Here is a 121,990-nt window from a genome sequence, read left to right as displayed (position 1 = left end):
GAACTTTGCTCTTCCCAATGTAGAAGAACATTTTTGTAGGGAGTGGTCAGTTGATGGTAAGCAGCCAGCAACTGCAGAGGAGCAAATATTTTGAAGCTCATATCTCAATCTTAAATTTAGCAAATAAAAAAGGGTGGCACGCTGGCTCAGTGGTTCACACTAAAGCCTCACAGCACCAGGGTCCCAGGTTCGATTCCAGTCTCGGGCATACGTGTGGAGTTTGCACATTCTCCCTGTGTCTGCGTGGGTTTCCTCCGGGTGCTCCAGTTTCCTCCCACAGTCCAAAGGTGTGCAGCTTAGGTGAATTGGCCATGCTAAATTGCCCATAGTGTTAGGTGCATTAATCAGAGGGTTTTGGGTCTGGGTGGGTTACTCTTCGGAGGGTTGGTGTGGACTGGTTGAGCCAAAGGGGCTGTCTCCACACTGTAGGGAATCTAAAAACATCTAAAAAATACAAAAAGTAAAAATGGCTGAGGGGGCAGAAATACAAAGAGGTGCACATTATGCTTAGATTTTAATAAAGCTTTGGTTAAATAACATCTAGAGTACCACACTCAGTTGGTACCACACTTAAGGATATAATGGCCTTGTATTTAGATACAACAGAACATGGAGGCTAAAAGTATTAAGATTGTCAGGAGAAACATAGGTAAAGAAATAGGTCATCCATTCCTCAAGCTGATTCTGAAATTTAATGATCTGTGACCTAAATCCATATATCTAAGATCAATTAATATATTTAGTTTGCCAAACAAAGTTAATTGACTGAGCATCAACCACAAAGGGGAGTCCAGTCCTCTCCACAATTTCTAAAATTCACTCTTGAAAGGTGTGACTAATTTTTATGCTGTTTCCCTTAAGTCCTAGACTCTCCAAAGGGAAAAAGATAATTGCAAAGGGAATTGCTAAAAATGCAGCACTTTAAGGTAGTTATACTTGAAAGTAAAACCGAATATTCAGGATAGGTTTCATTTTTGTAGGGAGTGGTCGGTTGATGGTAGTCATATGAGCCAGTTTTCCAGCAAAGATTGATATGACTTAGCAGTCACGTGAAAAAACCAAAACCTAAACCTTTTGAAAATCAGGATTGTTTTCACACCTTGGCAAAGAAAAAAAGGGCAGCTTTTATTTTAAATGAGATATGAAAATAATGCGAGGAGAAAGTGAGGACTGCAGATGCTGGAAATCAAAGCTGAAAATGTGTTGCTTTTCCAGCAACACATTTTCAGCTATGAAAATAATGCAACTACAATGAAAAGCAGGAAAAGACTTCATTTTGTCAGCACCCAAGCATGATGATACTCAGAGCTGGCTCTCTGCTTAAAAAGATAACCCGTCAAAACATTCAATTTGTTCTAAGAAACACTAAATTGGGCCTCGTTGATAAAAGGCAATTCTGGAATATTCACACTGAGCAACAATTTTCAAAAGATTTTGCAAGGTTCCTTCAGCATTATCTGGGACTTGGTTCCATAACGCTATATTTCAACTAGGGGTGTAATGCACAGTTAAAAGACAAATCTGGTCGCATTAGTTATTTAATGGGATAGTACATTTATAGTTCAATAAATTAGTTGCCTGTTAAAATCAAACATTGTTGATTTTAGCTTGTTACAGTGAAAAACTTAAAACAAATGCTTCTTCAGTTAAAGTTGGTCATTTGGGAAGTATGTTTTAAAGTCATTTGTATCGATGGAGATCATAACATTCTCAATGCAATGTATCTTGAAAACATTCATTAAATCACCAATAAATCTTTTAAACTGCAGGAGATACAACTTTAGTCTCTGTAATACCTTCTAACCTTTAGATATGGAAACAAAAATCTTACAAAAGTAAAATAAGTAAATTAATGCCATACTTACCTAGCTCAAGCCAATGTATTCCTCTTACCATGCAGTGCTGTATTCCAGGTGGGGTCTAACCAATGTTTTGTACAGCTGCAATGTAATTGTTTCACCCATGTATTCTAGTTCTCCAGATAAGTTTCCACCAGTCTGTTAAATTTTAATAATCTCTTCATGTGAAATTCCTTCAGACCTTAACTATTTCTAGTCTTACATTTGGAATGTACCCTGTTTTAATACTCTCACGCGCCCATTTGACTGTATAGAAATAAAGTTGCCAGTTTTGTCCATTCGCTTAATCTATCAATATCTCCAATTTATGCTTCTTTCTATGCTAGGTAAAGGGCATGGAGCTCACTAAACCATTATCTAAGTCATTATTAATATGGTAAATAATTGATCCTTGAGGAACACCACTTGGAGTCACAGTTTACAGCACAAAAGATCCTTCAGTTCTTTGAGTCTGCACCAATCAAAATCAACCACCTAACTAGTCTGGTCTCATTTTTCAGCACTTCACCCATAGCTTTGTATACCATGGCACTGTAAGTGTATATACATCTAAATATTTCTTACATGTTAGGAGGGTTTCTATCTCTATAATGCTTACAGGCAGCGAGTTCCAGATTTCACCATTCTCTGGATGAAAATAATGTTTCCTCTCAATCCCACTGCTGCTTCTTATCTCCTAAGTCTATGCTCCCTGGTCATTCATTCTTCCGCCAATGGGAAATGTTGTTCCCTGGCTATGCTGCCATGCTCCTCAAATATTATACATGTTAATCATGTACCTTCTTGCCCCTCCCCTACTCAGGGAAAAACAACCTCAATCTCTCTTCATAAACTCTTCAGCTCAGGCAAAATCCTGGTAAATCTCCTCTGCACGAAACACACCCCTTCCATAACGTGCATTCTGGAACACTGCTGTGGACTAATAAACTTCCTATATATTTTCAGCTCTTAAAACTCTATGTCTTGACTGATATCCCATGTCTTCTTGATCACTTTGTCTACTGTCCTGCTCAGTCAAGGGACCAGTGGGCATGCACAAGGTCCTTCTGATCCGCTGTGCTTCCCAGGGTCATACTGTTCATCACATATTGCCTTGCCTTCCCAAGCCCATCACCGCAAATGTATACAGTGACAAATGGAATTCAATCTGATCAGCCCCATCTGACCAGTGGGGTTAGCAAAGGCCTCAGCACTGATCCCAGTAATACCCACTAGACAGGCTTCCAGTCACAAAAACACAACTTGACCACCACCCCCTGTTTCCTGCCACTCAGCCAATTCTAGATCCAGTTAGCTAAAGTTCCTTGAATCCACTGGGCTCTTACCTGTGGTCACTCTCCAAGTCAGGACCTCGTCAAAGGACTTACTGAACTCCAATTAGACTGTATCAGATGCATTGCCCTCATCCATGCACCTGGTTACCTCTTCAAAACATTTAATCTGTTTGGTCAGATATAACTTTTCCTTATCAAAACTATGCTCACTATTCTGGATTAGTTCTGTCCCGCCAATAATTTCCCCACCATTGAGGTTAGATTTGACAGGTTTCCTGGTTCATCCTTTGCTCCTTGCTTAACAACATCACTGGCTGTCCTCCAGTTCTGTGACACCGCTTCCCAGAGGGGAACTGAAAATTATTGCCAGTGCCCCTGCTATTTCCTGTCTTGCCTCTCACAGCCTGGAGATTTATCTACTTTTAAGCTTGTCAGACCACTCAACCTCCTCTCTATGTTAATTTCTTTAAGCATACCACAGTCCTCTCTGATTTGCATACAATTCTGTCTGATCTGATTCGCGTGCCTACCCTTTATCTCTACTTCTATTTTTCAATGCCTTGTTAATTTCCTAAGTCTGTAATTTCCCTCAATTCCAATGAGCTTCTGCTTTCTGCAAGTCCATATAATGTATATAACCATATTTACTGAAGGAAAATTAGAAAGGCATTGTGACTTAATTTGCTTAAGTTGCTGAAATGTTCTCATTTCTATACTGTGACACATGACATTTTAACTTTGATGACTCCATCAGCAGATTTCAGTAAATAAGATACCTGATAGTTAAGTATACTTGAGATTTGTGGTCTATGACGCATCAGCTAATTGCACTGCCATTTTAATATTGGTTTCAGTTTTCCTGGCTGAAGGGAGGGCAGAGCCAAAGACCTCTGTATCTGTTCATGACCCAGAACAGTAAACCAGCATGAAATAATATATTTATGTGAAGACATGATAGGAAAACAAACTAATTTCCTTTTACAAACATTGGTTCAATGGTCCTCTTCTCACAGTACGAAATTCATGAACAAAGTGAAGGTTGTTGAGGCACTATTTTTCAAGGAAATGAGTAAAACAAATCAATACCGAATGCTTACAGGAATCTATTAATAGTCAAGCACACCATGAGAACTGCTTGGAAGACTTTGGACAAGGGCAGGGATTTGTGGGACAACACATCAGTTGCATTAATACAATTGATTTACAGAAAGCTGAGTTATAGAGGATAAATTTAAGTCACAATGCATTAGACAACTATACAGAACATGTGGGCTGAAAAGCTTTTCCCTATTCCAAATTATGAGCGCCTAAGGTCAGAATCTGGAAGTGTTTAAACCATAGTTCCATGGTTATAACGTTTTACGAGTGAACAGCATCAAAATTAAATAAAGTGCAGGCACTTTCGAAATGCATAGAGCTGTTCTATTTCTCAAATACTCAACATTCATCAGCAAAACAGCAAACCCTTCTGAAGAGACACAAATATACCTTTAAAAATTAGCAGATATGAAATTTTAGAAACCACGGTTTCTCGTATGAATATTATACGCTTCAAGATGGCACATTTTAACAGCCAATAACTGTTCATCTATTTGTCATATCAAATAAAAATAATTTCTTTCAATTCAGCAAAGATCAATACATGTTTCAAATTTTGAGATATCAACTATTATATTAAATGACCCCGACGTTAGTTGAAACTTAGGATGAAACACCATTTTAATACGAATAGAAAGCTTCGCTGTATATACAGGAAAATCCCATAATTTGAATGTTCAGAGAAATTGGACAGAGTGCAGACAATCTGATCAATAACACCTCTATTTCTACGTGAACTTTAAATTATATACAGAAAAGAAGAGCCACCACAGCCTCCAAAGTTGATTACAGAAATTGTGAATCACAAGCAGGGAGTGAATACTCAAGCGGCTGTTAAGTAATTTAAAATAGTGATCGCATTATTTAACAGCCGTAATAATTTAAGAAAACCTAGCCTGTCAAACTCTTTTTGATTGTGTCATAGCAAAACATTTCAGAGAACAATGCAGCCATGGGAGAATACTCAAGTAATCCCGTCATGATCAGGCACACTCTTCAACCTTTGATTTAATAACCATGAAAATTAACATTCATGAAAGTCTTTGCATTAACTTGTGTATTAATGTCACGATTAAAGAGTAAAGCAGCCTAAATATTATCTCTGATCAGAAGTATTACCACAAGTAATGGCTGCAGAAGCCATGACACATTCAAAAAATAGAAAACAACCATTTTCTAAGATGCAGGCCACATTACACGTCTTTATTATCAAAAACAAATTGATGCAATCAAAAGCCTTGGTCACTTTGTTAAACCATACTAAAGCAGATGTGTGTGTCATCTTCAGGGATGAATGCAACTCAAACTCAGGATCCTTACAATGGTGAGTAGGAAAAAAATTAAAATGTATTTCACGTTTCCCCTTTGTTTTAATTTACACAGATCTTTTGAGAGCTTTATTTACAGAGCATCGAATCCAGTCTCGTTTATAGCGACTATCACATATTACAGTGATGTTTAAAATGGAATCTATGCAGAACCCAGAAAGAACAAAGGGTAGAGGTGTTTGTCAATGAAAGGGCATCTGGGTACAGAAGGAATCCCAAATTCATCAGTTACTGAGAAGTCGTTCTGTTGCACACTCCACGTCCCAAGATTGTGAAGACAAGGCCACTATTACTGCATTCTGTAGAAGAAATACAAAAGTTAAAATCTGCAGCAGCCAGATTACACTTTCTAATTCTAAATTTTCTATAATTACAGAAGTAATGCATCTCCCACAAATGGTCAACTGCATGGCATTATTCCAGAGTGTACATTTGGCCAAGATCAGATGATAGCAAGTTAATACATAGTCCATAACTAAACAAAATAGCTTGTTAACATAAACAGATCAATGTAAACTCCAAGGCACCTTGAAAATATGATGCAAGGAAAATTTCAACACTAGAACAAATCAAATCTACTATAGTCGCATAATTCCACACTATCTGCCTTAGAAATTACATTGAGGATATTTCTGGATTGCACCGATGTAAAATACCACAATTGTTGTAATATGTACAATTTTTCTAACTTTAGAACCTTACTTGCTGCACAATAGCCCAAACCTTAATTATAACATAGTCAAAGATTTGAGGATTAAGTATAAATGGGACAGTCAGATTGTGTAACTCTGACAGGAGTGTTGGAACAGGAGTCAGCCACTTTGTCCCCAGTGCTTGTTTCACCACTTTGCAAAATGATCTGTGGCCAGACTCCATATATTTCCTTTATCAAAAAGGAGTGTAATCATAGTAACAAGGGGTCATTAAACCTCTTGAGCCGGTGTTCATATTGCAACACAAAATTCACATTCTTACTCAATACTGAACCTTTTATCACCTCACTTATCCATCCTCCTTTGCCTTAAAAATATTTGGAAATTACTTCAACCGACATTTCAGGAAAAGAGTTACAAATATTCTCAATCCTCAGAAAACATTTTGTCTCATTTGTTTTAAATTTTACTCGATTCCCTGTAGATTCCCTACAGTGTGGAAACAGGCCCAACCAGTCCTCAATGACCCTTCTAAGAGTAACTCACCTAGACCCATTTCGCTTTGACTAATGCAGCTAACACTAACAATTTAGCATGGCCAATTCACCTGACCTGCACATCTTTGGACTGTGGGACGAAACCGGAGCACCCGGGGGAAACCACGCAGACACGTGAAGAATGTGCAAACTCCACACAGACAGTCACCCGAGGCTGGGATCGAACCTAGGACCCTGGTGCTGTGAGGCTGCAGTGCTAAGCACTGAGCCACTGTGCTGCCCTTTTATTTGCTAAACTCCATCAGATAGAAGCCTCATCTCTTTCTAATTTTCTCTCATAAGACAACTCCCAATTCCAGTTATTAGTCTGGTAAACAGGTTCTGAACGGCTTCCAATGTATTTGTATTCTTCCTGAATATGATGACCAACACAGTACACGCTAAGATGTGGTCTCATCAGTGCCTTGCATAAGTGAAGGATAACTTTTTTGTATTCATTCCTCTCTCAACGAACAATGATATTCTATTAGTTTTCCTGATTACTTGACATACCTGCACATTAACCCTTTTGTAATTTTTTTTGCCATGACATTCACATACCACTGCATTTTTCCACAATGCCAATTGCCAGATCTTTGCCCACTCACTTAACCTATTTATATCTTTTTGTAGCTTCATGACTTCTCCAAAATGTATTTTTCTTTATACCGTTGTATGATCAGCAAATTTGGCAACTATACCTTTTGTCCTTCAGTGTCAAGAGTGTGGAACTGGAAAAGCACAGCAGGTCAGGCAGCATCCGAGGAGCAGGGGAAATCAACGTTTTGGGCACAAGCTCCTGCTCCTCGGATGCTGCCTGACCTGCTGAGCTTTTCCAGCACCACACTCTCGACTCTAATCTCCAGCATCTGCAGTCCTCACTTTCTCCTTCTGTCTCTTCATTCAAGTCATTGTACTATATTCAAGTCCTCCAACACTCCTGTCAGAGTTACACAATCTGACTGCCCTAAAAATGGCTACCATTTATACCTAATCCTCAAATCTTTGACTATGTTATAATCCCCAAGACACACAACTTATTGCATCTTCCCAAACTGAAAGAGATCAGTTTGCCTATTCTCTGCTTCCTGTTTGCCAGACAATCATCTTTCAATGCGAATATGCAACCCCATGCAATGAGCTTTTATATTGCTTAATAACCTTTGATGTGGTACTATATTAAATGCCTTCTGGAAATTAAGCACAGTACTGGCCACGATGGATTTAGTTATGACAACACTCAAGTCAAAGCAATTTCACTGACTGGCACTCCAGCCACTTTCATCAACATTCACAAGATGCACTGCAGCCACCAAACTCCACATCAGGTTCTGCCATATAATAAAACCAAAAATTAGACTCTGTATTAATGATAATAAAGCAAATAAGTGAATTCACTTCATGTGAAATAACAATTTGAACAAAACTCAAGATTATCCTGTTCTCACCTGGAAAATAAGTAGAATCTTCCACTTCCATGATGCTTCAGGATCAGAGCTAAATGGCAAACTGATTTATCACTAGTAATCCATGCAACATTAGAGACAAGTTTGCTTTCCCATGCATGACAAGGATGGAGGTTCCAATGATGAACTGACTCACCTGGCAAAGCTTCTGGTAATGTCAATAATTTTATAGATTTTTTTTTAAAAAACCAACCCCCGAGTCACATCTATATAACTGCACTGTTAGTCTATAGGATTCCCATTGGCTGCAAAAGAAAAAACCTCAAGCTTGTTTTTAGTTAATTACTTGGATTTTCATACAGCACAGCAAAAGCCAGCAGAAAGGAAGTGAAAGTTACTTTAAAGTGATTTAGATGTGGTAAAAATTAATAAGAACAAGTATAATTAAATAAATAAATGAGGATGAGAGAATGAAAAGAGAACAAAAATCTGAGTAGAATTTAACACTTATTTCTATTCAAGGTTGTACATTTCAGTGTTATGGGGTTCGCTCCTATCACTTTGTTGCTATATGGTTATCATGATGTTATAACAAGAGTGCTTGTACTATAATTCAAGAATGAATATATACGTACAACACAGTTAGCATTAATATTTGGACATTAAGCTAGATTTTGCACCTTTGGGGAAAAAAAACTAGCTCAAATCAACAAGACAAGACCAATACCACATTCTATCGATACCATAAATACTTCAGTATTTCAAGGCACTCCACCTCTCGAGGACAATTAGGGATAAACATTAAATGCTAGCTTTGCCAGTGACATTCAGCCAACAAGTTTTAAAACTCTGCAAAATTTACACGATGTATATGAAGGCAGCCCTTAACTTTCTAATTTGATAAACCCAGCAACATCATACTTTCTTGATAGGCACAACCCTGTATTCTGGCATCATCCTTGAAAAAACAACATTTTGTACTTTCTGTAATGCCTCTATATTTTTAAGAATACTGACTAGAATGGTCTAACTGGTTTAATCTAAGTTTATCATTGGTTCTCTACTACTTAAATTCTGACACTGCAGAAATAATATTTGCTTTGACTTTAATGGTCATCTTAACCTGTTCAGTATCAGACAGTTCAATATATATTTATCCTTCACTCACCCTTTCCGTAGCTGCCACTTAACTTATTACCTCCTCTGCTGATGCATCCTCACCAAGAAATTAATAAATTTCAGTTGTAGCTTGAGACTACAGTTCTGAATGGCCAACAATATTCACATTTTTTACTAGTTGCTGCACATACCTCTTTATTTTGTTCAAAGTATTTCATCTCAAAATACTTAATAATATGTGCCAAAATTATAGCTCATTTGGCTTGTTGAAACATTGGTAACGAATAAAGCCTTAATGATGTTTGAATAGTTAAAAGCTGATGAAAAATATCTTTCATGAAGAAACCCTCCAGCAGCTTTTAAAGTTTCATCCAAGCAAACAGAAACAATGAAAACTTCTTCACTAATGAATAACAATTTACACAAACAATTAGTAAACACTACTCGAGGTATACTTTGGAAATTGAAACACAGGAGAAAATGAATGTTTATTTTATATATCAATTACAGAGGAGCTTGATAGCGAGGGCACAGATGCATTAGTGTATTTTCTATTCACCATGTAGTTATTGGATTGCAGGCAGTCAATCCATATAACATTTTATAATTTACTAATTTGGAAACAGGACCAGTCTGACTCAAAATCGGAATGCAGACAGACTCTAACCTCACATCTTTAATGCACTGTTTGAGCTAAGATGTCAAGTTATCTTGGGAATGTGACTTGAAAGTAGTCTGGGAGTTACATATTAATGAACCAAAACCTGCAACCCATTCTAAAAGAAGAAAGACTTAACAGCCATCTAGGTTTGTTCAATATATCGTTTTAATTGCATAACACTGATCTTTTGCTATAAATTTTGTGACTTATGATCCTGCCCCACTAGTTACCTGATGAAGGAACAGTGCTCTGAAAGCTAGTACTTCCAAATAAACCTATTATTGTGCGATTTTTAACTTCGTCCATCCCAGTCCAACACTGGCACGTCCACATCATATTCTGTGTAAAACAGTTTAAACTTCAAGAAAAGCAGTTAGCTTTCCTGCAGCAGTTGCTAAGAGCTGTAATTTTTGAATTGATAAATCAAAGGCATTTCCTCACGCATCAATCTCTCTAAACTTCTTCTAATGGAAGCTTTCAGAAAAATATAAATGAACACCAATGGCCTGGCTAGCCAAAGAAACATCATCTCAGCATCAGAAGTGGGAAGCAGAGACCACGGAACAAGGTCCACAGGAAATCATGAAGGCAAATGGATTGTTGGTACACATTTTGAAGGAAACTGAGTATAAAAATAGGTAATTGTTTCTAAACCTATATAATGCAATGGTCAGACACCTGGAATACTGTAAACAGTTTTGGGCCTCCTATATAAGGAAAGATATACTGTCCGGAGAAGATTTACTAGACTGATACTGGTTATCGAAGGATGTCTTATCAGGGAAAGTGAATAGTTTGGGCCTGTACTCACTAGAATTTAGAAGAATGAGACAAAGGCTTATTGGAACAAACAAGATTCATCGGGGGCTTGACAAAGTAGATGCAGAGGTTGCTTGAAGGTCTCTGATCAGATCAGATCTTAGAGAAAGGGATAATTCATTTAAGAACCAGATGAGGTGGAATTTCTCCTTCAAATAATAGTGAATCTGTGAAAATTCATTACCACAGAGGTCTGTGGAGACTATGTCATCAAGTACATTCAAGACCTAGGGAGACAGAATCAGTAAATGAATCAGAGTTTTGGGGAAAAGACAAGAAAATGCAGTTGAAGATCATATCAGCCAGGATCTCAGTGAATGGCCTACTTTTGCTCCTTAATCTTATGGTCTAGCCAATTCCTTCAAGTGTCCTTGATGGCTACATCCAGAGTAGGATTAATTAAATGGGAGATGTGTAAAGGATAAAGAAGACTAAATTGCTAGCAGTTTCAACATTCACTTTCAGAAAAATGGAAAGCATCAATTTGCTAAATAACAAATGAATGTGAACCAAATACAAAATAGAATATATCTCAATAGAAGAGTTGAGTTCTGCCTTGGCAGAATTTGGACCACAGTCCCCAGAACATGGATGTTCTGGATTGATAATCTAAATAACAATACCAATGGTCATTGCCTTTTCACTGTAAGAGCCATTATGGAGAGGAGATTTCAAAGAAAAAGAGGAAGACAAGGAAGGTAATATTAATGCTGAATCACTTAAAAATTAAAGAAAGTTATCAGCAAATGAAAATACCAACACAGAAGGGGCATGGAAAGAATACCAAGACCCTCCTTCAGGTACAGTATAATAGAAGGATGTAAAATTCTACATTTTGGTAGGAGGAGAAGGTAAAAATGATATTATTATCAAGAAAACAGTGAAAGTATATTGGAAGCAAGTATAATAGCCACATACAAGAAAAAGAACTGGATGAACATACAGTTCTAATTAGGTAATTCTAGCAGAGGGTGACAGAGATCCAACACACTGAAGTGCCTCCCTCTGCTATATAATCCTATTATTCTTAGTAGGCAGTTGTTAAGAGGAACGATGGTAGCCTGTGTCTAAGTGACAGGATCCAAAATAGAGGAAAAGGTACAGATGGAGGAAGGAAATTCCAAAGAACAAGACAGAAACAGCTAAAATGTTTGCTACCAATACTGGAGCAAGAATTGTAGATGCATTGTTTGACATAGTTTGGTTAGTGTGGAGAAAGGATAGGGAAGAAAACAGACAACTATCTCTAATTTAAAGCATTACAGGACAGGTACTGTATTAACAAAAAAGGGCAACGATGGTGAATATGAAGAAAAGGATACTTGTGACAGTGCAAAAAGTATTTTTCATCCGCGGCCCTCCTCGTAAGATTTTCTGGATGGCTACGTTTTGTTTTTTTTTGAGGGGGGGCAGCTATTTAATTTAAGCTGTGTATTTGTTCTGCAAAGATCATCTTTTTTATTTATCTGAATGTTCCCTGGTCGGTTGAATTGGCAAATGAGCAATTTTAAAAATCAAAGTTTGTGGAAGGCATTGCTGCACGTTTTGAAAACAAGCTACTGACACTTATCACAAATGCTCTTTACACCATTGCTGGATTAATGCAGATGAGCTGCAACAACAGGGTGCTCACAAAGAGAGATATGGTTGACAAGCTGCTGATCGAAAATTGGTTATCACTCCACAGACCAATGGCAAAGGTCTTCTGCCTGCTGATAACTATGTGATTGGCTCCCAAGTAGGTGAACAGCTCCTGGCTGTGAACATGATAACCAGAAGCCTTCAGACTGCTAAGCAGAAGAGAGGTGGTGTCCTCATCGCTGCACCAAAAGATACCTGAAACCTGAAGAGAGCAGGCTAATTTTCCATCCCACTGCTGTAAATTGTTTCTGTCTATCTACAAGTCAGAGATTTTAAAAGTTGTGAACCTGTCAAGACAAACTAACTGGAGAATAGAGATTGAGGAGCAGTAAGTCCTGGCAAGGATCATCTCGGAACCTTGAGGACAAGGTATTCCCGCTACACAGAATATACCATTCTTTTTATATGTAAGGGGACCAGATTTTTAATACAGTGATACATGTCTAAAATGTTGTTTACCTCTATTTATAATAAATTAGAAATTTGGTCAATCTTGTTAAACTGGGTCTAAGACAGGTAAGTTGTGGAATTTTGCGTACACAGAACTGCAGAGCTCACTCTCCAGCACATCGCCCCACTCAGGCGTGACAAAGTTCACTGACTCATCCAGGTTCAGTTTTGAAACAGACGAGGATTTAAGTGTGATATCGTAAATAATACAGATAAAGGAAAATGCCATGTCCTGTGCTACATTTAAGACATGGTGCTGGAAACAGGAAAGGATTACCTGCAGAGTGCAGTGTTGACAGTCAGTGCAGTGTTGACAGTCTTCAGGAAACACTGAATTGGGGATAAACTGGCCCTGGCCCTGCCTGGCAGAAGTAAGGAGGGGGATATAATTAAGGCACAGCATTTGGGTTTACGGGAAGTAGAAGAGATACCAGATACTCCAGTTAGTGAAACATAGGAATCAGGTGACAATCAACTACTGTTAAATCAGCTTCAGCATTCGGAAGAAAAGAAACTAAAGGGAAGAAAGAACAGAGAAAATCAAGGAAAGTGGAAATGAAAAGAATGGACATGAGAAAACTAGAAGAACTGTGAAAGAGAAAGCAAAGGGAATGTGAACATAAAGTTAAGATTTTGCAGCTACAACAGTGTCAGATGCTGATGCAGGCCCTAATCGGAGTTATAAATTTCAAGTCCAACAAGAAAATGTTTCAGTTCGCACAGGGCTTTCCAAACTTTGAGAGAAAGGATATGAAGGTAGTCTTCTGTAATTTGAGACAATGGCAAGACAAATTAATTGAGTAAAGTGGAGTTGACAACGCTCAAGCAGAGTAAGTTGACAGGTAAAGCACAGGAAGTTTACACTTCAGTCAGTTTTCAAAATTAGGATCCTGCACAAAAAAAAACTACATTGGCGAGTAAGTAGTGCCCAAGGCACATAAGCAAAGGTTCTGAAATTTAAGATAACAACACAGGCAAACTTATACTGAATTCACAGCATTAAGCAATTAATTGTGACAAGCAGATACAAGCATTAAAAGCTGAAACTCTTAGTGAGACAATTCTTTGAGGAATTTAAACTCACTCCTTTCCTAATACAAACATGATGAGGATCAAAGCGTTGCAACTGCTAGACTGGCAGCAATAGACTGGCTGACAAATATGAGCTAATCCATAATCTGTACTATTTTTCCAACACCCTCAAATTCAAGAGGGAAATAAAATAGGAGTCTGAAAGGAAGGGAAGTAGCAGGCATACAAAATGGATGGCTGAGAATGCCTCAAGGTCTCCACCACATATCAGAAGCAAAAGTGCAGAGGGTGGAGATGTAAATAGGAAGCTGAAGTATTTCCATTCTAAGAAGGTGGGACAGATACATTCAGAATACTGGAAGTTGCAGGGAAATCCACGGAACTTACTTGAATTTGTAAAAAAATGTCCATTAAAAAAAAGTCCAAAAAAGAAACTCAAGGAGAAAAAAAAAGACCAATGATCAGATTACGGCTTTAACTATAACTAAGAGACTTGAGGTAAACACAGCTTGTGTAGATATGCATAGGAAGATAACTTGAGAATATAAAAGAGGTTTGTCTCAGAAAAGATAACACCTTTTCCTTCAAATGAAACTTTCAAGCCCATAACTATACTAAGGGATACAAAGGCTACTCCTTCTCTCATTTACTGGAGAGGATTTAGTTTTTTTCTCCACAGAGTTCATTGAAAGCAAACGTATGGGCTATTTGGATAGGTGGAGAGAATAACCTGGTTCTATTGTACAAAGTCCAATTAGAGTTTGATTTTTGTCTAGACTAGTGGTAGTTGAGGTGGTGAAGACATTACCTGTGGACAGAGTTGATTTATTTCTCACCAAATGATTTAGGACTGCAAGTTAAACCTTTATTAAAAGTCATAAAAAGTCTTATGGAAACCGAAGGAAACAAACAGTTGTAAGAATGGGTTCCAGGTATTTTTCCATCGTATGCAGTGATCAGAGCAATAGCTAAACAAAGTCCATCACCAGAGATCATAATAATACAGCAACAAATATTAGTGTAACTGAAACTCTATTTAAGAGTGAGGATAATTCAAAGAATGCTTTTGGCAATATCTTTGATTATTGAGGCTCAAGAAGCAGATCCAGAGTTAAATACATTAACATATCCAGCTTTCAAAGAAGATGAGGCTAAAGGAGTTTTAGAGCTATTGTATTAGAAATGGAGTTCTGGTGGAGAAGTTGGGACACCCTCACAGACCTGTAGATGAAGATAGGATGGCTGTTCACCAAGTAGTGATATCATACTTGTATCATAACAATCATACTGCTAGTACATTAAATTCCTATGGCAACACTTGGAGGAATGCAGAAAACGTAGACACTGATAAACAAAATCATTTAACATGGCCAAGACTTCATAAAGTCAGTGCAGTTCTATAAAACATGGCATACATGACAGGTGGTAGGAAAGCTTTAAAACGTAATTAAGTCAGCACCTTTGACACCATACTAGTTTTTGAAGAATTGTTCAGACTGGTATTAGTAGATTGTGTAGGATCATTAAAGGAAACAAAAGCAAGACATCAGAACATCCTTACAATTATGGATACAACAACCCAGTTCCCAGAAGCTAATCATTTAACGACAAATATAGTTAGGGTATTCATGGACATGTTACCTAACTATTTTCACACTCCATAAACTTCAAATTGAGAAACTTAGAACCCTGATGAACCTTCCACTGACTAACCTTTTCAGAGGAATTTGGGCACAAGAACAATTCAACTCAACTGGATATCATCAACAAACATTTGGGGGGCGGGGGGGAGCTTTGGAGAAATACCATCAAAACCATGATTAAGGCATTTTGTCATGAATACCCACAAAGATTGGGACAAAGTATTACATTTCTTATTATTGACCACTAGAGATTCTGCAAATCAATCTACCGGTTTTATTCCATTTGATTTTATTAGATTAGAGGTCTATGAAACTGATTAAAGAGAAGTTCTTAAAATATAGAAGGTAGGATCCTCAGCATTGGTTTACATGGCTGTTTCTGGAAAGATTCACAGGAGCACGTAGGATAGCACAAGAACATTCGAAAGTTTGACAACTGAAAATGAAAGAATGAGTAGATAAATATTCAGCAACTAGAATTTTTCAAGTGGAGGACAAAGTGTTGGTATTATTGCCTTTGCAAGGTGAACCTCAAAACAAAATTCAGTGATCTATGCAAAGCAGTTAGGAGGATTAGTAAAGCAACTTTTCATAAATACTTGATTGAGGGGAAGAAGAATCAGTAATGTCACAAACATACTGAACATTAAATCATTCATTCACTCATTAAAAAATATCATTGTAAGGACAAGGGGGATCAAGTGTGTCAGGTGGTCAGACTAGTGGAAGTTGACAGAGACAGTAAGAGTGAGGTGGAATGAGAAATAGACAGTTCTCAAAGCAAACCTCCCACAATTTGACTAATTATCTGAAATACTAGGACAATTAGGCATTGTCCTCATTTAAAAAGGATGGACAATGGAAGTATAAGATAACCCAAATGTACTATATTAGCTATGCATGATGTGGACTTGGAAGAGTCAGGACTATCAAAATAGCAAACTTGTTGGTTAAAGCCAGAAAAATAAGCTCAAGTGGAAACAGAGACAAATTGGAAATCCACTGATGGATCAATGAGATTCTGTATAGATTGATAAATAGTGTCATAAAGACAGATTTCTACTCACTTCCAGTTAGAAAACTCCACTGACAGAATTGGCAGCATTCATTTCTAAGATTGATTTATTAAAGTGCCAATAACATGAATGGCTAAAGAAATATCAGTTTTTGTTACATGAAATGGATAACATCATTGCTGAGTGATGTCATCTGAATTAAAAAAGCACTTCAGCTACATTCCACAGGCTTATGAATTAAGTTGTAGTTGAGATTCAAAATAGCATACTCTTATTTAGATGATGTTTAGGTGTATAGTAATGTACGGAGAGAACGTGAGACAAGTAGGACACTTGCTTGAACAATTACAGCTGGCTGGCTTAGTAATAAATTTAACCAAAAGTGTACTTGTGAAGGCAAGAGTTTATTACCTAGGGCAGATCGTAGGACAAGGAGAAGTGCTGCTTGACAAGTGTCAACAATGAAGTAAAGGCTCTCATAGAACATTCCATTCCTAACACTAAACAATTGAGATGTTAGGGGCAGGCTTGCCTGCCATTCTCATGTATCTTCAGTATTGCTGTGACAGAATTTTGAAGTGTCTAGCTATTAAAGGCCAATAAGTAGTGGGTTAGAATAGTGTTGTGTGCAAATGAAAGAGATATGCATCAATATTTCATTTCAGGAGTGGAGGTGAAGCGGAGCTGGAAATATTGAGAGGTAGAAGAAAGCAAAATTAATAATCTTTACAATCTGGCATTGAAATTCAGTTCACACAATCTAGATCATGAATTACTGGTTCACGTAGAGTAGCAAGCAGGGCAGAGCCACTCAACAGCAGCACGACACAATTAAGATAATTTATGGTTCCCAACATTCAACGGAAATAAAATACTCTCGATAGATGCTCAAACCCTGGAGGTGGAGGAACAAGAAGAGTGGCCATTTGAGAGCTGCAATGATAACTCATTAGTAGAAATTGAACCAGGACTCAGATGGGATTTAATACATGAACAAGATAGTTGCAGGTTTTTTTTAAATTTGGTTTTCAGTACATCCTCCTCCTAGGACAGGAATATGCAACCCATGTATTTGCTCAACAGACTTTGCACATACTGAACTGAAGTCTGTCCTTACATTTGGATGGGATGTTAAACTGACTTTGCACCATTTATTCAGATGGGTGTTCTGATCCATTGGTGTTATTCAAAGAAGCCAGGAGTTCTCTATTGGCTTGACCAATATTACTCCCCAAACCATTTGCTAAACAAAAAGATTAACTGATCTTTTATTTCATTACTGTCTGTGGGACAGCAGTGATATAATGTGGTTACAATTTTATCTGTAAGACATAGTGAATTCCATTCTAAATGCACTGTCAAGCAACTTGAAAAAACTCAATATGTTGAGGAACCATTTGTGGCAAACAAACTAAAAATTCAGAGACTACTACAATCGTGATTGTATTTCAATTTTGCATTTCTGACTTAAATGTTATGAACAAACACTTACTGCATGTGCTAAATAAAATTACTTAAAGTACTCACTTTATCAAAGCCCATAGCACACAGTTTGTCTACCTTTCTAGTGTACTCGGGGCTAGGAACAGGTGCTCCAGCATATACGTGCGCCCAGAGTCGGGCTGTCTGTTTAAACATCTCTGGATTTTGTTTGTACTGCAAACAGAATATATTGCATAAATATATTGCACATGTAGAGGCTTTAAGAAATTACATTGGTTTGTTGTGATGAATTAAATATTTTAAAAAGGAAACAAATTTCAACATGAAAAAACAAATTGATACAAATGTACTTTAAAAATGCACACAAGCAGTTTCATAAAATTGAAGATAGAGAAAGCAACATTGAGTGAGATCAGGGGTCAGACATCCATCCCTTCAGCCTCTGAAAACATGGTTGGTTTAGAGACAATGATGGGGGAAGGTAAAAAAAATAAGTTACCAAAACAAATTACATCATTTCTGTTAACTACAAAGTAATATTCAAGTCCAAAAGAAATATTGGTTAATTTCACCCAACACCTTCTCTTAATCTGAACAATAAAGAACAGATGCAACAAGCCTACTGCTGCTACATTTTTAGCTCAATCAGGGCTCCTGATTCACATAGATTAATGTTACTTCAGAATATATTTAAGGAGGAATTTCAAATTCCTGAACAATTATCTGTATGCTGCATTTATTTTCATATTCCTTTTATAAACAACCAGTGTGTTTTTTTTAAATCACTTGATGCTTACACTGACAAGCAAATTCATGACAGTTTAAATGTCATATAAACTTTTAATTTTCATTGTTTTAATGGTGAAAAAATGAAAACCTAGACTAATAAATTACTGTTACAGTAATGTCTCTTCTGCAAGGACTTCTTTAAGGCCATTTTGGTGTGGTATATTAACGCTATTTTCATTCAAATTCAATGTAAATTAAAATATCAACTATTTAAAATGAATAAGCATTAACCCAATTTCTCATAGGATGTTAATAATTTTAGCATTGCTGGAAGGCCGGCAGTGGTTATTGAAGCTTCCCATTTTGACTCATTAAAACATTTCTCATAAATACCAAAGTAAGGGGGGGGGGGGGGGGGAAACGAGAGAAGAAAAGACCGCTTTGACAAAGGGTCAGTTAGACTCGAAACGTCAGCTCTTTTCTCTCCTCACAGATGCTGCCAGACCCGCTGAGATTTTCCAGCATTTTCTCTTTTGGTTTCAGATTCCAGCATCCGCAGTAATTTACTTTTATGAAAAAGAGAAGTGCCCGTCACCTGATTAGCAAATGGGGTCCGTTATAGGAAAATACACCTGTTAAATAATGATGGACAGTTAAAGGCCAAGCTTTATTTTAATTTAAAACAGGCAGGTTGACTTGAAGGCATTGCCCTATTTTGTTAGCCTGAGACAGGCACAGCATGTACATACTGCATAAAGTGCAATGTTGTACAATTTTACGTTAGGAAAATAAAGAGCAATTTGAACAATCACACAATTCGTTCTAACTAAATTGTTTACAACAGCAATCTGTAAACGTTTTTAAACTCTGCAAGTTTTCAGATGGTCTTATGGTCACCCCCCTGAAGAATATACTTATGTGCCACATAGCAGTACTGCCAGGAAATTCACATCTGTTCTGATAAATTATCCATATTATTTGCACTTTTGAAAAATAAATATATATATTGATCATAAACCCAAGTATATATCTTTCTACATCATGCTTGCAGCTGCCCATCCTATTCTAACCTGTTGTGCCACGACTGCATCTTGTGGATCATCTGGTTCTGCTGCTGCCAGTAAGGCTTGTAATGATAATAAAACGGTCCTTAAAGTCATTGCAGCTGCCCTAAAAACAAAATTGAACAAAGTCAGTCTTCGAGCAGAGTACAAAATTCCAGAAAGTTCACATTCTACAGATAACCCTTCTTTGTACAATTCACTTCAACATAATACAAATTTCTTTTTAAGTTGTGAAAAGCAAGGAGGGCAACATTAAACAACACTGCTTCCTGGCCTTCTCTGAGTGGATGAAAATGGAGAACCAAAGCTTGAGAATAGATTATTTATCTACAGTGTTCAGAATATGGTACTCTAATGTGACCTAGAATGAGCAAGAATTAACAAGGTGTTCAGACAATAACATGATTGTTATTGAGACACTACTGGCCGAATGGAAAACCATAAGTTGGTGAAGATACTGTTTGCATAACTGATTGTAAAATCTCATACAAGGTGTAATTCATCTTTGACAATATCTGAACTTGCAGTCAACTTCAAGCAGGGGTTTCTGCTTGGAAAAAGGGGAAGCCAAAACGCTGAGTGCTGGAGATCCAAGAACAGTCACTGGACTCGAAATGTCAACTATTTAGCTCTTCACATTAAACTCAATCCAGTCCACATCGGTCATAGTTAATAGCATACGACTCTCAGCTAACACTGCATTCAATTATTTTGTTTATTCATGGGATGTGATACATCAGCATCACTGGCTGGACTAGCTTTTACTGCTCATTCCTTGTGGTCCTCTAAGGTGGTGGTGCCTTCAAGCTGCCACCTTGAACTACTGCAGTTTGTTTGCGATAGGGACTGACAAGATTTTAATCAGCAGTACTGAAGTAATGGTGATATATTTCCAAGTCAGGATAGTTAGTGACTTGCAGGTAGTGATGTTCACATATTTGTTGCTCTTGTCTTTCTAAAGATAGTTGTTGCTAGTTTAAGGTTTGGTTGAAGGATTACTTCAGTAATTGGTGATTACTTCAGTGCTTTTAAAGATGGTGTACACTACTTCGTGTTGAGGATGGAGGGATTAAATGTTTGACGATGTCTGTCAATCAACCAGGCTGCTTTGTCCTGGATGGTGTCAAGCTTCATTGTTGTTGAAGTTTATTCATCCAGGCAAGTGGAGAATATTCCATCACACTCCTGACTGTGCCTTGTAGATGGTGGATAGGCTTTGGGGAGTCAGAAGTTGATTTACTCGCTGCTGGATTCCTAGTCTCTGACCTACTTTTCTAACTACAATATTTGTATAGTTAGTCTAGTTCAGTTGATAGAGGGGAAACAGTGATGGCAATGTTAAGGGGTGAAATAGCAATTGCCTGGCACCTGTGTGGCATAAATGTTACTTGCCACTTATGAGTCTAAGCTTGGACATTGCTGCATTTCGATCTGAATCACTTCAGATCTGAGAAGTCACAAATGGTGCTGAACAATGCACAATGAGCTGACATCCCAACATCTGACCTCAGTGGAAGCAAGGCCGTTGTCATTCGTAAGTAAGTGACAACTGAAAGCAACGTTGACCACACCTTCCAACATTTACTGGTAACGGGCCAGTAATTGGCCAAATTGACCATGTCCTGCTGTGTGCATACAGGACAATTTGTTAGGAGGATGCAAGTGACATTGGAACAGCTTGGCAAGATGGCACGAGTTTTGCAGAATAATTCTTCACCACTATTGTCAGAATATGCACCTAACACTGCCTTAAAAATGCTTCATATCCTTGACTACCTTCTGAGGTAGAGGATTTCAAAATCTCACAACTCAAAATAGATTCTCATCTGTTTTGAGGAAACTCCTAGTTTTAAAACAATGCCCCCAAATTCTGTACTCACCCACAGCATAAACATCCCTGCCAAATCCATTTTATCAAGATCATTCAGGATCTTACAGACTTCAATCAAGTCACTCCTCCCACTTTTAAAATCCAGTGGAAAAAACCCAAACTGTGCCATCTTTCCTCATAAGATGACCCATTTAATCAGGATATCAATGTAGTTATTCTCTTCTGAACCATCCCAATGCATTTGCATCTTTCCTCAAATATGATAAACTGCATAGCATTTCAAATGTAGTTTCACCAATGCCTTGTATAACTGAATGAAAACAACCTTGCATTTACATTCATTTCTTCTCATTGTAAAGAATGGCATTCCACTAGCTTTCTTGATTACATGCCATGCCTATAATTCACACACTAGAGTACTTAAATTCCTGGGGTATTTTCTCTGGATCGTCAGAGAAAATACCCCAGAAATTATAGAGGTTTATAAAATCATGAGTGGCATGGATAGGGTAAATTGACATGGTCCTTTCCCTGGGGTTAGTGTGTCCAGAACTAGAGCACATAGGATTAGGGGGAAAGAGGAGAAAGATTTAAAAAGGGACCTAAGGGGTAACTTTTTCACACAGGGGATGGTGTGTGCATGGAATGAGCTGCCAGAGGGAGTGGTGGAGGCTGATGTAATTACAACATTTAAAAAGACATCTGGATGGGTACATGAATATAAAGAGTTGAGAGAGATATGGGCCAAGTGCTGGCAAATGGGACTCTATTAACTTAGGATATCTGGTTGACATGGACAAGTTGGACTGAAGGGCCTGTTTTCATGCTGTACGTCTCCATGACTTAGTTTTTAATGAGGGTTTACAGCATTGCAATAGAACAAGGAATTAACAATTCAATGAATTAAAAAAGGGTAGAGAATATTGAGCTTTTGCCTAACATTAAGATGCCCAGTGACAGAGAGACAAAGACTGAATATCCAGGAAGTTTAGAGTATGAAGTCTAAAACGCTAAAGCTAGTAAGACAATTGGCCGGAAAACTGCTGGAAGCTGAGTGTTTGGGAAAAGATATATGTTTGCTCTGAAGGTGATTAAATATCACTAAGAATAAAGCTCCAGAAAATAATTAAATCCCAGCTAAGCAAGAGTCTTTGGTGTGTGGGCAGGGATGATTTTTGATTAATGTTGGTGGATCTAAACATGGTTGTTGAGGTAAAAAGGTGGAATCTTTCATTAATATTTGTAATAAGACTGCTTCAAATGCTCTTGTACAGCATTTGTGTAGTTTTTTTTGGATAAGGAATATTCATCCCTTGTTTAAAAAGGTATTTTAGTCACATACATTCACAAGAGATTCTAATCTCCAAAGTAAATAGAAAAAAAAACCTTAGGATCTATCAAACCAGGTCCCATTCTGAGATCTGACTTCTTCAGTATTACCATCAGCTGAGAATATAACACAAGTATAGTGACCAGAATTGGACACAGTACAGTTGGTTCTGCTATAACATAGTAGTTCCATTCTTGTGCAATCCAGTGATAAAAGAAAATCGTGTAGTAGCAGCACCATTGAAACTAATGGGGCCAGAATCATGTTGGAATCAATACAAACTTTGAAAGTTCACACTTTAGAAAGTGCCCCCAATTCATCAATAGCATTATTGAAAATTTGTGTTAACAAAACATGCATTAACAAAACATGCATTCTAGTGGAACAACTTGGACTGTAAAGCTGTTGGTGAAGATTGATGAAGCTCAACATCCCAACAGCTTTACTATCTAATTGCTCAAAATGTTCTGCCACCTTCAAGGATCTATTCACATTGATCTCAAGATCCCACTGTCCCTACAGATCTTTAGAACTGTACTAATTGTTATGCCTTCTTCCTAGTCTTTCTGCCAAAATGTTAATTACCATTCTATTTGCATATTCACACTATACTTTTCCTTTTTATTTCCCCTTAATTTATTGCGCTTGGTCCACTTCTCACTCAAAGAAATCGAGATGAAAACAAATATGGATTCTCACAAACAGAAAATATAAGAAAATTATTAGAAGGATGTGGAGAAAGAAAAGGTTTATGCTGACTGGCTCCTTTATGTAGTGTTCCTTTTTAAGATTTCGTCACTATTACAGATGTTCTATCCTGCAGTTTATATACACCACAATTCTAAACCTACAAAAGTGCAAAAACTTGAAAGTAAAATGCACAAATCATTAACAAGCACTTATGAGTGTCCTGAAATTACTTATGTCTGTAAAATACTTCGTAACTAGCTTCAGTATTTCTAATTTAAAGCACCTAATTTTTTTGACAATAACATTTTTTACAAAATCACAAGAGCACTGAAATTTTTAAAATATGAATTATGCTAAAAGTGATCATCATATAAAATGTGGAATTCCAACAACCACAGATGCCTGCTTGACCTTTGATGCAAAATAATTCATATCCAAGTTGTAACATAAGTAGATGAATTAACAGCACAAATCATCGTGAATGATTATGATGTGGTCGGCATCACTGAAACAGAGTTGCAGGGGGTTCAGGACTGGCAATTAAACATTCAAGGATTTACAACTTGTCAAAAAGACAGGGAGGTGGACAGAGGGGGTGGGGATGCTTTGTTAGTTAAGAATGAAATTAAATCTATGGCACTGAATGACATAGGGTCAGATGATGTGGAGTCTGTGTAGGTGGAGTTGAGGAACCACCAAAGGCAAAAAAAACAGAACGGGAGTTATGTACATACCTCCCAGCAGCAGTCGGGACCAGGGGCGCAAGATGTACCAAGAAATAAATAGGGCATGTCAGAAAGGCAAGGTAACAGTGATCATGGGAGACTTCAACATACAAATGGACTGGCTGAAAAATGTTGCTGGTGGATCTAAAGAAAGAGAATTCATGGAATGTTTACAGGATGGCTTTTTGGAACAGCTTGTGATGGAGTTCACAAGGGAGCAGGCTATTCTGGACTGAGTGCAATGCAATGAGCCAGACTTTATAAAAGATCTTAAAGTAAGGGAACACTTTGGAGGCTGCGATCATAATATGGTAGAGTTCAGTTTACAGTTTGAAAGAGAGAAGGCAAAATCGAATGTAATGTTGTTACAGTTAAATAAAGGTAATTACAGGGGCATGAGAAAGGAACTGACGAAAGTCAACTGGAAGCAGAGCCTAGTGGGGAAGACAGTAGAGCAACAATAGCAGGAGTTTCTGGGTGTAATCGAGGACACAGTACAGAGGTTCATCCCAAAAAAAAAGAAATTTTGTGAGGGGGTTGGGGAGGGAAAGACAGAGTCAGACACACACACACACACACACACACACAAAAAGGAAGTCAGGAAATATTTCATAGAAAAAAGAGGAAGCCTATAAAGTGGCCAAGAGCACTGGGAAATCAGAAAACTGGGAAGACTAAAAAACAGAGGATAAAAAAAGAGAGAAATAAGGAAGGAGAGGATCAAATATCAAGCTAAGCTAGCCAGTAATATTAGAAATGATAGTAAAAGTTTCTTTCAATACATAAGAAACAAATGAGAGGCAAAAGTAGAAATTGGGCCGCTCCAGGAAGGCTCATTATGGGAGGTAAGGAAATAGCTGAAGAACGTAATAAATACTTTGTGTCAGTCTTCACAGTGGAAGACAGGAGTAATATCCCAACAATTAAGGAGAGTCAAGGGCCAGAGCTGAGTATGGTAGCCATTACAAAATAGAAAGTGCGAGAAAAGCTAAAAAGGTCTAAAATTTGATAAATCTCCTGGTCTGGATAGGTTACATCCTAGAGTCCTGAGGGAGGTGGCTGAAGAAATAGCGGACGCGTTGGTTGTAATCTTTCAAAAATCACTGGAGTCAGGGAAGGTCCCAGATGATTGAAAAATCACCATTGTAACCACCTTGTTCATGAAAGAATCAAGACAAAAGATGGAAAATGATAGGCCGATTAGCCTACCCTTGGTTGTAGGTAAAAATCCTAGAATCCACTGTTAAGGATGAGATTGCTAAATTCTTGGAAGTGCAGGGTCAGATTAGAACAAGTCAGCATGGATTTAGTAAGGGGAGGTCGTGCCTGACAAACCTGTTAGAATTATTTGAAGAGGTAATAAGTAGGTTAGACCAGGGAAACCCAGTGGACGTTATCTACCTAGTTTTCCAAAAGGCCTTTGATAAGGTTCCTCACGGGAGGCTGCTGAGTAAGGTGAGGGCCCATGGTGTTTGAGGAAAGCTACTGGCATGGATTGAGGATTGGCTGTCTGGCAGAAGGCAGAGAGTTGGGATAAAAGGTTGTTTTTCAGAATGGCAGCTAGTGACAAGTGGTGTCTCGCAGGATTCAGTGTTGGGGCCGCAACTGTTCACTTTATACATTAATGATCGGTATGAAGGGATTGGGAGCATTCTGGCGAAGTTCGCCGATTATAAGAAGTTAGGCGGACAGGCAGGCAGTTCTGAGGAGGTGGGGAGGCTGCAGAAAGATTTAGACAGTTTAGGAAAGTGGTCCAAGAAATGGCTAATGAAATTCAACGTGAGCAAATGCAAGGTCTTGCACTTTGGGGAAAAAAGAATACAGGCATGGACTATTTTCTAAACTGAGAGAAAATTCATAAAGCCAAAGTACAAAAGGATCTGGGAGTGCTAGCCCAGGATTCTCTAAAGGATGACTTGCAGGTTGAGTCTGTAGTTAAGAAAGCAAATGTAATATCGTCATTTATCTCAAGATGGTTGGAATGTAAAAGCAGCGATGTGCTACTCAGACTTCATAAAGCTGTAGTTAGGCCCCATTTAGAATACAGTGTTCAATTTTGGGCCCCACAACTCAGGAAGGACATACTGGCACTGCAGTGTGTCCAGCGGAGATTCACATAGGCCTACCATTCCAGGGATCAGCTAACATACGATGAACAGCTGAGCATTCTGGGATTGTATTTATTAGCGTTTAGAAGTTTGAGGGGAGATCTAATAGAAACTTACAAAATAATGATTTGGAGATGCCGGTGTTGGACTGGGGTGTACAAAGTTAAAAATCACACAACACCAGGTTATAGTCCAACAGGTTTAATTGGAAGCACACTAGCTTTCGGAGCAACGCTCCTTCATCAGGTGATTGTGGAGGGCTCGATTGTAACACAGAATTGCTATAAATCAATCGAGCCCTCCACAATCACCTGATGGAGCGTCGCTCCGAAAGCTAGTGTGCTTCCAATTAAACCTGTTGGACTACAACCAGGTGTTGTGTGATTTTTAACTTTACAAAATAATGCACGGCTAAGAAAAGGTGGACACTGGGAATTTGTTTCAGTTAGGTGAGGATACTAGGACCCATGGACACAGCCTTAGAATTAGAGGGGGTCAATTTAGAACGGAAAAGAGGAGACATTGCTTCAGCCAGAGAGTGGTGGGCCTGTGGAATTCATTGCCATGGAGTGCAATGGAGGCTGGGATGTTAAATATCTTCAAGGCAGAGATTGATAAACTCTTCATCTTGCAAGGAATTAAGGGCTATGGGGATAGTGCGGATAAGTACCGTTGAAATGCCCATCAGCCATGATTGAATGGTGGAGTGAACACAATGGGCCAAAAGGCCTTACTTCCACTCCTATGTCTTGTGGTCTTATAAATGTGAAGTTCTGGTGCAGCCAAACCAAGGTGTGGAAAGAAGTGCTGTGAAGGGTTAGTCTTACATTACATATATAGAATGCAACTGCAGTGTTGTGTCAAGAAGTTATAAAAGAAAAAGTAGCATGCTTTGTGAACCACTTGATCAATTTACAAACTCAGACAATGCAGACATGAATTCCTGGAAACGTAAAGTTTGTAATTACCCAGGAGAGGAAGGGCATTTATCTCAATAACAGAATGAAAGCAGAACTTTCTGCTGAGCCCGAGTTCCATCCAGTCCCTAGGAACTACATATTAAATAAAATTGCAACTATTGGTTTTGGATTAGTAGCTAGAGTACAAATGCAGCATAGAACAAATTCTATCCAGTTAGAAACACTAAGCCAACTACTTCTAATAGTATATAGATCAGCACAAACATCACAATAGAAGTCAAAGTCCATGGGCAGCAAAATTGGTATGCAGAATATTCTACACAATTATAATGCACTTTGTTCTACGCAGCAATGCTCACACGGCAACAGCACAGTAGAAAGTTACAATTCTATTGCAGCAATATTGCTAAAGAACTGCAATTATTGTTAATTCACAGACATTTAATTACCAAAAGGAGGCAGCAAAAACATAACAATAAGCAGCTATTTGGCATAAAGGCCTTAAAATTAGGCAGAAATTTACTTGAAAGCTCCAGGAATAAGGCATGTAGCACTCGAGAAGCTTGGATTGTTCTCCATTGAGCAGGGAAGGTTAAAGAGCAGCTTAACAGATTTGTTCAAAATTATGAAAAGTTTTGCCAAAGTGGATAGGGAGAAACTATTTTCACTAGCATGAGGGGTAATTAGAAGAAATGAATTTAAAACAAATGGTAAAAATTAAAATATAGTTGGGCACAAACAATTCCCTTCTAATACATACAGCCAGTTATTAGGATCAGAAATGTGCTAAATGAAAATAAAGATTCAATCGTAGCTTTCAAGGGCTGAAAATAAAAAGAAAGATATGGAACTAATTGAGTAAGGTCTCTCAAAAGGATCAACACAGACATAACAGGTCTGTCAGAACTATGCAGACAAATCAATGGCTATACCACATATTTTCCCTTAATATGTTTTAATGCAAATGTGCATTTGAACTTTTTACTTTGATATAGAGTCAGAGGCATACAGCATGGAAATAGACCATTCAGTCCAACTCGTCCACGTCGATCAGACATCCTAATCTGACCTGGTCCTATTTGCCAGTATTTGGCTTGTATCCCTCTAAAACCCTTCCTAATCATATATCCATTTAGACGACTTTTAACTGTTGTAATTGGACCTGCCTTTTCCTCTGGCAGCTCATTCCAAACACACATCACTCTCTGCGTGAAAAAATTGCCACTCAGGTTCTTTTTAAATCTCTCTCTTCTCACCTTAAACCTATGTCCTATCCTTTTGGACTCCCCCCACCTTGGGGAAAAGATCTTGTAAATCATGCTCCCCTGATTTTACAAACCTCTACTGCCTCTGATGCTCCAGGGGAAAAAAAAGCCCCAGCGTATTCAGCCTCTCCCTCTAACCCAAACACTCCAGTCCTAGCAACATCCATGTAAATTTTTTCTGCGCTCTTTCAAATTTAACAACATCCTTCCTATAGAAGAGTGACCAAAATTGTATGCAGTATTCTAAAATTGGCCTCACCACTGTCCTGCATAGGTGCAACATGACATGCCAGCTTGTATAATCAATGTTCTAACCAATGAAGGCAAGCATGCCAAACGCCTTCTTCACCACCCTGTCTATCTCTGACTCCAATTTCAACGAACTATGCACCTGCACCCCTAGGTCACTTTGTATGACTGGATCCTTCATACTATTCATCTGTAAACAAATCATACAAAAAGTCTGATCAAATTTAATGTAATTCATTAATGTAAGAATAAAATTACACCAAGTTCTTTCTTAATACTGCAGTTGTCTCTCTGAAAAATACAACTTATTAACATTAAGCGAATCAGATTTTCCTATTCAAACATAAATTGTTTCAGCAGAAAACAGACAAAATATTATATCCCGCAAGTATAAATACATTCTTCTGTATTTTGTGAATTTCTGTATTTGATATTTAAATAACTTTTAAAACCATAAAAGAAATATGCAATCTCTTTCTAATTTTATGTTGGCTTATGACAGTCCAGCTTGCTAACCCTCTTGGTCAAACTTCCCATTCATCACACTATCTTTGAACTTCACACTCAGCCAACATCCCACTCACTGCTTCCTTCTCCAAAATCTCAACACAAACAAGAGCTCAGGAGATGAACAATGAAAGACTGGAAAAGCAGATTTAGAACATGAGCAGCTTCAAGTTGCAGATTTTTGGAGTAAGCCGCAAGCTGGAGCTAGGGTCAGGGCAGCAAATCCGAAATGGAGCTGGTTAAGTCACATGACTATCCATCAGTCTTGGTGCAATAAAATGTCAAAACAAAATGCCCTCAGTCAATGCAAATGCCAACCCCATTAACAGCTTAAAACAGGGAAACTTAAACAGTTACTTATTGTACAGTTCCCTAAAATAGGGATCATAATGTTGCAAACGCAATTCAAGATAATTTTTTTAAAAATTAGAGATTGGAAGCAATGCAAAACTGAAAGGTACAGGGAACTCACCACTGATCTTTCAAAATATCCAAACAAATAGCTCCTGTTACTGAACTAATATTTGGATGCCAGATTTTTGTAATAAACCGAACCTGAAAGATAGAACCATTTTCATTAACATTTTAATAGATAAATGAAAATAAAAGATTCCCGTTGTGTCATGAATAATGTGAAAAATTTGCCTGAATACAAAATGAAGAATTGCAAATGCGGCAAGTTAATATCCAATTTCTGCAGTGGAAGAGATGGATTCCTCCAGTGTTTGCAAATATATTTTAAAAACTACGCCATTTTTATTAAATAGTCTATATTGCAAAGTTTTAAGGTTTTCAAGAAGTTCATCAAGTTCTTGAATCTTCAATTGTTGTTTAGAGTGGGCGAAAACTGTTACAACAGATTAGTTCAGAATGTTAAATACACAGAGTATTCTAAACACCCTCTACAATCTGTATGAGATAACATCTCAATGATTCTCAAATTAAATTGGCAAAAGTTTGAGGTAAATCAACTGGACTTTCGATTACCAAAATAGCCTATACTTTGATTGATATTTTGGACATGAATGAACTCCATTCTCTAAATTCAAAGATGATTTATCGATTTTTCCGCAAGCTCCAGAATCCTGACACTGGAACCAAATGATGTCTCGAGCCCACAGATATTCACAGCAAGATCAATGCACAATCTCTTGGCTGGCCACCTCCACATTTGCAAGATAGCAGGCTCCTTCTACTGCATGCACAGTGGGGGCAGGTCCACTGCCTTAGCAGCTGCTTTGGTGAGGAGGGTGCACTCTCAAACTCAAGCTGGGGTAACTGATTGGGATGGATGGAGGGGAAACACCCCCCCCCCCCCGACTCCCCCACCACCAAAGGATTAGACGTGGCCTTTAATTGCAGCCTTTAGCCCTGTCTTGTCAATGAGACACATTATACCTTGAAATTTTGGAGGCTTAAGTAAAGAGGCGAAATATTTTCCATGGCTCAGGATTGGTGTTAAAGTTCTATAAAACCCGCAAATTCATCCCAAATCCACACTAATGAGCAGCCTGCCTCTGTGGAGCAGCCTGATCCCAGCCCAACACCCAGTTTTCTGTTGGTGGTAATACATCAGATTGTTGTCCCAAAATGGCTCTCTCTATCATGGTGGTGGTGGAAATCCAAGAACATATTTCTATCATGGACATTCAATTTCATACCAGTCCACAGGGAATAATTTTAGAAAACAAAACATGTTTGTTTAAGGTAAGTTCCAAAGGACCATATGGCTGCTCTCTCATTATGGAGACACTCAACTAGTGGAGTGTTTAACCCAAGATCACCAAGTCTCTGGTGGGGGGCAAGAAGTGAGAAGTTAGGACCTTCATGGTAGCCGCAGCTAGTATGGGATGAACTCATGTTGCTGCCATCACTCTGCGCTGCAAGTCAGGCATCCTGAACTTACAAGTGCATTCAATTATTTTAAATCTCAAAATATAAAGCAACATTGCCCATTCAAAACACTTCTTGTCTTCAGGATCACGTTGATTTTTCTGTCAGAATAAAGCGTAATGACAGTAACAAACTAATAGAGAAAATAAGCATTTTTTAAAAAGGTCAAACACTGAAATACTCTTGTACTCTCACAAAGTGGACATGGGATAAATAGGCATGACTAATTCTTCAATTCAAAATTTACAGACTACACTGTATACATTTCATGGGTTATTCCCATGCACTAAATGCTGGACTCAAGGCCTTGGAAAACACCATTGGATACACAGAATACATGGTACACACTAAGAGATCTTCCTTCATCTCTTTTACAACTACTTCCAAGATACAAATTCACTTTCTCATAACAAGCAGACTGAACATCCATCTACAAGATTATGATCACACTTCTTTAATGCACTTAGAGTTTTCCATCACAAAACTAGATTATATCCTCTCAAATGATTTACAGCATGTCATAAAACATTTTGCCACCAAGATAAAGGACAGCAGAGTGAATATGAAACAAAAGAAAAGCAGGTTCAGAAATATGTCGAAATAAAATGGTGCTACCCCAGTAACAGAAAAAAAGTGCAATACAATTTGAAAAATAAAAAAACACAGAATGACTACCATACATTTAGCACCTTTCCTAAATCAGGATATTTAAAAACACTTCACAATCAACAAAGTATTTTGTTTAACGCCCAAAAAACAACAGCCAATTTGAAGACTACAAGAACCCAAACGACAATGAAATAAATATTCAAATAAGGTGTTTTAGCAATGCTGGTTTTACCAAACTTTGCAGGGACTAATTTTGACCAAGGCTCTAGTGCTCATTTTCAAATGATGAAACGGCCCTTTTACATCCATTTGAGGCAATAAGAAAGATTAAGGTTAACACATGGTTTACTGCCCCAACGTAGAGAGCATTAAAAAAAAACCCCACTTTAGTGCTGAAATAAAAGGTCACCCTGGAATATGTGTTCAAGTCTCAGCACAGAAGTTCAACCCACAATCTTTTGACTCAAGGTGAAAATACTATCACTAAGCCAAGGGAGATACCAATGAGAAAAGGTGTGCACCAAATGAGGTTCAACAACTCTTTATAGCTATTTTTAATAAAAGGGAAGGTTTTAAAACAAGGTACTGCCATAAAGGCTTCTCAAACTTTTACAAAACTGCAAGATTTGTTTGAAAAGGTTCAAACATCGACAGCGTTTAACGGAGAGCTACAATAGTTCAAAAAGTTTTCATTTAAATTTTAGCTGGTAACAAATATCATGCTGAGAGTCACTCATTCCTAATTTTAACATTGCCAATAAATTTAGTTGTCATTGTCTGTTATTTTATCCAGAAACACATGTATACAGACATGTCTCACCTTTGGAGGATTAAATGGATATGTTTCTGGAATTTTAATTTCTAGTTGATAACGCCCTCCTGCATAAATACAAAGCAGATACATTAGAAAGTCATTTAACAGTAATTTGCATTGCGTTTGAAATATATCTTACAATTAAATAAATACAGGGTTTTATACTGCAAATTTAAACTTCAACTTTTTTCCTTAATTTAAAATACTACTGGCTGTGATCATACAATTCCAAGCACTGTACATAATATAATTTACTCAAATCAATAATTAACCAGAATGTCAGAGAACCAAATAACTGAAAAAAAGGTCATTCAACTTGCCAAATACCTTCCTTCAAATAAGCAAATGTTACCTTTGGGAGAAATGGAGTCACCCAGATAATAATAATTTAAGGGCATTTTGATACTCAACTTTATTCCCACCTCTTTTCCCAGAAGATTCAATGATAAGATCTGAACTCTTCAGAATGCTATTCCTTTTAACTTTTCAGTTTTCAATCATTTTCTATCTGTCCTCATGTATTGCTTAAAGGGTCTTTGAGTGCTTCTGAGTTTTAGGAACTCCTATATTTTTACTTTGGTTAAATTCAGATAAGATGGTAAAATTGTTATCATTTAATAATAAGAATACTGGACAAACCAGCTCTTTGTTAGGATTTGGATTGATAGACCAAAATCACAAACAAAATATATGGAAGAACTAAGAAAGAAAACAAGCAGAAGGATTGTAGGGTTAAACTGATACATAAAACTTTTACAATAAAAACTTCAAATAAACAAAAATAATTACTAAATTGACACATTGAACAAGGTAATGATTCAAAATCTATTAGAGTTCACACACAACCTAGACTCAACACTAAGATTAATAAGGTAAGTTGAGTTAGACAAACCGCTGTTGAATGCCCTCACTTTAAATGAGACACAGCCTAAACGACATCGCTCTCAGACACTAGTGATACTGTTGTCCACAAAATCTCATTAGAGCAAAGAATTCAAGTACTTCATTTCCGAAGACCTGGATTCAGAATTCCTCAAAAGTCTCTCCAACCTGATAGTACAATCTCTCCTGAGAGAAAGAGAGCTCCCAGAACTCCAAAAGTTGTTCCAAAACATCTAATTACTAGCATACTTGTATCTTTTATCAAACATTAGCTACACGGAACCGCCACGGAATTTCCCCAACTCCATTTCAGAGTGAGGGCTTCTGTTAATCCACTCTCAGCTCCCTGAACTAGCTCAATAGGGCTTCTTTTGAGCTACAGCCTAATGCCACAGTCCAGATCAATCACTCCCTGGGACTTCCATTGAACCTCAACTGCCTTCAAACATCAGCACCTCTGCTTCAGCATTTTCCCAGCTCTAAACTGCAACTAACTTTGCAGTTTCTGTCCCAGGGAAAATACATACGGTTACAACATTTAAATGATATTTGGATAAGTACGAGTAAAAAAATGTTTGGAGGGATATGTGCCAAACCACAGGCAAGTGAGTTCAGCTTAGTTCAGGATTATGGTCAGCATGGATTGGTTGGACCGAAAGGTCTGTTTCTGTGTTGAAGAACTTGATGACTCAAATAAACATGCCTGCATATAACAGAAACAAACTGAGTTATACCCCTTTCCGTAACAGTGTAAACCTGCTCTGGCCATTTACAACATTACTTTTAATGCTTACTGAATGCTTTTAAGCTAACTTGGCAGAACTGTCTCTGGGCTTCCATGACAGCGAGCTTTGCAGATCGATGTGGAACCGCTTCCCACTGATAAAGCTCCATCAACTTTGATTCCAGATATAATTCCAAATTTACAGTGATAATTAAAGATCAGATTATCCAAATCTGAAACTATGTAAAGTTTCAGAAACTGCAGCACATATAGAGAGAACTCAAGTGCAAGTCTATAGAAAAACATTTAACATAAGGAACCAATACAAGGCTGCAATCTAATCACAAATTTAACCCCACTGAACTTCAACTCTGAATGTTTCCTTAGTTCAGGATAAATAATATCCTTGCAATTTTTAACAAGTTGTCACAAAACAGAAATATCAGTTTGAAGCGCCAAGATACAAAATAGGAGTCAGTAAAGCAAAACCACAGGACAATCTGTTAATCGGGGCAGCACAATGGTACAATCGTTAGCACTGCTGCCTCACAGCGCCAAGGACCCAGGTTCGATCCCAGCCTTGGGTGACTGTCTGTGTGAAGTTTGCACATTCTCCCCACGTCTGTGTGCATTTCCACCAGGTACTCCAGTTTCCTCACACAGTCCAAAGATGTGCAATTAGGTGGATTGGCCTTGCTAAACTGCCCATAGTACTCAAGGATGTGTAGGTTAGATGTGTTAGCAATGGGAAAGATAGGGTTAGAGGGATAGGGTAAGGGGATGGGTCTGGGTGGGATGGGAGGGTTGGTGTGGACTTGTTTGGCTGAATGGCCTGTTTCCACACTGTGGGGATTCTAAGGATCCTTCCTTCCAACACCCTCCACAGTGAGAATCAAACAGTGTGGGCTTCTGCCCACCAGTGCCAAAGGAGCAAGTCCACCACAACTGAAGATGCATCTAGACCTAGTTGCCTGCAGACCAATCAGGGCTCACCTGTGTCTAGTTTGCCTTTGTCAACAGAAGGACACGTACAGGACAAAGAGTACAAAGCCTGCAGCAGCTCCATCCTGATTGTCCCAGTACCTGCTCAAGCCAAAGACTCAGTTTTGCATAGCTGATCTCCAGTTTCACATCAGCCATATACAGGTGTCAAGATCGCAGCGCTGACAATGTGACTGCCTTCAGCAAGCTATCATCCAACAGAACAAGATGACTTGCATCATATCCTGCCACCTTAAACACACATTCTACAATGACAAGCTCAACACAAAAAAAATTGCTTAATTCTATTTAATATAGTGAAAGTTTGTAAGTTTTTGGATTTTTCCACATAGTATTGCTTTTAAAATTAGAATACACGTATTTATATCTGCTTTAATGCACCAAGTATTTCAAGGTGCAAAACAAAAATATTAAACAAACTGATAAGTCACACTTGAACGCCCTCAGGAAACTTTGTTATGTCACTGCATTCTTAGCTCATCCCCAATTGCATCCAAAGTGTTGGTGGTGAACCGAGTTGCCTTTTTGAACCCCTGAATCCATGTAGTACAAGTACTCTCACTGAGCTATTAGAGAGGACTTTTCATGATTTTGACCCAATGACAATGAATAAATAGCAACATATTTGCACATCAGGATAGTGTGCATCTTACAGGGAATCCTGCAGGTGGTGTTCCTCCCATGTATCCGATGCCAAGGCAACCAAAGTCATGGGCTTAGATGGTGCTGATAAAGAAGCTTTGTTGAGTTACTGCAGTGAATCTTGTAAGATATACAAATTGCAGACACAGTAAACTGAATGGGAAGGGAATGCTAATCAAGCAGACTTTGTCCTGGATCTTGCATCTTTACTTTGAGTTTTGTTGTAACAGCAATCAGAGGCAACTTGAGTACTGTCACATTCTTCACTTGTCCCTTATACATGATGGAAAGGCTTTGGGAAGTCAATCAAGAATACATAAGACCCGATTCTCTCTCAGACTTATAGTATTTATATAGCTGGTCCACTTAAATCTATTGCTAATGGCTATTCCAAGGATGCTAATGGGTAAGGATTCAATTATGAAAATCACACCAATACTCATGAAGAGATATAAACATTATTGCTGGGTTATGTTCTGAAACAGGTGGCAAAATGGTTACTTGTCAATTATCATTCAGAAGACTGAATGGTGTCCAGGCTTGATATAGGGGAGAATAGATTGGTTTAGTATCTGATTAACTGTAAATCATACTGAACACAGTGCAAACAGCAAGTGTCCCTACTTCTGACTTTATGATGGAAGGAAAGTCATCGACCAGAAATAACTTGATTCACTGTAAGCCCTGCAGAAATCCTAAACTGAGGTTCGGTGACTGGGATGACTGGCCTCCAACACCACAACCATCTTCCTTTGAGGGGGGGAATGACTCCAGCCAGTGAAAGTATTTTCTTCCCCCTTTAATTCCCAATGACTTGAATTTTATTATGTTTGCTTGATACCACACTCAATTGTTGTTTTGATGCCAAGGTTAGTCACATTCACCTACCACTTGGATTCAGAATTTTTGTATATGGGTAAAGCTCTGAGTGTTCCAGGTGGAATCCAAATTAAATTCTGGCAAGCAAGTTGCTAGCAAGTGTTGAGAGCACTGTCATTATTGGGATTAAAAGTGTAACAATCAAACAGTACTTTGATGGATAGGATATATCTTGCTTTTTTGTTGAGGTGCTATGCGTTGGCAATCTCAAACCGAACTGCATCAATGCTAATGTTGTAGCTGTAGGAGAACTGACTGGTTAAAAACACAGCTACTTCAGTACACCAGGTTTCAACACCACAGTGAGAATGCCAACAGAGAACACGACCTTTGCTCTATCCAAAACAGCTGTTTCTTGATATAGCATGAAATAAATTGACTGAAACTGGCATGCCTGATAGAGGAAACCTCGGGAGCAGGCACAGATGCATTCATCCTTCTGGCACTTATGACTTAAGATAAAAAGATTGCTTCAACGTTGTATCATACACTCAGGCTGGGCTCAACCATTATTGAGCATAATAACGAGAGAACATTCATAAATCTTCCTCCACCACAAACCACTGGATTTGGTAGCACAGAACAGCTTTGTGGTGATCAATTAATGGGATGATTTAACTAACTACTTATGGAAAAATCTTGATCAAAATAGATCGAGAGAGAGGAGGAACAGGAGCCATCATACAGCATGGAGACAGGCCCTTTGGTCCAAACTAGTCCATGCCAACCAAAATGCCCATCCATGCTAACCCTATTTCCTTCTAATGCTTTCCTATCCATGTACTTATCCAAATGCCTTTTAAATGTTGTTAATGTACCTGCCTCAACCTTTCAACTGGTAGCTCATTCCATATGCGTACCTCCCTCTCTATAAAAAGTGCCCCTCAGGTTCCATTTTATTCTTTTCCCCTCTAACCCCAAACTGATGCCGTCTAGTCCTCGATTTCCCCACTCTGGGAAAAAGACTGTCACCCTATCCATGCGTCTCATGATCTTATATACCTCTATGAAAGATCCCCCTCAGTATCCTATGCTCTAAAACAACAGTCCTAGTTTGTCCAACCTCTCCCTATAACTCAGACCATTGAGACCAGGCAACATTCTTGTAAAATTTTTCTGCACGCTTTCCAGTTTAAAAGCATCCTTCCTATAATAGAGTATTGTGTTCAGTGTTGGTACCTTAAGTGAAGCCTCACCAAAGTCCTGTTTAATTGCAACATAACTTCCTAACTTCTTTACTCAATGCCCTGATTGAAGGCTAATGTGCCAAAAGCCTTCTTCACTGCCCTGCCCAACTGTGATTCCACTTTCATAGAACTATGAACCTGAACTCCAAGATCCCTCTGTTCCAAAGGTCAGAGGCCGACTGGCCGGACTGCTGAAATGTTCCCCGACTGGGAGGGGACACTCCTGCCTGGTGAGTATGGAGTGGCGTCCGTTCAACAGTTATAATAGCATCTGCTCAGTCTTGCCAATGTACCGTGCCTCAGGACATCCTTGCCTGCAATGTAAGAGATAGGCAACATTGGCTAAGTCACGAGTGCTTGCCACGTACATGGTGGGAGGTGTCCCCACATGTAACAATGGTATCCATGTTGACACTGATATGTCTTGGAGCGGCTGCCGTGACAGGGTTTTACGGTGTTGTCCTGAAGGCTTGCCAGTTTGCTGTGAACAATGATTTGTTTAAGATTTGGTGCTTGTTCAAAGGCAAGAAGTGGAGGGGTAGGGAAGGTCTTAGTGAGGTGCTAATCCTCATCGATAATGTGTTGCAGGCTGTGAAGAACATGGCATAGTCATTCGTTCCCGGAAAGTACTGGACAACAAAGCCTGTGTCTGTCTCCTGAGAAGGTCATTACGGTTTCTTGCTGTGGCACATCAGCACTGGCAGTCTGTGTTGAGCATCATACCATTCTTATGAGGCTATCCTTGAGCACTTTCAAATGTCCGTCACGTTCCTCCTCATCTGAACAGATCCTGTGTATGCAGAAGGCTTGTCCACAGGGGATGGCTGTTTAAATGTGTTTCGGGTGGAAGCTAGAGAAGTGTAGCATTGTGAGGTTATCCGTGAGTTCATGGTTGAGTGAGGTGCTGAGGAGTCCATCCTTGATGGAGATGCACGCTTCCAAGAATGAGACAGACACTAAAAAGAGTAGTCCATGTAAGTCTGATGGTGGGATGAAACTCATTGATATCACTGTGTAGCTGTTTCAGTGACTCCTTGCCATGGGTTCAGAGGAAGAAAATGTTGTCAATATATCTGGTATAGAGTGTTGGTTGGCGTTCCGGTGAAGAAAAGAAGCCTTGTTCAAACCTGTGCATGAAAATGTTGGCATACTGAGATGTACATTTGGTCCCCATGACTGTTCTGTGCATCTGAATAAAGAAATGGCTTGTCAAAACATAAAAACGTTGTGGTCGAGGATGAAGCGGGTGAGCTGTAGCACAGTGCTCAGACATTCACAATTGTTGGTATTAAGTTCGGAGGCTGTTGCCGCGATGCCGTCATTGTGGAGGATGCTCGTGTAGTGCTGAAACGTCCATGTGACAAGAAATGTTTCCGCTTCGACTGGTCTGTGGGTGCTGATTTCCTGTAAGAGATCTGTACGTGTCGTGGCAGAAGCTGGCAGTCCCCTGTACAATGGGTTTAAAGATGCCTTCAACATAGCTAGAGAGGGTCCCATTGCCTGACACGATGGGACATCCTGGTGTGTGGACTTTGCATCTTCAGAAGGCAGGAGTCACCTACGTGAGAAGTACGTGGTTTGAGAGCACGTAAGGAACTCTGAAGGACTGGATCAAAAGTGCTGATCAATATTTCTAGTTCACGGTGTGTTGTTTTGATCAGATTGGCCAGTAATTGCCTGTAGTGATCCTGGCTGTTCATTTGTCGGTACGCTTCCTTGTAGTAATCTGTTCAATTCTAAATGACGATGGCTTCTCCTTTATCTGCTGGCTTGATGACAATGTTGCAATCGGTTTTGAGAGCATGGATAGCACTGTGTAGTGATCAGAGGATGTTTTGCTCTACCTAATGAGTGCAGTTGATGAATCTGGCACTAACATATTTCCAGATGGTTTGCACACACATTAAGCCCAGGGCAGCAGCCTTCTGGTGGGGTCCAGGTGGTCCCCTTCTTTGGTCACTCCTCTACGGATCCCTGTGATAACTGTTCCGGTTCATCGGTGGACTCATTGGGATCACTGCTTACATCTTGAAAGTGTTCCCAGAGTCTCATCTGTTTGATGAATTCCTCAGTGTCTGCTGCTAGACCCATGGGATCCATTTTGGTGGTGGGACCTTATTTGAGAATGTAATTTGAAAGAGGTTCTGGGATTTACATATCAAAGAACAGAACCTAATACTAACCATTCTAAAAGATGAAAGACTTGATTTAAAATTGTTTAATGTATCATCACATCTCCATGACACTGTACTCATTTGCCTATAAATTCTGTGTCTTATTATCCACAACCACCTGGGAAAAAGCAGCACTTCGAAAGTTAGTGTTTCAAAATGAACCTGTTGGACTATAACTTGGTGCTGAGATTTTTAACATTGACCACCATAGTAGCATTCTGGAATTTTTAAAAAATCAATTCACTAATTTGATAATTATTTCAATATTTGTCATACAGCTATGAATCAAAATATTCTTTTTCCAGTGTATTTAGTTTTGTGTCTCTTAGGCTTTGTTAAAGCAAAGGATAAACAGCAAATTAGTGGGCAGGATAAACCTAGTTGGACTGCAGTGGGGATCGTAAGCTCTGGCAGTATAGAGTGGAATAATTTGCAAAAAAGTCTTGAAGAAATCACTTCACAGGCAATGAACTAATTTTTTTGATTTATTGCTGCAATTAGACATTTTGATAGATAATCATAGGTAAAACAGATGATTACATCAATAAATAAGTTATTGTGCATAAAATATCAGATACAGACATTTTCATGCCCATATGTTCCTCAATATGCACAAGTTAACTCTTCAATGCTACTTTCTGGAGAGCATTTTAAAGCAGAGACAGCATCACTCTGGCGAATGAATATGAATAGTAGTGCTTTATGGTGCATTTTACATAATACCTACTGCATCATGGAGAAGCTATTTTTCATTGCGTTAATGCAATTTTTAATGCAAGTGAAGCCAGTGAAAGAGACTAACCTGATACTGAATTCAAGCAGAACAAGATTTTTTAGAAGGCAGTTTAACTCGTCGTTAGAAACATTTTAGACCAGCTATCAGTTGCATTCTCTGATTAATTTTTTTAAAAGTTCACTTGACATGAACATTGCTAGCTGATCCAGCATTTATTGCCCATTGTTGCCTTAAAATTGGTGCCATCTTAAAACACTGTGGTCCATGTAGTGTAGATATACCCACAAAAACCATTGAGGAGGGAATTCCAGGATTTTGGCCCAGTGACAAAGGAACAGTGATATGTTTCCATATCAGGATAGTAAATCGCCTTGCAAGTGGCGGTCTTCCCATGTATCTGCTCCTCTTGTCCTTCTAGATGGAGCGGTCATGGGTTTGGAATATACTAAGGCTCTTTGATGAATTTCTGCAGTGCATCTTGTAGATTAGTACACACTACTACTACTGAACATCAGTAGAGGAGGAGTGACTATGTTTGCAAGTGACTTGCCAAGAGACTGTCTAGTCTTGGATGGAGTCAAGCCTCCTGAGTATTATTGGAGCTGCACTCATCTCGGCTAGTGGGAAGTATTCCATCACACTCCTGACTTGCATCTTGGATAGGTTTTGGAGAGTCAGGAGGAGTGCTACTCGCCACAGCATTCCAGGCCTCTAACCTGATCTTGTAACATGGTATTTTTATGGCTAGCCCATTCAATTTCTGGTCAATTGTAGCCCTTAGGATAATGATAATGGAAATTCAGTGATGATAATGCCAAAGAATATCAAGGGATATGGTGGTTAGATTGACTCTTATTTGTAGTCATTACACAGTATGAGGAGCACAAATGTTATTTGCCCATTTTCCAGCTCAAGCTTGGAAATTGCCCAGATCTTGCTGCATTTGGACATGAAAAGTTTCAATTTCTGAGGAGTCACAAATGATGTTGAAAATTGTGCAATCAGCAGCAAACATCCCCATTTATGACCTTATGGTGGAGGGAAGGTCATTGATGAAGCTGAAGATGGTTGGGTTATGACACTACCCTGAGGAACTCTTTAGATATCCTGGAAGTGAGATGACTGACCAAACACAACCATCCACCCAAGTGCCAAGACTGACTCCAACCAGCAGTGTGTTTTCCACGATTCCAACTGACTCCAGTTTGCTGGGGTTCTTTGATTCCACACTCTTTCAAACATAATCCTGAAATCAAAGACTGATACTTTCACCTCACCTCTGGAATTCAACATTTTGAGTTGCTCTGACAAAACCCAAACTGAGCATCAGTGAGCAGGTGCTGCTTGATAGCACTGTTGATAACACATTCCCATCACTTTACTGATGATCAAGAGTCGTCTTATGGGACACTAATTGGCTGGATTTGTCTTGCTTTTTGCGTCCAGAACATACCTGGATAATTTTCCACATTATCAAGTAGATACCAGCAGCTGTACAGGAACAGCTTGGTGTAGCAAGTTCTGGAGTTTTGAACATTGTCAGGGCCCAAAGCCTTTGCAGCTCCAATGGTTTCTTGATATCACATGGACTGAATTAATTGGCTGAAGGCAGGCATCTGTGATGCTGGTGACCTCTGGAGAAGGACAAGATGAATCATCCACTTAACACTTCTGTCTGAAAATCACCACAAATGCTTCATCCTTATGTTTTGCACTGAAATGCTAAACTCTTCGATCAGAGAATGGGAATATTTGTGGTGCCATCTCCTCCAATGAGTTGTTCAATTGTCCCTACCATTTACAACTGGATGTGGCAGGACTGCAGAGCTTAGATCTGATCCACTGATTGTGGGACTGCTTTGTTGTGTCCATCACTTGCCAGTTCTGCTGTCTGGCATGCAAGTAGTCCTGTTTTGTAGTTTCATCAGGTTTGGCACCTCATTTTCAAGTCTGCCTGGTGCAACACTTGGCATGCTTTCCTGCACTTCCATTGATGAAGGATCAAACTCCTGGCCTAATGGTAAAGGCAGAGTAGAGGATATGCCAAGCCAAAAGGTTAAAGATTGTGTTAAACTATGATTATGCTGATGGACCACAGCAGCTAACATATGTCAATCTTGAGTTGCTAGATCTGCTCGAAGTCTGCCCATTTAAATTGGTCACACAGCACAAATTGAGGTTTTATCAGTGGTGACAACAGGAATTTGTGTTCATGATAACTGTGCTGTGGTAACTCTTACTAATACTGCTATTGGCAGATTGGAGGGGGGCAGGCGGGGGGGAAAAGAGTACATTTTCCTCTTGTTGGCTCCCTCCCACCTGCTGCAGACCTATGAGGAATGTCCTCAACTGGCTCAATTAGAACAGCTGCTGTCAAACCACTCAGTAATAATATTTACACAAAGCTTACTTGGTTTTGCAAAATTTGTCAAACATATGTGCTGAGCCTTTTACCCAGGGACAGTGAAGCAAGGTTTTTTTTAATCAAGTACTCAAAATTATATTATTAATGAGCCAAAAAAGGCATAACAAAAAGGTGAAACACATACAAAATGAACACTAGCATATGCTTAAAATGTGATGCAGATGCCAAATCAGAGGACATGGCATTTCAGAAATGAATAGATCATCAGTGACATCTTGTTGTTGAAAAGCTGCATAACTTGAGATTACAAAGCCTAAAGTGCTTCCAAGTGCCCATTAGTCAGGCTTAAAGTTTGAATGTTCATGTCGCATTCAGAATTCTGGGCTTTCTTTCACTTTTTTTTTAAAAACTCGAATTTAGAATTGCTGAATTCTGTCAACAAAGGTACTTTCAGTTTTTTTTTCCCCCTCTGTATAAACTTTCTTCTTTTAAACAACTTTGATACACAAGTTGGAGTATGACACTAATCATGTTGAATAAGAAATGTGTGCTCAAATTCAATACCTGGCACAGTGAGAATGCTTATGAATTTATTTCACAACTGCCATACATTAAACACCATAGCAACAGCAGCACATCAAGACAGAGATTTCTATCGACCGATTCCCCAAGATGGCCAAATCCTTAATCCTACTCTGTCCTTTCTCGAAACATTGATATGTAAATCAACAAATCAGCACAAGCAAAAGACAAATCTCAGAAAGCCTTTCCAATCCACTTGCAGAAATATGTGACTAGATAAATAGTTGCAAGGAAGAAAGATGAAAACTATTCTCCCACCTTTATTTCTCATGAAGATTATAAGAAAAAGAAACAAGACTGTGTTTTGGGCATTCACAAGTACCTAATCTACATTCATGCTCTCAATATTTTATTACACTATGCAGTTTTAATGCAGAGTCAGTGGATTATGTTCTATAGTACAAGAACAAATTATTTTGTTAAAGCATAACTAGCAGCATCCGCAATTCACTTGTTCCATATCTATGAACATCCTAGCAAAAATCTATAAAACCAGTTTTGAAAAGTGTAATCACATCAGCATCCACACAATCTTTCAACAAAATAAATGCATTTCCCTTTTTTAAATGAAAATGACTATGTTTTCACTAATCATTGGCTCAGCTCTAATTTTAAAGTCATACTTCCTTGTTCTGGGTTTCCCCCAAAGGAAAGACTTTGTTTATCTATTGTGTTAAATCTACATTGTAAACTTCCAATTTGGTCACTCAATAGTATAAATTCAAGGGATTACAAAAGAAGTTTGTCCAACCCATTCCCAGCTCTCCAAGGCCAAGACAACTTTCTTGAAGTCCAAGGCAAAAATTCATCAGTACACCTGATAAAATCTGAACAGGTCATTGTATAACTGAATCATCACTTCTGTATTCTAATCAGCCTGAGATAGAGTCACAGAGATGTACAGCATGGAAAGAGACCCTTCAATCTAAGTCATTCATGCTGACGAGGTATCTAAATTAATCTAGCCCCATATCCCTTTCAACACTTCTTATTCATATACCCATCCAGATGCCTTTTATATGCTACAATCGTATCAGCCTCCAACACTTCCTCTGGCAGCTTATTCCTACATGCAGCACCCTTTTAAAATCTTTCCCCTCTCATCTTAAACCTATACCCTCCAGTTCTGCACATCCCCTCCCAACAAAAAAAAATAAAATCCAGTCCCACAGATCAAATCCTCCAACCCCGGCAACGTTTAACAAAACATTTCTTCTCCTCAGCATAACTCATAAGAAACAATTCAATTAGAAAAACCAACATTTATGCAGCACAAGACGACGACAGTGATGAGATGGCAAGAGGACCCTGATTGGTACAGGTGTTGCCACAGAGAATGCATGCATGAATGCCTTTTGACAATTAACTGTCAAACTAACTGCTCTGTGCTGATTTTTCAGGGAAATGCCCTGAGCAATGAATCAATGAATAGCTGTTTGTCATCTATTGCATTGAGTCTGAATACGAGCAGTGTACTTTAAAATTTGTAGTCTTCATCACTGGCACACTCCGACAGCACCTTGCAAACCCACAACCACTCACTTCAAAAGTGAAGGGCAGCAGTTGCATATGTGCACCACAACCTGCAAGCTCCTTGCCATACGGAGTTGGAAATATATCATTTGTTCACTTGCTGGGTCAAAATGATGGAATTCTCATTCCATCAGCATGGGGCAGGAGAGGGCAGGGTGGGTATACCTATCCCCTATGAACTCCAGTGGTTGAAGGTGGAAACCTACCATACCACCTCCAGCCAAGAAAGGGCCATAAACGCTAACCCATAGCCAGTGATGCTGTATGAAAGAAAATAAAGTGTATTCAAATTCTTTATTTTCATTGAGTATATCCATTATCAATCACTGTTTTACCTAAAATAATTGTAAAAATTGCAATTATTTTGATGCCCCTTGCCAGTTTTTCATTTCTTTTAAATAGCTTTTTCTGCTTGGCACGCTTTACCGTTCTTGTAGCAACTGAAGGTGAAATTGAGAGTAAAAACAGAAGATGAGAGGAGAAAATATCAGGTTAGGTGAAAAATGAACTTTATTTCGATCCTCCTAGTCGGAGCATGATGTTGCATGATAAGTGTGAGGACATCTTGTGAGCTGTCTACAGCAGATGCTCTTCAGTCTTCTAATCATTCTGCTCTTTTAAAACTCAATTCTCGGTGTGTCAAAATTACTAGGATCCAGGATTGCTGGGAGAAGCAGCACAACATTATGATCTGATTTTGCAGAATACGGCTGGATGGTGAAATGGTTTCATGGTTGTGTAGCAATGGTCAAGTATGTTTGGACATCTGGTGGGATAGATGACGTGTTGGTGAAATTTTGGTAGCACATTGTTGAGGTATTAACAACGAGCATGGCTTCAGGGTGTTAGAGTCACAGTGTCATAGAGATGTACAGCATGGAAACAGATCCTTCGGTCCAGCCCGTCCATACCATCCAGATATCCCAACCCAATCTAGACCCACTGCCACCACCTGGCCCATATCCCTCCAAACCCTTCCTATTCATATACCCATCCAAATACCTCTTAAATGTTGCAATTGTACCAGCCTCCACCACTTCCTCTGGCAGCTCATTCCATACACGAACCACCCTCTGTGAAAACGTTACCTTGTAAGTCTCTTTTATATCTTTCTCCTCTCACAGGTAGATAAGATAGTGAAGGCGGCGTTTGGTATGCTTTTCTTTATCGGTCAGAGTATTGAGTACAGAAGTTGGGAGGTCATGTTGTGGCTGTACAGGACATTGGTTAGGCCGCTGTTGGAATATTGCGTGCAATTCTGGTCTCCTTCCTATCGGAAAGATGTTGTGAAACTTGAAAGGGTTCAGAAAAGATTTACAAGGATGTTGCCAGGGTTGGAGGATCTGAGCTACAGGGAGAGGCTGAACAGGCTGGGGCGGTTTTCCCTGGAGCATCGGAGGCTGAGGTGTGACCTTATAGAGGTTTACAAAATTATGAGGGGCATGGATAGGATATATAGACAAAGTCTTTTCCCTGGGGTCAGGGAGTCCAGAACTAGAGGGCATAGGTTCAGGGTGAGAGGTGAAAGATATAAAAGAGACCTAAGGGGCAACTTTTTCACGCAGAGGGTGGTACGTATATGGAATGAGCTGCCAGAGGAAGTGGTGGAGGCTGGTACAATTGCAACATTTAAGAGGTATTTGGATGGGTATATGAATAGGAAGGGTTTGGAGGGATATGGGCCGGGTGCTGGCAGGTGGGACTAGATTGGGTTGGGATATCTGGTCGGCATGGACGGATTGGACCGAAGGGTCTGTTTCCATGCTATTACATCTCTATGACTCTAAGTACATATCACTCTATTAAAGGCCATTTTTGCTTCTTCACGATCTACAGACCCAGAAAATAACACCGTCTTATTCCTCTACAAACATTGCCCCACGTTAAATGAATAGTTATGGCTTACATTAAGTTTAATCAAGAGACATATCTCCAAAAACATAATCAAGAAAGAACCTACTCTACCCTCTACTGCAGATTCTCTGTAGGCCACACTTAAAAACGATTAACTTTACATAGAACATAACAGTGCAGTACAGGCCCTTCAGCCCTATGTTGCACCGACCTGTCATACCAATCTGAAGCCCATCTAACCTACACTATTCCATGTACGTCCATATGACAATAGACAATAGGTGCAGGAGTAGGCGATTCTGCCCTTCGAGCCAGCACCACCACTCATTATGATCATGGCTGATCATCCTCAATCAGTATCCTGTTCCTGCCTTATCCCCACAACCCTTGATTCCACTATCCTTAAGAGCTCTATCCAACTCTTTCTTGAAAGTATCCAGAGACTTGGCCTCCACAGCCTTCTGGGTCAGAGCATTCCATACACCCATCACTCACTGGGTGAAAAAGTTTCTCCTCAACTCTGTTCTAAGTGGCCTACCCGTTATTTTTTAAAACTGTGTCCTCTGGTTCCGAACTCGCCCATCAGCGGAAACATGTTTCCTGCCTCCAAAGTGTCCAATCCTTTAATAATCTTATACGTCTCAATCAGATCCCCTCTCAGCGTTCTAAACTCAAGCATATACAAGCCCAGTCACTCCAATCATTCAGCATAAGATAGTCCCGCCATTCTGGGAATTGACCTCATGAACCTACGCTGCACTCCCTCAATAGCCAGAATGTCTTTCCTCAAATTTGGAGACCAAAACTGCGCACAATATTCCAGGTGCGGTCTCACCAGGGCCCTGTATGCTTGCCCAATGACGATTTGAATGTTGGCAAATCTACTACCGTTGCAGACTCCAAGTAAAGAAACTACCTCTGACATCTGTCCTATATCTATCACCCCTCAACTTAAAGCTATGCCCCCTCGTGCTCGCTGTCACCATACTTGGAGAAAGGCTCTCCCTGTCCACCCTATCTAACCTTCTGATTATCTTATATGTCTCTATTAAGTCACCTCTTAACCTTCTTCTCTCCAACAAAAACAGCTTCAAGTCCCTCAGCCTTTCCTCATAAGGCCTTCCACCAGGCAACATCCTAGTAAGTCTCCTCTGCACCCTTCCCAAAGCTTCCACATCCTTCTTATAATGCAGTGACCAGAACTGTACACAATACTCCAAGTGCGGCCGCACCAGAGTTTTGTACAGCTGTAGCATAACCTCATGGTTCCGGATCTCGATCCCTCTATTAATAAAAGTTATGCCTTCTTAACAACCCTGTCAACCTGGGTGGCAACTTTCAAGGATCTGTGTACCTGGACACGGATCTCTCTGCTCATCGACACTACCAAGAATCTTACCATTAGCCCCAGTACTTTGCATTCCAGTTACTCCGTCCAAAGTGAATCACCTCACACTTGTCCGCATTAAACTCCATTTGCCACCTCTCAGCCCAGCTCTGCAGCTTATCTATGTCTCTCTGTAGCCTACAACATCCTTCGTCACTATCCACAACTCCACCAACCTTAGTGTCGTCTGCAAATTTACTAACCCACCCTTCTGCACCCTCATTCAGGTCGTTTATTAAAATAAAGAACAGCAGTGGACCCAACACCAACCCTTGCAGCACACCACTAGTAACTGGACTAGAGGATGAACATTTCCCATCAACCACCACCCTTGGTCTTCTTTCTGCAAGCCAATTACTGATCCAAACTGCTATGCCTCCCACAATCCCATCCCTCTGTGGGGAACCTCATCAAACACCTTGCTGAAATCCAGATACACCACATCAACCGGTTTACTCTCATCTACCTGTTGGTCACCTTCTCAAAAGAACTCAATAAGGTTTGTGAGGCACGACCTACCCTTCACAAAACTGTGCTGACTATTCCTAACCAAATTATTATTTTCTAGATGATTATAAATCCTATCTCTTATAACCTTTTCCAACACTTTACCAACAACTGAAGTAAGGCTCACTGGTCTATAATTACCAGGGTTGTCTCTACTCCCCTTCGTGAACAGGGGAACCACATTTGCTATCCTCCAGTCTTCTGGCACTATTCCTGTAGACAATGATGATTTAAAGATCAATGCCAAAGGCTCGGCAATCTCTTCCCTGGCTTCCCAGAGGATCCTAGGATAAATCTCATCCAGCACAGAGAACTTATCTATTTTCACACTCTGCAGGATTTCTAATACCTCTTCCTTGTGAACCTCAATCCCACCTAGTCTAGTAGCCTATATCTCAGTATTCTCCTCGACAACATTGTTGTTTTCTAGAGTGAATATTGTCGAAAAATATTCATTTAGTGCTTCCACTATCTCCTCTGACTCCACACACAACTTCCCACTACTATTCTTGATTAGCCCTAATCTTACTCTTGTCATTCTTTTATTCCTTAAATACCTATAGAAAGCCTTAGGGTTTACCCTGATCCTATCCACCAACAACTTCTCATGTCTCCTCCTGGCTCTGAGCTCTCTCTTTAGGTCTTTCCTGGCTACCTTGTAACCCTCAAGCACCCGAACTGAGCCTTCACATCTCATCCTAACATAAGCCTTCTTCTTCCTCTTGACCAGAAATTCCACTTCCTTCGTAAACCACGGCTCCCGCGCTCTACAGCTTCCTCCCTGCCTGATAGGTACATACTTATCTCGGACACTCAGGAGTTTTTCCTTGAATAATCTCCACATTTCTAATGCGCCCATTCCCTGCAGTTTCCTCTCCTATCCTATGCTTCCTAAATCTTGCCTAATCACATCGTACTTGCCTTTCCCCCAGATGTAACTCTTGCCCAATGGTATACACCCAACCCTTTCTATCACTAAAGTAAACATAACAGAATTGTGATCGCTATCACCAAAGTGCTCACCTACCCCCAAGTCCAACACCTGGCTGGGCTCATTACCCAGTACCTGTCTACATACTGTGTCAGAAAGCCCTCCTGCACACACTGGACAAAAACTGACCCATCTATAGTACTCGTACTATAGTGTTCCCAGTCAATATTTGGAAAGTTGTAGTCCCCCATGACAACTACCCTGTCTCTCTCACTCCTATCAAGAATCGTCTTTGCTATCCTTTCCTCTACATCTCTGGAACTACTCAGAGGCCTATAGAAGACTCCCAACAGGGTGAGCTCTCCTTTCCTGTTTCTAACCTCAGCCCATACTACCTCAGTTGACGAGTCCCCAAACATCCTTTCTGCAAATGTAATACTGTCATTGATCAACAATGCCACACCTCCCCCTCTTTTACCATCTTCTCTGTTCTTACTAAAACATCTAAATCCTGGAACCTGCAACAACCATTCCTGTCCCTGCTCACAACTTCGAAGTCCCAGGTACCAACCCATGCTGCAAGTTCACCCACCTTATTCCGGATGCTCCTGCCATTGAAGTAGACACACTTCAAACTAACTTCTTGCTTGCCGATGCCATCTTGCATCCCTGAAACTTGACTTCAGATCTCCCTCTCAACCTTTTCTATACTCGAACTGCAATTTTGGTTCCCATCCCCCTGCTGGATTAGTTTAAACCCACCCCAATAGCCTTAGCTCTCTCTGTCTCGCCTGCAATGACCTCACCATGTGCTTCCTTTGTCTGTTCTTCTCCCTTTTAAAACTGCTGTTGTTTTAACTTTTTTTCCCCAAGTTCCAAAACAATGCAACAGCATATAAAACAGTAATCGCTGCTCCTGCAATTCGAGGAAATCACTTCCAGCACCTAAAATACCTCAAACAAAAAAGAACTGTTACAGCCAGAAGTTTTTCCCGTTCTCCACCTTGGATTACCCAGAATCCTTTTTAGTGTTCTGTCTCAAGACTCCTCATACTGTATATTTAAGCAAGTGTACTCTTCACTTCCACGTGGGCGGATTCTCTGCATCAAAATTACTAGGATCCAGGATTGATTAGGAGCAGTTACCAACCCAGGAAACATGGGAGATGAAATAGACTTCAGGTGAGACTGAAACGCCAAAGGTTTTAGACCCCCTACTCCAACATACTCCTGGAAAACTTCCAAGCCATTGAGAATAAAGCGGGTGGACTTAAAACTAGACTTACCTTCCCGAGAGAATTGAGGGACAGCTATGTGCTCTGTTTCAGAGAGCCATGGCTCACTTCTGCTAAATTTGACTTTGCCTTGCAACTGGAGAGTTTCTCAATTCACCAAAATGCACCGCTCAGCATCCTCAGGCATGACCAGGGGCAGTGGAGTTTGCCTTCTAATCAACGCCGCTTGGTGCTCAGGCACTGACCCTGGCAAGTCACTGCTCCCCACACTTAGAATATTTAACAGTGAAATGCCATCCATTCTACCTGCCATGCAAGTTCACATCCACTGTCCTGACAGCGATCTACATCCACCCATGTGGAAGTGAAGAGTACACTTGCTGAAATATACAGTATGAAGAGTCTGAAGCCATGCTCATTGTTGATGACTTCAACCAGGCCAACCTCAACATTGAGGAGAAAGTGAGGTCTGCAGATGCTGGAGATCAAAGTTGAAACTTTATTGCTGGAACAGCACAGCAGGTCAGGCAGCATCCAGGGAACAGGAGATTCGACGTTTCGGGCACAGGCCCTTCTTCAGGAATGCAGGCCATTCCTGAAGAAGGGCCTGTGCCCGAAACGTCGAATCTCCTGTTCCCTGGATGCTGCCTGACCTGCTGTGCTGTTCCAGCAATAAAGTTTCAACAACAACCTCAACATTGTGCTACCAAAATTTCACCAACACATCATCTATCCCACCAGAAGTCCAAACATCCTTGACCATTGCTACACAACCATAAAACCATTCCACCATCCAATCGTATTCTGGAAAATCAGACCACAATGTTGTGCTCCTCCTCCCAGCTTACAATCAGAAATAGAAATGGGAGGGCCCAGTACAGAAAGTAATGCAGTGTTGATCTAAGGAAACTGAAGAGCTTCTACAGAACTGTTTAGAGTCAGTGAAATAGTTCAATTCAAGAACTCAGCAGCTAACCTGAACAAGTATGCCACTCCCATTACAGATTTCTTTATTAAGCGTGTCGACAGCGGTGTCTCGAAGAAGCTAATTCCCCTACCGGGAAACTGTGGATGAACAGGGAAATCTACTCCCTACTGAAGTCCAAGTCTGAGGCATTGAAGTCAGGCAACTTTGACCTTTACAGGAAGTCCAGATATGACCTTTGCAAGGTCATATCAGGGATGGCGAAAGGCAACATCAAACTAAACTTGAGACTCAGACTAACCACATGGCCACCCATAATGTTGTGCAAGCCTTGCCACAAACTACGGGCTACCAAGCAAAGTCGAACAGAATTGCGGGCAACAGTACATCTCTACCCGGTGCATTCTCGCAATGAACAGAAGGTCAATGGAACAATATCACCTGTCCCATCAACCTCGGATGCACCTGTACCTTTTATCACCATTGCACATGCTGGATCAGGTTTCTCAAGTGTGATCCCATGGAAAGAAACCGGCCCAGATAGAGACCTCAGCCATAAACTCTCATCCTGTGTGGATCAGCTGACAGGAGTATTCGCAGACATCTTCAACCTCTCCTTACCATGATCTGAAGTCCCCATCTCCTTCAATAAGACCACATCATCCCAGTGCCAAAAAGAAATCATGCAACATGCCTTAACGAGTACCACCTGGTGTCTCTGACATCCATAACCATGAAGTGCTTTCAGAGGTTGGTCATGGCTCACATCAAATGCAGCCTCCCAGAGTGCCTTGACTCCTTACAATTCACCCACCAGCACAAAAGGTCCACAGCAGTGACGATCTCCATCACCCTACGCATTCCTGAAATATCTGGACAAGAATATCTACTTCAGGCTCCTAAATATTGACTACAGCTCTGCCTTCAACATCATAGTTCCAAATAAAATCATCTCCAAACTCCAGGACCTATGTTTGCTTCCCCAACTGTAAATGGATTCTTGACTTCCCGACCAATAGTCCACAGTGTATAAGAACAGGTGACAACACCTCCTCCACAATAATCCTCAACACTGGTAACCCGCAAGACTATGTACTCAGCCCCCAACTATATCCCTCATACATATACTATGTGGCTACATTCTGCACCAACTCCATTTACAAGCTTGCTGACGGCACTGTTGTAGATCAATGAGATGGAGTACAGGAAGGAGAAATAGTGCTTAACGCCATGGTGTAAAGACAATCTCTCCATCAGAGACTAAAACAAAGCAATTCAACTTCCAAATTGCTCTGACTCAGCACAAAAGAAAAATCATCAGAGCTCCTATCAATACATCTAAACTGACAGACATGACTTGGTTTAAAAATCAAATCAATTTCAGAACAATCAAAAGCTCAATGCCAGAATATCCATAGACGGTGGTTGTGTCACAAAATACTGTCCTTGGGCCATTAGGATTGGTTTAATGAAAATTACGAAAACATCACAATTCACACATGCCAAGTATATACAGTGTGACATAGTACTAAAAGGAAAGCAGTGGCTTATTTGAATGATTACTCAACTGGCAATGCAGGAACTCAGCTAATGTTCTGGGGACCACTTATCATCGCACGACAGTAGGTGTGGAATTTGAAATCAATTTAAAAAATAATCTGGTTTTAAGAATCTACTGAAGACCATAAAATCATTGTTGATTGTCAGAAAAGCCCATCTGGCTCACTAGAATCATAGAATCCCAACAGTGTGGAAACAGGTCCTTCGGCCCAACAAGTCCACACTGACCCTCTGAAAAGAAACCCACCCACACCCAATCCCCGAATAATTTACCCCTGACTAATGCACCTAATATCCTTTAGGGAAAGAAATCAGTCATACTTACCTGCTCTGGCCTACATGCGATTCCAGACATGCAGCAATGTGGTTGCCTCTCAATTGCTCTCTGAAATGGCCTAGCAAGCCACTCAGTTGTATCAATCACTACAAAGTCTCAACAAAAAAAAAAAGAAATGAAACCAGATGGACCACTGGCATCAACCTAGGCAGTGGAATATACAAAAGCAGAAACAACTTTTGCAACGTTGCTGAGATAAGATAAACTCATCTTATGCTGCCGTGCAAACTATTTTATATCTGGCAGCGCCATCTTTAGGCAGACAGCCACTTCCACTGCCTCACAACAAATCAGTTTCCTTTCTGCTCTGTGCAAGCTAGAGGTGGTGTTCATAAGAAACTCAGCCATTAAGGCATCAAGTACTTAAAATTAATAAAGCTGTCTGACAAACTTCAGTATTCTCTAGGAAGTACTTTAAATGATAACATTTTAAAAGAGAAAATCTGAGGATGACATTGGCAATAAGTGAGAAAACAAATCAGTATAAAAACCAGTTGAGACTGCACAACTTTTAAATGGGAATGCAAAATACAAAGAGTAATATTAAATATATACATAAATAATTGGTTAGACCACAATTAGAACATAGCTTCTTTTGTTTGCATGACATAAAAAGACAATCACACGCATGAAGAAAGTGCAGAAGATTAAGATGTCATCACATATCATAGACTTTAGCTCATGCTAACTAGCTACAACTGAAGTTTACATGGGAAAAATATGTAGCCCATTGACCGTTAAGTCAATAGCTGAATGTGTTGCTGGAACAGCGCAGCAGTTAAGTCAATAACTGAGTAAAAGAGACATTTCATTTATTCATCATGTCAATTTAATCAATTTTCTGACTGGAATGTATATTAGTCAATTTGTGGAAAATAATATAGTTGCCTTCCACAGAGCAAAAACTATATTAACTTTACCTTTTCTTACTTGCACTTTATGGAAGATAACAACCCAATTAAACAGTTCGCATTAAAGCACAATAGTTTCAACTATTTCCAAACAGTTAACCAACTTGATTATTTACCTGCGCAGTACCTGGGGTAAACTGAGTGTGATAACACAGTTGAAAGCATAATATAGTAATCCAAAGTAATACTTTGCACTAGAAAGTTCACAGTATTCAGTAATTCAAGTAGCTTTGAATTAATAGGAGTTGATGATGCTGACATTGAAAAATGCTACCCATGGCCAAGCTACACATGCAACTATTTCTTGGCCAGTTACATAACTACTTTCCCAAATAAGTTTGGCTCATCTAGTCAGATATGAGTATTTTACAATCAACACAAGTTATTTGCCATGACTACTATAACAATGAACAGTTCAAATACATCACTGTTCCATTTTTCATAGATAGAACTTTCCAGTCACAACATAAACACAGCAGAGAAATCAGAAAATGCAGGTGCTTTGGCCACAGTTTTCTTTTTATGACCATTAATGAAAACAACAGCTGCAAAGCACCAGTTTTCTGATAAGCATTCCACTATATCTGACTATCCATAGTAGAGGGTTTCAAACAAAATTATGTAAACTTATCGTATTTATACTGCAAGGTTTAAGAAGAGCAGTGTGATCAAAAAAGGCCTCTGTTTTCATTGTCCTCCAACTCGTGTTATTCTCTACTCTCCGCAACACAAAGCCACAATTCCCATGTCTAAGAAAAAACATCAAGCAAAAAAGTAGCCCCAGTACTCTACATTTAAATGTTTTATTACACAATTTGCAGAACAGGAGGTAAAATTGGGAAAGCAACTGTAAAACATGATAATTTAAAATAAGCTAGAACTTTCTCACATGAATTTACACAGCAAGTGATTTTTTTCCTCAAAATATCTGAAATGTTTCTCCACCCAAAGATGAAGCATGAAAACTCTAAAGCAGAAGCTGAACGGTTTAAAAGTTGCTGATGCATCCTGTAAGGTTGTGCACGTAGAAAAGAGTATATGAGGGGTACACATAAAAAAATGTGCATTCATGGCACTGTGTCTAAAGGCACTGCAAAACATTTGGGGACCAGCAGTTGCAGCACAGAGGAAGTGACCCAAAACATAAAGAGAGCTGGAGGACAGCAAAAGTGAGCAAAGCATTTTAATATAGCATCCTTGAAAACAGCTAATCTCACAGCTATGAATGACTAGTCAAAATATTTATAGCTGTCAAGTGAGGAAAGGGGTATAACTATCAAAAACAGAAATTACTGGAAAAGCACAGCAAATCCAACAGCAGCTATGGAAAGAAATCCAAACTGACATTTTGGGTCCAGTACCCATCCTCAGAACTTCCTCAGTTCTTTCAGTTTTTATTAGTTATAACTATATACTAAACCTTCCTTAAGGAACTTGCAATGTGGAATTACAGATTGTCTTCCATACTTTAGAGATGCTCTAATTAACTTCATTGGTATGAGATATTCCAACTAGATAAAGATTAAAAATCTGTTCAAATTATTTTTATGAAATAAACCTTTTTTTCTAGAATGTTGTTGAATGTTTATAGCATGAGGCATCTTTGAGAAAGTGGTGGCAAGTCGGCTTTCTTGGCTATAATTGAGTGACCTGTTAAGAGAAAAATCACATTGTTGTCGGCCTCATGTAACATATAGGCCAAGTTGGATAAAGACAGATTTCACAAAAATAAATAGGAAGGTAAGTGGTGAGGACAACAAAGAGAATCAGAGGGATAGAGATAGGTTAAATGAATGAGGAAAAACTTAGCAGATGGGAACATAATGTGTGAAAATGTGAGGTCATGCAATTTGACAGCAAGTACAGAGGAGCTGAATATTATTTAAATAAGGAAAGGTTGCAGAAAGCCAGAGAACAGAGGGATTTGGGACTACTTGCCCATGAATTACAAGAAGCTTGCATTCAAGTTCTGCAGGTAATAGGGAAGGCAAATAAAATGTTGGACTTTATTTCAAAGGAAATAGCATATAAAAGTAGGAGGTTTTTCTAAAACCATAGAAGGCACTGGTCAGATCACAGCTGGTAGATAGTAAACCGTTTTCGGCCCATATATCGAAGGAAAGATATTCTGGCACTGGAAGTTCAGAGATGGTACACTAAGCAGATCCCAGGTATGGAGGGAATGGTTAATGAGGAAAGGTTGAGTAGGTTGGGCTTATACTCATTGGAATATAGAAGAATGAGAGGCAACGTCAATGAAACATACAAGACTTTTTGGGGACTTTTGTAGATGCTGAGTGACTGTTTACCCTTGTGAGGGAGCCCAGGGCCAGAGGGCATTATCTCACAAGAAGGGGTCACACATTTAAAACAGAGATGAGGTGGAGCCAACTAGACATTTATTTATACAGCACCTTAAGTATAACAAAATGCCTTGAGGCACTTCATGGGCAATGCAAAACACGCGAGGCTCGAGAGGACTGCAGAATGGCCAATGTTGTTTTTCTTTTAGATAATCCATGTAATTACAGGCCAATGAGCCTGACATCAGTGGTTGGGAAGCTGTTGGTGAAGATAATGGGACATAGGATTTATTCACATTCAGAAGCGAATGGTCTTGTTACTGATAGACAGCATGGGTTTGTGCAGGGAAGGTCCTATCTCATCAATTTGATTCAGTTTTTTGAAGTGACAAGAATGAGTGAGGAGGGAAGGGCACTGGATGTTATCTATATGGATTTCAGTAAGGCTTTTGATAAGGTACCTCATGGCAGACTGGTATCGAAAAGTATAGTCTCATGGGTTCCGGGATGAGATGGCTCGATAGATACAAAACTGGCTTGGTCATAGGAGTTAAAAATCACAACACCAGATTGTAGTCCAACAAGTTTATTTGGAAATACGTGCTTTCGAAGTGCTGCTCCTTCATCAGGTAGCTGTGGAGCAGGATCAGAAGACAGAATTTATCACATAAGGTCAGTGTCATGCAACCGGAGCAATATATTGAACAAACCAAGATTGTTGTATGTACTTCCAAATAAACTTGTTGGACTACAATCTAGTGTTGTGTGATTTTTAATTACGTCCACCTGTCCAATACCGGCACCTCCACATCTTGGTCATAGAAGACAGAGTAGCAGTGGAAGGGTGCTTTTCATAATGGAAATCAGTAGCTAATGGTGTTCCGCAGGCATCAGTACTATGGCCTTTGTTGTTTGCAATATATATAATTATCTAGAGGAAAATGTAGGTTGTAAGATTAACAAGTTTGCAGATGACACCAAAACTGGCAAAGTTGCAGATAGTGAGGAGGATTGTCAAAGCATACAGTGGAATATAGATAGATTGCAGATTTTTGGCACAGAAATGACAGGTGGAGTTTAATTTGGACAAATGCAAGATGATACGTTTTAGAAGATCAAATTCAGGTGCCAATAAATGGCAGAACCCTTAGAAGCACTGACAGAGAGATTTGAGTGTACAGGTCCCCAGACCTCTAAAGTGGCAATACAGGTGGACAAGGTGGTCAAGGCAGCATACAGTACATTCGCCTTCAATTGGCCAGGGCACTGAATATAAATTATGTTACAGCTGCACAAAAGTTTAGTTAGGAATACATTCAGAATACTGCCTGCAGTTCTGGGTGCCACACTACCAGAAGGACTTGGATGCTTTGAAGAGGGTTCAGACTAGGTTTACCAGGATGTTTGTTGCCTGGGAGAGTTTTAGTTATGAGGAGAGGTTGGATAAATTTGTATTGTTCTCCAGACGGAGACCGAGGGGGGGGGGGGGGGGGGGGGGGGGAGAGAGAGACCTGATAGAGATTTACAAACTTCTAAGATGCATAGATATGGTGGATAGTCAGAGGCTTTTCCCCCGGGAGGCAAGGGAAGATCAACTACAAGAGGGCACAGGTTCAAGATGAGGGGAAAGGTTTAGGGGAGAAGTGCAGGGAAAATTTTTCACATGGCGGTGGGTGCCTGGAACACACAATCAGTGGAGGCGGTGGAAGCAGGCATGTTAGCAACGTTTAAGGTATATCTTGATAGACATATGAACAGAGGGATAAAAGCCATGCTTTTATAGTAAATAAATAGTAGATCTAAATGAGGATTAGGAACTGGCCAAAGGGCATGTTCCTGTGCTGAATTGCATTCTATTGTATTGAATACTGTACAATTATATTGACAACAAACCACACAGAGATACTAGGGTACATTACCAAAAGTTTAGTGAAAGAGATGGGCTTGAAGAAGCATATTAGAAAGACATTAAGACAGAGAGAGTTAGGAAGGAAACTCCAGAACTTGGGAGTCAAACAGTTGAGGACACAGTCACCAACTGCGTAGTGATTAAAATACAGATGCACAAGAAGCCAGGATTAAAAGCACATATATCTCAAGTGGGCATCTTAAGGGTCAATGGGTAGCATCCTTGCCTGGGTCAGAAGTTCCAGGCTCAAGTCCCATCCCAGGACTGGATGTCCAAACAGGTCAATTACAAATGTGAAAATCCTTTGAAAACACACCAACAGCTGGCACCAAGAGTGGAAAAAATTCCTGGTTAGTCAAATGAATCAGCTTAGCCCCTACCACCTCTATCCATACCTCCAGACTACAAGATGTACATAAGACAGCATGCTGGCACATAACTCTGATTCCAAGTAATCTGGAGCACACCATCACAAATATCTCAAGAGGGCTATGGAAAAGGTTAGAGAAGGATGCAGGGGAAATGTTATGAAGGAATTTGTGAAAAATTAGAATTTTAAAATCAAAGCATTGATGAACCAGGAACCAACACATCCACAGATCCCTTAAGTTAGCACAGCAAGGCAGATTGACAAGGTGTTTTAGAAGGCACATGGGATACTTTCCTTTATTAGCTGAAGTAAAAATAAAATGCAAAAGCAGAGTAGTTATACCAGAACTGGAAAAAACATTGGTGAGGCCACAACTGGAGTTGTACGCACAGTCCAGTCATACTGTAAAGAGAGTGTGATGGCAGTTAAAAAGGTTCAAAGGATATTTACAAGGACGCTGCTTGGCTAGAGGGCCTTAGCTATGAGGAAATATTTGTTTAGATTCTCCTCAGAGCACAGCAAGTTGAGACAGGACCTGAAAGCCATTTATAAGAGCATGAGGGGTGTAAATAAGGTGAACGGGAAGACATTTTTTTTCCATTCATAGAGGGGTCAATAACCAGAGAGCATCCATTTAAGTAGGTAGAAGACTATGAGGAATGAAGAGAACTTTTCTTTCACTTAGCATGGAGAGAGTCTGGAACTCATTGCCTGTGTATTGAATTGACTTAGTATGGTCCAATCCTTGTTGATTGACATGGGCATGGGCCAAATGACTTCCACCTGCGCTGTAAACATATGAGGTTTTAACCAAAGTACTGTCAGATATCAAAGATCTGCTCCAAATGACAGCATAGAGAGGAGAGCTTTGGATGACAAGATATTTACATAGTGTGGAAAGTAGGTGGTGGAGCAGGAGTGCACTGGAATAATCAAATATAGAGGTAACAAACTACATTTATATAGTAGCCCTTAAAAGGAATAGAACACCCCAAGGTGTTTCATTTTGTTTCTTCATGCTGTAGTAGACATCAACCCTTCTACTGTCATACTCAGGAAGAAGTCAAAGGTTTGATCGATAATATAAGTTTAAGGAGCATCAAAATGTACAGGCAAACAATTAGAGGTTTTGGAATGCAGTTTCCAGAGTTTAAGGCCCAGGCAGCTTAAGGTCCTTCATCAATGATATAGCTACTAAAAGTAGGGATGTTTAAGAGGCTAAAGTTAGTGGTCTTTTGATGGATGGAGTAACAAGCACAGGAGATAAAGGTCAGTGAGGAAGTTACTCCACCAAAGACAGACTGTCTTTTCAGTGCTTGCTGCTTCAATTAAACTGCCCCACTTCAAATCTCATTCAAAAGCAGATTGACTGTAGATAATGTAGGTTAAGTTTTCTCCCCATTACCAGCCGGGATGCAAATACAGCTTTTGCTCTTGAATATTTCTCTTCTTGTTTGGAGGAGACAATTGTCCATATTGCAGATTGTGGGCTTCTGGAGTGTTGTGCAATAGAATCACAGAATTCCCACAGTATGGAAGCAAGCCATTCAGCCAATCAAGTCCACATCGACCCTTCGAGGAGCATCCCATTCAGACCACCCCCCTGCCCTACCCCTGGAACCCTGAAATTCCCATGACTAATTCTCCTAGCCTGCACATCCCTGGACTATGGGCAATTTAGCATGGCCAATCCACCTAACTTGCACATCTTTGGACTGTAGGAAGAAACCAGAGCACCTGAGAAAACCCATGCAGACACATGGAGAAAGTGCAAACTCCACACAATCACCCAAGGGTGGAATCACACGTGGATCTCTGGTGCTGAGACAGCAGTGCTACCCACTTAACCATCTTGTCACTCAGGTCATGGTGCAGGTCATCTAGCATACTACAATGCTGGATCAAGCCCTCAAAAATGTTGCTTCAGTTGCTTATGAAATACTCCAGGTCTTATTCAGAGTATTCTGCCAATGCTTGGTTCAACAGCCACTGAAAAAGCTGATTTTAATCCTAACACTTTCTGCAACCATAGAACATAAGAGTAAGATACAGGAGCAGAATTACGCCATTTCGCCCATTGAGTCTGCTCCACCATTCAATAATAATTGTTTCTTAACTCCATTCTCTTGTCTTCACCCCACAGAATGAACCCGAAGAAAATCTAATCAAAGCACATATATAGGCAACTATCCATCAGTGAACAAATTTTACATAAGTTGAGTTGGAGCCTGACTATTTCAAGTAAGGATGACTAAAGGTCGTTCTGCTATAACGGGCATTTCATTTCTGCAAATTCGCTGTAGCTCGATTGCCAAATTAGGGACACTTTCTACAGCACAAATGTTTAAAACATATGTTGGCTGTAACGCAATTACAACACCAACACTTTAAGCGCTGTTTCTAAAGCATAACTTTTCTATAATGCAGGGTTGCACAAGAACATTATAGAAGAACTACCTGTATTGGCATAATGTGATGTTTTCATTTTACCCACCTACTATTCAAGTGGCCCATCTGATTAAGATTGGCAATCTGGTTTTGTATTTGCAGGCCTATCAAACCCTAATTACAATGAAAACTGGATTTAAGGCTACTCAACTATTGTTCTGTGGAGTACCATTCAAGCCAAGAGAAAGGTCGAGCACCTCTTCCACAAGCCATAGGTTGGAAATAGACCATGACGAGAAAAAAACAGTAGCATCACCAAATCCTTAACAAATTAATTCCCCTTCACCATCCAAATTAAGGGCACAATCTGAAAACAGAATAAATGGGCATTATCAAATTTTCTACTTTCAGGAGTTGTGCACAAAATGGCATCACATAATAGTTAGAGAAAATAAAAAATAAGCCCACTCCCCAAAACAGTTGTTAAAAATTAGTCCTTGTGAAAATTATGCTAATCAATTCATTTTCCTCAAATACCCCATTGTAGCATGAAGACATCTTGGAAGTTTTAGGACTGGAGGAGATTAGAGATACTAGTACAGTAGTAATTTTAAAACATTGATAGTAATTTTGAAATCAAAACATTGATTTACTTGGAGCCAAGGAAAGGTCAGCAAGGACTGGGTGAACAGAATTTGGTGCAAGTAGGAACATAGCTGCTGAGCTTTGGATGACCTCCCATTTATAGGAGGATAGAATGTGGGAGGTTAGCCAGGACAGCATCAGAATAACCAAAGCCAGAAGTAGCAAAAGCATAAAGGTGGGCTTCAATGCATGAACTGAAGGTGGAGGCAGAACAAGTGGAGCAACAGGGTTGCGGAATAGAAATTGGCCACCTTAGTAACTGTACAGATGTGGTTGGAGTTCACCCTGTGTTTATGAAATGGTTCAGCTCAGACAGTAGCTCGGGTTAAGGGGTAGCATCAGCAGCTAGGGAGCAAAGCTTGTGATTGGAACTGAAAGCAGTGGCTTCAGTGTTCCCAATATTTACTTAAGTTAAGGTAATTTCTCCTCATCTGACAATGTAAAGATAAATGCAAATGTCGAGAGTAGTGGAAGCAGTGAACAACAGTATTATACTGGAGTGTGCAAGAAAAAAAATTATCCTAAAGATCAATCACACCGCCTACTATCATGGCTAGAAGGTACTACGTGCAGATATGCTCAGCCTTATATATTTCAACACATTTAGGAGCATTAACTACACAAAGTAAAGATCCAGTGAAGTTCCACCAAATTTCAAGAAAGAGAACACATCTGTCAGACCAACTAATACAAATTAAAACTTAGAAATAATCAAAGTTTACAACTTAAAGACCAGTTGGATCATCATATCTGCACAGTTGAAAAATGAGCCTGCCAGCCCAATCACACATTCTGGGTTTTTTTGGTCAGTACCCCTACTGGTTACTGAACTACAGCCGCATATCCAGACACCTTCTAAATGAGTTTCTGCTACTTTCAGGCAGTGAATTGCAAACTGCAGCCACTCTGCGAGAACAGAAAAGAAAATTTTCCTCATGTCCCAACAATCTTTCTTTCTACTTTTATCAACTGAAATGTGTCAATACTTCATTATTTACTACAACTATAAATTTTGTATCAAATGAAATTCTTGTCCATATACCGAGAGGCCAGGGGATTATATTTATATCAAAAACAATGGTCCCAATGTCAACTTCAAGGGAAGTCAATACATATTTCACTCAAAAACCATTAGATCTTGACTACTCTCCCCTTCCTCCAAAATAATTTTGTACTGATCTTGCCACTAAGCCCACGGGCTCCAAAACCAGTGTATTAACAATCAGGATTGGAACCTAAATATTTCTCCTCCTGTACATTCTCTTAAATAGCATCCAAGGTCAGATAACTCTGCAAAGGCTGAGAACAGAATCTGTCCAATCCACGTGACTCAGTGTCCAAACAATCCTCATTTAACACAGAGGATGAACTGCAGCACCACCTTATTGTGTGTGGAGTTAAGTACCACACTAGTAAAGATCAGTTAACAATACAAGGTGATGAAATCTGAGCTACATTACTGCACCTGGTGAGATCAATTAACTCAGTAAAGCTGAAGCAGCTTGGGATTTTCTTCATCTTCTAGTGGGTCAATATTCAACTAAAAAGAGTTCATGATGCACTGGTAGTATCTCAAGCTATGGGCCAGGAGGCCAGCGTTCAAGAGGTGTGTAATGTTATCTCTGAACAAGTTGATGAGAAAGCTTTTTTGCCAGGCTCATGAGATAAACTGTTACATGTAAGGCAAAATGAACCAAGATGACGAGATTGCTAGTTTAGCTTAGATCACAGATGAAATGTGGGCCCTTTAGGTTGTTTGGTAGTCAGTTTCACACCAGGAAGATAAAACTAAGAACATACTGTAGATTAAATCGGAGTCTACGTCTTTCCTTTTTTTTTGTCCCTTTCAAATCAACCTTACTACAGGGCTTAGTGCTTTGCCTAGTTTCTTACCCAATGAATATAACCTTCCGTATGTGTTAAATATTTGGATGTCTGAAAAGTAATTATGCATAATTTTCATTGTACACACTCATAATTAGGCTGGGGATGAGGATGAAGCTTAGAATGTAATCTGAAAAGCTAAACACAAATTCAAACACCCAACACCCACAAAGAAGGTACCTGTTAAGTGCAAACATACAATTCCAGTTCAAGGAACAGCCATTCAAGCATGTTTGTAGCATCTCTTCAAGTGGAAATATCTACTCAAACCAATTCCTTTGCCTTTTGTCATATATTTGTTCTCTTTGTAAATGATGCAAGAATTTCAGTCTTATCTGCTATCTGCTGAAGATTGTTTCGTGTTCTAATTATTTTAGGGTATCTCTAGCTTCCCCTATTACTTGCCCTGAAGATCTTACAATCATTCATCATAACTGACTGAACAGAATGACTTAATGAGATAAATGACTAGTCAATCTAATTTTTGATGATGCTTGTCAAGAATCAACTGTTGGCCAGAACACTGAAAGTTCCTTTGGTTGCCTTTGTATAATGCCAGATGGTCTTCTACTGACACCAAGATACAGTCCCTCTCAGTGATGATGTTACCTAGTGTGGTGAAGAAATGTCTGAAAACAAACCTTCAAGCTCAGCGAGCTAAGCTACAAATCTTCTCAAAACTCACTAAATGTCCCTCAGTTTGAAGTCACACCAAAAAGTCAGTGTTGCTGACAGCACAGCACTTGTCTCTTTCAGGATTACACGGACTTTTCAGCCTTCATTATATGCTGTTCCCATGAATCAAGGATTTGGGGAATGTGAACATTTATACAAGATTTTCTGAAAAAATATGAACCAAAAACAACTCTTAAAAATCTGATTAGCTTTTATTTTTAAGTGATGCTTATTAATTTCCTTATAGAATATTGATACTTAGCCACAATGAAAACTAGACTAATTTGGCTGATGGATGGCAGGATTATCCTTTTCTCGTGTTTACTCAGATGTAATATTTGCCATTCTCTAGTTCATTGCGTCAATTCAGATTTTCAAAAGTTTCTGGAAAATATATGATCTCCGCCATTGCTTCTCTCTTCATCCTCAAACACTTTTCAATCTCCTTGGACATGTATCATGCGGCCTAATGACTTTTCTATTTGAGTCATATAACTGTACATCACAGAAACTGACCCTTTGGTCCAACTCATCCATGCTAACTAGATATCCTAAATTAATCTAGCCCCATTTGCCAGCGATTGGTTCATATCCCTCTAAAAACCTTCCTATTCACATACCCATCCAGATGCCTTTTAACTCATGTAATTGTACCAACCTCCCCACTTCCTCTAGTAGCTCATTCCATACATGCGCGACCCTCTGCATGGATAGGTTGTTCCTTAGGTCCCTTTTAAATCTTTCCCCTGTCACCTTAAACCTAAACTCTCTAGTTTTGGACTCCACCCACCTCGGGGAAAGGCCTCGGCTATTCATCCTATCCATGCCCCTCATGATTTTATAAACCCCTGTAAGGTCACTCCCCAGTCTTCAACACTCGAGGGAAAATAGCCACAGCCTATTTTGCCTCTCTATAGCTCAAACCCTCCAACCCCGACAACATCCTTGTAAATCTTTCCTGAAATCTTTCAAGTTTGACAACATCCTTCCGATAGCAGGGAGACCAGAATTGCACACAGTATTCCAAAAGTGGTCTAACCCATACCCTGAACAGCCACAGCAGGACCTTTCAACTCCTTTACTCAATGCATTGACCACTAAAGACAAACGTACCAAATGCCTCCTTCCTTAAAAACATCCTTTTTTTAAAAGAAGGAAGCTACAAAGAGGTCTTCCCAAAAAGCAGCATAAGCTTGTTTAAGATTAATTTCAACAATTTAACAACCTATTCTTCTACAAAAATGAGTCACTGAAGAGTTACCTTTTATTTCCATCAAACGTCAGGGAAAAACTTCAGTGTTCTTTACATACAGATGAATAGGGTACAAACATATCAACTAATTTTATTTAGTCTTTAGTATCCATACTTACAATTCAGAGAATATCACTGGCATTTACCTTCATATGGTGTGTCAGGAGGCCCTGCAATCTCGCCCCTCAATTCTGTAAAGTTTTCATCTACGAGTTCTACTTTGATTTGATTTTTGCTAGTCTTAAAAACACAAAAAAGATAAAAGTTAAAATTCCAAAACATTAATGAAAAAGCATGTTTTAATGACATTTTTCTTATTCTGTACTCATAAGATTTTTGTTTCAGTCACAGAAGGCCAGCAGCACACAGATCATGTTAATATAATCCAAATATTCATAAATAAGAAGAGAATGCAACAGGAGTTCAGAAACTAATTAAATGAATAAACTGCAACATATTTCTTAGACTTATTGATGGTTAACAAGGAAACACAAGTTTCATCATTTTAGGGTGTATTTTTACTGAAATAATTGAGAAGCAACTTCAAACAAAAGTGTTTAGAAGTTGCATTATTTTGCACTAATGCTGTCCAGAGATTCTGTGAAGTTTTGGATTGTGATAAAGTAAGCTAAAAATAAAATGTCAGAAAACAGAAAATAAAACTACGAAGTCAGGGGAAGGACAGCAAGGGGAACAAGAGCAAGAAGAGAGGGGAGGAAAAGGGATGTTGAGCTTGCCAATTTGAAATGCACAATTTATTCATACTCTTGGCACTCTGCCAGCAATCAATCCCCCAATTATGCTAAATTAGTAACCCCAGCTCTAAGCCCAAATGCTGCACATTAACCTTTTGCACCACATCTTATCAAACGCCTTTTGAAAATTCAAATCTTATACTATTTTCCTTGACCTCCTAGTAGTTTTGTCACAAAATGTGTTTTGTAAACATTAGGCTGATTTTTAAAATTAATCCATGGGAATGTGGATACCTCTCGCATAAAAGCATTTACTGTTCTTTCTTAATAGCCCTATAGATGGTGGTGAGCACATTTCTTGAAGCCACTGCGATCCTTGAGACTCACTCACAGAGCTATTAGACACTAAGTTTAAGGATTTTGATCCAGTCACAATGAAGGAATGATTATATAGTTCCAAGTCAGGATGGTGAAAGGCTTTGAGGGAAACTTGCAGGCAATAGTGTTCCCACACATCTGTACATTGCCCTTCCAAGTGGTAGAGGTCACAGATTTGGAAGGTGTTGTTAAAAAGAGCCTTAGTGAATTTCTGCTGTGCATCTTGCAGATGGCACACTCAACTGCCATTGTGTGGCAGTGGCAAAAAAAGTTAACATTGACAGTGATGAGTAGGGTGCCAAACAAGCAGACTTATCCTGCTTTGTCACACATCAAGTGTCGGTGGAGCCTCATCCATCCAGGCTAGTGGAAAGGATTTTATCATACTCCAGATTTGTGCATTGCAGACAGTGAACTGGTACATAGAAAACAGGAGAGTTACTTGGTGCAGAACACTTACCTCTGACCTGCCTTTGTCACAGCAGTATACATAAGACCAGTTCGCATCAGTTTCAGACTTTGCTCCCAGTATGACTTCCTAATGTATTGTTAAAGGAGTCTGAACAATAGATTCTAAAACATCTTACGCACTGACTGGCATGAGGCATGAATAGCAAGAATAGGATATTAGAAACAAAAACAAATTACTGGTAAAGTTCAGGAGGACTGGCAGCATCTCTGGAGACGAAGCAATAACTCTGCTCTAGGTCCAATGACCAGTCATCAGAACCTGTCTGGAAAAGGCTCACTGGACCTGAAACATCAACTCTGCTCTGTCTCCAGACATCCTGAGTTTTTCCAGGAATTTCTGTTTTTGTTTCTATTTTCCAGCATCTACAGTTCTTTGGTTTTTAAGAGTGAGATACTATTTGGCCAAGTTGTTAGACATCATACATCCCATTTTAGCACCAAACAACACCTACAGCCTCAACTTCACATGAGAATGTCTCTATCATTATTCAGGGCAAGGTGCTGCCTATAGAGAAGCATAGTACGTAGAGTCATAGAGAGTCAGAGTTTTTTCTTCTTTACAACAAGAGGCATGTGAGCTCATCACGTCCACACCAGTCTTCAAATATTCATCAAAAACAAAAGCAGAAATCACTACAAAAGCTCAGGTCTAGCAGCATCTATGCAGAGAAAGTAGAGTTAATGCTTAGAGTCCAGTGACCTTTCCTCAGAACTGAGGGTCACTGGATCTGAAGCGTTAACTCTGATTTCTTTCCACAGATGCTATGAGACATGCTGAGCTTTTTCAGCAATTTCTGCATTCCAACATCGCAGTTATTTCAGTCTTTGAAGAAATAACAAAGAGGATTGTTCAGGGCAGAGCGGTGGACATGATCTATTTGACATCAGTAAGGAATTCGACAAAGTTCCTCACAGTAGATTGGTTACCAAGATTAAATCAGTTGGAATACAGGAAGAACTAGACATTAGGATACAAAACTGGTTCAAAGACAGAGGGTGGCCTTTCAGACTGGAGGCTTGCGACCAGCAATGTGCCACAAGGATTGGTGTTGGGTCCACTGCTTCTAGTCATTTATATAAATAATTTGGATGAGAACATAGGAGGTATAGTTACCAAGATTGCAGACGACACCAAAATTGGAGATGTACTGGACATCAAAGAAGGTTACCTCAGAGTACAAGAGAATCTTGATCAGATGGGCCAATAGACCGAGTGGCAGATGGAGTTTAATTTAAATAACTATGAGGTGCTGCATTTTGCAAAGACAAATCATGGCTGGACTTACACACTTAATGGTAAGGTCCTGGGGAGTGTTGCTGAACAAAGAGTCCTCGGAGCGCAGGTTCATAGTTCCCTGAAAGTGGAGTCGCAGGTAGATAGGATAGTGAAGGCGGTGTTTGGTATGCTTTCCTGTATTGATCAGAGCATGGAGTATAGCAGTTGGCAGGTCAGTTTGCGGCTGTACAGGACATTGGTTAAGCTACTTTTGGTATATTGCATGCAATTCTGGTCTCCCTCCTATCGGAAGGGTGTTGTGAAATTTGAAAGGGTTCAGAAAAGATTTACAAGGATGTTGCCAGGGTTGGATGGTTTGAGCTATAGAGAGAGGCTGAATAGGCTGGGGCTGTTGTTCCTGGTGCGTCAGAAGTTGAGGGTGACCTTATAGAGGTGTATAAGATCATGAGGGGCACAGATAAAGTAAATAGACAAGGTATTTTCCCTGGGATGGAAGAGTTCAGAACTAGAGGGCATAGGTTATGAGTAAGGGGAGGAAAGCTTACAAGGGACTTAAGGGGCAACCTTTTCACACAGAAGGTAGTGCATTTATGGAATGAGCTGCCAGAGGAAGTGGTGGAGGCTGAAGATTTAGAAGGCTTCCAGATGAGTAGAAGGGTTTAAGATAGGAAGGGTTTAAGAGGGATATGGGCCAAGCACTGGCAAATGGGACTAGATTAGTTAGGATATCTGGTCAGCATGGATGGGTTGGACCAGAGGGTCTGTCCCCATGCTGTACATCTCTAATGACTCTAAATATCCATCTTTTCAAATCCCATTTTTGAGGTCTTGGCCTGTAGCCTTGTATGGTATGGCACCTCAAAACATTCACCTCCATCTGATCTTCAAAAAATTTAGGAAGATACTAAAATAATTTTTTAAAAGCTTTAGAAAATATGTCAACTACTATTGACATATCCTCAGTTTGCTTACAGGGGCACTAATCCTACAGTGACAGGAACAGAAGAAACTATCAAGTTTGATTTGGATTTGGAGGCCTTATTTACATGGTGGCTTGGAGAACAAATTTAAACTCACAGAGAAGGAGTTAGTTATGTGCACTTTGTAATGCCACAAAATAAGCAAATTTTGAGGAATTTAATTTTTTTTTAAAACATTACAACAGAAGTAAGAAAACAAACAAGGCAACAAAAACAGACTCAAAAATATTTCCTCACTTGCCCCATGGTCAAAGATCCACATTTTAGGTCTGAACGACTTAGTGTTGTTTAGACAAATAAGGCCTACAGATCAATGTCAACCATCACTGGTACACTTTACTCACATTCTTAAACATTGCTGCAAACATAGTGCTGAAACATAGTTCAAAGCAAAAACATGGAGGAGGAATGCAACCATGGGACCTTGCAAGGTTTGTCCAATGTATTGTTCATTGTTTAAAGTGTTAGATGTAGTCTATCAAGTCACAACTCAACAACTTCAATGCACAGCATTAATGAAAACCAGGCATTTTTCTGATTATTTGACCTTGAGGATAACCTCATCTCTTCAAGAGATAGCAAGCACTTACCAACTTATGAAAATTTCTAACAGTAATTAGCCTCTAGCCAACCTGGTGTGCTTATTCAACCGCCTTTTGAACAGAAACAGAAACAGATTAGCAATTGAACATCACAACTGAGCTTTACACACCAGGGAGAAAAGATGGTAACAACAAATTAGGTAAAATTAAATCATTACTCATTAAACTGAGCCAATTGCACAATTACTTCTTGAGAAATTTTTGTACTGTTAAATATTGAAAATAATAACACAAGAACCTGTAAACCACATTCGTAAAATGTCTTTTCTTCTCCCATTATTTTTTCACAAGGTGTGGGCTGCACTGGTAAGACTGGCGTTTGTTGTTCATCCTTAATTGCCCTTGAGTCAGAGAGTCATAGAGATGTACATCATGGAAGCAGACCCTTCAGACCAAGCCGTCCATGCCGACCAGATATTCCAACCCAATCTCGTACCACCTGCCAGCAACCAGCCCATATTCCTCCAAACCTTTCCTATTCATACACCCATCCAAATGCCTCTTAAATGTTACAATTGTCCACTACACCTCCAATTTCGGTGTCATCTGCAAACTAATGAACTGTATCTCTTATGCTCGCATCCAAATCATTTATGTAAATGACAAAAAGTAGAGGACACAGCACCGATCTTTGTGGCGCTCCACTGGTCACAGGCCTCCAGTCTGAAAAACAACCACCACCACCACCCTGCATCTTCTACCTTTGAGCCAGTTCTGTATCCAAATGGCTAGTTCTCCCTGTATTCCATGAGATCTAACCTTGCTAACCAGTCTCCCATGGGGAACCTTGTGGAACACCTTAGCGAAGTCCACATAAATCACATCTACCACTCTGCCCTCATCAATCCTCTTTGTTACTTCCTCAAAAAAACTCAATCAAGTTTGAGACATGATTTCCCACACACAAAGCCATGTTGACTATCCCTAATCAGTCCTTGCATTTCCAAATACATGTACATCCTGTCCCTCAGGATTCCCTCCCACAACATGCCCACCACCGACATCAGGCTCACTGGTCTATAGTTCCCTGTTTTCTCCTTACCACTGTTCTCAAAACAGTCTTCCAGCAACTCACCTGTAACTATCGATGATACAAATATCTCAGCAAAAGGCCCAGCAATCACTTCTCTAGCTTCCCACAGAGTTCTAGGGTACACCTGATCAGGTCCTGGGGATTTATCCACCTTTACCAGTTTCAAGACATCCAGCAGTTCCTCCTCTGTAATATGGATATTTTGCAAGATGTCACCATCTATTTCCCTGCAGTCTATATCTTCCATATCCTTTTCCAAAGTAAATACTGATGCAAAATATTCATTTCGTATCTCCCCTATTTTCTGTGGCTCCACACAAAAGCCACCTTGCTAACCTTTGAGGGGCCCTATTCTCTCCCTAGTTAACCTTTTGTCCTTAATGTATTTGTAAAAGCCCTTTGGGTTCTCCTTAATTCTATGTGCCAAAGCTATCTCATGTCCCCATTTTGCCCTCCTGATTTCCCTCTTAAGTATACCCCTACTTCCTTTATACTCTTCTAAGGATTCACTTGATCTATCTTGTCTATACCTTACATATGATTCCTTCTTTTTCTTAACCAAACCCTCAATTTCTTTAGTCATCCAGCATTCCCGATACCTACCAGCCTTCCCTTTCACCCTGACAGGAATACCATTTCTGAAGGCTTCCCATTTTCCAGCCGTCCCTCGATCTGCGAACATCTGCCCCCAATAAGCTTTCGAAAGGTTTGCCTAATACCGTCAAAATTGGCCTTTCTCAGTTTTTGGAACTTCAACTTTTAGATCTGGTCTATCCTTTTCCATCATTATTTTAAATCTAATAGAATTATGGTTACTAACCCCAAAGTGCTCACTGACACCTCAGTCACCTGCCCTGCCTTATTTCCCAAGAGTAAGTCAAGTTTTGCACCTGCTCTAGCAGGTACATCCACATACTGAATCAGAAAATTGTCTTGTACACACTTCAATTCCTCTCCATCTAAACCCTTAACACTATGGCAGTCCCAGTCTGTGTTTGGAAAGAAAATGTGATTTGATAGGGCAATTAAGAGTCAATCACATTATACTGTATCTGAAGTCACATAAGCCCAACAGGGTAAGGATTGCTTCCCCATAGGACAGTTGTGATCCAGGTGAATTTTTAATGACAGCGATAGTCACTAATGTTGACTACGAAATTATATTTTAATACCAGATTAATAGAATTTAAATTCCACCAGCTTCCATCGGGGGGGCTTAAACCTATTTGGAATCTGGATTACTAGCTCAGTGAAATTGTAACTGTTCTACTGTCTTCTCTTTGCTTAGTGACATGAAGAATATGGTGACATTGCTGGAAAATTTTGACCAACAGAATATCCAACTTGCTGTATAGGTAAATTTGCAAGGGACAAATTTCATTTTCCCTTGTGAATTCCCATTAACATTAGAGTACTACTCAATTATTGAGTGAAATTTATTCACGCAAATAGTTATTTTGACAAAAATTTGTAAGTGAAAAGGTTATGTTGGGCCCAAAACATAATTGGGACTCCAAAGTAGAGGAATCAGAATGCTATGCTGCAAGTTACACTTGAAATCACAATCAGAATCATGTCCATAGATAAAACAACTGAAACTCAGAATCCACAAGCAACAGTCAAATTACTATACAACAGTATCTGTCAACTGACAAAAATAGTTTCAAAATACCAGACTGGCGTAAATTTGACAAAGAAGATTATGTTCTTCCAGTTTAGGTATCAGGGACAGAGTCTGTCCCTGTTGCTAAGAAGTGAAGGGGAGAGAAGAGCAGAACATTAGACATTCGAGACTCCACAGTTAGGAGGACAGATAGGAGGTTCTGTGGGAACGAGGAAGAATCACTGTGTGTTGCCTCCCAGGTGCCAGGGTTTGTGATGTCTTGGATCGTGCTTCTGGGACAATCGAGTGGGAGGACATGGTGCAGCAGCCCCAAGTTGTGGTCCACAAGAGAACAAACTACATAGGTAGTAAAAGTGATGGGGCTTTAAGACAGAAATTCAGGGAGCTAGGGTGGAAGCTTGGAGCTAGAACAAACAGCGTTATTATCTCTAGTTTGTTACTCATGCCAATGTGTGGCGAGGCAAGGAATAGGGAGAGAGAGGAGTTGAACACGTGGCTACAGGAACAGTGCAGGAGGGTGGTTTTCGGATACCTGGATAATTGGGGGATCATTCTGGGGTAGGTGAGACCTCTACAAACAGGATGATATACACCTGAACTAGAAGGGTACCAATATGCTGAGGGGTGGAATTTGCTAATGCTCTTCGGGAGGGTTTAAACTAATTTCAGCAGGGGGATGGGAAGTTAAATTGTAGTTCCAGGGTCCAGGTGTCAGAAATATGACTTGAAGGTCGCAAAAGTGAACCGGCAAGCAGGAAGGTGGTTTGAAGTGTCTCTACTTCAACATTAGGAGCATCCAGAATGGGTGAACTTGCAGTATGGGTTGATAATTGGAAATTTGATGCTTTGGCCATTTCAGAGACATGGACAGAGCAGGGATAGGAATGGTTGTTGCAGGTTATGTGATTTAGATGTTTCAGTAAGAACAGAGAAGATGGTAAAAGAGGTGGGGGTGTGGCATTGTTAGTCAAGAACAGTATTACGGGCCATTTGAGGACTCACCTACTGATGTAGTATGGGCTGAGGTTAGAAACAGGAAAGGAGAGGTCACCATGTTGGGAGTTTTATATAGGCCTCTGAATAGTTTCAGAGATGTAGAGGAAAGGATTGCAAAGATGATTCTGGATAGGAGCAACCGTAACAGGATAGTTGTTATCTTTCCAAATACTGACCGGAAATACTGTAGTTCAAGTAGTTTAGATTGGTCAATTTTTGCCCAATGTGTGCAGGAGGGCTATCAAGGCTTGAGGTCATATTGGATTTGGTACTGGGGAATGAACCAGCCAGGTGTTAGATTTGGAGGTCGGTGAGCACTTTGGTGATAGTGACCACAATTCGGTTATGTTTACTTTAGTGACAAAAAGGGATAAGTATAGACCGCAGGGCAAGAGTTATAACTGGGGAAAAGGCAACTATGATGCCGTTAAGACAAGACGTAGAATGCATAGGATGGGGAAGGAAACTGCAGGGGATGGGCACAATTGAAATGTGGAGCTTTATTCAAGGAACAGCTATTGAGTGTCCTTGATAAGTATGTACCTGTTAGGCAGGGAGGAAGTGGTCGACAGGGAGAGCCATGGTTTACTAAGGAAGTTTAACCTTGTCAAGTGGAAGGAGGCTTATGTGAGGATGAGGCATGAAGCCTCAGTTAGTGGGCCTGAGAGTTACAAGTTAGCCAGGAAAGACCTAAAGAGAGAGCTAAGAAGAGCCAGGAGGGGACACGAGAAGTCGTTGGCAGATAGGATCAAGGAAAACCATAAGGCTTTCTATAGGGAATATCAGGAATAAAAAGAATGACTAGAGTAGATTAGGCAATCAAGGACAGTAGTGGGAAGTTGTGGGTGATTAGATTAGATTCCCTACAGTGTGGAAACAGGCCCTTTGGCCCAACAAGTCCACACCGACCCTCCGAAGAGCAACCCACTCAGACTCACTGCCCTACATTTACCCCTTCACCTAACACTATGGGCAATTTAGCATGGCCAATTCACCTAACCTGCACATTTTTGGACTGTGGGAGGAAACTGGAGCACCCGGAGGAAACCCACCCAGACACGGGGAGAACGTGCAAACTCCACACAGACAGTTCCCTGAGGCGGGAATTGAACTCTGGTCTCTGGCGCTGAGGCAGCAGTGCTAAGCACTATGCCACCGTGCTGCCCGGAGTCCAAGGAGATAGGAGAAGCACTAAATAAATATTTTTCATCTGTATTCATACTAGAAAAATAGCAATGTCGTCAAGGAGAATACTGGGATACAGGACGGGATTGAGGTTCACTAGGGGGAGGTGTTAGCAATTCTGGAAAGTGTGAAAATACAAAAGTCCCCTGGGCTGGCCAGGATTTATTCTGGGATTCGCTGGGAAGCTAGGGAGGAGATTGCAGAGCCTTTGGCTTTGATCTTTATGTCATCATTGTCTACAGGAACAGTGCCAGAAGACTGGAGGATAGAAAATGTTGTCCACTTGTTCAAGAAGGGGAGTAGGGACAACCTTGGCAATTATACACCAGTAAGCCTTACTTCAGTTGCGAGTAAAGCGTTGGAAGAGGTTATAAGAGGTAGGATTTATAATCATCTGGAGAGGAATAAGTTGATTAGGGATCGTCAACATGGTTTGGTGAAGGGTAGGTCGTGTCTCACAAACCTTCTTGAGTTCTTTGGAGAAGGTGACCAAACAGGTGGATGAGGATAAAGCAGTTGATGTGGTGTATATAAATTTCAGTAAGCGTTTGATAAGGTTCCCCATGGTAGGTTATTGCACAAACTACGGAAGCATGGGATATAAGACCATAAGACCATAAGACATAGGAGTGGAAGTAAGGCCATTCGGCCCATCGAGTCCACTCCGCCATTCAATCATGGCTGATGCGCATTTCAGCTCCACTTACCAGCGTTCTCCCCGTAGCCCTTAATTCCTCGAGACAACAAAAATCTATCAATCTCGGCCTTGAAGACATTTAGCGTCCCGGCTTCCACTGCACTCCGTGGCAATGAATTCCACAGGCCCACCACTCTCTGGCTGAAGAAATGTCTCTGCATTTCTGTTCTGAAATGACCCCCTCTAATTCTAAGGCTGTGTCCACGGGTCCTAGTCTCCTCGTTTAACTGAAACAATTTCCTAGCATCCACCTTTTCCAAGCCATGTATTATTTTGTACGTCTCTATTAAGTCTCCCCTTAATCTTCTAAACTCCAACGAATACAATCCCAGTATCCTCAGCCGTTCCTCATATGTTAGAGCTGTCATTCCAGGGATCATCCGTGTGAATCTCCGCTGGACACGTTCCAGTGCCAGTATGTCCTTCCTGAGGTGTGGGGACCAAAACTGGACACAGTACTCCAAATGGGGCCTAACCAGAGCTTTATAAAGTCTTAAGTGGAGTTGTGGACTGTGCCGAAGGATGTTGCAGGTTACAGAGAGACTTAGATAAGCTGCTGAGCTGGGCTGAGAGGTTGCAAATGGAATTTAATGCGGAAAGGTGTGAGGCGATTCACTTTGGAAGGAGCAACAGGAATAAAGAGCAGTGAGCTAATGGCAAGATTCTTGGCAGTGTAGATGAACAGAGAGATCTCGGTGCCCATGTACATAGATCCCTGAAAGTTGCCAACCAGTTCAACAGTGTTGTTAAGATAGCATACCGTATGGTAGCTTTTATTGGTAGAGGGATTTAGTTGTGTTTCAAAGCCACAAAGTCATGTTGCAGCTGTACAAAACTCTGGTGTGGTCACACTTAAGAGTATTGCGTACAGTTCTGGTCAATGATTTAAAGGAAGGATATGGAAACTTTGGAAAGGAGTCAGGGGAAATTTACAATTTGTTACCCAATATGGAGGGAAGGTCTTATGAGGAAAGGCTGAGAGACTTGAGGCTGTTATTAGAGAAGAAGGTTAAGAGGGGACTTGATTGAGACATAAAAAGATAATCATAGGATTAGATTGGGTGGACAGTGAGAGCCTTTTTCCTCGGATGGTGATGACTAGCATGAAGGGTCATAGCTTTAAATTGAGGGGTGATAGATATAGGACAGATGTCAGAGGTGGTTTCTTTACTCAGTAGCAGGGGCGTGAAATGCCATGCTTGCAATTGTCATAGACTCGCCAACTTTAAGGGCATTTAAATTGTCACTCGATAAACAGATGGATGAAAATGGAACAGGTAAGATAGACAGGCTTCAGATTGGCTCCACAGGTCGGCGCAACATCAAGGGCCGAAGTTATAATATGTTCTATGTCTTACACGTCCATTATATTTCAAGTAAAAAATGTCTCTGCATGATGGTAGACCTCAATTAGAAGGGAGGTAGGAAAAGAGGAGCAGGAGATGTAAAAACACAACTGAAGAGGAATATCTCCAAGGTTATTTAAAAGGGAAAGAATGCCACGGTCAATATGCTGAAGTTCTAGACAGTAATGGTAAACTAGAGAACAAGCAAGCAAACATTGAATCAGTGGATGTACAAGCAAATGGTAGATTACAGGGCAAGCTTTGATTGAGATCACTCCATGAGCAAGAGGACGTTTGGCCAAGGTGAGCAATACAGAAAATATGAACAAGTATACAGATTGCAATATTCTGGGTAAGCTAATGTTTAAACAGGTTGGAACCAGAGAAAACTGGATAAAAATCTAACTTTAGTCACTAAAAAGAGCTAGAAAGTCAGTATGTTAGAGATGTATAAATAAGTTTTGCAATGTAAAACAGAATTATTTTCTGTTGAAACCTTTGCTGCTGAGATTTTAAGTTAATGTACATTTATACACAAAAGACAGAACAGACAAACATCTCTGGAAAATTCTGACAAATTTTCAAAGTTGTTAAGTACTTTCAAACAGCATTCCTTTTTGTCTTTCAAAAGAAGCAATGACTTTCCATTTGAAAATGAGAGCAGTGCTGCCTAAATCCTGAAAGACATATCTGCCAAGACACTGAAGGAACCAACCAGCAGGAAAAACCTACTCCATATACGTGTTTCTGATGCATTCGTCAGCCAGTGAGTTGGTAGAAGTGACCACCTCATATCTATCTTCATAAACACAACAAAGATGTGTAATAGAGCGATAGGGACCAAATGCAGGCAAATGGGACTGGACTAACTGAGGAAATCTGGTCGGCATGGATGAGTTGGACCAAAGGGTCCGTTGCCTTTCTGTACATCTCCATGTGATGTGCAGAATTACTACAGCGCTGAATGGAACAGACTCAAATCTGAACTGCAACTCAAAGCTCTCAGTGCTTCATGGTTATTGACAGCAACAAAATTGCATTAAACCACTATCTGTAATCTCATGTCCTGCACTATCAGCAAGATGGAAGACCAACCTTGATTCAGTGAGGAATGAAAGACAGCATGCCAGCAACACCCTGGCACATCTGAAAACGCAGTGTCAACTTTGTTAAGATATAATACATGATTTATTGGATGCCAAATAGAATCCATAACAGGTTAGAGGAGAGGCAGGTGATTCCACAACAAACGTATGTTCAAAGCTGTGCAGCCCTGCTACATCTAGTCATTGAGTCAGAGATGTACAGCACGGAAACAGACCCTTCAGTCCAACCCGTCCATGCTGACCAGATACCTGAATTAATCTAGTCCCATTTGCCAACACTTGGCCCATATCCTTCTAAACCCTTCCTATTCATATATCCATCCAGAAGCCTTTTAAATATTGTAATTGTACCAGCCTCCTCCACTTCCTCTGGCAGACACTGAAGGAACCAGCCAGCAGGAAAAACCTACTTGATATATATATGTTCCAAACATGCACCAACCTCTGCATGAAAAAGTTGCCCCTTTGGTCCCTTTTAAGTTTTCCCCTTCTCACCCTAAACCTATGCCCTCTAGTTCTGGACACCCCCACCCCAGGGAAAAAGACCTTGCCTATTTATCTATCCACACCCCTCATGATTTTATAAACCTCTAAGGTCACCCCTTAGCCTCCAACGTCCAGGGACAATGGCCACAGCCTATTCAGCCTCTCCCTATAGCTCAAATCCTCCAACCTTGGCAACTTCCTTGTAAGTCTTTTCTGAACCCTTTCAAGTTTCACATCATCCTTCCGATAGGAGGGAGACCTAGTCTTGAATGAGGCTAGACAATCAAATGTAAACTGGAAGCAGTTCATAAATATCCCCAATTCTGAATGCAGTAAGCGCCTACCAAGTCATTGCACAGAACAAGACTGAAGCTTTTGCAACCATGTTCTTTCAAAAGAGCTCAGTGTATGTTTCATCGTGGACTCTTCCAAAGCACACCATCAATTTGGATCCCAAACTTCAAATACGATCTTCAAGTAGCTGGAGGCACTGGATACAGCAAAAGGCTGTAGGTCAGGTCAACATCTGTCATTCTGAAAATTTGCGATCCAGGAGTATTGACAATGAGTGTAACTAGAGAAAGGGTTGGCCCACTCAGGACAAGGGAGGTAAGTTGTATGTGGAGTCAGAGAAAATGGGTAAGGTTTTTAATGAGTACTTTGCGTCAGTATTCACCGAAAAAACGGACATGACATATGTTGAGGTGAGGGATAGCTGTTTGATTACTCTAAGTCAAGGTGGCATAAGGAGGGAGAAAGTGTTGCATATTCTAAAAGGCATTAAAGGTGGACAAGTCCTCAGGTTCATATGGGATCTATCACATTACTGAGGGAAGCAAGATGAAATAGCTGGGGCCTTAACAGATATCTCTGCAACATCCTTGAACACAGATAAGGTCCTGGAGGACTGGAGAATTGCTAATGTTGTCCCCTTGTTTAAGGGTATCAAGGATAATCCAGGCAATTATAGAACAGTGAGCCTGACATCAATAGTAAGGAAGCTGGAGAAGATACTGAGGGATCGGATCTATTTATATTTGGAAGAAAATGGGCTTATCAGCGATGCGCAACATGGTTGTGTGCAGAAAGGTTATGTCTTACCAACTTAATACAATTCTTAGAGAAATTGACAAAGTTGATTGATGAAGGGCAGTAGATGTCATATACATGGACTTCAGTAAGGTGTCTGATAAGATTCCCCATGGTAGGCTGATGGAGAAAGTGAATTTGTGTGGGGTCCAGGGTATGCTAGGTAGAGAACTGGCTGGGCAGCAGGAGACAGAGAGTAATAGTGGAAAGGAGTGTCTCAAAATGGAGAACTGTGACCAGTGGTGTTTCACAGGGATCCATGTTGGGACCACTGTTGTTTGCGATATACATAAGTGATCTGGAGGATGGTACAGGAGATCTGATTAGCAAGTTTTCAGATGACAGTAAGATTGGTGGAGTAGCAGATAGTGAAGGGGACTGTCAGAGAATGCAGCAGAATATAGATGGATTGGAGAGTTGGGCGGAGAAATGACAGATGGAGTACAATCCGGGCAAATTATATGATAAATGAAACAGCCCTGAGGAAAACTGATGGAGAGATATGGGTGTTCAGGTCCATTGTATAGGGAAGGTGGCAATGTAGGTCGATAGAGTGGTCAAGGAGGCATTCAGCACGCTTTCCTTTATTGGATGAGGCATTGAGTACAAGAGTTGGCAGGTCATGTTACAGTTGCATAGGACTTTGGTCCAGCCACATTTGGAATACTGCATATAGTTCTGGTCGCCACATTACCAAAAGGATGTGGATGCTTTGGAAAGAGTGCAGAGGAGGTTCACCAGGATGTTGCCTGGTATGGCAGGCACTAGCTGTGAAGAAACGTTGAGTAGATTAGGACTATTTTCATTAGAAAGATGGAGGTTGAGGGGAGACCTGATGGAGGTCTACAAAATCATGGGAGGTATAGACAGCGTGGATTCCCCCAGAGTGGGGGACTCAATTAGTAGGGGCCATGAATTCAAAGTGAGAGGGGAAAAGTTTAAGGGAGATATGCATAGAAAGTTCTTTTAAAAGAGAGTAGTGGGTGTCTGGAACGCATTACTAGTGGAGGTGGTAGAGACAGGCATGATAGCATAATTTAAGATGCATCAAGACGGATGCATGAATGGGCAGGGAGCAGAGAAATACAGATCCTTGGAAAGTAGGTGACCGGTTTTGATAGAGGATCTGGATCAGCGCAGGCTTGGAGGGCCAAAGAGCCTATATTCCTGTGTGGTAATTTTGTTTGTTCTGGTTCTTTGTTTGCAAAAGCTATTTCAGAAATAGGTGCAACATAGTAAAAACCACAGTCTTATTCCTTTGCTAGTCATTATCTCAGATCCAGGACATCTTTGATGTTATTATTCATTCACAGAACGAGAGCATCACCCATCCAGAGATGCCCAGAGGGCAGTTAAGAGCCAACCACATTGCTGCGGGTCTGCAGTCACATGTAGGCTAGACTAGGTAAGGATGGCAATTTCCTTTCCCCAAGGACATTAGTGAATCAGTTGAGTTTTTCTGACAATTGACAATGGTTTCATTGCCAGACTCTTAATTCTAGAAATCGTTTTAAAATTGAATTCAAATTTCACACCTGCCATGATAGGATTTGAACTTGGGTCCCCACAACATCTTTGATGCTTATTAGACAGGTCAACAAGGGGGGGGTGCCATATTGGATTTGGTGCTGGAAATAAACTCAGCCAGGTGTTAGATTTGGAGGTAGGTGAGCATTTTGATGATGATGATCATAATTCGGTTATGTTTACTTTAGTGACAAAATGGGATAAGTATAGGCCGCAGGGCAAGAGTTATAACTGGGGAAAAGGCAATTATGATGAGATTTGATAAGACTTTGATAACGCATAGGATGGGGAAGGAAACTGCAGGGGATGCGCACAATTGAAATGTGGAGCTTATTCAAGCAACAGCTACTGCGTATCCTTGATAAGTATGTACCTGTCAGGCAGAGATGAAATGGTCAAGAGAGGGAGCCGTGGTTTACTAAAGAAGTTGAAGCTCTCGACAAGAGGAAGGCGGCGGCTTATGGGAGCATGAGGTGTGAAGGCTCAGTTACAGGGCGTGAGATTTTGAAGTTATCCAGAAAAAAAATCTGAAGAGAGGACTAAGAAGAGGCAGGAGGTCACATGAGAAATTGTTGGTGGGTAGGATCAAGGAAAATCCTAAGGCCTCTATATCAGGAATAAAAGAATGACTGGAATAAGATTAGGGCATAGGGGACATAGGGGAAGCGCTTAATGAATACTTTACATCGGTATTCATATTGGAAAAGGAAAATGTTAGAGAGAATATGGAGATACAGACTACAAGATTAGATGGGATTGAGGCTGACAAACAGAAGATTTTAGCAATTTTGGAAGATCTGAAAATAGATAAGACCTCTGGGCTGGATGGGATTTATTCTCGGATTCTCTGGGAAGCCAGGAAAGAGATTGCAGAGCCTTTAGTTTCGATCTTTATGTCATCATTGTCGACAGTAGTGCCAGAAGACTGGAGGATAGCAAATGTTGTTCCCTTGTTTAAGAAGGGGAGTCGGAATAACCCTGGTAATTATAGGCCAGAAAGCCTTACTTCGGTTGTGGGTAAGGTGTTGGAAAAGGTTATAAGAGGTAGGATTTACAATCATCTGAAAAGGAATAATTTGAGTGAGGATCGTCAACACGGTTTTATGAGGAGTAGGTTATATCAAACTAACCTTATTGAGTTCTTCAAGGAGGTGACAAAACAAGTGGATGAAGGTAAAGTGGTTGATGTGGCGTATATGGACTTCAGCAAGGCATTTGATAAGGTTCCACACAGTAGGCTATTGCACAAAATATGGAGTTTTGGGATTGAAAGTGATTTAGCGGTTTGGATCAGAAATTTGCTAGCTGAAAGAAGACAGAGGGTGGTGGTCGATGGGAAGTGTTCATCCTGGAGCTCAGTTACTAGTGGTGAGCCGCAAGGATCTGTTTTGGGGCCTCTGCTATTTGTCATTTTTATAAATGATCTGGATGTCAACGTAAAAGTTTGGGTTAGCAAATTTGCAGATGACACTAAGGTGGCAGAGTTGTGGATAGTGCCGAAGGAGGTTACAGAAGGACATAGATAAGATGCAGAGCTGGGCTGAGAAGTGGCAACTGGAGTTTAAAGCAGAAAAGTGAGAGGTAGTAGTAACAGGAATGCAGAGTACTGGGCTAATAGTAAAATTCTTGGCAGTGTAGATGAACAGAGAGATCTGTGTCATGCTGCATAAATCCCTGAAAGTTGCCACCCAGGTTGATAGGGTTGTTAAGGAGGCATATGGCGCTTATTGGTAGAATGATTAAGTTTCAGAGCCACGAGGCCATGCTTCAGCGGTACAAGACACTGGTGAGGCTGCACCTGGAGTATTGCGTGCAGTTCTGGTCACCACATTATAGGAAGGATGTGGAAGCTTTAGAAAAGGTTCAGAGGAAATTTACTAGGATGTTGGCTAGTATGGAAGGAAGGTCTTATGAGGAAAGGCTGAGGGAACTGAGGCTGCTTTCGTTGGAGAGAAGGTTGAGAAGTAACTTAGTCAATACATATAAGATAAACGGGTTAGATGGGTGGACAGTGAGAGTCTTCTTCCTTGGATGGTGAAGGCTAACACAAGGGGATATAGCTTTAAATTGAGGGGTGATAGAGTTAGGACAGATATATGGGGTAGTTTCTTCACTCAGTAGTAGGGATGTGGAACAGCCTGTCTGCAACAGTAGTAGACTCGCCAACATTAAGGGCATTTAAATTGGCATTGGACATATATAAGGATAATAGTGGAACGGTGTAGGACAGATGATCATCAGATTATTTTAATAGGTCGGCATAACAGAGGGCAGAAGGGCCTGTACCGCGCTGTTAGGTTCTATGAAAATTACCTGGGTTTCTGGATTAACAGCCCAGCGATAATACCACTAGGTCATCGCCTACCCAAGGTAGAGTCATAGGTTCAATCACCTTCAGCTGCTTTAATGACATGCACTCCATTATAAGGTCAATTGCTGATATTTGCTGATGATTACACAATATTCAGATGGCCAATTGATATTATTGCTACATTATTAATCCAGAAACTCAGTTAATGCTCGGGGAACCCAGATCCAAAGCTCATCAGGACAGAAGATGGAATTTGAATTCAACATAAAATATCAGGAATCAAGAATCTACTAATAACCATGAAACCATTGTCAATTGTCAGGAAAATCTATCTGGTTCACTCTTGTCTTTCAGGAAGAAAATCTACTAAAGAACAGGAACAAAGGAAATTTACAGCCCAGGTACAAGCCCTTCAGCCCACCGAGCCTGAGCCAATCCAAATCTACTGTATAAACCTGTCGCCCAATTCCTAAGCATCTGTATCCCTCACCTACCCATGCATCTGCCCAGCATCATCTTAAATGAATCTACCGTGCCTGCCTCTATCACCTCTGCTGGCAATGTATTCCAGACACTCACCATCCTCTGTGTAAAAGTATTTGCCGCTGTATCCCCTTAAACTTTTCACTTCTCACCTTGAAAGCATGACCTCTTGTTACTGAATCCTTCACCCTGGGAAAAGCTTATCTCTCTCTACCCTGCTTATAAATGAGTTTGTAGACTTCAATCAGGTTCCCCCCCCTCAATCTCCTTTTTTCTAATAAAAACAATCCTAACCTATTCAACCTCTCTTCATAGCTAGCGCCTTCCATTCCAGGCAACATCCTCGTAAACCTTCTCTGCACCCTCTCCAAAGCGTCCACATCCTTTTGGTAATGTGGCTACCAGAACTGTACACAGTATTCTAAATGCAACCAAACCAATGTCTTATACAATTTTAACATAACCTGCCAGCTCTTATATTCAATACCCTGTCCAATGAAGGAAAGTATACTATATGCCTTCCTGACCACTCTATCCACTTGTGCAGTCACCTTCGGGGTACAATGGAACTGAATGCCCAGCTCTCTCTGCTCATCAACTTTTCCCAAGTCTCTTCTGTTTACAGTATAGTTCGCTCTAGAATTAGACTTCCCAAAATGCATCACCTCACATTTGCCTCGATTGAACTCCATCGGTCCAACTGTCTATATTTTCCTGTATTCTTTGACAGTGCCCGGTGCTTTCTGCTACTCCACCAATCTTGGTGTCATCTGCAAACTTGATCATACCAACAGTGCCCTCTTCCAGAACATCTATGTATATTGCAACCAACAGTGGCCCCAGCACTGATCCCTGTGAAACACCACTAGTTACCTTTCTCCATTCGAGAAACTCCCTTCAACTACTGTCTCCTGTTGCTAAACCAGTTCGTTATCCACCTAGCTAGAACACCCTACACACCATGTAACCGCATTTTCTCCATTAGTTTACCATGGGGAACCTTATCAAACGCCTTACTAAAGTCCATGTATATGATATCTACAGCCCCTCTTTTATTCATCAAATTGGGCACTTCCTCAAAGAACTCTTTTAAGTTGTCAATGCACGATCTCCCCTGCACAAAACCATGTTACCTATCATGATAAGCTCATTTTTTTGCCTCCAAATATAAATAGATTTTATCCCTCAGTACTCCTCCAGCAACTTTCCCACCACTGGTCTGTAGAATATCCCACTACCCTTCTTGTACAGGACAACATGAGCAACCTTCCAGTCCTCCGGCACCTCACCTGTATTTAAGGATGCCACAAAGATATCTGTTAGGGCCCCAGCTATTTCCTCTCTTGCCTCCCTCAGCAACCTGGGATAGATACCACCTGGTCCTGGAAATTTGTCCACTTTAATAACCTCTAGCCTCCCCAACACACTTTCCCTACTCATGTGAACATGATCCGGAGTAATCAAACTTCTATCTCTAATCTCAACATTCATCATGTCCCTCTCCTCAGTGAACACTGATGCAAAGTAATCATTCAGAATCTCACTCATTTTCTCAGGTTTGACACACAGCCTTCCTTCCTTATCCTTTAGTGAACCAATCCTTTCTCTAGTTACCCGCTTGCTTCTTATATAAGAATAAAAGGGTTTGGGATTTTCCTTAATTCTGCTCGCGAAAGCTATTTCATGTACCCTTTTAGCCCGCTTGATTTCTCGTTTAAGATTGGCCCTACTCACCCAATATTCCTCCAGGGCCCGTTCTGTCCTTAGCTGCATGACCCTTATGTACGCTTACCTTTTCCTCTTGGCTAGTTGTACGATTTGAAAGTGAGGTCTGCAGATGCTGGAGATCAAAGTTGAAACTTTATTGCTGGAACAGCACAGCAGGTCAGGCAGCATCCAGGGAACAGGAGATTCGACGTTTCGGGCACAGGCCCTTCTTCGGGAATGAGCAGAGAGTGTTCAGCAGGAGAAGATAAAAGGTAGGGAGGAGGGACTTGGAGGAGGGGAGTTGGAAATGTGATAGGTGGAAAGAGGTCAAGGTGAGGGTGATAGGTCGGAGTAGGGTGGAGGCGGAGAGGTCAAGAAGAAGACTGCAGGTCAGGAAGGCGGTGCCGGGCTGGAAGGATCCGGCTGAGACAAGGTGGGGGGAGGGGGGGATGAAGAAACTGGTGAAGTCCAAGTTCATCCCCTGCGGTTGGAGGGTTCCCAGTCGGAAGATAAGACGCTCCTCCTCCGACCGTCGGGTTGTTGTGGTTTGGCGGTGGATGAGTCCAATGACCTGCATATCCTCGGTGGAGTGGGAGGGGGAGTTGAAATGCTGTGCCACAGGTTGGTTGGGTTGGTTCGTCCGGGTGGCCCAGAGGTGCTCTCTGAATCGCTCCGCAAGTAGGCGGCCTGTCTCCCCAATATAGAGGAGGCCACACCGGCTGCAGCGGATGCAGTAGATGATGTGGGTGGAGGTGCAGGTGAATCTGTGGCGGATATGGAAGTTTCCCTTGGGGCCTTGGAGAGAAGTGAGGGGGGAGGTGTGGGCGCAAGTGTTGCACCTCCTGCGGTTGCAAGGGAAGGTGCCGGGAGTGGTGGTTGGGTCGGTGGGGGGTGTGGATCTGACAAGGGAGTCGCGGAGGGAGTGGTCTCTACGGAAAGCTGATAGGGGAGGGGAGGGAAATAGGGGAGGGAAATTCCTTCGTCTCCGCCGCATCTGCTCCCAGGAGGACCAGTTCAAAATACGTACAACACAGATGGCCTCCTTCTTCAAGGACCGCAATTTCCCCCCCGACGTGGTCGACGGTGCCCTCCACCGCATCTCCTCCACTTCCCGCTCCTCCGCCCTTGAGCCCCGCCCCTCCAACCGCCACCAGGACAGAACCCCACTGGTCCTCACCTACCACCCCACCAATCTCCATGTACAGCGCATCATCCGCCGTCACTTCCGCCACCTCCAAACAGACCCCAGCACCAAGGATATATTTCCCTCCCCTCCCCTATCAGCTTTCCGTAGAGACCACTCCCTCCGCGACTCCCTTGTCAGATCCACACCCCCCACCGACCCAACCACCACTCCCGGCACCTTCCCTTGCAACCGCAGGAGGTGCAACACTTGCGCCCACACCTCCCCCCTCACTTCTCTCCAAGGCCCCAAGGGAATCTTCCATATCCGCCACAGATTCACCTGCACCTCCACCCACATCATCTACTGCATCCGCTGCAGCCGGTGTGGCCTCCTCTATATTGGGGAGACAGGCCGCCTACTTGCGGAGCGATTCAGAGAGCACCTCTGGGCCACCCGGACGAACCAACCCAACCAACCTGTGGCACAGCATTTCAACTCCCCCTCCCACTCCACCGAGGATATGCAGGTCATTGGACTCATCCACCGCCAAACCACAACAACCCGACGGTCGGAGGAGGAGCGTCTTATCTTCCGACTGGGAACCCTCCAACCGCAGGGGATGAACTTGGACTTCACCAGTTTCTTCATCCCCCCTCCCCCCACCTTGTCTCAGCCGGATCCTTCCAGCCCGGCACCGCCTTCCTGACCTGCAGTCTTCTTCTTGACCTCTCCGCCTCCACCCTACTCCGACCTATCACCCTCACCTTGACCTCTTTCCACCTATCACATTTCCAACTCCCCTCCTCCAAGTCCCTCCTCCCTACCTTTTATCTTCTCCTGCTGAACACTCTCTGCTCATTCCTGAAGAAGGGCCTGTGCCCGAAACGTCGAATCTCCTGTTCCCTGGATGCTGCCTGACCTGCTGTGCTGTTCCAGCAATAAAGTTTCAACTAGTTGTACGATTTCTCCTGTCATCCACGACTCACGAATCATGCCCTTCCTATCCTTTGCTTTCAACCATACATGCCTATCCTGCACTACAATAGACAATAGGTGCAGGAGTACGCCATTCTGCCCTTCGAGCCTGCACCACAATTCTTTATGATCATGGCCGATCATCCTCAATCAGTATCCTGTTCCTGCCTTATCTCCATAACACTAGATTCCACTATCCTTGAGAGCTCTATCCAACTCTTTCTTAAACAAATCCAGAGACTGGGCCTCCACTGTCTTCTGGGGAAGAGCATTCCACACACCCACCACTCTCTGGGTGAAGACGTTTCTCCTCATCTCTGTCCTAAATGGTCTACCCCGTATTTTTAATGGATCAGTGGTGCTGGAAGAGCACAGCAATTCAGGCAGCATCCGAGGACAGGCAAAATCGACGTTTCGGGCAAAAGCCCTTCATCAGGAATAAAGGGCTTTTGCCCGAAACGTCGATTTTGCCTGTCCTCGGATGCTGCCTGAATTGCTGTGCTCTTCCAGCACCACTGATCCAGAATCTGGTTTCCAGCATCTGCAGTCATTGTTTTTACCCCGTATTTTTAAGCTGTGTCCTCTGGTTCGAGACTCACCCATCAGCGGAAATATGTTTCCTGCCTCCAGAGTGTCCAATCCTTTAATAATCTTATACGTCTCAATCAGATCCCCTCAGTCTTTTCTAAACTCAAGGGTATACAAGCCCAGTCGCTCCAATCTTTCAACATAAGATAGTCCCGCCATTCCAGGAATTGACCTCGTGAACCTACGCTGCCTCCCTCAATAGCCAGAATGTCTTTCCTCAAATTTGGAGACCGGAACTGCACACAATATTCCAGGTGCGGTCTCACCAGGGCCCTGTACAGCTGTAGAAGAACCTCTTTGCTTCTATACCTCAATCCCTCTTGTGATGAAGGCGAGCATGCTATTAGCTTTCTTCACTACCTGCTGTACCTGCATGCTTGCCTTCATTGACTGGTGTACAAGAACACCCAGATCTCTTTGTACTGCCCCTTTACCTAACTTGACTCCATTTAGGTAGTAATCTGCCTTCCTGTTCTTGCCACCAAAGTGGATAACCATACATTTATGTGGACTTCCCTTCAAATAGCTGTGTCCAACCCACATTTTCCAGCTCCTGCCTAATTTTGATATAATTGGCCTTGGGCCAGTTTAATACTCATCCCTTAGGACCACTCATCTTTGTCAATGAGTATTCTAAAGCTCACAGAATCGTGGTCACTGTTCCCAAAGAAATCCCCCACCGCAACTTCTACCACCTGGCCTGGCTCATTCCCCAACACCAGGTCCAATATGGCGACTTCCCTCAGACTATCGACATACTGCTTCAGAAAACTCTCCTGGATGCTTCTTACAAATTCTGCCCCATCCAGACCTCTGACACTAAGTGTATATCAGTCAACGTTGGCAAAGTTAAAATCTCCCATCACCACCATCCTGTTGCCTCTACATCTTTCCATAATCTGTTTACCTATTTGTTCTTCTACCTCACACTCACTGTTGGGAGGCCTGTAATATAGCCCCAACAATGTAACTGTACCCTTCTTATTTCTCAGCTCCACCCATAATGCCTCACTACTCAAGCCCTCCATAATGTCCTTCTTTAGCACAACAGTGATATCATCCAAGACCAGCAATGAACTCCTCTCCCCATCTACTTCCCTCCCTGTCCTGTCTGAAGTGTCTATATCCTGGAACATTTACTTGCCAATCATGCCCTGCCTTCAACCAAGTCTCTGATCACAATAACATCATAATCCCAGGCACCAATCCAAGCCCTAAGTTCATTTACCCTCCTCATCTGGTCTAGTGAATAGGTGATTCCAGAGCCACAGCAACGTGACTGTTAACTGCCCTCTGAATGGCCTAGTAAGCCATTCAAATATATCAATCGTTCTAAAATCTCAGAGAAAGGAAACTGGATAGACCACCTGGAAGCAACTAGGCACCGGAAAGAACAAGAACAGCCCTGTCAACCCTGCAAAATCCTCCTTACTAAAATCTGGGGCTATTGTCGAAATTGGGAGAGCAGCCTCACAGACTCGTCAAACAACAGCCTGACATAATAATACTTATCAAACTGACAGATAACATCCCAGACACTACCACCATGGTTGGATATGTCCTGTCCCACTGACAGGACAGACTTAGCAGAGGTGATAGTGGTATACAAACAGGAGTTATCTCAGAGTCCTCAACACTGACTCTAGACCCCACGAAGTCTCATGGCTTCGTGATAAACATGGGCAAGGAAACCTCCTGCTGATTACTACATACCATCCTTCCTTTGCTGATGAATCAGTATTCCTCCATGTTGAACAATCCTTGGTGGGGGATTTCAACATCCACCACCAAGAGTAGCTCGACAGCAGCACTGTTGATCAAACTAAAGGGCACAGCCGCTGGACTGGGTCTGTGCAAGGTGGTGAGGGGACCACAAGGGGGAAAAGAAAGCCATGCTTGACCGCATACTAACCAATCTGTAGGCTGCAGATGCACCTGTTCATGACAGCATGGGAAAGAGTGACCATCGCATAGTAATTGTGGAGACCAAATTCCACCTTCACAATTGAGAATACCATCCATAATGCTGTGCGGTACAATCACCGTGTTAACTGGGACAAATTTTGGACACATCTAGCAACTAAAAACTGGGCATCATGAAGAGCTGGGGGTTATCAATAGCAAGTGATTTGTATTCCAGCACAACCTGCCACCTCATAGCCCAGGATATCCCCCACTCAATATAAGGGATCAACCATGGTTCAATGATGAGTAAAGTAGGGTGTAGCAGGAGCAGGACCAGGCATACCTAAAAATGAGATGTCAACTTGAAACAGCTAAACAGGACTACTTGCTTGCTAAATAGCAAGTGATATACAGAATGAAACAATCTCAAATACAACCAATCAGATCTAAACTCTGCAGTCTTGCCACATTCAAATCATGAATGGTGTTGGACGATTAAACAACCTGCTGGAGGAGGTAGCTCCTCAAATTTCTCCATCCTTAATAATGGAAGAGCCCAAAACAATAGTGCAAAAGGTAAGGCTAAAGCATTTGCAGCATTCGTCAGCAAGAAGTGACAAGCAAATGATCCATTGCAGCCTCCTTCAGCAGTCCATAGCATTACAAATACCAATGGTCAGCCAACTCAATTCACTCCACTTGACATCAAGAAAAGGGCTGAAGGCACTGGGTACTGCAGAGGCTATGGGTGCTGACAATATTCTGCAATAGTACTGAAGAATTGTGCTCCGGAATTTTTGGAATAGTGTACAGTTCTGCTTTCCCTGCTATAGGTAGGACATTCTTAAATTGGTGAGGGCTCAGAAAATATGTACCAGGATGTTGCCTGGACAGCAGGATTTGAGTTATAGGGAAAGGCTGGATAGGCCAGAATGTTTTTCACTGAAACATTGGAAGTTGAAGGGTGACCTCAGAGATTTTTAAAATCATGAGGAGCATAGATAAGGTGAACAGCAAAGATTTTTTTTCTAGGGTGGAAAAGCTCAAAACTAGGGGGCACATCTTTAAGATGAGAGGAGAAAGATTTAAAAGGGACCTGTGGGGTAAGTTTTTCCACAGAGTGGTTCATATGTGGAATGAACTGCCAGAGGAAGTAGAAAATGCAGGTACAGTTACAACATTTAAAAGGCATTTGGTAAGTATATGAATTGGAAAGGTTTAGAGGGATATGGGCCAAACACAGGCAAGTGGGATTGATTTAGTTTTGGAAACTTGGTGGCACTGACAGGTTGGACCAAAGGGCCTGTTTCCATGCTGACAGCTATGACTTACCAGTCGCCTAGCCAATCTGTTCCAGTATAAGTACAATACTGGCATCTACTCAATATGGAAAATTGCCCAGGTATGTCTTCTACACACAAAGTCAGACAAATCCAACCCAGCCAATTACCACCCCATCAGTTTACTCTTGATCATCAGTAAAGTGATGGAAGGTGTCATCAACAGTGCTATCAAGCAGTATCTGCTCAGTGATGCCCAGTTTTGGTTCCGCCAGGCTACTTCACTCCGGACCTCATTTCAGTCTTGGTTCAAACATGGGCAAAAGAACTGAATTCCAGAGATAAGAGCGACAGCCTTTGACATCAAGACTTCATTTGACTGAGTGTGGCATCCAACAGCCCTAGCAAAACTGGAGTCAATGGGTATTACTGGCTAGTCAGTCATAGTTAGTACATTAGAAAAGGGTTGTAGTTGTAGGTCAGTCAACTCAGCTCCAGGATATCTCTGGAGTTCCTTAGAGTTGAACTACCTTTCTCTCCTTAATATTCAATGATGTTACAATCACTGAATGCCGCACTATCAACATCCTTAGGGTTACATTAACCAGAAACTCAACTGAACTCACACATAAATATGTTGGCTGCAAGAGCAGGTCAGAGGCTAGGAATGTTGTAGCACATAACTCACCTCCTGACTTCCCAAAGCCTATCCACCAGCTATAAGGCACAAGTCAGCAGTGTAATGGAATACTCCCCCTTACCTGGATGGGCGCAACTCCAACAAGACTTAAATTTGATTGAGTTTTTTGAAGAAGTGATAAAGACAACTGATGAAGTCAGTGTGGTAGACATTGTCGATATAGGCTTCAGCAAGGCATTTGACAAGGTTACGCAAGGTTAGCAAGGTCAGATCACATGGAATCCAGAGGATGCTCGCCAACTGGATACAAAATTGGCATGAAGGTAAGAGACAGAGGGTGGTGGTGAAGGGCTGTTTTCAGACTGGAGGCCTATGCCCAGTAATGTTTCATAAGGATCAATTCTGGGTCCACTGCTTGTCATTAGTATAAATGATTTGTAAGTGAATGTAGGGAAGTAAGGTTAGTAAGTTTGCAAATGACACCAAAATAGGTGGTGTAGTGGACAGCTGGGGTTATCTCAGTGTACAACAGGATCTTGATCAGATGGGATAAAAGGCTGGGGAGCGGAGGATGAAGTTTAATTTAGATAAATGTGAGGTGCTGCATTTTGATAAGGCAAATCAGGGCAGGACTTATACAATTGATGCTAGGGCCCTGGGAAGTGTTGCAAAACCAAGAGACCTTGGAGTACAGGTATATAGTTCCTTGAAAGTGTCTGACGTAGATAGGTTGGTGAGGAAGGCATTTGGTACATTTTCTTTTATTGGTCAATGCATTGTGTTTTGGAGTTGGGAGGTCATGTTTCAGCTGTGCAGGACATTGGTTTGCCCAATTCTGGAATGCAATCTAATCTCCAAGCTGTAGAAAAGATGTTGTGAAACTTGAAAAGGTTCAGAAAAGATTTAAAAGAATGTTGCCAGGGTTGGAGGGTTTGAGCTACAGGAAGAGACTGAATAGGCTGCTATTTTCCCTGGAGCGTCAGAGGCTGAGGGGTGACCTTCTAGAGGTTTATAAAGTTATGTGGGGCACAGATATGTTAAATAGCCAAGGTATTTTCTCCAGGCGAGTCCAAAACTAGAGGGCATAGTTTTAAACTGAGATAGGAAAGATATAAAAACAGGGTCCTGAAGGTCAACGTTTTCCATGCAAAAGGTGGTACATGTATGGAATGAGCTGCCAGAGGGGGTGGATGTTGGTACAATAACATTTGAAAGGCATCTGGATGGGTACTCACATAGGAAGGTTTGAGGGAGTTTCAGGCCAAATGCTGGCAAATGGGATTAGGTCAGTTTAGGATAGCTGGTCGACATGGACAAGTTGGACTGAAGAGTTTGTTTCTGTGCTATACATCTATATGATTGTACGAGATGGGCCAATTGAACAAAGAGTGGTAGATATGAATTTAATTTAGAAAATGTGAGGTGTTGCACTTTGGTCAGGCAAATCAGGGCAGGACATATACAGTTAATAGTAGGACTCTGGGGAATGTTATTAAACAGAGACTTAGGTGTGCAGATGCATAAATGCTGACAAGTGGGACAAAATCAATTTGTATGGAATCAATTCGATGGAACACCATCGAAAGCAAAACAACCCTCTTGCTTAGCACCACATCCACAAATATTTACTCTCTCCATCCATGCAGTAGAAGCTGTGTACTCTCTAGAAGATGCACTGCAGAAATTCACCTAACTCCTCAGCACAAAGAAGGACCTCCTTAGAAGGACAAAGGCAACAATTCCTACATTCCTGTATTGACCAAAAAAAAATCAAAACTCATCCCAAGTACCATCTGCTCAAATCCAGTTAACACAATTATTTTCCCAAAAGGTTACTCTTAATCATCAGCACCAATGATGGAAAGATATTACTGACAGTGGTGGAAGATGACTTACTCAACAATAAGCTGCCCACCAATGTTTAGTTGGGATTCTGCTCCAGACATTAGTCTTGGCCAAAACATTTGGAAAAAGAACTGAATTTCAGGTGCAAGGCAAGTGGTTGTCAAATACTGCCTTTATCTCCAGGACAGAGTGTGGCATGAATGAGGTGCTGCAAAATTGAACTCAATGGCATTCCAGGGAACACACACTCCACATGCTGGAGTCATACCTAGCCTACAGAAGAATTTTTTTTGGGGGGGGGGGGGGAAATCAGTCATCCCTAAATATTTTCTGCAGTTTCATCACCAACATTCCTCAATTAAAACAGGTCAGAAATTGGAAGTTCTCTGATCAGCACCCTTTGCTATTTCTCAGATATAGTCACAGCCATGCCTTCATACAGGCAAACCTGGGTAAATTCAGGCATAAATGGAAAATAATACTAATGTCACAAATGCTAGACAATTATGACTTCCAAACAGAATCTAACCATCTCAAGGTTTAATGGCACTGCCATTTCTAAATTCCTACCATCAACATTTTAATAACCAGACACTGATTATGAGAACAGGTCAGAGGCTGGGAATTCTACAAGTATCTCAAATCTTGACAGCCCAAAGTCCTTCCACGAACAAGGGATTAGTGAAGAGTGTGATGGAAATCTCTCATTTTTCCCAGTCAAGTGCAACTCCAAAACAGTTAAGAAGCTCAACACAATCTAGGACAAAGTACACCCTTTGACCAGCCCTCTAACCAACTTATTAAACATTCACTTTCCCCATCACTGATGCACAGTGACAAAGTGCTACAATTAGAATGTGTACAACAATTACAAGCCCTTCAACTTTCAAACACGAAACCTCTACCACCTGGGAGGATAAATGTAACTGATGCACAGAACACCAACTACAAGTCCCTTCTTGTGCCACACATCATTCTGACACAGAATGGTTACATGTCTATCACCATCAGGTTAAAAATCCTGGAACTGGCTCTGTCATCATCACAGATGAATCTATACCATATGAACTGTAGCAGCTCCAGAGAGAGAAGGTGATGTTAGAAAGCTATTTGTTTTAACAGAAGTCCAGTGTGTAGTGGCATAAGTGGGGATTAGCACTGGAAGCTTTATTGTTTTGATATTCAAAAATGCTGCAGATGAGAACACGCATGAAAGTTGACAGGGGGTGAGGTGATAAGTTAGTTTATGGATGGAACAAAGATTGTTTAGGTAATTGACTGTGAGGAGGAAGTTGTTAGGGGTCACAGGTTATAAATGGACTGGTCAGATGAGTCGGTCAATGGCAGATGGAACTTAACACTAGTAAATGTAAGGTGATTTACTTTGAAAGAAAAAACAAGACACGGGGGTACCCAATGAATGACAGGATACTGGGAAGCCCAGAACAGAGGGATCTTTGGGTGCTTGCCCACTGAAGGTGGCAGGACCAGTTAAGAGGGTAGTTAAGAAGGCATATAGGATGCTTGCCTTTATCAGTCATGGCAATGATTATAAGCACAGGGAGATCATGTTGGAGCTGTATAAAAGTTTGGTTAGACCACAACTAGAGCATCATATGCAGTTCAAGTCACTACACAATAGGAAGGATGTGATTACAGTGGAGGGTGCGGAGAAGATTCACTAGGATGTTGCCAAGGTTGAAGTATTTCAGCTATGCAGAAAAGCTGAATAATGTGAAGTTGTTTTCTTTTGAACACAAAGTAAAATGGAATCTAATAGTGGTGTATAAGGTTATGAAGGGCATGAACATGGTGACTAAAAGCAGCTGTTCGCATTAGTTGAAAAGTCAATAACAAGGGGACATAATTTTAAGGTGAAAGACAAGAGGGAATTTGAGGAAAATAATTTTTATACAGAGGACTGAGGGAGTCAATAATATATAAAATTATTTTACTACTGACGAACTGAGTGCAGCACTAATTTTAATGTAGCAATGCCATACTTGTGTACCTATGTTAAAAAGTACTTGCAAAATCTGTTCACAGTAGGTACGGACTGAGCATCTTTGAATTGCACATAAAATTCTTTCAGAAAACTACTTTTGAACAATGAAAGGTTATACAGTTAGCATTAGTATTCCAAGAAGATAAAACAATTGATCAATGTTTTATGCCTGATGAACAAGTGCAATCTTCAGAAAGATGACCTGTCAGCTGGAGTCTAACCATATGCAGACAACTAATATTTGACCAACTCAGTGACTAAGGCAATTTAAAATCATAACATTATACATTTTATACAGCCATTTAGCTTAATGTTATCACAGATCCTACATTCCTTTTTCTGTCAAAAACAAAAGTGGATATGATAGAGCAAATGTAAATCTGAAATCAAAAACATGCTAACACAGCAAAATAACCAAATGTCAATTGTGGAAACCAGATATCATCGAACCAAACGATATCATCCGATACCAATACAGTTCTAAACAAAGAAAAGTACAAGAATAAACCTTAGCAATAACATGAAACAAAATTGTACATCTCAATTCCATCCAACACGAACTCAGCCGCACAAAACGTACCCCTGAACATCAATGTGGAGGTAGGTGTCTCGCACGGTGGTGGAAGAATGTTACACGCCTACAAGCCTAGCAACAACCTGAATGCTCAAGGTATCATCCAGACCTCCCAAAATCCGGCATTTGAAGCGCTTCACATCAACCACGCCATTGCCACGACACTGATAAATGGCAGATTCGACATTTATAGCTTTTTTTAAAAAAAAATCACTGATAGTAAATCCCGCAACCGCTCCCTGGACTTTCCCGAAACCGCCTCTGGCGCCTGTCCATCACCCGGTCCCGTGTCCATCACCATGAAACTCCCCGGACTCTCCTCTCCCGTCGGCGGCCAATCAACCAAGGAGAGAAGGTATAAACAGATTAGGAGAGATAAGCTTGGGAGCGACTCTTACCTCTTCGCTCTTCAAAACCTCCTTAAACTCTCGTTTAATTCGCTGCACTGCGATATTGGCCATTTCGCGACGCGCTGCTCGGCCTCGGCTCAGCCTTCCTTACAACATCAGATTATCAGCACGGCCAAAATGGCGGCGCTTCCGCGCAGGCGCACTCCAACCGCTCTGGCGGGCGAATGGGGTCGGCGAAAAGCGCGAGCGGGTGGTGGTGACGGGCTCGCGGCTCAGCCGCTGACTGGCGAACGTTGGAACGGTGTGGACCTGCTCGGCTGTAATCTTCATTGAGTACACTGAGGCTGTCAGTACTACTGCCCCGTGTACACCTGGACAGGGCCAAACCTTACCCCTCACACGCGTCAAATGACATCCCCTGCAAGTCTACTTGTCATAATACTCACCCACTTATACTCACCCGACCTGTTGGCGTATTATTGCGGCTCACTGAGGAGGATGTGTTACGTCTCTTGTGAGGGGGCCATATACATTAACTAACGTCCATCTTTGCAAACCGCGCCCCCCCCCCCCCCCTCCATCTGAACTCCCGGCCTCACTCTTGTCTCAAGGCGTTTGGGAAAAGAAAGTAGTTTGTTCATGACGATTTTCTGCTGGGAAGTAACATCCTTTCATGTCCCATATATTCTGGATTGTAAACTCAGTTTAATTGGTATAAGAATTCTTCATGTGTGGATTTTTGCATTTTGAAAAATTAAGAGAAATATATCAACGTTTATATTGACATTGTTCAAAAAGGATTATTTCACCAGAACTGGAAATTGACCAATATCGTAGCAGGGAGGTTTGCTAGTTCTATTAAGGGAGACTATGAACTATTACAGAGGGGGCTAAGTAACGTAAATAGAAAGATGTGTGAGGATGGTTATGAATCTGAAAAGAGCAAGCTAATTAGAAAAGATAGACAAGAGCAAACTGAAGAAAGAAGTAGGTCTGAAGTATTAAACTGCATTTATTTCAATACAAGAGGTCTTGCAAGAGCTCAGCATGTTTGGGAACATGGGATCAAGACGTCATAGCTATTAGAGAAAATTGGCTGAGGGATGGACAGGACTGGAGGCTCAATGTACCAGGTTTTAGATGTTGTAAGAAGGATAGAATGGGAGGCAAGAGAGGAGGAGGGATGGTGTTTTTGATTAAGGAAAACATTACTGCTGTATCTAGAGAAGATATTTCTGAAAAATCGTCCAATGAAAGTATATGGGTCGAAATTAGAAATAAAAAAAAGTGATCATGGAGAGGGATCTCAGATGTAAGAATAATGAGGTTGTAATAGTAGGGGATTTTAATTTTACAAACATTGACTGGACTACCATAGTTTCATGGTAAAAACAATGACTGCAGATGCTGGAAACCAGATTCTGGATCAGTGGTGCTGGAAGAGCACAGCAATTCAGGCAGCATCCGAGGACAGGCAAAATCGACGTTTCGGGCAAAAGCCTGATGAAGGGCTTTTGCCCGAAACGTCGATTTTGCCTGTCCTCGGATGCTGCCTGAATTGCTGTGCTCTTCCAGCACCACTGATCCAGAAATAGGAGGTATAGTTACCAAGTTTGCAGATGACACCAAAATTAAAGGTGTAGTGGACAGCAAAGAAGGTTACCTCAGAGTACAATGGGATGTTGATCAGATGGAGTTTAGATAAATGTGAGATACTGCATTTTGGAAAAACAAATCAGGACAGGACTTATACACTTAATGGTAAGGTCCTGGGGAGTGTTGCTGAACAAAGAGAGTAGAGTCGCAGGTAGATGAAGGAGGATCGTAGGATAGTGAAGAAGGCATTTAGTGTGCTTTCCTTTATTGGTCAGAGCATTGAGTACAGGCATTGTGAGGTCATGTTGCGGCTGTACAGGACATTGGTTAAGCCAGTTTTGGAATATTGTATGCAATTCTAGTCTCCCTCCTTATCGGAAGGATGTTGTGAAACGTGAAAGGGTTCAGAAAGGATTGACAAGGATGTTGCCAGAGTTGGAGGATTTGAGTTATTTTTGAGAGGCTTTTTAGGCAAAGGCTGTTTTTCCTGGAATGTCGGAGGCTGAGGAGTGACCTTATAGAGGCTTATAGAATCATGAGGGGCATGGATATGGCAAATAGACAAGCTGTTTTCCCTGAGTTGGGGGTGTCTAGAACTAGATGGCATAGGTTTAGGGTGAGAGGGGAAAGACTTAAAAGGGGCCTAAGGGGCAACTTTTTCACGCAAAAGGTGGTCCATCTATGGAATGAGCTGCCAGAGGACCTGGTAGAGACTATTATGATTGCAATATTTAAAAGGCATCTGGATGGGTACTTGAATAGGAAGGGTTTCGAGGGATATGGGCCAAGTGCTGGCAAATGGGACTGAATTAACTTAGGATAGCTGGTCAGCATGGATGAGTTGTCGTTGAAGGGTCTGTTTCCATGCTATACATGTCTATGACTCTCTGACTGAATTCAGAGAATTCAGGGTATCCATGACCACCATCACACTTGACAGCAAATTCCAGATACCCACCGCCATCGGAATGAAAAAGTCATTTGTCATGTCCTCTTTAATCCTACCAATCATTTTAATATTATGTCCCTGATAACTGACTTCCCCCCCATCGGAAACCAGACTTTTCCACCAAGTGCGTTATTATTTTGTACCCCTCACTCATCCCTCAGCCTGCTCTGTTCTCAGGAAAATAACTCCAGCTTTCTAATCTTTAATCATTACTGCAATTTTCAGATCTGGCAACATTCTTCCTTTCTGTAATGTGGTGACCAAAACAGTTCATATTTAGGTGCAACATTACATCCTTGCTCTTATATTCAATAACTTGTCCAGTGAAGGAAAGCATTCCATATACCTCCATTATCATATATCTAACTGCCCTGCTACCTTATGGGAACTATAGACATGCTTTCCAAGATCTCTCACTTCCACTTCAATATCCTCCTATTTATCATGTATTCCCCTGCTCTATTTGTCCTCCCCAAACGCATAATCTTGTATGGATTGAATTCTATTGACCATTTTTCCACCCACAAACCAAGCATTGATATCATCCTAAAGTTGACAGTCATTTTTCATTTTCAACTACATAGCCAGCAAGGGACCCAATACAAAGCTGGAAACAGCTTCCCATTCTCAAAAATATCCATCAACCATTAGCATTTGTTTCCTGTTACTGAGCCAAGTTTGAATCCAGTTCACCACATAATCCTTTATCCAATGGGCTTTAATTCTTCGGATCAGTCTGCCATATGGGATCTTGTCAAATGCCTTACTAAATTCATGTCAACAACATCCTTTTTTGGGGGGGGGGGTGTGTGTGGAGAGGGGTCCCTGGGTCCTGGGTAGTGGTAATGTCATTGGACTAGCAATCCAGAACCCCAGGCTAACATTTTTGAGTGGCAATGGCATGGAGATAATGTCTTTGGACCATAAATGCAGAATGACAGAGTAATCCTTTCGTCATTTGTGTTCGAATCCTGTCTGTGATTATGCTGCTCCTTTAACAAGGTTATGTTCTCCTTGGGTTTTTTTCAGGAGATAAAAACACAGGTTCTGAAAAGTTTGGGCTTGGATGGGCCAATTTGATTATAGTTAACAGATACTGCCTCAGGCAAAAGGCTTCCACGTTTTAAAACAACACTTGTACAATGAAAGGGGAGTGGCCAGTTATCCCAGCTCTGCTTTTTTCTGGTTTGATTTAGTTTTTTAGCAGTGTGGATATTCACTGAAAGCAGTCAGGCAATTGTAAAAGCTGCTGGACCCAAAGAAATAGGTCCAGGCTGATCCTCCTTTCTCCTGTAAGACCTACGTTTGATTCTACGTTTTGTGCCAAGGGCTGTTCATGGGGATTGTTGCAAGTATTTGGAACAACATCTTTAAGTTGGGATGATCTGTTGGGATTTCGGATAGGTTAAGTTATTCAATACTCTGTTCTCTTTTGTTTGAAACCAGTAATGAACTAAGATGGAACAATGGCCATTTGACCCACACCTGAGCTGGAAAGACTGAAAAGATCATTAACAGTATGAGCAACATCACTAACCAGTGAGATAATATCAAAAGTATCACCAAAAAGTGGTGCAATATCAACAAGTAATAATATTAGCAACATCAAGCATGAAAAAAATTGGAGACGTCAAATGTATGTCCTTTACAGTCGGAAATAAGGAATTGAAAATGGGGAATGAAAAATACCTGACCAACTAAGTACACATTTTGGTTCCATGTTCACAAAGGAGGACACAAATAACATACTAGAAATGTTGGGGAACAGAGGGTTTGGTGAGAGGGAGGAACTGAAGGATATTAATTAATAGGGGCATGATATTAGTGAAATTGATGGCACTGAAGTCTGATAAATCCTCAGGGCCTGATCATCTATATCCCAGGTACTTAAGAAAGTAATTTGAGAAATACTGAATACATTGGCACTCATCTTCCAAGATTCTATAGACTCTGGAAAGTTCCTACAAATTGAGGGTAGATAATGTAACTTCTATTTAAAACAGGAGGGAGAGAGAAGACAGGGAATAATAAACCAGTCAGCTGAACATCAGGAGGGGAAAATTCTAGAGTCAATTATAAAAGCTTTAATTGCACTTGGAAAACAGTGGCAAGATCAGACACAGTCAGCATGGTTTTACAAAACCATGCTTGACAAATCTATGGGAATTCTTTGAGGATATGACTCAGAGTTGATGAGGGGGAGCCAGTGGAGGTGGTTCATTTGGACTTTCAGAAGGCTTTTGACAAAGTCTTATATAAGCAATTAATGTGTAAAATTAAAGTATATGGGTTTGGAGGTAGCACATTGAGATGGATAGAAAACTGATTTGCAGATGGAAACAAATACTAAGAACAAATTGGTCTTTTTCTGAGTGGCAGGCAGCGGCTAGTGGGTACCACAGGGATCCGTGCTAGGACCACAGCTATTCAAAATATATACAATAATTTGAATGAGGAACTAAATGTAATATCTACAAGTTTGCAAATAACACAAAAGATAAGCTGAGAGGAGGGTACAGAAATTCTTCAATGATTTGGACAAGATGAGTGAATGGGCAAATGTGTGGTAGACACAGTCCAATTTGGTTAAATGTGAGGCTATCTACCTTGGGAGCAAAATCAGGATGGAGGATTATCTGAATTGAAAAAAGGAAATATACAATGAAACTTAGGTGTCCTCATACATTGGTCACTGAAGGTAAGCATGCAGGTGCAGAAAATGGCCAAGAAGGCAAGTGGTATGTTGGCCATCATTGTGAGAGCATACAAGTAGAGGAGCAGGAATATCTTGCTACAATTATAGAGTCTTGGCGAGACCACATCTGGAGAATTGTCAGTTTTCATCTCAGGTAGGGTGTTCTTACAATGGAGGTGGTGCAGCAAATGTTTACCAGACTGATTCCTGGGATGGCAGGGTGAGAAGAAATTGAATTGGTAGGATTATATTCACTGGAGTTCAGAACAATTAAGGGGGCTGATCTCATAGAAACCTACAAGATCTAGACAGGGTAAATGCAGGAGGACATTCCTGGTGGTGGGGGAGTCCAGATCAGGGGCCAGAGTCTAAAGATAAACCATTTAGAACTGAGATGAGGAGAAATTTCTTCACCCAGAAAATGGTGAGCCTGTGGAATTCGCTACCACTGAAAGCGGTCAAGATCAAAACATTTACGATTTCAAAAAGGAGTTGGATGTAGCACTTGGGGCTAAAAGGATCAAAAGATCTGGAAGAAAAGTGGGAACAGGGTATTGAGTTCAATGGTCATCCATGGGTCATATGAATGGCAGGGCAGACTCGATGGCTTATTGGCCAACTCCCACTCCTAGTTTCTATGTTTCTCCGACTCCTTAAAGGAGCAACAGGCAAAGTAATGCTTATGTTAACACACCACTGGGAGAAATGAATGTCAAATTTGCAAAATTTAGCATAACATCCAACCACCTAAGTGATACTGTGAATAATGTAAGGAAGGAAACAGAAACAAACTAAAAAAGACTGTTAATATGTTCTAGAACAACATGAGGACTGCAGATGCTGGAGATCAGAGTCAAGAGTGTGGTGCTAGAAAAGCACAGCAGGTCAGGCAGCATTGGAGGAGCAGAAGAATTGACATTTTGGGCATAAGCCCTTCATCAGGTTTATGCCTGAAATGTCGATTCTGTTGCTTCTCAGAACCAGGGAGACTTGAACTGAGTTTATTTAACCTGCTGAATTTTCCAGCACCACACTCTGTTAATATGTTCTGTGTATTCACAATAGTGTTAAAAAAGTTAATGATTGGAACAATTATATTGATTTAGAGGCAACTTTTTTTTAATGGAGGATGTTCATATTATTCAAAAAGAACAAGGAACTAATTGCGTGAATCTATATCCTGAGATGGCATTGCAGTCAGGTGTCAAGTAACAATAATCCAGATTTTACAGGAATAGCAATCACAGTCAGATTCCACTCCCATTACATTTCCATTGGCAGTAAGCTCTGCCTTTCGAACCGGAAATCCCAATCCCAGCTTCTTGAGAAATGGGAATTGTATGTGAATCAAACAGTTCTCCCAAAAATGCAGGACATTAAGGGAAAGTTAAATAACAACCTCTTTTTCAGCATCACTCTGCCATGTCATAGAGTCATAGAGATATACAGCACAGAAACAGACCCTTTCGTCCAACTCATCCATACTGACCAGCTACCCCAACGCGCTGAAATTTAAATGTTGGCTGAAATTTAATTGTTCATGAAATCGTCCAAAGTGATTAGTTCACTTTTGTTAAGAACCAATTTATTTCCAACAAGGGCGTCGTTGTCTTATGGCAGGCCGTTTAATATCAAAAACTGTAGACGGTGTAATGAAGTTTCGGAGACGGTAGCGCATATTTCAGGATGGTGCCCTTATATGAAAAGTATGCGGATTAAGAGGCACAATAAAATCTTAGATGAGTTAGTTGGGTTTGTGAAGAAGTTTGGATGGACAATCTTTGTTGAGCCACGGATCAAGGATAAGTCTGGGAAGCTCTGGATACCAGATCTTATTTTGAAAAAGGAAATGCAGACCGTGGTGGTTGATGTTACAGTAAGGTCGGATTTTCAGATTAACTCTCTCGAGGACGCTTGGGAGGAGAAGATAAAAAAGTATAACCATCTGGACAAGGAGATAAGGGTCCTCACTGGAGGTGGAACCCTATCTTTTTACGGGTTTGTTATGGCAGTTGACTAAGGATTTAGGAAGCCAGGTAGGTACGGTTAGGGAGATGGTGGTGTCAGGACCTGCAGTGGTTGGGGTAGTGGGGATGGGTGATATCTGGACTGCCAGTGACAGCGTTGGGTTCTGGGGCCAGCAGCAGCTAAGGAGAGTGTTGAGGCCAGTGGGAATCCAAACCAGCAGCAGAGGTTGGGGGAAGTATTTGGGGTCCTGGAGGGGACCCTTCCTAAGATAACTATGCGTGTACCTACATCCCAAGGACTTCAGCATTTTACAAAAAGGCAGCTCACTACCACACTCTCCAGTACAATTGTGGATGAGCAATAAATTATGACCCCGCAAGAGTCAACCACATAACCTGAACGAATCAAAAATTCTCTCTCTGGCTGTGTTACATGGAAAATGTACCTTGATCTCAAAAGACAACAGGAGAGATTCCACCTTTATTGCTGAAGATCTATGTGCAACATCAATTAATAGAATACTAAAGTTCTTGCAGGATGTTCCATACCTTGTGTAAAGAACATATATATCAGAACTCAACTCTGCTGGGTCACAGTCTTTAATTTGGAGGATTTCCACATTCCAAAGGTGGTATTTTATGGTCAGAAAGCATAATCACCTGCACCCGAGGATATCCCAAATTCATAAGGTAATTCTTCTGTAACACAATGGTTGCATTCTTGCGCAACCCCGAATTATAGAAAAATTGTGCTTTAGAAACAGCGCTTAAAGTGTTGGCAATGCAATCGCGTTATAGCCAACAGACGTTTTAAAAGTTTGCTCTTTAGAAAGTGTCCCCAATTAGGGGTCAATCGTGTTACAGCGAACTCACGTTAACAAAACACGCGTTACAGCAGAACGATCTGTATATATTGACATTCTGAAACCAAATCACAAAGCCTTTAGGTTGGATACACTACGTGGGGAGAAAAAGCCTGGACTGATTCAAATGGAGAAATCTCTGTCATCAAGCAACCTCAGATTTGAGGATAACAGAATCAGAGCTCTATGGGACAGGTGAGTATGCAACAAAACCAGTGCCTTCATTCATTATTCCAACTGTACCTTAAATGTCACATTTGCGATATCACATGAGAGAACAATTGATCTCCCTTCTGAATACTCATTTGTCAAAGTGACTGGAGAATCCATCATCGCTAATATAATAAAACTTCTCAAGGTAATAAAACATCAAAGAATTTTAGAGGACTGTTACAAGGTAAAATTAGACAGATAAAGTAACATTAAGGAATGCCAATGCTTTTCAGGGCAGTAAATTCTCTATCTGATATATTGTGACACCTGGATTTAGGAACTCCGGCAATCAGGTCCAAAATTGGGGATGATGGGACAAAACCAACTTTGGTAGTTAGCAAGGCTGGCTACATCCCACCCAAGAAGTGATAGTCAGTCAGAGGACCAGCAGCCTGAACAGAGCCCTTAGAATCAATGGCCACTGCTGGGGCTGCATCTGGAGTAAGAGTACATATCAATTAATATGCATACCACAACAAACAAACTGGGGTCTGGAGGCAACTGGGCCTGTCAAGTTGAGCCCACAAAAGTTTGGAGTTATTGGGTGGTCTTGGTAATGGGGTGAAAATATAGAGGTAGACTTGCACATTGGAAAGTCAAAGACAAGTGGATAAGGAGGACTACTTGGCCTGGAGACCACCAGGTTTTACTTGGCAGGTAACTCCATTCAGTGAAGTACCCCCTATTTTAAGTGAAACAGTGGAGGTGGGATGAAACCATTAATTAACTAATTCAGTGACTTAATTGGTCTCAGGGTAAAAGGACAATCTGCCACCATCCCTACTATTGGAAAATTACTATCATGCAGCACTGGCTGGAGAAACGTTTTTTTGCATATTCTGTCTCAACAATGCCAAACAATGTAGCATCCTCTATCAACAACCAGCATCTACGATGTTCTCTGTAGCTTTCTGATGACTAACATTTAAACCCATCAGAATAGAGGATGCCACTTCTTCAGAGCGGAATATATTTCCAATAATTTATTTTGCAAATTGTAGATAGAAGTTTGAATTTTAGTGTTTTAAATATTTTAAAATCTTTAACCATTTCCAATGGTCTAATACCTGGGAATTTCTCGGTTCCTCTTTCTGTGTCCTTTCCTCTGCCTGTCGTTTTTGAGAAGAATGATGGCCAAAATTCCATATAGTTTTTCCCAAAGTTTTATAGTGTCTGTAACATGTATGTATTCGTCCATGCAGTCTATGCACCACTATTTATCCTTGTTATCTGGTCATTCTTTCAATGTTTGGGTAGACAACTGCATTTTATTGATACAAATGAGTTAAAAATCATGTCCGAAAAATAAATGTCTGCATCTTTTTTCATTACTAATGTACAGAAAATGTTCTATTGACAAGTCATTGACCTGAAATGTTCTCTCCTTTTCATTTCCCACCAATACTACTGGAATGTATTTCCAGCATTTTCTGTTTTTATTTTAGATTTCCAGCATATATCACATTCTCATTTTTGTACCAAAAATAATATTTTTCTGTTAATCTTGAATTCCGGCTAATACAGTACATTGAAACAAACAAAAAGAATGCTGGATCTAGGAACACTTGTGTTAAAAGTCAAGTTAAAAGTAAATCATGAAGTTTCTATCTCCACAAGTGAGTTTCTCCAGCATTCTCTGTTATTTGTTTCAGATTTCCAACATCTGCTGTATTTTGCTTTGATTATTAATAACACATTATTTTCATTTTCTTCAGCTTTGAAAAAAGGATAGATGTTGATTTCTCAAACATAGTGTTTCATATTAATTTCAGTGGTGACAAGATGTTGGTGAAAAAAAAAATCAGTGATTAAACATCCTGAAGTTTCCAAACTGGAAGTAAGATGATAACTAGGAAGAAGACCATCTCAGAGTGAATACATGACAAATATTGCGACTTTTTTATAACACAATTTGGTTCCCCAAATACTCAAAATTAAAATCATTGTGGAACCCTATCACTAAACATTTTTAATAATATCTTGCAAACATATTTTGTATTTTTAGTACTTTTTATTTAAAGCAGCCAATGTTTATTCTGTCCACTTGATATGTTTGTGTCAATGTCCTTGAATTTAATCTCCTTCCTAAGAACATCCTGAATTTATCATACATTTTTGGAACAATCTGAGTCATTACCTCTTATTTCTATATATAGGTTTTTGAATATCGTCCTTACTATCTACTGGCTGAAGGAAAAAATGTTCGTGAAGTGAGACAATGTTTTATCATATTCATAAAACACAAATCATGGTAATTGTTGCAGAGCTTTAAACCATTTCTCGATTTATATAGCAAACGCTTGAGTCTTGTGTTGTCCATCAGAATTCAGACATTTTATTTCAGAATGTTGGAAGAATAATACAAAAAGAAAGAAATTAATTCATTGTATGTTGGCTTCTTCTAAATTTAGAAACAGTAGTTAATCTGAAATTTCTAATGCCAACATTTAATTTTAAATTGACATTTGTATGTGTCTAGTTGGAATAATTATATTTGTGACCTTAAAGGTTAAGGTCAGTTAAATTCAGCTACATTGCAGGAAAACAAAACATTTCACATTATATAACAGAAGTCTCATTGTTATGAAACAATTTATCATCCAACTAACCAACAGCATCATGAGAGATCTGATGATTCATTAGAAAATATTACTAAAATATTTTTAATCAACATTTTGATTTTTCCCTTCAATTAGTTTTTGAACAGAAACATCCAGTCAAATTTAGTACAGTGGATAAGGCAGTGTCTATGTAGATTTCCAAAAATATTTGATAAAGTTCCACTTATAAGATTATTACAAATATAATAAATAGAAACATTGGATTGGAGGTAATCATGTGACATGTACTGATACCTAGTTGGGAGATTGGAGAGAGAAGGTTTGTTCTCTAAATGATGGATTATAACAAGTGATGTTTTCAGTATTTTTAATGTGGCCTTGGGGTTTTCAGAATATTTTCATTGACAAGGGTGTAAAGTATAGTTGGTGGTCTAGGGGACAGCGAAGAAGGTTATCTAAGATTACAAATGTACCTTGATTAGTTGGGCCAATGGGCTGAAGAGTGGCAGATGAAGTTTAATTTGGATAAATGCAAGGTATTGCATTTTGATAAAACAACAAAGGAAAAACTTATACAATTGAAAGTAAGGCCAACATTTAATTTATGATGTTATAGGACAGACAGCCCTAGGGACTCAGGTATGTAATTCTTTAAAGTTTGCATCACATAGATATGGTGGTTAAGAAGGCATTTAGCATGCTTGCCTTCATTGAGCAGAACTTTGAGTATAGGAGTTGGGACATTATGTTGAGGTTGTACAGGAATTTGGTGAGGCCTCTTCGAGAGTACTGTGCCCAGTTCTGGTCTCCCTGTTTATAGGAAGGATATTATTGACCCGGAGAGGATGCAGAAGAGATTTACCATGCCATTGCTGGGAATGGAGGATTTGAGTTATAAGGAGAGGCTGGGATTTTTTTTACTAGCGTGTAGGAGATTGAGAAGTCACCTTTATACAGATTTATAAAATCATGGGAGGTATACATAAGGTGAATGGCAGGTGTCATTCCCTATGATGGGAAATTTTAAGACTGGGGACATAGTTTTAAGATGAAAGGAGAAAGATTTAATAAAAACATGAGGGGCAATTCTCTTACACAGGGTGGTTCATGTGTGGAATGAACCTCCAGAGGAAGTGGTGGGTGCATGTACAGGTACATATTTAAAAGTCACTTAAATAAGTACATGAATAAGAAATGTTTGGAGCGAAATAGGCCAAGGGCAGGCTGGTGAGGCTAGTTTAGTTTGGGATTATGATTCGCACGGACTGATTAGACTGAAGGGTCTGTTTCTGTGCTGTATGACTCTTAGTCTTCAGAAAACAAATTAAAAATCTGAAGAAGATGAGTGTTTTCTTCATGCTAAGAGATTGGGAACTGGAGAGGTGCAAAGGAATTTTTGGTATTCTTGTATGTAAGTGACTGAAAGATGGTGTACAGGTACAAAGAGAAATCAAAAGGTGAATGGAATTTGGCCCTAAATTCAATTTAGGAAAGAAGGCTTAGAATACAGCAGTGAGCTAATGATACTTCTGTTGCAAAGAATCTTGATCAGACCTGATCTGGAGTACTGCATTCAGTTTGGGCACTGAATCTCAGAAGAATATATATTGGCCTTAAAAGTGATACTTCACCAATTCACCAGGATGATAAGAGAACTGAAACGTTAGATAATGAGAACAAGTTGCATAAACTTGACTTATGCTTCCATGAGTTTATAGTTGGAGTATGATTAAGTAAGATGTTCAAAATTGTTAAAATCATTAAGGGATTTCACATCATGAATAAAGAGAAGTCATTTCGTTTGGTGGGGAAATCCAGACCAAGAGTGCATAACCATAATGAGACCTAGGCCTCGTAAAAGTGAAATTTGGAAGCATTTCTCAAATAAGGGGTAGTGGTAAATGTGGACATACTGTTCAAAAGGGCTGTGGATCCTCTGTGAATTTTAATCTTCAAGAATGAGATCATCAGATTACTCAGATGTAATTGTACTAAGAATTAAGGATCAAAAGAAAATAAATGGATAATGAGGTATATATTAGTCATAATCTAATTGAATATGGTACAGGTATGAGAGGCTTAAAGAATATTCCTATTCCTTTTTTGGTTTGGCATCCAATTGTAACATACAGTAAAGTCACATTTAGTCAAATTACAGGGAGTTTGACCACATATTTCTGTTAAGCTCTGGAAAAGCTAAGGAATGCTCCATGCAACCCAACTTGCCACAAATCACTCTGTTAAAAAGTAAATGAAATGCAGTGACACAGTAACTTAAAAAAAGTCTCCAGTTTTCAATTTGTACACACCTTACAATAGCCTGACCTCATACAGTAAAAGGCATTGAAAATCTTTGAGAGTTTCTGATTAGTTTGCTGTTTTTTGTAAGTGCTGTGCATTAGTTGGAGCCATACGTGGGACTAGGGAAGATAGTCATGGTTGTTGGAAGTCAGTCACCTCACCTCCAGGACATTTATGCACAAGTTCCTTAGGGTAGTGTTCAGGGCTCAAGCACCTTTAGCTGCTCTGTCAATAACCTTCCTTCCGTCATAAGGTAAAAAGGGGAGATGTTCGCTGATTATTGCACAGTGTTCAGCACCATTCACGATCCTTCAGATACTGAAGCAGTACACATCCCAATGCAGCAAGACATGGACAACATTCCGGCTTGGGCAGAAAAGTGGCAAGTAACATGCACACCTCACAAATGCAAGGCATTGACCCTATCCAAGAAAAGACAATCTAACCATTGTCCCTTGACGTTCAATGGGACCACAATTGCTGAATCATCCAATATCCAACAATGGGAGTGACCAACGGCGCTATGGTTCTACCTACACCACTGCAGCTGTTCAAGAAGGTAGCTCACCTCCACCTCCTCATGGGTAACTATGAATGGGCAATAAATGCTGGTCCAGTCAGCAATACCTACATCCAATTTATGAATTTAAAAAACAAGAGTGATCAAATCCGTTCTGATATCAATGCAGTCAAATGTCTTCCATGTTTTAGTGCCACTGTGCAAAATACTGGAGCAACGTCATGGGCCTTTGTGGCTTCAGCTAAGAAAACAGGTAGGTAAGCAGACATGAATTCATCATATCTTCAGGAACATTGGCCTCCTCATGCCAGCCAGTTGCTTTGCATGGCAACAAGCATTGTCCGCCTTGGTATAAATTTCCATGTTGTTTCTGCTTGAATTTTCATGCGTGCCTTTCAGATTTCAGTGAAAACAGCCATGTCATTGGGTTGGTTGGCCTAACCTTCTTTCTCCTTATTCTCAGTGTCTTGGACAATTGTAGACTATTTGAACCCAGCATGGTCGAAGCAACTGGGGCTTCCATTACTATCCCAACTTCTTCATCATTAACATGGCCTCGAGAACAGTTGGGTTGCATTCCTCTTCTTCTTAATGGCCTCAACAACCTGATAGATCAGCTGCCACTAGAAATTGGTTTCTGGTACTTAATAACCCCTGGTTCATTGGCTGGAGCTAGGCAGAGGCAAACATGTCAGGGTGCACACTCTATCTCTCTCTCCAACTTTGTCAACCTCCCATCCCATAAACTGGGTCCTCTTCTCTTCCATCCCTCCCCCACCCAGTCCTCAATCTCTTTCTCACTAACCGCCCCCCCCCCCCACACACTCCCTCCTGCTGAACTGCATTTTAAGTGTGATTTTTCAGCACATGACATCATCAGAACTCTACGTAATGAGGTCGCATTTCTGAAATTGTGCACATTCACATTTCCTGATCAGTATGCATATGTAAGCAACACCAGATGTCAGCAGATGCAGACATAATATTAATGAATTTACATACAAATTAGGAGCTGAAGTAGATCATTCATCCTTTCGAGCCTGCTCCATCATTGAATAAGATCATGGTGGATCAGTTTGTGCTTTGAATACCACATTTTCATCTGCCCTGATAACTCTGATTCCCTTGCCTGCCTAACAAGAGTCTAAAATCCACCTAAACTCAATGACCCACATCCACGTTCTTCTGAGGCAGAGTTCCAAAGTCACACAACCCTCTGAGATATAAAAAAAACCTCCTCCTTATCTCTGTCCTGAAAGGTGACTTCTAACTTAAAAGAGTGCCCTGGTTCTGGACTCACCCCCAAAAAGAAACATCCTTTCCACATCTACCTTGTCAAACCTTTCTAAAGTCTGGTGGATACAAGCCCATTCTATCCAGCCTTCCCTCATCAGACAACCCACTCATTCCAGGTATCAACACAGCAAGTAAAAGCAAAATACAGCACATGCTGAAAATCTGATATAAAAACTGAAAATTCTGGAGGAATTCAGCAGGACAGAAAAACAGTGTTAAAGTTCAAAGTCCAAAAACTCTTCCTTGGAACTAATCTAGAATTAATCTAGCAAGCTTCCTTTGAATTGCCTTGAACACATTTACATCCTTCTAAAACAAAAAAGACCAGACAACACACATTCTTAAGGATATGGTCTGACCAATGCCCCATATAAATGAAGAATAACATCCTTACTTTTATAAAAGTAAAAGAGCTAGTGAAATACAGTAGGTCTGGCAGCATTTGTTTGAAGAAGACTGATGAAACAGAGTTAACCTTTCTTGTTTAAAATTTAAACAACACTTGGCAGTTAACTGTCAGTCATTATAAATAGGTGAATTCTCCATGTCAATCTCAATATCAAAGATCATATGTCAACAATTTGGATTTCTCCTCTCAGGCAGCATAAATTTTGTTTTCCCTTTATTTTGTATTTCTTGTGAATTGTCATAGAGTTATAGAGCATGGAAACAGACCCTTCAGTCCAACACCTCCATGCTGATCAAGTTTCTCAAACTAAATTAGTTCCATTTAGAGTCTTAGAGTTGCACTTGCCTGCATTTGGCCCATGACCCTCTAAAGCTTTCCTGTTCGTGTACCTATCCAAACTCTTTTAAATGTTATATCTGTACCTGCGTCTGCCACTTCCTCTGGCAGTTCATTCCACATATGCACCACTGTCTGTGTGAAAACTTTGCCCCTCAGCTCCCTTTTAAATCTTTCTCCTTTCACCTTGAAAACATGTCCCTAGTTTTGAACTCCTGCACCATAAGGAAAAGACCTTTACTGTTCACCTTATCTATGTCCCTCATAATTTTATAAACGTCCTTTGCTCCAGTAAAGAAAAGTCCGAGCCTGTCCAGCCTCTCCTTATAACTTGCAACATCCTGGTACATCTTTACTGGACCTTAGCTTCAAATTTAAAAAGTGTGAAACATGTCAATGTTGATGCTCGAAAAGACTTGGGCATATTCATACAAGGAATGCAGAAAGTTAGCACAGCCGTGTATCAAGCAATTAGGAAGGCCCATAGGCATATTGGTCTTTATTACAAGGGGATTGAAGTGCAGAAATAAGTAAGTCTCATAAGTAAGATGGGGCAACCACATCTGGAATGCTGTACTATGTACAGTTTTAGTCTCCATTTTTGAGGAAGGATGTACTTGTATTGAAGATATGATTAGATTACTTACAGTGTGGAAACAGGCCCTTCAGCCCAACAAGTCCACAACGACCCGCAGAAGCGTAACCCATCCATTCCCCTACATTTACCCCTTTACCTAACACTACGGGCAATTTAGCATGGCCAATTCACCTGACGTGCACATCTTTGGACTGTGGGAGGAAACCGGAGCACCCGGAGGAAACCCACGCAGACACGGGGAGAATGTGCAAACTCTACACAGTCAGTCGCCTGAATCGGGAATTGAAGCCGGGTCTCTGGCGCTGTGAGGCAGCAGTGCTAACCACTGTGCCACTGTACCGCCCACAAATATGAGAGGAAAGATTTGCTAATTTGGACCCTGGAATGAGAAGGTTGTCTTCTGATGAGAGGCCAAGCAAACTGAGTCTTTCATTTCTGGAATTTAGATAAATGAGAAGCTATCTCATTGAAACATACAAGGTTTTGAGTAGAGTAGATGCAGAGACACTGGGGAATCTAAAACACAGGGTACAGCCTCAGGGTGTTATGGACCAGGCCAGATCCCTTCAAAACATTTTAAGAAGGCAGACCAGATCCTAACTTTGCTAGTTGTTTTAAGCAGATGGAAAGTGAATATTCCAGGAGTAATGCAGCTGGCCCAACTACTCGGCTTTAAACACAACAGAATTTACTTACAGACTACTGAATGAAACACGAACAAAAGATAATTTAGGATAGCCTAACCTATCTGACTCTATCACAAATTAATGATGCTGTTCCAAATACTTGCAACATCCCCTTGAACACTCCCTTGGCAAAAAAAAAGGTAAAATCAAACACAGGTTCTTACAGGAGAGATGTCAGAGAGAGAGTCAGCCAGAAAACTTCTGTTGAATCCGGGAACGTTTGCCCCTAGCAATTTTCTTTGACCAGCAGCTCCAAACTGACTGCTTGCTAAAGCCAAACCAAACCCTGAACTAGGAGAACTGGCCACTACCCTTTCATTGTACAAGTGTTCTAAAAGAAAGATTTAAAAGCCTTCTCAAGTGGACGAGTTGGTTTGAAGGGTCTGTTTCCGTGTTATACATCTTTATGACTCTATGACTATGGATATTTCCAGACATATCAGAACCACTGCCTTTACGACCCCTTTTTGAAAAACACCAAGGACAACATAAGTTTATTAAAGGAACAGCATTGTTACACCTCCCCCCTTAAGAAAAAGGAACCATCAAAATCCATTGACTATAAACATGCAGTAGTACATCCTGTTTCAGTTCGTTTACTCCTGCCACTGAATGCTTCCGTTTCTCATCTAAGTCTCAACTGCACAGCAATCAGGTTTTCCCGTCCTGCCACATGCACAATTTTCATATTGAATGGCTGTAATAACAAGCTCCATCTAAACAGTCTGGAATTTTTGTCCTCAGATTTCTCCACAAACTTCAATGGATTATGATCAGTGTATATGATTGTCTTCGACACCTTACTGGTAACATAGACGTTGAAATGTTGTAACGCCAACACCGAGTTCAAAGTTTCCTTCTCAATCATTGAATATTTCTGCTGATGAATGTTCCATTTCCTGGAGAAATACCCAATAGGTCTTTCTATCTACTTGTTGTCTTAAGAGCACAGCACTGATATCGACATCACTCGCATCGATAGCCACCTTGAACGGCTTTATGTAGCTAGGTGTGGCTAACACTGTGGCAGGGGTTAACACAGCTTTCAGGCTGTCAAATGCCTTCTGACAGTCCCTGTCCACTGAAACCTCTTGCCTTTCTTTAGTAATTCAGTGAGTGAAGCAGGCACACTGCTAAAATATAGTACGAATTTCCGATAAAATCCACTCAATCCTGGGAATCGTAGTACTTTTTGTTGATGTTTTAAGAAACTCCTGAGTTACCTTTGTTTTTGTATTCCATGGGGCTATTTGTCCATGTCCAATAACATGGCCCAAGAAAGAAACTTGGGCTTTGGCAAATTCACTCTCAGCCATATTTATCATCAAGCCTGCCTCCCAAACTCGATGGAACAATTCTGATACATGTTGCAAATGTTCCTTCCATGTGTAACTAAAAATCATCAGGTCATCATTATAAACCACACAATTGGGTAATCCAGAAGTGACCTTATTGGTTAATGCCCCTCTGAAATGGTGCAATTTTCATACCAAATGGCATGATACAGTCCATTCGGCATTATGAAAGCTGAAATAATGCTCTTTCGGACAAAGGTACCTGCCAGTAGCCTCTAAACAAGTCCAACTTAGAAATATAAGTTCCTCGTCCCACCTTTTCAATACAATCTTCCAAACATGGAATCAAATATGTATCAGTCTTTGTAACTGCATTGACATAGTCCACACATAACTGTTGGGTACCATTTGGTTTAGGCACCATGACTATGAGTGTAACTTACTGCGATTATGTCATCTTGGAGCATGTATTCAATTTCTTTTTGAAACTGTGCCAACTTTACAGGGTTGTGCCGATAAGGATGTTGCTTAATCAGAACAGCATTTCCTATATCTACATCATGCATAATTAGGTTGGTACTTCCCAGCTTATTTCCACATATTTAGCTATGCGATAGCAATAACTTTTTTAGGTCATTTTGATTTTCCCCTGGAAGGTAATTAAATAATTTATCCCAATGTTTGACAACTTCTTCATTGCCCAATTTAATTTATAGAGTCATTGAGTCATAGAGATGTATAGCATGGAAACAGACCCTTCTGTCCAACCCATCCATGCCAACCACTTATCCCAACCCAATCTAGTACCACCTGCCAGCACCTGGCCCATATCCCTCCCATCCCTTCCTATTCATATACCCATCTACATGCCTTTTAAATGTTGCAATTGTACCAGCCTCCACCACTTCCTCTGGCAGCTCATTCCATACACACACCACCCTCTGAGTGAAAAAGTTGCCCCTTAGGTCCCTTTTATATCTTTCCCCTCTCACCCTAAACCTATGCCCTCTAGTTCTGGACTCCGCAATCCCAGGGAAAAGACTTTGCCTATTTACCCTATCCATGCCCCTCATAATTTTGTAAACCTCTATAAGGAGGAGAAAGTGAGGTCTGCAGATGCTGGAGATCAAAGTTGAAACTTTATTGCTGGAACAGCACAGCAGGTCAGGCAGCATCCAGGGAACAGGAGATTCGACGTTTCGGGCACAGGCCCTTCTTCAGGAATGAGCAGAGAGTGTTCAGCAGGAGAAGATAAAAGGTAGGGAGGAGGGACTTGGAGGAGGGGCGTTGGAAATGTGATAGGTGGAAAGAGGTCAAGGTGAGGGTGATAGGTCGGAGTAGGATGGAGGCGGAGAGGTCAAGAAGAAGACTGCAGGTCAGGAAGGCGGTGCCGGGCTGGAGGGATTCGGCTGAGACAAGGTGGGGGGAGGGGGGATGAAGAAACTGGTGAAGTCCAAGTTCATCCCCTGTGGTTGGAGGGTTCCCAGTCGGAAGATAAGACGCTCCTCCTCCGACCGTCGCGTTGCTGTGGTTTGGCGGTGGATGAGTCCAATGACCTGCATATCCTCGGTGGAGTGGGAGGGGGAGTTGAAATGCTGTGCTACAGGGTGGTTGGGTTGGTTCGTCCGGGTGGCCCAGAGGTGCTCTCTGAATCGCTCCGCAAGTAGGCGGCCTGTCTCCCCAATATAGAGGAGGCCACACCGGCTGCAGCGGATGCAGTAGATGATGTGGATGGAGGTGCAGGTGAATCTGTGGCGGATATGGAAGTTTCCTTTGGGGCCTTGGAGAGAAGTGAGGGGGGAGGTGTGGGCGCAAGTGTTGCACCTCCTGCGGTTGCAAGGGAAGGTGCCGGGAGTGGAGGTTGGGTCGGTGGGGGGTATGGATCTGACAAGGGAGTCGCGGAGGGAGTGGTCTCTACGGAAAGCTGATAGGGGAGGGGAGGGAAATATATCCTTGGTGCTGGGGTCTGTTTGGAGGTGGCGGAAGTGACGGCGGATGATGCGCTGTACATGGAGATTGGTGGGGTGGTAGGTGAGGACCAGTGGGGTTCTGTCCTGGTGGCGGTTGGAGGGGCGGGGCTCAAGGGCGGAGGATCGGGAAGTGGAGGAGATGCGGTGGAGGGCACCGTCGACCACGTCGGGGGGGAAATTGCGGTCCTTGAAGAAGGAGGCCATCTGTGTTGTACGTATTTTGAACTGGTCCTCCTGGGAGCAGATGCGGCGGAGACGAAGGAATTGGGAGAATGGGATGGCGTTTTTACAGGGGGCAGGATGGGAGGTGTAGTCCAGGTAGCTGTGGGAGTCGGTTGGTTTGTAGTAGATGTCCGTGTTGATTCGGTCGCCTGAGATAGAAACAGAAAGGTCTAGGAAGGGGAGGGAGGAGTCCGAGACTGTCCAGGTGAATTTGAGGTCGGGGTGGAAGGTGTTAGTGTAGTGGATGAACTGTTCAACCTCCTCGTGGGAGCACGAGGTAGCGCCGATACAGTCATCAATGTAGCGAAGGAAAAGATGGGGGGTGGGGCCAGTGTAGTTGCGGAAGATGGATTGTTCCACATACCCTACGAAGAGGCAGGCATAGCTGGGGCCCATGCAGGTGCCCATGGCTACTCCTTTTGTTTGGAGAAAGTGGGAGGATTGGAAAGAAAAGTTGTTCAGGGTGAGGACCAGTTCGGTCAGTCGAAGGAGGGTGTCGGTGGAAGGGTACTGGGTGGTACGGCGGGAAAGGAAGAAGCGGAGTGCTTTGAGTCCTTCGTGATGGGGGATGGAGGTGTACAGGGACTGGATGTCCATGGTGAAGATGAGGCGTTGGGGACCGGGGAAGCGGAAATCCTGGAGGAGGTGGAGGACGTGGGTAGTGTCACGAACGTAGGTGGGGAGTTCTTGGACTAAACCTCTATAAGGTCACCCCTCAGCTTCTGACGCTGCAGGGAAAACAGCCCCAGCCTGTTCAGCCTCTCCCTATAGCTCAAATCGTCCAACCCTGGCAACATTCTTGTAAATCTTTTCTGAACCCTTTCAAGTTTCACATCTTTCCAATAGGAAGGAGACCAGAATTGCACACAATATTCCAACAATGCCTAACCAATGTCCTGTACAGCCGCAACATGACCTCCCAACCCCTGTACTCAATACTCTGACCGATAAAGGAAAGCATACCAAACGCCTTCTTCATTATCCTATCTATCTGCGACTCCACTTTCAAGGAGCTATGAACCTGCACTCCAAGGTCTCTTTGTTCAGCAACACTCCCTTACCATTAAGTTTATAAGTCCTGCTAAGATTTGCTTTCCCAAAGTGCAGCATTTCGCATTTATCTGAATTAAACTCCATCTGCCACTTCTCAGCCCATTGGCCCATCTGATCAAGATCCTGTTGTAATCTGAGGTAACCTTCTTCGCTGTCCACTACACCTCCAATTTTGGCATCTTCTGCAAACTTACTAACTCTAACTAAAACTAATTTGAGGAATGTCTAATTCAGAATCCTCTGAACTTTGTTCTTCATTTTGTGTTGCAACCAGTAACACATTCTCCTATTGCTTTTCTTCCCTGTCAAAATACCTTTTGAGCATATTCACATAACACACTCTGAGATTTCTTTCTGTCTGGAGTCCTTATCAAATTGTTCATCTCACTCAATCTCTTTTTGACTTAATAGGGTTCACTTAACTTTGCTTTTAAAGGTTCACCTACCATTGGAAGTAAGACTAACACTTAATCCCTGATAGCAAAATTGCGAGTTTTTGATTTCTTGTCTGCTTCCTGTTTCATTGTATACTGTGATACTTTTAAATGCTGTCTGGCCAGCTCCCCCACTCTATCTAACTGTCCCCTAAAATTTGACACACAGCCCAAATACGTCTCTGAATCATGATTTAAAAATTTGTCATTAATCAATTTTAGTGGTCCTTTCACTTCAAGCCCAAAAACGAATGTAAATGGACTGAATTTGGTCAATTCATTTGGTACAGCTCGGATCATAAAAAGTACAAATGGAATTCCTTTATCCCAATCATCTGGATAGTCTTGACTATAAGCTCTCAACATGATCTTCAATGTCTGATGCCACCATTCTAGTGCTCCCTGAAATTCTGGATGGTGCGCAGTAGATTTGAATTGTTTTATTCCGAAGCTGTCCATAACTTCCTTGAATAATTTTGATGTAAAGTTTGACCCTTGATCTGATTGTATCTTTGTGGGTAATCTGTGTCTGGTGAAAAATTTGAGTAACTCCTCTGCAATCCTTTTAACTGTGATATTGCATAATGGATTGGCCTTTGGAAATCTAGTGGACACATCCATTATTGTTAACAAATCCTGTTTCCCACTTTTTGTTTTAGGTAGGAGTTTTATGCAATCAACTAAGACTCTTGTAAAAGGTTCCTCAAATGCAGGAATGGATATTAAAGGTGCAGGTTTTATTACTGCCTGTGTTTTTCTGATTACCTGACATGTATGACATGTCTGGCAAAATTCAACTACATCCTTGTGCAGTCCAGGCCAGTAAAAATGTTTTTGTATTTTAGCTTGAAATTTTCTTACTCCTAAATGACGTCCTACAGGTAGTTCATGTACTACTCGCAACTCCTCCTTTCTCTAACCCACTCTCCTGTTTCAACTGGTGACTTTGTGACCTCGTTACAATGCAGTCAGGAAAGATCCCATGATATGCTTCTGCAATACCTCAGTTGCCTGAGTTTACACTGGCTTTTCAACCACAGTAGTCAGCACTCTTACCTGTGAACCAGCTATATCATTAGCAAAGACAAATTGTATTCCTGAAGCTGAGAGTTCGTCCAGTATTCCTGCCAACTTCTCCACTTTGCACTGGACACTCTGACCTCATGCTTCATAATTGAGCACTTCCTGTCTCACTGTGAATTCCCATTACTTGCACTTTTTCTCGCAATAGTCCTTCAGAGGTACATATCTCCTAATTTTTCAACATCAAAGATTGAGATGATCCTGTATCTCCTCATCTTTCAACATCAAAGATTGAGATGATCCTGTATCTCTCAATAGGGTAGCCTTTTTACCTGCTGCTCCTGACCTATGTGAGTAAGCTTCACCTTCACAAGTATATGGTTTAAAAACATAAGACACTTATTTCTTAACCAACCTCCGACCAGGTTGTATGTTCTAGTGCAGCTTTTTAGCTTCCAATGTGGTTTCCGTTACCATTCAAACAAAACTCACTGGTTTATCCAGTTTTCCTATATCTGGTTTGCCAGTGCATTTCCTAACCTACCAACACTGATTTCACATGGCCTACTTTATTGCAGTGAAAACACTGGAGCTATTAACTTCTCTTTGCCCTTCAAGGGTTTCATTTTTACTCTGTGATAAGTTATCCTGATGAGCCTCACCGAGATCTACATTTCCCTTACCATGTGGGGATTTCTGTTTTCCACAATTTCTATCCCTCATGGATTGAAATTGATGTTGCAAGCCAAACTTTGATTCATGAACTAACTCATAATCAGCAATTTCAGCTTCTAATCTTGCTCTTTTCACTCTCTGCCCTTCCACGAGTTCTTACTCCCTCAGGAAGTGAATTTTTGAACTCCTGCAAAATAATCATCTCTCTAACAGTGTCAGAGGTTTGCTCTATTTTTAATGCCCATTGTTTGATTACTTTGTTTCATCCTTTCAAACTCAATATAGGTTTGACCTTAGATTCCTGAAACACTGTCTGTAGGCTTCTGGCACAAGTTCATATGCACTTAAAATGGCTTTCTTCACCACCTAACACGCCCCAGATACCTCCTATGATAGTGATGGGAATATCTCACTAGCTGTGCATACAAGCTTTGTTTGGATCAAAAATCTTTACATGGTCACTGGTCACTTCATTTGTTCAGCCACCTTCTCAAATGAGATGAAAATTTAGGAAATGCTTGGAGATATTTAAACAGATTCTCACCAGGGCTTTGGTAACAATGGATTTTCTTATCCACACTAAAATTACCTTCAGC

General features: G+C 40.8%; 1 protein-coding gene and 1 long non-coding RNA gene across 4 annotated transcripts; one reads left to right on the top strand and one right to left on the bottom strand.

Moving 5' to 3' along the window:
• Positions 1 to 4,218: 4,218 nt before the first annotated feature.
• ube2kb (ubiquitin-conjugating enzyme E2Kb (UBC1 homolog, yeast)) lies at positions 4,219 to 98,040 on the bottom strand. Of its 3 annotated transcripts, XM_043692758.2 has the most exons (7): positions 97,781 to 98,040; positions 66,638 to 66,731; positions 32,719 to 32,777; positions 29,869 to 29,951; positions 19,778 to 19,877; positions 18,063 to 18,191; positions 4,219 to 5,858 (listed from the first exon to the last, which is right to left on the bottom strand). In XM_043692758.2, exons 1-7 carry the CDS (start codon positions 97,841 to 97,843, stop codon positions 5,784 to 5,786), a joined length of 603 nt encoding a protein of 200 aa, XP_043548693.1. In that variant the 5' UTR covers positions 97,844 to 98,040; the 3' UTR covers positions 4,219 to 5,783. The 3 variants fall into 3 exon arrangements, with proteins under 3 accessions (XP_043548693.1, XP_087843526.1, XP_087843531.1); XM_087987400.1 differs by lacking the exons at positions 29,869 to 29,951; positions 97,781 to 98,040 and adding an exon at positions 70,843 to 70,879; XM_087987405.1 differs by lacking the exons at positions 29,869 to 29,951; positions 32,719 to 32,777; positions 97,781 to 98,040.
• LOC122551152 (uncharacterized) lies at positions 97,394 to 108,350 on the top strand. Its single transcript, XR_006312036.2, has 3 exons — positions 97,394 to 97,737; positions 105,880 to 105,997; positions 107,788 to 108,350. It is a non-coding gene; the product is annotated as an uncharacterized LOC122551152 (long non-coding RNA).
• The last annotated feature ends 13,640 nt before the right edge of the window (positions 108,351 to 121,990 follow it).

Source organism: Chiloscyllium plagiosum, unplaced genomic scaffold (assembly GCF_037043375.1).
Source record: "Chiloscyllium plagiosum isolate Xiang-an unplaced genomic scaffold, Cpla_swu_hap1 HiC_scaffold_1, whole genome shotgun sequence".
NCBI classification, from domain to species: Eukaryota; Metazoa; Chordata; class Chondrichthyes; order Orectolobiformes; family Hemiscylliidae; genus Chiloscyllium; species Chiloscyllium plagiosum.
The sequence above is the reverse complement of the archived record's forward strand: the minus strand, read 5'-3'. Positions and strand labels throughout refer to the sequence as shown.

What these genes read in the sequence shown, in the direction of transcription:
- ube2kb (XM_043692758.2), bottom strand. Translation starts at nt 97,843, where the DNA reads ATGGCCAATATCGCAGTGCAGCGAATTAAACGAGAGTTTAAGGAGGTT. An exon ending in AGGTTTTGAAGAGCGAAGAG is followed by an intron (nt 66,732 to 97,780) that starts GTAAGAGTCGCT and finishes TGTGTTTTTAAG; the next exon opens with ACTAGCAAAAATCAAATCAA. An exon ending in TCCTGACACACCATATGAAG is followed by an intron (nt 32,778 to 66,637) that starts GTAAATGCCAGT and finishes GTATTTATGCAG; the next exon opens with GAGGGCGTTATCAACTAGAA.